The 133,937-nt window shown below is 33.5% G+C and overlaps 4 protein-coding genes across 6 annotated transcripts in view; 2 read left to right on the top strand and 2 right to left on the bottom strand.

The window, feature by feature from the left end:
- LOC140435960 (tubulin polyglutamylase complex subunit 2) overlaps positions 1 to 4,648 on the top strand; it is a 5,219-nt gene extending 571 nt beyond the window's left edge. The window contains exon 2 of the mRNA XM_072524671.1: positions 3,588 to 4,648. Coding sequence (XP_072380772.1) covers positions 3,592 to 4,455 — 864 coding nt within the window. The 5' untranslated portion in view covers positions 3,588 to 3,591 and the 3' untranslated portion in view covers positions 4,456 to 4,648. The remainder of the gene's footprint in view (positions 1 to 3,587) is intronic.
- Positions 4,649 to 14,966: 10,318 nt separating this feature from the next.
- On the bottom strand, positions 14,967 to 60,551 carry Arp2 (Actin-related protein 2). 3 transcript variants are annotated; one of them, XM_072526467.1, is made up of 9 exons: positions 60,393 to 60,551; positions 60,230 to 60,340; positions 60,147 to 60,161; positions 38,174 to 38,332; positions 37,967 to 38,095; positions 31,524 to 31,712; positions 26,186 to 26,410; positions 19,962 to 20,311; positions 14,967 to 16,209 (listed from the first exon to the last, which is right to left on the bottom strand). In XM_072526467.1, exons 1-8 carry the CDS (start codon positions 60,438 to 60,440, stop codon positions 19,988 to 19,990), a joined length of 1,200 nt encoding a protein of 399 aa, XP_072382568.1. In that variant the 5' UTR covers positions 60,441 to 60,551; the 3' UTR covers positions 14,967 to 16,209; positions 19,962 to 19,987. The 3 variants fall into 3 exon arrangements, with proteins under 3 accessions (XP_072382568.1, XP_072382567.1, XP_072382569.1); XM_072526466.1 differs by having other exon boundaries at positions 14,967 to 20,311; XM_072526468.1 differs by lacking the exon at positions 60,147 to 60,161 and having other exon boundaries at positions 14,967 to 20,311.
- Positions 60,552 to 60,843: 292 nt separating this feature from the next.
- On the top strand, positions 60,844 to 88,400 carry Uvrag (UV-resistance associated gene). The gene is made up of 8 exons (XM_072526465.1): positions 60,844 to 60,972; positions 61,031 to 61,110; positions 61,279 to 61,983; positions 69,888 to 70,056; positions 72,191 to 72,424; positions 74,312 to 74,477; positions 80,791 to 81,320; positions 87,386 to 88,400. Exons 2-8 carry the CDS (start codon positions 61,036 to 61,038, stop codon positions 87,895 to 87,897), a joined length of 2,391 nt encoding a protein of 796 aa, XP_072382566.1. The 5' UTR covers positions 60,844 to 60,972; positions 61,031 to 61,035; the 3' UTR covers positions 87,898 to 88,400.
- A 19,916-nt stretch (positions 88,401 to 108,316) lies between these two features.
- On the bottom strand, positions 108,317 to 115,385 carry LOC140437131 (cofilin/actin-depolymerizing factor homolog). The gene is made up of 3 exons (XM_072526464.1): positions 115,230 to 115,385; positions 111,502 to 111,824; positions 108,317 to 108,560 (listed from the first exon to the last, which is right to left on the bottom strand). Exons 1-3 carry the CDS (start codon positions 115,230 to 115,232, stop codon positions 108,443 to 108,445), a joined length of 444 nt encoding a protein of 147 aa, XP_072382565.1. The 5' UTR covers positions 115,233 to 115,385; the 3' UTR covers positions 108,317 to 108,442.
- Between the last annotated feature and the right edge of the window lie 18,552 nt (positions 115,386 to 133,937).

Here is a 133,937-nt window from a genome sequence, read left to right as displayed (position 1 = left end):
ATTGTATTTTAAGTTTAGGAAAAAGGCTTCGATATTGTGGAGTCTAAATAATATAGCCTGACAAGTTAGACGACTCCATTCGTGAATCGAGCATTATAATAATCTGTCCTTATCGCTGCTGTCTGAATGTGTTGTTAAGTAAGGTCGTAAATATTGTTTATTTTAACTTAATTTATTTAACCGGTTTATATTCAACCGTAGAAGTGTTCTGGTTTGAGATCTCATATGCGTCAGTCCATTTTGTAAAATAATCTATGGTTATGACATAATGACGGTATTAGATTTTTATTTCGATGCAGGGAAGCGGCAAGCCGCTTATACGTATTTCAACCTCTTTAGGTCTCATCAGAGCGGCATATGCTGCTGCTCTGAATCGAAACAAAATCATGACAAAATCTATCCCGTCATAGGACAATAATTATCGAAATAATTATTTACAGATGTTACAACGCCATCTAATAACAACAAGAGAAATCATAAGATTTCTTACTTGGCGAAACTGAATTCAAATCTTTACCACTGTGCTTTCTACAAGTTGCAAAGCAAACAGATTGATGAATTAATTCTATGGTTATGAGTTATGAGGATATCCTTATTTGTAGCAACCATTCTAAGTACGTTTTACAATACCAAACGCTATTCTCCATCACAAAATATCTTTCATCATCATCGCCAAATCATCTATTAGTATCCGGGTGAGGTGCTATTGCAGGGTAAGGTAAAATATGCCCAGATGTTAAATCATATTGCATTCTAATGAATCCTACTGAATCATATACAATATTCTTCTTCTTCTTGATGTGCCTATCCGTTACGAATGTTGGCGATCATCATGGCAATCTTCATCTTATCTGCAGCAGCACGGAAAAGCTGCACAGATGTTGTATTGATCCAGATTCTGAGGTTCTTTAACCAAGATGTTCTTCTTCTTCCTGGACCTCGTTTTCCAAATATTTTTCCTTGCAGGATGGCTTGAAGGAGAGCATATCTGGATTAATTTCGCGATTTTGCATAATATGTCCGAATAACTGTAACTTTCGAGATTTGATGGTGGTCAGTACCTCTCGGTTCTTATATATTCTTCTGAGTACCTCCTCATTTGTGATTCGGTCAGTCCACGGGATCTTAAGCATTCTCCGATATAGCCACATCTCAAATGCTTCTAGTTTTCTGCACATATCTTCGTTCAAGGTCCACGATTCAACACCATAAAAAAGGACAGAGAAGACGTAGTATCGCAGCATTCTTACTTTTGTATCAAGGGAGAGGTTGTGACTCTTGAAGAAGGCCCCCATCCGATTGAAGGTGGATCTAGCTTTTCTGATGCGTGCTCTAATCTCCTGGTTGTTGGTCCATTCTTCATTTATTATGGTGCCGAGGTAGTTGTAGTGCGTCACTCTTTCTACAGGGGATTGGTTGACGTAGAGTTGACCTTCTGTTATTCTTTTCTTGCTAATTATCATAAGCTTTGTCTTCTTAACGTTTATATTGAGTCCATATTGTTGAAGTCCATAAGATAAGGTAGGTGAGGGTAAAAGTCTGCATGGGGTAAAAATCCGAATGGGCTTTCTTTCTACTTTATTCACTCACGATACGCATGTATTTTTAGAAAGAAAGCCGAAAAGGGGTGCTTTAAGAAGAACGACAAAGTCTGGCTCCATAATCCCAAAAAGCGAAATGGTTGTTCTCCCAAGTTGCAGTAGTTTTGGGAAGGTCCATACCTCATCATGAAGAAGATCAACGATGTCATCTACCGAATAAGCAAGATTCCGAGAGGAAAGCCAAGATAGTACACCATAACCGGCTGGCGTCTTTCGAAAGTGACCCCGACGTAGATGAAGAAGTGGAAGTAAACCAAGTCCAAGATGTGTCTGACCTCACGTTTGAGGAATTCATGGGGGCCTATGGAGGTACCGGTAAAGCAAGACATGGTGTTACCACTGAAGAAAAGCAAGATCTACTCGCGCTTCCCGATGACTACTCGCTAGCCCTTACCATCCCGGCCAGTATCAAAGACGCACCAGGGTTAGCATCCGTCTTTCGAAGGAAGTTCGGTCGAGTTGCAGAACTTCAATGCCAAGTGCCAGCTCCCGGGAAAGTATTGAAACTCCAAGATGCATCACGTTACCTTTTCTACCTGGTAACAAAAGACACTGCCCGTGACCAACCTACCTACCGAGATTAATGGGAAGCCTTACTTCAATTGAGAGAGCACGCACTAGAGTCCGATGTACAAAAGTTAGAGTGCCGCCAATTAGATTGGAGGGTTATCCGAAGTATGGTGGAGGAGATCTTTAGAGACACCGAAGTCCAGGTGTTAGTCTGTTGCAATCCGCATAGTTACTGGTGCGGAGAGAAAACCGTCCCTTGTCATTTTTATACAACTGGAAGTTGTAAAAGAGGGTCAAGTTGCCGATACCAGCATACCGTTCCAGTTCCAATCCCGACAAGGTTCCAGGACTAACCATCTTTTAAGAGGGGGGCAATGTTACGATAAATATTATGACTTATAAAACTGTAAACATATTATTTCTAAATCTATTCTATTCTAGTAAGTTCGCCGCTCAGCTGAGAAACCTGTCTGCCTTCCATCCTTTTCGATGTGGGTCGCCGTCCGAATTCGACAGAATTCTCGATTAACGGTATTTTATATTTAAAGAGGGAATTTTGTTGAAAACAGTTAGTTCTAGTTCTAGTTTTGAATATCGAGTTTAAATTGTAAGCCCGAAATAAATATAAATAAATATTGTGAAATAAATTAGTGAATATTGTAATAAAGATTTTAATAAACTTGTAAGTGTTATAAATGTAGAACCTTTTATAATAAATAAAGACAATAAATTAGATTTAATAAAAATACAATATATATATATATATATATATATATATATATATATATATATATATATATTCGTTTTTTAGGCATAAACGCCCATCCAGTAGGGATCTATAGAGATTATGCCGCATTATGCAAGCTCTTATCTCTTGCCGTACTGTTCCTGCATATGTCTATCCTCCATAGTCTAAGTAGCAGAGTCATATAGAAATTTTAAACTATATACTGGGAATATTTTGACTGAATTATTGTCGAAAATATAGAACACACAAATTTCTACCACACCTTATACCTTTTTATTAGCCAGGGGCCGATATAGTTGGTATTTCATTGGAAGTTCTTCCCACAGACCACTAATAAGTGATAAATAATAAAGTGATAAGTGAGGTAGGTGATCTGTGGTTCTTCCCCATTATTCATGATTATTCTACTTTTTTCAAGTAAAAAGTTCTACAAGAGTAAGTTTACTTTATTTATTAATAAGGTGTGGTACGAATTTTTGTGTTATATGTTTCCGACAATGACTTTATCAAAATACTCTTAAACTAAGTGAACTTTTTGACAACTGTCAACTATATATTTGTCCAAAATATATAGTTGATAGTTGTCAAAAAATGGATGCATTTCCAAAATTTGTTTTAAATTATGCCTTTATTTCTTGACGTTAATCTATACGTTATAAATAGCATCATTAAGAACTGAAAATAAATTTTATGGCAATGCCAATAACTAATTATGAAACTCTTTACAGGAAAATGGGATTTGTTGTAGACAAAGTTTCCGAAGACTCATTTTATGAAAATCTTCTTCTTGGATTATCAAAGGTATTAGAAAAATCACCCTACATATCCAACCTTTCGCTAAAGAGATTCTCAGGATTGAGACAGATAGATATTAGAACTTGGGAGCATAATAACGGCATCTCTTTACCCGAAGATTTAAAATCTTTTTATTCGTCAACAAATGGGTTCTTGTATTCTTATGATTTTTCTTACGAAATAGAAAATCAAGAAAAAAAGAACGTAAGACAAGGAAAAATAGAAATAAATCCTTTGAATGATGTATTAAGAATATATGGTTATGAAACTAAAAATACAGCTCAAATAGAAAAAGTAGGAACAAAATTTAAACTTGTGCTATCTAAGGATAGTAAAGTGTTCGAACTTTGTTCAATAGATGAAAATGCAAAACTTGTCTTGGTGTATATAAACACATACTCGAATCCTACTATATGGTTGTACACAATTTCTATGGTATTCAATTATCTAGCTGATGATTTTACCACATATTTTCGAAGATGCATTGCCCACTTAGGCATCCCTTGTTGGCAGTATATAGCTTCTAGCAGAGGTCTGCCCGAATGGGCAAAGGAAATTTTTCTTCTACTAGCTCCAGGGGTATTACCAGAAGAAAAAAATCTGGTTGACATACCGAAAGTTCATATAGATGATACAAATATAATTGATCCAGCTGTTTTCATGAGTTCTACTAACAGCAGTCATGGTCTTATCATGCAGGCCATGCAACAAGCTAGGGCTACTAAAGACCGAGAAAAAAAATTAAAGCATGCCAACAAACGTCAAGTGAGCAACCGATTAACTAAAAAACATGATAAATAAAACTAAGAAAAAAGAAACAAGCATGTTATTTTACTACCTTTTTAAATTATTTTAAACCTTTTCTTTTACTAATGTCAGAAGTATTTATTCTTTGGAACAACGCTATCTTTATATACCGGGTAATATCAATATATAACACAACCAACCTAGGGACACTGATAAATGTACTTTTTAAATATTCGATAAAATAATAATAGTGACTAGTAGTTTACAATTTGATCAGATCAAACGAAAAAAATAAAACTTAAAAATTGTAAAAAAACTTGATTGACCGCGATACTTGTAAGCGGTACTGAGCGACTGCGTCAAGTTTAGTCGAGCGATTTTAGTAGAACAAGAGTTAAATAAAAATTGTAAGGATCTTTCTTTCAGTGGAAGCCAAACTTTCGATGTTGCCCATTGATGTTGGATTTTATGATACGTCTGGTGAGATGTTTTGTATGCTCTAATGTTGATAGATATACCCTGTTTAGATGCAGACCAGAAAGTTTTAATCTTTACGATTAAAATTAATGGTATGTTTATGAAGATTTGATAGCCTTTCTGAACATACGTGGATAGTAGTGACTTTATGAGTCGGCATAAAGTTATACAAGGGAAAGTGGAAGAAAAAAAAAGGACCGGGAAGACGACGCACGTACTGGTTGAAAAATGTAAAGCAGTGGAATGAAGAAACAACAATAGGACTCTTAGAACTGCTGCAGACAGAGTAAAATGGACTGCGATGATCGCCAATATCCTTAAAAGATGAGGCACATGACGAAGATAAGGGCGTCAACTTGATTAATGCTAAGACATTAGACTTAAGACATTATTTCAATCGAACCTATTGATAAACTACTATTGTGGAACATAGAAAATGAAGCAGCAATAGTAATATATAAAATATTCGTATATAATAGGACTGGGTTTAAGTTAGATAAACTATAATAGAATACGGCGCTAAAATGTTTATTCTTAAGTAAGTACTCAAAATATGTTTCAAAAGATAGGATCATGCTTATACGCCAGTAAATAAACGTGAAACATGGTGATACCATCTAATTTTCCGTGTCACCACCGAATTGCATGAAAATTTGGATGTAAGTTCTACTTACCCTCCACTTTACTTTTTGACTTGCCGTTGGTTAATTTTTATGTTTTAGATGTGAAAACTACCCCTATTAGAAAATAATCGTATAATTGTAAATTAAAGCGTGTAATTGATTCAAATCATGTTTTAATGAAGTAGTGAATTAATGTTAATTAACATTAAAAAAATATAATTTAAGATTTTCTTACAGTTTAACCCCTAAATCTCACCCCCTAGAATAGTTATACTTAATTAAAACAATGTCATTGAATACCTTGTCTCCACTGATTTGCATAGAAATTTGGATTTAGGTTATACTTACCCTCAACTTCAAAATTGGACTTGTGCCGTTGGTCGCTTTTAATTTTTAGGGGTGAAAACTACCTCTATTAGAAAAAAATCATATAATTGTAAATTCAAGCAATTTGGAATTAATTATACTGTAGCATTTGTAAATTTCTTGGTATATATTGAAATCCCCTCGTATGTGTAATAAAACACCGAAGAATAATTTCAGTGTATTTCTATTTTCTTTCATACAACTTAAAACACCGAAAAAGTATTTCAATTCTTTTTGCGTCGGCGTCGCCGAGGTTGATAATAAACCATTTTAAAGTTGTTTATATATCACAGATGGGTATTTCCTTTGATCGAAAGACGCTTTAGGATATTTTGCGTTCCCGTTTAAGTGTTTTGTTTATACCAAGTTGGGCGAATGAATTTTAAAGATAATTACACGACTCTCGCTGGAGCATTGTTGGGGGCAGTTGGCTTCAGTGTTGGTCAAAATTTCACATCAAATTTGAAATGTTTTTTTTGTCCTTTTTCATGGAAAATGTGTAGCAGTGTTAAATTAAATGTGTAGTTACAGTTAAAGGTGAGGTTTGGAAGATGGGCCATTGAAAGCAGACGTGTTTAGTTTAGCCGGAAAAAACCGGCACATTTGTTATCACTGTTTTTCTATTTGTAAGCCATCTCTCATCTGAGATATTTGTAAAACAGCGTTTACAACAATTTAAAAAGTACCCAAATGGTTCCAGTTTTTTTAAGAAGCCGAGTCTAAAGTTTGTGTCCAGTGCCAATTTTAACCTCAATTTGCTTCGTCCTAAGAAGCCTTTTCAAAATACTTGTTCACAGTTTGGAGATGAATTTATTCGTGTGGCAGATAGTGTAAGTCTAGTTTCCAACCCCAGAAATTTTAGTGAAACCCCGGTAACTTTTTTTGTTTGAACTTTTAAAGTAAAAATAGACAGTTTTTTTCAATAAAAATTGCTTTCATAATTGTAATAATTAAAATTGTAAATCTTAGAATGTGGCTAGCTGTCATTTTATTTGTTCTCAGTTTTAAGATTTTGTATTGACATATGACAGCTAACACTATTTTTGACATCTGGTAAATATCTAATCATATTTGAAACTTTGTTTTTGTTTTTTTTTTTTCTAAAGGTTAAGCTCTATGCATAGTTTAATTTAAAAAGATATTTTTTTATTTGTAATAATAATTCCTGCTACAAATTGTCACCCAATAACAATTGTAACTTTTATAGTATCTCCAACTTCTAGAGTTTGTAAACGGATAGGACATAGTAAGTCTGTTTTTGATATTTTGTATTTTATTGTTATTATCTATATTTGTAACTGTTTGTGGTGAGACAAGAATAAATGTGTAATTTTCCCTAAACTATTTTGTTTATTTCTTTTATTAAAAAAAGTTTATAACCTCTTTTGTAATTTTTAGGAGGGAAGAGCCTTTTTCTTTCAACCAGCATGAAGTTTCCTCAAAGCGGCGTCCCATTTTAAATAGCTAGAGGACCTTCTTGTGTTTTATTTGTTCCAGGAGATTCATGTAAGTACCCCTTTATTTTCCCATTGTTTCATTCACTTATCCACGACCCAGTTCTTCAAATAAACCCTGAGAGCCGTTCGCATAAGTTTCGTTTATTTTGCTTGCCCTATCTCTACCCCAATAATTTCTGTCCCCAATTTTCAACCCCCTACAATAATACCATACTATGTGGTAGGCAAAATATTCGTTACAACACAGTGACATTAAATTTAGATTTCTTTACTGTTTTAATTTTTTACCACATAATTTCTACCCTTATGAAAACCACTCCTTGCGAATAAATTCTAATATTTGTATTTTTTTTTAATTTTTTTAATCAAAATATACATATATTGTTTCAAAAATAAGCACTTTGAACCGGACAAACTTACAGATCGTATAAAATAAAGTAAATTGTAAAGCGATAACGATTAATTTCATTCGCGGTACTAATTAGGGGGCGATTTTCATGATTTTTTTAATCAAAAAAGGGGCCAACTTCATTTTGAGCATGTTTTGAAACTGTTTTAAAAAAACAAAATAAAGTTTTTTTTAAACACTTAAAAGCTTTGATATGCTTTCCCCTAAAAGAGCTTCATTTTTTGGTTATTTCACATTAAAATTTTCGATTTGGAAGAAGAACCTACTTTTCATGAGCCGCAACTCTGCTTCCCTGGGTCTACAGACTTCATAAATAAACGATTTCTTTTTGTTTTCTTATAAGCTGCTACATTTTTGCTAACAATATTTTTCTCGATAAAATACTTGCTTTTTGAGTTATTTGTTGGTGCACCAAGAAAGACCTTAGAGTCAACGCCAATTGACTCCATCTCCACAGATCGCCAAGATCTCCACAGCGATGGGCAGACTTTACGACAAAACTTCTCAACAGAGAGAGTGAGAGAGAGAAATTTATTGTTTCTAAAATAAGTTACATTTATAAAACACAACATGACACAGTACAAACAAAGTGCAGGATACATTAAAATACATATAACTATAAAATTTTCACAATAACAAAGCTATCAAACACTTTTTGCAATCTTGAAATAGAAATGGTGTGCAACTGATTTGACAGTAAAGCAACCCGATATCTTTTTGCTTAAATTTACATTGTGTTGCTCAAATTTAAGTTTATTATCAATATAAAGACCTAAAATTTTATTTACGATGTCAGAACAAATACCTTCATTGCCCCCAGAGTAATGTTGTTTAGATCACTCTTAAAAGAAGGTAATTTGGTTTTTGAAAAATTAAATGACAAATGATTAGCTTTGCACCACTCGATTTTTAGCAGATCAATACTAATAATCTTATTCAGTACCTCAGAGTCCTTGTTTGGCCATAAAACTGTGGTGTTATCTGCAAATATAGTAAACCAAAGACAGAGCCTTGAGGTACGTCACAACTAATAAAGATATTACTAGAGTAGTGCTAGTGCGATACAGACTGGCATATCTGTCTTCCAAGTATGAACCGAACCACTTTAGAGCAGTGCCTCTAAAACCATATCTTACAGTTTATTAAGAAGTATTTTGTGATTGACATAGTCAAAGGCTTTAGATATATCACAGAAAAACGCAGCAGCAACATAATCTTTATTTAAGTCCAAGTACAGTTTTTCCATGAATTCGAAGATGGCATCATATGTAATGACTGGAAACCGAATTGAAAGAAAGTAAATTGTGTTTTTGTAAGAATCACTCGAATTTTTACCAATTCTTCTATAATCTTTCAAAGCGATGGCAACAAAGAGATAAGACGATAATTAGCAGGTAAATCGTGGTCACCACCTTTATACAGAGGAATAACTTTAGCAAATTTTAAACAATCACTAAAGTCACCTGTTGAAAAAGACGTGTTAATTGCCTATGCTAAAACTCCCAGAACATTATCAGGAAGATGGGATAAAACTTTAGATGGCATATCGTCCCAGCCTGCAGCCGTAAGATTTTTAATGCTTTGTATATTTTTTATTTCAGCTGAGTTAGTAGGAAGAAAATAAAAGGAATCTGCATTGTTTATTCCATTTAAAAAATGCATTGGACCAGAATTAATTTTTCCAGCGAGTTCTGGACCTACCGAGCAGTAATATTTATCCTGCCCACTAGGGTCTAAGTCTATATCAGTAGTTTGAGGAAACTTTAGCTCTGAAATTATTAACTATACGTCCAGATTAGTTTTGTTTGTTATTGGCATTTTCCATTCTAGATTTAAAAGATAATACATTTAGCTAATTTAGTATCCTTCCTATAGATAAACCTATAATTAGAGAAATACATCAAAAATTCATGATTACATATTGTATGTTTTTTAATGTAGTTTAACGATTTTAAGTTTTTGGCGAAAATTCTAATTCCTTTAGTAATCAAAGTTTTCTCGTTTTTTGATTTAAGAATTCTTTTTTCTTCATGAGAGTGTGATGAAATTGATGGAGCAAATCAGGAGAGCAAAAAATATTAAGCCAATCTTCCTGATTACATAATTTGATACACCTGTCAAAATTACATTTGCCGAAAATCCTACCTCACCTGGTTGGTTGGGTAACCAGCATTCTCACGTTAAAACTATTAAGTAAATTTATAATGGTAATAACATGGCTGTGTGATGAATCCAGATAATCAATATTAAAGTCACCTGTCAAGATAATAAAAGCATTTTGTGGAATTTGTTCAGACAAGGACTCCAATCTGTGAAATAATAACTGAATAATAGACTGAATAATAATAGAGAATTCAAATTCTAGTTCAATGCAGAGGTGGTAAAATTTATTGTAGTCAACCAAATTGAATTTATACTGAAACATCGTATTAATTAGAATCAATGTTTCTCCATGGATGCTTTCAGATCTCCAAAATTTAGATATTAAGGAGTAATTGTTCTATCTAGAGCATATAACCAGTGCTCAGTTAAAAGCACAAGATTTGGCCAATCATTTTCGCTAAGAAACACTTCCAGTGCTCAACTTTATTGCGTACAGAACATATGTTATATAAAATAATAGAAAATTTATTACTGATATTAGATTTAGATATACCTGTATCCAGTTTATCATCTACCACACTGACAATATTAGCTATGATATTTTTGTGCCCTATATTGTCAAAGATTATATTTGATCTTGGTTGGGAGATACTAATTCCTCTCATATCTGGGAAGGTCTTCAAAAATCCTTATTGTTACGTTGATAATTGTGGAATTTTTTGAAGTCGAAACGTCTGAAACGGATTCCTTTTGGCCAAGTAGATTGTTGGTAGATTTGATATTTTTCGGTAATCCCAAACATAAAACAATTATTTCGGTTTTCCTCAGTCGGCAGTTCGTTTATAATAACATCTGTGTCAGTGAATTGTTCTTGATTTTTTACGAAATCGTGGATATTTCTAGATGATACATGCCGCTTAATACTATAAAGATATAACCAAACTTTACGGTCGGCACAAAAATCACGAGGCTCCTCATTTAGTCCAATATTCTTCTTCATAACTCTGGTTCTTCCTCTTTTCTTATAATGCACTGTTGTAAAATCACTCAAATCCTGCACTTGTTGGGCATCAGGAAATTTAAAGGCCTGTCCCATAGGCAAAACGAGATAAATTATTTCGTTCATTTTATTGTTTTGATATTCGCGTTCCACCTGTAGGTTAGGTGTTTTTGTTGATAAATTTTTTGTTTTGTATACAAAATTGTCGATATCTGATTGGATGTTTATGTTTATTTTCGTTGTTTTTATTTTCTGGGTAATTAAGTTTAATTGGTACTTAATTTTCATCTTTAATATGCTTTTTTATTTCTTTATTTATACTTTTTATGAGTTTTTTTAGCTCAGCCTTCAATAAATCGACCTTGCCTTACAGCAAATAGTTATTAGATTTTAAAAGTTCATTTTTATTTAACAGTAATGTACACTTATCCTATTTTTTCTGCAATAACTTCCTTAGCATTTTATTTTCTAACTGCACAAGATTCATGGGTTCAGGGGGGCCCGTCGGGGTAGGCAAAACCTCTTCAAATGTACAATAATAAATTATTTATTATTATAAATTACTTATTTCTAAATTGCGATTTATAAATTTTGACTTCATTACTATTTAAATGGGAATAAGCCACAATTAAAGGTTAAAGTAAGTTTATTGAGGTTTCAATTTCCACTTCGGAAATCTCAAAATACAAACATTAGTAAATTTATTAACGTTTGTATTTTGAGAACGATTTCCGAAGTAAATTTACTAATGTTTGTATTTTGAGAACGATTTCCGAAGTGGAAATTGAAACGTCAATAAACTTATTTTAACCTTTAATTGTGGCCTATTCCCATTTAAATAGTAATTACTTTAACATGCCACAAGAAAATAGCTTTAGAACAATATTAAATTTTGACATAATACCTATTTCCTACCTACCTAAGTACCTTCCTACCTACCTTTCCTACCTAAGTAGCCCTAGTATATTATTTAATATTGATGTTTTATATTTAAATGCACAGAGCTTGTTAAACAAAATGGATCAAATCAAGTTAAGTCTGCTGTGTTATTGTCCTAAAATAATAGTGGTTAGCGAAGCTCGAGTTACAAGTGAAATTGAAGATTCGGAAATTGCTTTGTGTGGGTATAAGGTGATACGCTGCAATTCATCTAAACGATCTACAGGGGTACTACTGTTGTACTATATGTCCAGGATAACCTTAAGTGTACTGCCGCTAAAACTTTTGCTAAAGAAGATAATTTTTGGTGTAAATTTATTAAAGTAGATATTGGTTCTTACAAGATTGTTTTGGGTGGCATGTATCATTCACCTTCTAGTTCTGATGCAGTATTTTTAGATAACTTAGAGCATATTTTTGATGAATTATTTAAAAGTAATGTCAATTGTATTTTAATTATTATTATAATTATATATATATATATATATATATATATATATATATATATATATATATATATAAATATATATATATATATATATATAAATATATATATATATATATATAAATATATATATATATATATATATATATATATATATATATATATATATATATATATATATATATATATTGTCATACTTTTTCTTTCCCAACCAAAGAAAAATAAATAAAATATCCATCGGAATAAAATTTTAAGAAATCATTATAAACAAAAATGTATATATTAATTTAAGATAAGATTTAGTGTAGATAAGAATAGAAATTTGTTTGGCAAACGACCTGTTTCCGTTGCAAACAAAATTATCAAAAAACCTTTGTTTAGAATTAGAAGACATTTTACCTGCAAGTTAATAATCTTTTCATTGTTTGTATAGTCGAGTATTAAATGACCATATTTTAATCTTTTGAAATATGTATAAATGATGTATTGAAAAAAACCAATTTTAAAGTAAGCTATTTAGTTTTCTCTGAAACCGAAATTAGGCTTTTCCAAAATCATGATAAACACAATTTAAGCTTTTTGATTGGACGGTCGTTTTTAAAATGGGAATTTGGTGAGTCGATCATGAGAGAGGAGAAGTCAGTCATATTTTGGTCATCGAAAGGAAACAGTCGTGTGTCTCAAGATAGGGTGTGGTTCGTGAGTTTGGATACCGGCGTAACGAAAAGAAGTGAATAGTTTGAAGAAGGAGATAACAAGTAGAAAGAGGTCCTTGTATCTACCGTGGGCATTTTATAAAGTATATGTGAAAGTATTCTTACGGCATCAAGTTGACAAAAGGAGGTCCTGGTGTCATAAATAAGTAGCGGAGTTTGGAGAAGTGAATCAGGTGTTTTTTGTGTAGTCTGAAGGAGGTTTGCAGAGACGTAAAGAAGGAGCCGAGGTGCCAAAGAGGGGAGATCACATCTTTGAGGAGACTGGACTTTTCTGGGTATTTTCCAACATACAACTCAAGAAGAAAATAAACTGTAAGTGTTTGTACAATTGAATTTTATATCTGTGAAGGATCGTTTCGACATCATGGTCATTAGCATTCAAATTTAAGAACTGAGGTTTTGTTAGGCTAATCAAAAGTTTAAAGTTTTGTGGTTTCTTTTTTCAAGTAAAGAAAATTTTAAGTAAAATTGGTTTTTCACGTAATATAAATGTATGTAGCTTTATAATCTTATTATCATAATAATTTGATTTATTTTCTTGTATGCTGATTGATAAGATAACGACAGAATTTAATAATTGTTTTATTCGTTCATATAAAATAAAGAAACGTAAATCTTTGTAATATAATATATTTGTATTATTATCCTTTCTTCTCTCCCGATAAAAGACAACTAGAAAATCTTTTGAATCCATCGAACACAGGTAATATAAGGATTATTTTACTTTTGATAACAGATAAGTTATAATTTTTTTATTGGCTCAATAAACTAAGTTTGAACTCAAAATAAACAATCATAACAATATATATGTCGCCTACCCGCATACTGAGGTCACGAGCCGCCACTTCAGGAAATATGATAACTTTTTCCGAACATCACACATACTATTGCTTTATTTGGCTTAGTATTACAACATTTAAATGTTTTATCACCAAATTTCCCTCATCTATCTGAGAAAGAATTGACGACACATTCGCTTCGTCCGCCATGTTGAATGTATGAAGGAATATAAACAGTATACTGAGGCAATACATGTAACAGATGACCGCGACAGTGGAGAAATATCATTAATCAAACTATCCGAGCTGCTGAAGCTCAATGATGAATCACAACACGTCTGCTAAGATGTTAATGGCTATGCTGATGATCATTTTCTTTCACTCTAACCATGTATCCTGCCAACATTCATTTAATTTAGCTGTGTTTAATAATTTCCTCTTCACCACTTCTACGAATTTCTGCGTTTCTTACCCTATCTTCCAACGTTATGTCCAACAATAACTTTTCTCTTCTACGTTGCGTCATTTGTAGAGTAATGTTGGAATAATATTATTCCTCAGTAAATTTATGCATTTTAGTTCATTCAGATTGTGTCTGTAAGTAAAATTTTTGTAAAAAAATTGGAACCTGATCAGATATATCTCTCACGTTTTCAAAAAACATACCACGTTGTTCTTGATCTCTTTCTAGATTATGTTGAGTATGACGAACGTGATAAAGCCGATATTCGTATTTATTAGTAGCTTTTGAACAGCCGTTGAAGCAATTACTACTTTCTCAGAAATTTGACTATTGAAATATGGTTCATTCATTTTAAAAAAAGCATGAATCGCAATATCCCGTTCTAAAAGTTCCTCAGGTACAATTATTAGAGGCCTATCACCTAAGTAACATTAAAACTAAGGATTACCACAACCAATTTTTTTCAAATTGTGGATAATGACTGTAAATATATTGATTTTAAAACGAAAATGGCATGAACATTCTACTCGAGAATTATAACTTAAGAGAAAAACTAGGTGAAATTGTTAAAAGCCTCTTGTTCCATATTCCTATTAATGTACCATAGCGCTGTTGTCGATATAAAATATGCTATCAACCAAATTTGACCACATAGCATTCAATATAATGTTAAATCTTGTATGTTGAGTGAATCAGTTTTTATTTGGTACAACGATTAAGGGGCACTTTGACATCAAGATCGGAAAAGAGATATTTTTGATTGCATTTTTTAATTAAAATATGACAACAATAAATAACTAAATTTATTTTATCGAAGTATATATAAAATTATTCTACAATCTTAATAAAATAAAATGCACAATATTAAAAATAAGAAATATAATAAAAAGTAGTCTTTACAAATGAAATAAATACTAACACTTCATTAAGATAACTATTGTACTATTTGACAGTAACTTTGGAGATATTTTATTTAATAATAAGTAGTAAAATGATTGACCGATAATTTACATTTAGGTTCCAAGGAATTTTTAAACCTAACAAAGAATAAAGCATCAATAAGAATAGGAAATATGCTATGCATCATTTAACCACAATTATATTCTTAGTATTATAACGCATACGCGGTGTGCGCTGCTTTTTCCCTAATAAACTAATACGACCAAGTTAATCTCCTAAGAAAATTCAATTATTTTTAAGATTGACAAATAAAAGTGCAACGTCGATTTTTGTATTGTACTAATAATATTGTTTATATACTAATGCGTTTATATCAAAATACCTGCAGTTGTAACTTATTTCTAGCAATGGAAGGGGTGTCTCGAGATGAACTTTTATATAACTTTGGCACTGGTGCAATATCTAATTCCAGTTTTTATATCATTTTTTCTACAAGTCCGTTGCAAGTCACAAATGACGTTTCTACGTCGTTACAGTACAACCAACTATTTAGAAATTCCGTAACGATAATGTTATTTTTACTTATTATTTCCTTAATCTCAATAAAATACAATTTATATAAAACATTTTTATGTTTAGTACTCAAAAAACAATAATTTACATCAAATATTAAAAACTAGTATACAAATTAAACTTTCATTTATGGAGTGCAAATAACAGATAGGAACTTTACTCTCGTTTACAGAGTTGTCATATGTATTTTTATTAGATTAAAGTTTTGTAGAATATAAACAAACCTAACATACTGTGTAAGAAATGGAAACTAAAAACATTGAACTATCTGCTTTTCATCTTAAAAATATCTAAAAAACAGAAATAAGGCTATATCTTGATAATAGTCTATTGAAGTAACATCCACATTAAGGTCCTCCACTCTTGGCCTGATATACTCCGTAGCGGAATGCTGTGTGCTGGTGCAGATTAACAGCAGGCATACCCATATGCTCGACATATGTCAAGGCACAAAGAATGAGGTGGCTGGGGCATACCCAAAGAATGCCAAAGATGGTGTTATGTAGAGACCCATAGGAAGTAGAAAAAGGTTGACAGTAACTTAAAGGAAGTAGGTGACTGGAAAAGAGAAGCAGAAGTATCGTCAAGAACTTCAGTGAAAAATAACAAATTATTTTAACTTTAACTTTTTGCCCTAGCCCTGTTGTGCACTATAAATAATAAAATATTGTGAATAGGCAATTATTAAGTAGTTCAATAGTTTGAAAAAATAGTGATAATGGAGGACTACTAATACCAGTAAATGCTGTATGAAAAGTAGCAATACAGTGATGTTTTGAAATATGAAAAAAGTTATTCAAACACGCTAGTCATTATGAATATTTTGTCAAGTAGCAATTTTTTTTATTTAAATTTAAATATAAAATTTGTTATAATTCATTACTTTTATCGTTGCAACTTTTCATTGGGTACTTCTGAATAGCTGAATTAATAATAATAATCTTACATTTTCATTATTTCGTAATCGCTACATTCTCTAATATCCCGAGAATACGACAATGCTAGAAGTGATCAAATTGGATGACGTGCAACGGATTTATGAGGAAATGACCTATACCTATTTATTTTAAATGTGGTTAATATATAATTTTGAATAGTTTTAATCTGTATACTATAATGTCTATAATATAATGTAGTTAAAAATTGCATTCCCATTCTTATCGCATATGATTTTAAAAATAATGGAAATATATAATACAACATTTTTGGCTAATTTTAAGTAGAACTTTTCCTTGACCTAAATATTCTTAAGACACTGCAACAGTGTATTTCCTAAGAAACTGCATAACCAAGTGATTTGACAGCTGACATTCTTATGTTTATAGAAACTTTTAGTGACAGTTTGACAACAATATCATATAGCTAATAAAAAAATTGCAGAGTACAAAACCTAAATGGTAGGGTGCAATTCGCCATTTTCTACTTTATTTATTGAGAATTAACCACAATTTAATACATTATATTTTCGTCATTTTCGTTCAAAAAGTCCATGTTCTTTTCATGTACTTATGCTTTGCGGACTATACCAAATATTATATATATTTGGTATATTATTATCGTGGCAGAATGGATTAAGTTATACAAAGTCATTAATTAAATAAAAAAAAATATTTGGTATATATAACACAGTCCGATATTTGACTCTACAAATATAGGACTATTGTAAATGTACTGTTCCGTTGACTATGTACACATAAATGCTTATGAAGAAAGTACTTCTGGAAATAAAGACTGGGAAAGTATTTCAGGTCATTAGTATTAAGCCCAAAGCAATGTTTTTAGGTAGACCAATGCTATCCTAGATGAGTAAATCGTTATATCCAATTATGGGCCATGTAAAATTAGAAGCATTCCAAGCGGTCCAGAATCACTTAAAATAATGAATTGCTAGATTGAGTTTTATTTAATTTCGAAGGAGTAGGTAAATCGATGTATCCTTAGATTACCAGGGTAATAATTCAGTACATGCAGAGTTGCATCTAAAAAAAGTTATTAAATGTTATTTTATGATAATCCTTCATACATTGATTACTACAGACCAAAGGAGAAATCAGAATAAGTTGTTGTAAACCAGCTATTCAGTTTACTCTAATACGGTATCCATAAAACGATTCAATTGACACAAAAACTGAAATGGTGCAATCCTGTCATTAGTGCCTCTACAATATATTAATTCCACAGACATTTGATATATCATTAACTTTATATACAGAACATTAATCATTTCATAAAAGAAATGTAATCTCTCATATTAATCCACTGAAGTCCATTGTACTTATGTGAGTACATAAAATTTAACGGGAATAATATTGACATATGTTAGCATTTACTTGAAGAGATCTTTAGTAATGGAATTAAATGAATATTTAGTAGTTTATCAAATAGGACCCTACCAGAGTTGTCAGTTAGATTTTTATTCACAACTGATAAGCGATATTTTCTAGTAGGCGGTTTGATAAGTACTTAGATTCTCGTAGACGGCCTAATGTCAAACTTTCAGCCCAATCGGACTCATAGTTTTGTTTTGACCGCGTGTGAAAGCGGGCGTATCCGCGGATTTTAGAGAAATAAAAAAAATATCGGTCGGTGATTCGATTCTTGTTTTTGGAAAGGAAATCGCGTAGCGAAATCAAAGAGCGATTGGAGAAAGGTGACGATTCTCCTTCGATAGCAACCGTCAAAAATTGGTTTAACGAGTTTCAACGTGGTCGCACGTAGATTTTTGATGAGCGCCTCGGTGCCCCGAAAATGGTTACTATGGAGGATAACGTGACAAAAATCCATAATCTCGTACTGACACACCGCTGACTGAAGGTGCGCGAGATAGCTGAAACAGTAAGCATTTCAAAAGACCGCATATGTCAAATCCTGCATGAAATTTTGGGCATGAGAAAGCTATTGGCGCGATGGGTGCAGCGTTTGATCACTCCGGAAAACTTGAGAACAGTGTTTGACGTTATTTAAGCGTAATCCAAAGGAGCTTCTACGTCGTTTCGTAACCGTCGACGAAACATGGACCCACCGGTACACACCAGAGACCAAGGAACAGTCAAAATAGTGGACGGCACCCACCGAACGTACTCCTATCGAGACTCTCCTAGCGGCGGAAAGGTGTTGGCCGCAATTTTCTGGGATTCACAAAGAGTAATCTACATCGATTACCTGGAGAACGCCAAAACGGTCACAGGGCTGTACTACGCCGAATTATTGGGCCGATTTGAAGAAAAAAAGTGCTCTTCCAAAAAAAAGTATTCTCCAGATTTGGCCCCGTTCGACTTCTTTTTGTTTCCAATCTTAAAAAAGGCACTCGCCGCCACGGACGCCTACTTTTCAGACCCCGAGAAAAAGTATTTTTCAGACGGGTTGAGCATCGCTGGGTCAAGTGTATCGATCTAAAAGGAGACTAGGTTTGAGAAATACATCGTCACTTTTCTAAAATTTTCGTTTTTCTTTTGTAGGCTAAGTACTCATCGGACCGCCCTAGTAGATCGAGATAATTTTTATATTGCATTAATTTCTTTGGATTTTTTTGGTCATAACCTATTTAAAGGTATGTATACTATGATTATTCACTTTACAGATACAAAAAATTGTACATAAAAGTAAATAAGTTTCAAAAAAATTGCTGTACTCAAATGTGTACATTGGGCTACAATACAGATATCTGTTGTAATAAGTATATATTGTAGAAGTGATTATTCAATATGGATTGGAAATAAAAATTATTTGTACATTTTACGAAAAAAACGTATTAGATGTAGAGGAGGTTATGCTGTCAATTGTTGACGAGACATTGAAATGTACTAAGAATCTGACTTTCCACAGTAAAGACGATTTGCCGTTAGCTTCATGGTTATACCCAAAGAAAAGATAATACTAGAAAGTAATGAAAATTGAGTATGAATAACAAAACGATATAAAGAACATTAAAAAAACGCAAATACTCCTTGATGATACACCCAAAAACTGATTATATTAGTCGATGTAGTCAGTAGCTTGCAAGGTAGATTAGGTTTGAAGAGGTTAGAGCACAGTTAATAGGTTTTCCAGATGAGGTACTTTACAATAAATGATATGAAGTTCGTTCAAAAATGTATAATTGTACGTGGCAGTGAAAAATAGTTGCACAATTGCGCTTCAGAAGATTTTTAAACTATCTCCCTGAATAGTAAACAATGACATATTTTACAATACTAAATTATATATGATAACTTTTTAATACAGGCATCAAACTGACAGTTAAAAATCTATAAACGTATTTATTATCAGCTTGTTAAAACCCATTATTTAGATCAACGAACGGCAATTACCATTTTATTTAATCTCGTAACATCATTCATACAGCTCTGGCACCTAATTTCTTTAATATCTTCAATCCTTGTTCTTCATATTCTTGTTTGGATAGCCAAAACGCATCTCTGTCTTTCATAACTTCGGCTAAAACGGCTCCCCCTATGAACACCATGTCTTTCCTTCTAGGAGGGTCTTCTATTCTAATTTTGAATTTGTGGAGCTTTTCAATGTCGTTTTTAAGTACCCGCTCTATATATAACTGTTTGATTTCTCGTTCTAATCTAGAAGGAAGCCCGGGATACATTGTGGAACCTCCTGACAGAACGATGTGCTTGTACAGTTCCGACCGCATATCTATATCTGCAGCCTAGAAAAAATAATACAAAATATTATTATTTTCATAAAAATCTTATTATTGTCATAAAAATCTTATTATTTTCATAAAAAAAATTCCATTACTCACAGATAAAAAATATTGCATGTTTTATTTTCTGTCCAATATTTTTGATTTCTTTAAAATGTTTGTGATTTATATTGCTAAATGGGAAGAAACGACAGCAACTAGTAAAAAACGCTTACAACAAGGCAGAAAAAAACTGACAAAATTTGATCAGATGAAAGAAGAAAATTTTAGAATAAGATCCGATACCAACAGTTATAAAGTATACAAACAAGTAAGACGCACAAAGAATTATCTCGAATAGGAAAAAAGGAATAACTTAAACATACTCCTAGACAGAGAGAGAAAAGTAATTATGGAGACAGTACCAAAATACGCCGATGAAAGGAATACACAGAGAAATTATTTCAAGACAAGAGACACAGACATAGAACGTAAAAGTACAACCCGAGATTACTAGAGCAAAGGTTTGAACACTGGTGAACATATGCCTCCCTCAGTTGTGCCAAGAGAAATTAAAGGTCATTCATGCAATAAGATCGATGAAAAATGATAAGTATCCTAGTCCAGGATATTTATACAAATGGAAGGGTGGTTAGACGCTCATTCATATTAAACCTAACCTAACTTATGCCAACCGTAATAATCTTAGTTCTTGGTGAAAGAATTATAAATAAAAATAAACCGTTCCCAAGGCGAAGAACTCCATAGTTTTGTATATAAGTTAAGGACAAATGTAAAGAAAAGAAAAAAGCTTACCTGAAATACATGTCAACCAAAACACAAGAGGCATACCATAATTACAAGACAATTAGAAACGAAACACATGCACTTGTAAGAAAAATAAAAAATGATCACTGGGAACGCTTTTCGAAAGAAATGGAACATGATTTTTACGGTCTGTAAAAGGAAATACGGCGCTTTATAAGAGGCCAAAGAACGGAGATAAAGGAACTAATAGAACCAAAACACATAGAAAAGGATACATGGGTTGACTACCTAAAAAAGCTATATGCAGAGGAAGAACAAACGACGCTAGAACCGGAAACACCAGAAATTACCACAAATGAAGAACTTAATATAAATATACGGGGATTTCGTAAAATTCTTAAAAAAATGAAGAACAGAAAAGCAACAGGTAAATACGGGATATCAAACGAATTACTGAAATCTTGTTCAGCAGCAATGACAGAACAATTAACAACATTAAGTAATAAAATTATAAAAAAAAAAATACCAGAAGAATGGAGAACAAATTAACAAATGTTAATATTGTGTTTCGTGTTATAAGTAATAAAAATAATATATATTTGCCTAAATAAAATTATTTTCGTACATACCTAACAGTCATGGATAGAGTATAGTATTCTCTTCGCTTATAATGGCTATTATTCACACGAATGATTTACGACACTCGGGATTCATCTTTGGGAATAATAACCATCATTATACGCACATTTAATAATAGGTATATACTACAGCCGTCAGAAAAGAAAATGCCACTGAACCTCTAAAAATCATACGAACAAGCCAAATTTTGCTGATAATGTCAATTTTAGAATCCCAAAAAAATGCAAAAAAAGTTTGCCACTCGTATCCCCGGGCTTTCCCTAAAATCCCCCGGGCTTATGATTTTTGTCGATTGGACACTCTGATCAAAAGATATCGAATTTTTACCGTCGAGTTAATACAAATTTATTTTAAAACATTGATTTCGCGCACGTAACACATTCAAAATCGTTGGTCGCTTCAAGCGTTGTTTCTGAGAGAACGGTTCATTCTACAGAAAAAATGCTAAAAAACATTTTTGTTCAAAATTATTTTAGCTACATTTCTTATTTGAAACATTTTTACGGCGTCTAGATTCTTGGTAAATCGGTGTTTTTCGATTTACCAAGAATTTACGAAATCGATGTAAAAATTGTCATTCTTAGCAAAATTCAGCTTGTCTGTCTCGTTTTTAGAGATCAAATCTCTGGCGACTGGACTAATACTATTATCTACGACTATTAAATGATGTGTTAATTATTCAACTGGAACAGTCCATTATTGTTCTGGAGGACAATAACGTTTTCAAATCAAATTTATAACAATTTTAGTAAAGATAAATTTAGATAGTGAAGTTAAATTATTATGTAGACCCCCAGAATTGATAAGCTAATGCTACAATACAGAATTTAATACCTGAAAAATCACAAAACAAATATAAAACTGCAAAAAAACGTTTTCACGATTGGTGTAGCAGCAAAAACGTTAACTAGTTTACAAAAAATGTACTGCATATTTTAATGAACTTAGCAATAAATATAAAGCATCGTCTCTGTGGACTTCATGTTAAAAAGCACACCTAACAAATAATGGAATCAATACAAAGGAAAAAACATTTACGCCAGAACAAATAATTTCATAAATGAAGCTCCTGATAAGAAATGTTTGGCTACAACGATAGCCAATTATATAATTCATTTTAGATTGCTTTAATAACGGGCATTATGGGTGCTTGTCGTACAGTAAAAGTTAACCCTATGCAAGTTACTGATTTAGAAGATCATGGATCTATTTTTATGGTCAGTGTACCAAATACAAAAACAAAAAGTGTCAGAAAATTCACTTTTACAGGAAATTTTTATACTGTAGTTAAGAAATATTTAAATAAATAAATACAGATGGTTGAGTTTATAAGTAAACTGTAAACCCAATGTAATAAAACTATAGTATTCGTACATTAACAATTTACCCACATAAATCACCACCTATTTTGTACTGTTTTAGTTGAGTAAGAACGATAAACAAACTAGATAAAATAAAGTATGTAGCTCACAATGTAATTTTTAAAAAAATGATACGCCTTTTCAGAATAATAACGATGTATATATATATATATATATATATATATATATATATATATATATATATATATATATATACAGTGTAGGTAAAAGTTTATGGTCGGTATGGTAAAATTTAACAGGATATCTAACGCAGATATAAAATCATATTTTCAGCGAACAGACAAAGATAACAATCATTTTTCCCCTTGGTCTCCCCTCCATATTTCTTATTGCTGCCCATTGCCCAGTAGTAAGACGATTAGTTCCGATTAGTTTCCATTAGTTCCGATCTGGGATATACATATCTCTGGTTCCTATCCTAAGAAACTAGAGGTGGGTCGTTGACATTTTTATCGGAACCGTTTTTCGTAAACTGTAACTAGTTGATTGTTTATCAGTAGTTTCAAATAAGCGAGTACACAAAAAACATATTGGCTATTATATTGAAAGAAACTAACGAAGGATATATTTATTATAACTTAAAAAATAAATTAAACAATACAAATAGTACTTACATTTACATGACACATTATTAAATCGCGAATCGTCTAAATTGACATTTAAAAACATACGTTTTTCCACTTTTCTTGTTGTTTCTTCTTTTGTTTAAAATTAAACCAAATTTTGAACATGTGTTCACAATGAACAGATTTTGTTACAATACTACAATATTTTATGAATATAGTGGTTAAGTTAGGATATACATGGCGATGGTTTTTCCACCACTGTAATGGACAGTTCCAATCACCGTTCGAAATTTTTTGTGGGTAATATCATCAGACAAATACATGTCGACTTCTTTTATATCTCTAGATACAGGTGTATGTTTAGACGAGTCATGTCTAATAAATTCATCAAAAATACACCATGGACTTAAGTCATCTTTATCAGTTTCTTTTTCTTGTACTGGTTGATTTTCACTAGTACAATCTTCTTTTTCTTTTTTTATAGAAATAACCAGCTTCTTAACTCTTTCTTTTGTTTTTTATAACTAGGTATTCTGATTAATGAATGAGTTTCCATTTACGATTGATCTGCATTTTCGATTTCAAATCTTTATTGATAGTTCGTCAAAGGATTTATTTATTGTAAATATTCAATTATGAATTATTTTTCTTAGTCAAAATGATTGACCTAGTATAAGAATAATAATTTTATTTTCAAAAAATGCGCATTTGTAGAAGATGCAGCTTTTATGGTCCACTTCTACCGGTCCACCGTTTCGACTACTTCTACTAAATATTTATTAGTTTTCTCCAGATTCGAAAAAAAAGAATGCCCACCTCTACTCGTTCGTTACCTGTGTTCGTACTTTGATTCGGTGCTTTGACATGAGACGTTGCCAAATAATTTCGTATGAAGGTTTATTTATTGTTATATGCATTTTATTATTTTCATTGGAAATAACGCACAATGTGACTTTAAAATAAGCTTATTTTGATGTTTAGATTTTTAATTCGGAAATCGTACTTAAAATACGAAACATTAATAAATTTTATTTACATAAAACGATTTCCGAAGTGGAAATCAAAATGTTAAATTAAACTTATTGTAAAGAAAAATTGTGGCAAATTTAAAATAAAAAACAGTAAGCTGCCATTTAAATCAATTCGCCCAAATTTGATTATCTTAGAACGTTGATAAAATGCTAAAAAGACAACAGGTCAAATAAAACCAATAAGTTTGGCAACGTTGAACTTCTCTTTTCTTAGTTCCACTAATGCTATTTCGACGATATAATGGGCTGACCTAATATACCTCTCTCTTTTTAAATAGGTGTTTCTCACTCCATCTCACATAAGGTACATACCGAACATAAACTTTTACCTACACTATATATATATATATATATATATATATATATATATATATATATATATATATATATATATATATATATATATATATATATATATATATATATATGAAATACGGGATATTAGTGACTGTCAATATAAACAAACAACACAGTTTATTAGGGTTGCAGTCAGAAAATTGGCCGGGATGTTAATGAAACACTCTTATGACTTTTTGTCTAGCTTTCGGAATGGTTTTATTCCTTTTTCAAGACACTGTAATAAGAAAAAAAATGTAAATATTTATAAAATATCACAAATCTTTAGTGCAACTTACTAGTCGTTGAGATTATTTATATATATATATATATATATATATATATTGATATATATATATATATATATATATATATATATATATATATATATATATTGATATATATATATATATATATATATATTGATATATATATATATATATATATATATATATATATATATATATATGTATATATTATATACGTTCAGTGGAGATCCATCTATAGTAGTAATCTATCAGAAGAGATTTGTACAGTGGATGTTTGTTGGTTTGGTCATACTGGGAGAATGGTATATCTTCTTTGTAAAGAGTAGGTGTATTATTGGAGGGAGATCCATGTATAGTAATACTTAACGTATTCGTTACCCCCTACCCTTTCCGACGATACCTCACACGTCACGATCGGACCAATAACAAGGGAGATATGCTGTAGTGCCGTTTTGGCAATGTCTTTGCGTTTGTTTTTTGTGTTAACGTATTCGTTACCCCCTCCCCTTTTCAACAAGCCGTCGTACGTCACGATCTGGCGAGCCGTCGCGCCTCCACCACAAAAAGATCAAAAAATGAGTAGAATGGACCTTAGCGATTTCTTATGGGATTTAACATGGGGAAATATCCCGTTCTCTTGTTGCTCCTTTAGTTGATTCAATTCGAGTCTCCCACCATTCTCCTACAAGTGTTTCATCTTCACGTTAACTCACTGAATTGAACCGACGTGTACCATACAGGATACAGGTAACCATTATTAGTAAAATAATGCACCAAGAAATGCCAGTAGCGACCTCTAACTCTAAATATTTAAATCTTCGTGATATCGATTTATCGCAAACGCATCGAGCAAAATATCGTGTATATGTATTTAAAATATCGAAAACAAATAAACAAAAACTCATACCTGTATAGTATTAAATACTAATTCGGCGATGCCTTGTCCTTCAACGTTGATCAAATGCGGTTGGAAGAGGGCTTCCGGTGCCTCAAATCGTTCTCCTCCTACTTTTATAACTCTTCCATCCGGTAAAGTATATGGCTCTACTAAAACAGTTGTTTCTAAAGCTAGACGCTGTTCAGTTTCTATGTCGTAACCTATATAACACAGCTTTTCTTTCATCATTCGTACCTAAAAAAATATAATCAAGAATTCATTTTCAAAGTATAGGAGAACGAAGCAAGTAACTGACTGCATTTATAGCAAATAAAGATATATCAACATAGGGTTATCGATTTTTAAAACCACTATTGCGAAACCAGCAAACAAGCCGTGGAATAGACGAACATTAACATATTAGCAACGGAACATGGATTTGTCTTTTGGCACTTTGAACGTCACAACTTTGAGTAGGCTCGGAATGTTGAGCGCCCTGCTCAGTGAATTGAAAAGATACAAGATTGGTTTAGCAGCAATTCGGGAAACAAGGTAACTATGGAAGGGCATCCGGGACACAAAATCATACACCATCTAGTCAAATGGTTTAACAGGAAATACAGGAAATAAGAAGTTTGGGGTGGTATTTATAGTCGATAATAAACTGAAACACCTCATAACAGATTTTCAAGCAGTTAATGAATGAATTTGTAGGATACGAATAAAGATGCACTTCTTCAACCTATCCAATTACTTTAGATTTTCACCAATTACTGTGTCTAGAACAATTACTAGAACAAACATATATGATCTAATAGACTACTACTAAATTTTTAATGGGTCATTTGACTCAGCATTAATCAATACTACAATATGTAATAACAACTTTAGAAACGATGCAGCCAATTCTTATCGGTACACAAAACATGGGGGTTCAAATTAAGGGTTGCGCATTAGATTTCTCACCCCTGTCCCAGCCAAAATTTACGGTGTTGCAAAAAAACTAATCTATATACCGATTTGAAACTTTGTATATGAATGCCTTACTGTGCCAAATTACTGAAAATAGAGAAAAAGTTTTCCGAAAACAAAAAATTTTTCCTGCTTCTGGTACCAAATTATAAATGCAGTAAAAAACGTTTGGCCAAAAAAAAAACTTACCCCCTTGAGTGGTAAGTTTATCTTACCTGTGACTCACATGTACCGATAAGAATTGACAGCATAGTTTCTAAAGTTGTTATTACTTATTGTAGTATTAAGAAACTTGGAATACTTGGGTCACGTTATGAGACATAATAAATATAGAGTACTACAGCTGATCGTTCAAGGGAAAATAGACAGCAGAAGGGGTCCAGGGAGGAGAAGACACTCGTGGCTCCAAAACTTGCGGCAATGGTTCGGATTGTCATCTGCTGAACTATTCAGATCTGCCGTAAACAAAATCAGAATAGGCATGTTGATTGCCAACGTTCGGAACGGACAAGGCACATGAAGAAGAAGAAGTATTATTTTATATGTGATTCATGATGGGTTTAATTTAGGGATTTAAAAATCTCCAGTGGGCTTGTAGACTATAACACCAGAAACTACATCAAAACAATCATATGTGGCACAAACGCAAAATTTAGGAATCGAAAAAAAAACATCCGAATAATTTTACAGCAAACTTGCTAAGCAAGTTTTAAGCAAACCTTGGAAAGATTACATAGAGGTCTAAAATATTTTAGTCGACTTTATAAAAGCATTTGATTCAGTAAACAGAGCACATTTATACACTTTACTAAGTACATTTGAAATATCTCCCACTGGTTAAGCTCATCGAAATGACGATGACGGATACGGTGGTTCAGGTATAGATACAACGCTACATGACAGGTCCATTTAAGACAACACAAGGATTAAAACAGTATATATATATATATATATATATATATATATATATATATATATATATATATATATATATATATGAATATGTATTATTTAGAAAACGTCAGAAGGTAGAAGCAACAGACATCAATAAATCAGTCCAACCGGCAGCATAATGCAGATGGCATAAATATTATGAGCAGAACCAAATCAACAGGCGAGAATACGTATACGGAACTTAAATCCCATCCTATAGGTCTGTTCATAAACACAAAAAAGACTAAAATCCTAATACAAAGCCGATCGGAGAGAGCAACACGGCCCTACCTGACAGTTAACAACTTGGAAAAAGAAGATAGCTATATCTATTTAGTCAACATCACAAGGGACAAATTGACGATGCACAGCTTACCAGGAGAATCATCCTAGCCAATACGGCATATTTTGCTAAGAACCAGATATTTAAATCACGTGACATCAGGTAGCGAATCAGATAAAATATTAATAAATATACAGAGTGGCCCAAAAGTCTGGAAACGACCAATTATCTCGTAAACTGCTAGTCACTATTTTACAAAATTTGAAGTACACCTATTTTAGGATACAGAGATTCTATATTTGATATTTGCAATGTAGCCAGATTTGCCATTTCTCTTATATTATTAGTAACTTTGGTTTTTCAAATTCATCACAGTGTATATTCAGTCATTATTGGAATCTCCTATTCAATATGAGTTCAACCATATGTAACACTTATGATTTTATGTAGTCTGGAAGGTCTTAAATACATAAAACAGTGCAAAATTTGTAGATTTTAATAAATTTAAATATTTAATTTAAATATTTGGTTTCGAAAAATTAGTTTACGGATTTATTATCAGATGTCGCTATTTGCGTCCATACGAAGCCATGTTAGAGTTGCTTCTCAAGACAGGAAAGATTTATTTTCACGTTCAGAGCGTCTGTGAATATCTGTTCTGATGAATCCTTTAGGGTGAAATACGTATAAGCGGATATACAGACGCACTATACGTGAAATCAAATCTTAACTGTCATTTTCCTTTTAAATATTTAAATGTAGAATGCTGTGATTTTGACATTTGTTCACCATTTACATTATTAACTAAAACTGACATTAGCTGTGTTTCGAAAAGATCTGCAAGATAAATTGCTTCTCTAAAATGGCTCTTAACGAAAAAGAACGAATTACTATTCTAATGATGAGAGGGTACGGTGACAGAAAAAGATCTCATTGTGAAGTAGCCAACTTGTTCAATGATACTTTCCCAAACCGTTCCCCTATTCATAAGGCAACGGTACAAAAAACTGTAAAGCGATTTGAGGAATGTGGAGAAGTAAAAGATAGATACCGATCAGGTAGACCGAAAAGAGTTATGAATGACAACAAAACTTTAGATATAATGCAAAGTTTTGTTAAAGATCCACATACATCCTCACGCAGGGTTGCACAAGTACATGATGTAGGTCGTCCTTCAGTCTTACGTGTATTACGTAAGAATAAAGTTAAACCATGCAAAATTAACTTATTACAAGAATTAAGTGAAGATTACTTCGATCGTAGATTAGAGTTTACTGAGGTAATGATGGATAAAATTGAACAGAACATGGTTTTCCGATGAAGCAACCTTTACACTGTGTGGAAGTGTAAATCGACACAATTTAAGGTACTGGAGTGACGTAAATCACACTGGCTACGTGGAATAGTCAAAGACCACAAAAATTAAATTTATGGTCAGGTATAGTAGGTACTCAGCTAATTGGGCGATTTTTTATCGACGGAAATTTAACGTCAGATAGTTACGAAATGTTACTTAGAAATGAAATTGTACCTACACTACCTAACCTAACCTACACTGAGAAACTTGTTTGGGGCCAATTTTAATCAGATATGGTTTCAGCAAGATGGAGCTCCAGCTCATTTTGGTGTAAATGTTTGGCGTTATTTAGATGAGATATTTCCCGGATGATGGATTGGTAGACGAGGTAGAATTGAATGGCTTCCACGTTCACCTGATTTCAATCCTAAAGATTATTTTTATTGGGGATACTTGAAAAATTCACTTTACAAAACTAAACCAGCAAGTCTTGCAGAGCTAAGGCAACGAATTATCGATGAATCTCGAATCATTTCTAGACAATCATGGAGAAATGTGGTAGACGCATTCTACCATAGATTAGGGTACTGTCAACTCAAAAATGGAGCACATCTTGAATACTTGATAAAGTAACCATTATGTTAAACAATGTTGTAATCTATCAATTGTTACGTTTTAATGTAGTTGAAAATAGTTAGTAGGTATTAAAAAATTTATTGAGACAATTAGGCGTTGTCAGACTTCTGTTTTATGTATTTAAGACCTTCCAGACTACATAAAATCATAAGTGTTACATATGGTTGAACTCGTATTGAATAGGAGATTCCAATAATGACTGAATATACAGGGTGACGAATTTGAGAAACCAAAGTTACTAATAATATGAGAGAAACGGCAAATCTGGCAACATTGCATATATCAAGTATGGAATCTCTATATCCCAAAATAGATGTACCTCAAATGTTGTACAATTATGACTAGCAATTTACAAGATAATTGGTCATTTCCAGCCTTTTGGGCCACTCTGTATATACATATACATACATATATACCACCTTTACTTCAGTATCTTCGCCTACAGCGGCTTCAGTGGACAGGCCATGTATTTAGAATAGAAAAAAACAGGCTTCCAAAAAACTGTTGAATGTGGGGAAAGAGATCTGTTGGGAGACAAAGAAAGTGATGGGACGATGATGTGGATCAGGACACAAGAAATCTTCTTGGCAGTCGATCGTGGAGGAGAATGGCTACAGGCAGTAACTAATGGAGAGTTTGTTGAGGGACGCCAGAGCTCAAATTGGCTGTAGGAACGATGGATGAAACATAATGAACCAAAGGAAAAACAGAAAACAATATTAAATGCGTACTTGAAGATAAGTACGTTTTTTTATTACGTAGACAATATACGCTCAGGCGTTCGCCTAAGGGATAGCATAGGGTGATACTTTCCCTCACGATATAGCTAATAATTGACGTTTATATACAATTAATTTTACCGAAATTTTATGCAAAAATCGTTCATAAGAAGTATGAACAGCACTATTATTTTACGTCTGATTGGAAGATAGCAAGTGCACAGGTTAAGGATATAACACTAAGGATTTAATATATTGAGAATATAATATTGCGATTGTCCGTTATACTTAATGCGCCAAAATTTTTATTCGTTTTTGCTGATTGTATTGTTTGTTCTGGTATTTTCGCTTCAATATAGCCAAAATCTGATTTATAATCTGTACTATATTTGACGATACTTCACCCTTGAGTAAAATTTTTTATAAACCTGATATACGATTTGATGAATATTACTTAAAATTATTAGGTACTTGATAATTATAATTATAACATATTCAAACTCATCATTAAATAAAACAAAAACTTACAGTTTCAAAATCAGCAGAATGGTTAAATGCATATCCTCTGAGCAATAACAATTTAATAAGATAGCGGGTTATATCTCGTCCAGCGATGTCCAATCTCCTAGTGAGGTGAGGCAGTGCGTATTCTTCATAAACTGGACATATATGAGTCACTCCATCTCCAGAATCAACTACAACACCTGATAATAAACCCTGGAAAAGAAAACGTGATATATGTAGATGACTGAAATCCCATAAATTCATGGAATAAACGAACCACTATTTTATCAGTGAAATTATAGTAAAAATTACTTTTAATGGCATAAATAACTTTTCAAAATGTAGGTACATCAAATACATATCAATTACTGCTATTTTCAATTTTAATGTACAATTTATATAAACACATTAAATAATTCTTTATTGCGGTTCCATATTCGCAGATTGAAAAAAAATTACCACTTCCTGTATTCGTCGCTGAAAATTTAGTAACATAATTTCAAAATTATTAACACCAAATACTATACTACTTGATAAAAAAACGGAAACATGAATTTTGGATATTACCTGTAATTTTTAGAGATATAACGGTCGAATGTTTATAGAAATTATTTTTATAGAAAATAATATAAAAAAATGTAACAAATTTCGTTAAGCTAAGTGTTGCTTTTGTTTTGTATAAAATGACTACACTTTCTTTGTCAAATAGTATACTTTGTTTAAGGTTAGAATGGTAAAAACAAAAGTAACAGAATTAAATTGACTGTCGTATCTATTTGCTTATGATGGACCCCTTTGTCGTTACCTATGACGGACTAGGGGTCCATCATAGGAAAAAGGAAATAAGTTGCTACTTAACGATTAACATAATACATTTTACAGGGGTGGATCCTCATAAAAGGCAATGGAATGCAGTGGAATGCAGCAAGCTTTAAAAAGCATACAAGAAAAACTATGGGGTTTAAGCTGGCAGCAAAAACATTTAACGTTCCAAAAACGACTTTGAAAAGGCGCTTTAATAAGCAACAAGGAAGTACCAAAGGTGATTTGGGAGGACGAAGACCAATATTTTCCACTGCTATTGAAAAGGAAATTGCTGTCCATATTATCACCATGGAAGCTCGTTTTTTTGGCCTGACCAGTAAAGATTTACGAAAACTTGTATACGAAGTAGCTGAAAGAAACAATATTAGCCACAGTTTTAATAAGGAAACCAAGATGGCAGGCTGGAAATGGGTCAGAGGCTTTTTAAAGCGAAATCCTCGAATATCATTACGAACTCCAGAAAATACATCTTTGGCAAGGGCTCAAGATTTTAATAAACCAAATATATATGCCTATTTTACAGCATTAGCACATATATTAGACGAGTTTAAATTTCCACCGGAAAACATTTATAACATGGACGAGTCGGTTTGACAACTGTGAAAAAGAGATCGCAGAAGATTTATGCTAGTAAAGGTCGCAAACAAGTTGGTGCTTTAAGTAGTGCAGAGCGCGGTCTACATGTTACGGTCATATGTGCAATGAATGCAATTGGAACATATGTTCCTCCTGCTTTGAGTTTTCCTCGACAGAGAAAGAAAGACGAACTTATGATCGATGCACCTACTGGAAGTGTAGCCTTCGCTCAAGAAAAAGGATGTATGACTTCCGACATTGTCTGTCTCTGGCTGCAACATTTTGTTAAGGTATTCAAAGGCTTCTAAAACCAACCAAGTTTTGTTGTTACTCGATGGTCATGGTATTCATTATTCATAAAAGTTTTGAAGCTCTCCAGTTTGCAAAAGAAAACGGTATTATTATGTTTTGTTTTCCTGCTCACTGCTCTCATCACGTTCAACCCTTGGACGTAGGATTTTTTAGACCACTTCAAACTTACTACAGCCAAGAAATTCAATTATGGCTGCGACAGAATCCAGGTAAAACAGTTACCCAATTTAAAGTAGCAAGTATCTTTAATAGAGCATATTTAAAAAGTGCTCTTCCCTCAAATGCAATAAATGCATTTAAAAGGACAGGAAGAGAACCGTTCAATCCATATGTCTTCGAGGATTGGCAATTTTTACCGTCTATAACAACAGATAGAGAAAATTATGAACAAAACCCACTACCAGGATGTTCTGACGAGAACTCACTACCGGAACATCGGAACCACAATGTTTCTTCGATTGAAGGTTTATCAAAAATCACTGATCAGAAATCAACATCATCGTCAGTCCTAAACATTTCGGTCGAAGATATTTGTCCTACTCCTTTAGCTGGAGTATCTGAAGTAACTCAAAAACGGTAAAAAAAAGAAAAGGGGTAAAAAAAAGGGGGTAGAAAACGGGGCAAAACAGGATATTTAAATTCAACACCAGAAATTGATGATATAAAACAAAAAATTGGAGAAAAAGAAGCTAGAGAAAAAGAAAACAAGACGCAAGAAAAATGAAAAGACAAATTCGTGTTTCAACTACAAACAGTTCTGAAAACGATTGTGAATCTTCTTTTGAAGAAGACTCGGACGATGCAGCTTGCATTTACTGTAACGAACTATTTTCGCATTCACGATCCAAAGAAAAATGGATTCGTTGTCAAGTGTGTAAGAATTGGTGTCACAATAAATGTGCAGATGTAAATCCTGGACGTAAACAATTTGTGTGTAAATTGTGCATGTAACTTTTTTCTTAAAAATACCTATTTGTAATATTATTTATCGTTTAGAATATCTTTTGGTTTAATAAAATAATTGGGTATTTACTTATTTTATACAAAATGCAATGGGTCCATCATGGATGTATCAAAGGGTCCATCATGGATGTATCAAAGGGTCCATCATGAGCGCATATATGCCCATGATGGACCCGTAACAGGATTTTAGTAAACTATGAATAACTTTCGTCATCTTAATTTTTATCAAAATTTGAAACATTTGCATATTATACAAATAACAAGACGTTATGTGGTCATATTTAAAACCTGCTAAGTAAATAATTAAAATTATTATGAAGCTTTTTCCTTAGTGGGTCCTTCGTAGGCACATTTCCCCTATCCAAAAGGAGATAGGAGTTTTGGTTAGGACGTGAGGTCGATCGTTTTTCGACAAGAGAGTATCTGGGTCAATTTTAGTCAATTTTAGAATTGAAAGTTAATCGGTTTATTATGAAAGTTTAGTATAGGTCATTTAGTAAAGCGAATTACTTTGGCTGAGCAGTTTTCAATTGTCAGGATAGGGAATGAGCGATACTTATATAGTATATTTGAAGAATAAGCTGGAGTAAATTCTCAGAATACTAATCTTCGCACCTCGAAATACATAGGCGTGCACATCTTCTAACTAAAACGTAATCTTAAAAGAAAAGTTTGCGTTAAATTTATTTGAATATTTATAACAAAGTAATTAATCCAATCCAATACTGGTTTAAAATAAAAAGATATACATAAAAAGAATAAAAATTCTATTATTTGTGAAACATACAGTTTATATAAAATAATAAAATACAATAAATTATACTGAAACGTAAAATACATACACAAAAACTGTAAGTTTTTATATATTCCTATTAATAAATAATAATATTCTTTATACTAATAATATTGGAAATAAAAATGAAAATTATATTAGCAATAAAAAATAAATATGAAGTTGTCGGCAATTAGTTCAAATTATAAAATAAACTTCGGAGCTACAGTTTAAAGTTAAGCTTCCTCATATTCTGTTTCAGACGAAGTGTTATTCGATCCGGGATGAATTATTATTATAGGTTCTATACTGATATCTATTATATGATCAAGCTCCCACATATTTTTCTCAATATCCATAACGTGATTAATACATTTTTGCCAATGTTCAGTCGTTACTTCGGATATTGATTTATGAAAAAGAATAGTAACATCTGACAATTTAAAAGTTGTATTATTTAGAGCAACGTTACTTTTAACTTCGGCCCATACTAATTTAATCGGATTTAGCTCGCAATGATACGGTGGTAGGCGAAGTATTTCAATTCTTCGTTTTTTGGCTATTTCCTCAATGATATATTTTTTTTTTATAATTTTGTTTATTAATTTTAGCAAGCTCTAATAATTCTGCTTTTGTCATTGTATTGTCAAAGATTAAATTCTTAGAAGTTAACCACATTGCAATTTCATCTTTCCTCCATTGAGTAGTTGGTAAACGTTCAACTAATCTAGAGTGGTAACTTGCATTGTCCATCACAATAACTGAATTTTTAGGTATGAATTCGAAAATCGAATATGTTCGAAATATTCTTCAAACACGTCTCCGTTCATCTCTTCGTGATAATCACAGGTCTTTTTTAATTCAAACAAAAGTAAACCCTCCTTAAGAAATCTATTCATACTACCTATATGGGTAACAATTAATGGTCGACCTTTACCTGTTGGTTCTTTGAAACCAGGTGAATATCCTTCCAGAAATGCTTGTCGACATGTATTTATAGTTTTGTCTTTCCAAACTCTCCCTACTACCAAACAGTATGCCCTTCATTAATCCACGTTTCATCTAAATAATAAATGTTCTTATTTTCTGTCCTCATTTTTTTTTATTTTTTTTGAGGTAGTCTGGTCTCCAAGACACAATTTCTTCGGAATCGATAAGCATTGACTGTCTGCCCACTTTTTCATACTTAAAGTTTAACTCATGCAAAACTTTCCAAAGTTTGTCTTTACTTATTGTGGGTAAATCGGGATCGTCGGTAATGGCTTGTAAAACTTTATCTAAAGTTGGTATTTGTTTTTTAAAAAAATATAAGTGGACCATTCTACGGATTGCATTTTTGAAAAATTCATCCACATTCACTTTCGACAATTTTGGTCTACCTAGTCTCGGTTTGGGTGGCGTTATACCAGCTGATTTTTCCTCTTTTAAAATGTCATATACAGTTGATTTTGAATATCCCATTACTTTAGACGAAATTTCAACTATACTATCGACAGTATTGAAAGGATTGTGTTGCTTAAAATAATTGTAGACGTTAAGGATAACACTCTTTTTGTTAAGTGATAAATGATTCAACTTTAATTTTTTAACTGGTGTATAATCACACGTTAATTCCATATTCTATAAACTCACTTTTCACTCTTGCAAAAAACAACTGCGTCAGATCTCTTCACTCGCTTATAATCGACTAAACAAAAATTTTGTGATATTAATAAATGACTATTTAAAGACCATTAACCATTTTATTAATCATTGGTTTTCCAAACAAAATCGAAATTTATACTATTTAAGATAGCGTTCACATTTATCAGAAACCATCTTTCGCTAATCGACTTTTTCTATCTAAACTATCAAAGGACCATTAACTAAATACCTATGTATTTTAAGAGTTTCTTTATTTCTTGTTATTTAATGGGTCATTATCATAACGACAAAAATAACCATAAATAACGTTACTAAAATAAACAGATTTATATAAATATAATATGCTTTGAAAATGATTTAAATATCTAACAAACCAAAACAAATAATGTAATACCCTTAAAGTACGTCTATGACCAGCTGAAAAAACCCTAGCCTACACAGTTCTAACAACAGCAGGTATTTAAATTTTACGATAGTCCATGTGACATGGAAAAATTTCTATCTAAATAGTCAAACCCAACGTAAAATAAGCTAAAATATTGACGTTATACGAAAAGCACACGTACTAAAATATGCTTAACAATTTAGTTTTTTTTCTGAGAATTTACTCCAGCTTATTCTTCAAATATACTATAGTTGGTTTTAGTTTAGTGTTATATATGTAATAAAATTTTTCAAGGTATTTTATCAATATATTTTAATTATATCGAACATTGTGACGTTTGTTTTATTCCCTTCTATTTCTGTTGTATGCCGTGAACACTATTAAAAGGCGAAGATATTTGAGAACTTACAAAATAAATGAAGATTAAATTTGAAGATCTGATTTACAATTTGGCGTCTGTAATTAAGATCATTGAGATATTTATTGAATAAAAAACTGATTCATTTATTTTTATTGTTGTTTTATCAATTTTTTTTTTAATAAAAACGAAATTAGGTTTTTACGAAAGATTGAACGGAAATATTACGAAATTAGGTTTTTACGAAAGATTGAACGACAATATTATAAATCATACAATACCGCTATTTAATTTAAACTGAAATCCTTTAAAAACGAACCGTACATGACGCCTACTAAGAATGTGAATTAAATAAAGACTTCTGCATTTAAGATTTTCTATTTGCCGGTGAAACAAGATTATAGGTGGTAAATTTGCAGCTAAAACCACACTTCCGCGTTTAAAATTCTAAGTTGATTGTATCTGATAGAGATGTAACTCTAAGTGTACCTCGAGTATAATTTTACTCATCGCACAAAATCCGTGAAATGAACCATATTCCTTATTTATGTTATGCACATTCGTAACTGTTTATAGAGCATTGCTCCGCGAACAAAACATTTTTATTATATATGATAATATATGTTACTTACTTGGGCATAAAGAGTCAACACAGCTTGAATGGCAACGTAAGCACCGGCAAATCCATACTTTTCAAACATAACTTCAATCATTTTTTCCCTATTTTTGGTAGGGTTCATAGGAGGTTCAGTCAGTAGTATCTAAAAACACACTATATAATCTTGTACTAGTCCAAAGAAAATTAAACTAATTGAGAAATACATAAAAATCAATCTTACTTTGGTATCTCTTGGATTTAAGTCCATCTTTTTAGGACCAAACGTATAGTCCCAGACATGGCACATATCTTCCCAATTTCGGACGACCCCATTTTCCATTGGGTAATTGACTTCTAGAAGTGACCTAAGAGCTGAAGCTTCATCTCCTACCATGAGATCCTGTGTTGAATAATAATTTAGAGAAACAACTAATAAAATTATACAATATATTACTATTTTCAAACACTAAAAACATCTAGTCACTAATGTCGTTAATTCAAATTACAACAAAGTTTTAGGTTTGTTAATAAAGGTTAATATAGTATCATCATTATTGGATGTCAAGGATTTAGCTAAAAAGACTTTTTTTCATTAAAACTCTTAAAATATAGGTATGGAATAGATAAGTTATTAATCTCTATGTTATGTTAATTTATAATCTACAAAGAATTAGTTGAAAAAGTAATAATCTCATATATGTTGATAAGTATACGAAGTCTGTTCCAAAAGTACCCGAACATTGTTCATACTTCGCCTCTGTGGAGTACTAGTGCAATCACGTAACTTTTCACTTATACTGGAGTTACCAATGGGAAGTGTCTAGTTAAAGCCACCTCTCTCTGTGGCATCTATATAATATTTCGTATCGTTAATGCGAAATAACCACAACTATAGTTGAAAATACGTTTATTTTGACGTTTCGGTTTTCACTTCGGATTTCCGAATTTCGTTTTCTTTTTGGAACGATTTCCAGATTTGCTGTTGGCAAATCGACATTTGCCAGGATAAGCCGCAATCGGCCTACCTCTACTTGTGAAATAGAAGTGACTTTGTAGTAGTAGTAGTTGGTAAAAGCATGCTTATGTTTACATTGGGTTTTATACGTTTATCAAATTTTTTAAGCTGAAAATGACGGAGAGACTCGAGGAATAATTTTGGTTTTGCTTTAACTCGACAAAAATTGCGCAGAAAATATCGAAATGATGCAAAATTCCTCTGGGGATGAGTGTATGAGCAAAACTTACAATTCAATTACAAAATTGTTCACGGCAGGGCAGAACAGAACAAGATTCGCTTAGAAGCCGTTGCGGACAATTTAAAAAGGTCGCTTTTAAGCTGAAAATATGCATAAAAACACCATTTAGAAATTAAAAATTATGTTTATACGGGGAAAGCCACAATTTATTGTAATGAAAATTACATTTTTAAATAACGTTTGACGTTTCGATTTATACTCGAAAAATTATTTTCAAATAAGATATTTAAAAAATTTAAGTTGGGTTATGTTTTTCAACACTGATTGTTGACTTCCTTGCCCTCGATCTTGTAGGCAATGTCATCTTTTTATTGACAAAATCCGAGGGTGGTGCTTACTACAGACTTACAACTGATGGGAGCGAGTTGTTAAATTGAATGGAGATGACTTCGAAGGATGCCATGAGCTGGATGAGAAAGAATAGAGCATTGCAACGTTATGACCGAAGGTCAGTAATTTTAGAACAGAGCTCGTAGAATATACAATCATATTCATAACGGTAATTGGCAATGTTATTTTGTGGTAATTTTAAAGTCATTTGTGACATGCACACTTTATACCAAAATATACCTTTTATTACTTGACATTAAAAAAAACGGTTACCAACTTTAAGTTTTCAAGGTGTTTCCATTATAAAAGAGCCACACTGTATAATACAATAAATAATACAACTTTGCAAAAATATAATTTGATAATAATAACATAGAGATTCTTCTTTATACACAAAATTTCAAAAATAGTGGTGCATTCGAGTTGTTTTCAATTCTGTACACTTTCTTGATTTTCGTTTCAACTGTTTTTATATTCTTCCGCATTAAAGTAACTACAATCCTTAAATTTCTAAGTTTAAAGTGGTTTGTTAATTATTAACATCATTCAAGAATTGTTACATTTTCCCCTTATTATTAATTTTTTCTTGAAATGAAAATTATTGAAAGCTAGTTCTGTAATTCGATGAATCCAAATTGAGCATACGTTATTGATGCCACAGAATTTAGAGAAGGAAAGTTGACATTTTTTTCTCTAACTACTATTGTGTAGCATAAGAGTTTTTTGAGCGGCTCAATAATGGTTTGGGCAGAACTACTGAATTTTTTATTCTTTGAGGACGGTCTTAAAATGTTAAAAACGAAAATGGAGAACTGATGATCAACTTCTGCACGAATAACCAACTAAGAATAAACAACACATTTTTTGACCACAAAGACCAACACAAATATACATTTAATAACACCCGTGAACAAATATCTATGATAGATTATGTTATAACCAACAGAGATATACATCCATCGAAAATAATCGACGTAAGATGCCTCAACTCAGCAGATGTATGTAGTGACCATAGCCTAGTATTATGTAAAATAAGAATCATCCTGAAATACTTCCCACCCAAGAGAGCGGCGCCAACACAAACAAAAATCAAAGTCGAAGGACTAAATACGGAATCCACAGAATACTTATACAGGAAAAGAGTATCAGAGAAGATCGCTGGGAATGAAATATTAGAAAACGATAACATCGATGAAAGCTGGAAAAAACTCAAAAATAACATAATTAACGCAGCAACAGAATCACTTGGAGAGAGGAAAGTAACGAACACTAACATATCAAAAAAGAAAACACCATGATTTAGAGAGGAAGTGAAGACAAAATGTGAAGAAAAGAAGAAAGCTTTTTACAATACAGAACACAACAAACACAACCGGTATACAACCACTATAAACGAATCAGAAATGAAAGGAATACTTTAGTTAGACAAATAAAAAAAGAGACACTGGCAGAGTTTCTCAAAACAGATGGAATACGATTTCTACGGAACACACAAAGAAATATGGAGAATGATCAGAAGACAAAGCAAAGACATGAACGAACTAATAAAAACGAAACACATTCAGAAGGAAACATGGGTAGACTACTTTCGATCCTTATTTGCTAAAGCTGATGATAATGAACCACCAACACCAAAGGTGACGACAAAGGAAGAAATAAATATTGAGGAGGAAGAGGTAAAGGAAGCATTAAGGAAATCAAAAAATTGAAAATCACCAGGAGAGGACAGAATACCGAACAAACTCCTAAAGTACGGAGGACCAGATCTGACCAAACAACTATTAAAACTAATCCAAACAATAATAGAACAAAACAGAATTCCTCAAGATTAGAGATCAAGGATCCTAATACCTCTTTTCAAAAAGGGAGACAAATCGGACCCGGAAAATTACATAGGAATTAATTTATTAAACACAACACTAAAATTAACAACCAAAGTGATAACAAATAAATTGAAAAAAATGATAACACTAGCAGAAGAACAACAAGGTTTTAGGTCGGAGAGATCATGCACCGACGATATATTTATAATGAGGCAAGTGCAAGAGAAATCATTAGAATACAACAAACCGGCATAACTATGTTTCGTGGACCTTACAAAGGCATTTGACCGGGTCAAATTAAAAGACGTTATCCACTCACTGTATGCAAGATAGACACCTGTAGAAATATGTAATCAAAACGATGGAAAATATCTACCAAAACAACACAATAAAAGTAAAAGTAGAAGAACTAACCAACCCTATTGAAGCTAGCAATGGGATAAGACAGGGAGATTCCCTGAGTACTCTATTGTTCAACCTGATTATGAACGAAATAATAAAAAAGTAAGAACTAAAAAAGGATACCAAATGATAGAAAAACAACTTAAAATAATCTGATATACAAACGACGCAATACTACTCTCTCAAAGTGAAGATGATTTACAACGTATGCTTAACCAATTTAATATAACCGCCAGAAAATTTAACATGTTAATTTCCCTAAAAAAGGCAAAATGCATGGTTACAACAGCAAATTTACTTAGATGTAAATTGGAGCTGGAAGGTCAGATAATAGAACAAGTGATGGGTTTAAATATCTAGGCATCACATTATCTAACTAGGGAAAGCTCGAAACCGAAGTGGAAGATCAAGTGAATAGAGCAAACAGAGCCGCAGGCTGCCTAAATGAAACAATATGGAGAAATAAAAATATCGGGAAAGAAACGAAAGGCAGAATTTACAAAACAGTCATCAGACCAATAATGACATACGCGGCAGAAACAAGACCTGACACAGAGGACAAAAAGGATGTTAGAAACAGCAGATATGAAAACACTTACAAAAATTGATGGTAAGACACTATGGGACAGAGCTAGAAGTACAGATATACGACGTAGATGCAAGGTGGAGAAGTCAGATCGACGTATAAGCAAGTAGAAATTAAAGATGCAGTTAAAAAACTAGCCAGAAACAAATCACCTGGAATAGATAATCTCTCAGCTGAACTATATAAAGAAGGTGGCCATGATACCATAATGGCATTACAGCAGCGTTTTAAAGAAATATGGACACAGAAATCCCTCCCCAATGATTGGAATATTGGAACATTTGGCACCATATACAAAAGGATATGTCTTTGAATGAATGCTCTAACCAGAGAAATTACGCTTCTAAATGCAGCGCATAAAATATTTTCCACAGTACTATGTCACCGTATGGCACCATATGCAGAACGGATAGTAGGAAAATACCGGGCTGGTTTCAGAGGTGGTAAATCGACAATTCATCAGATTGCAACTCTGAAACAAATTTTGGAAAAAACACTGGAATATGGCATTGATACTCATCACATATTTATAGACTACAAAGCAGTCTACGACTCTGTGAATAGAAGAAAAATGTTCAAAGCAATGAAAGAGCTAGGAATACCAAATCAGTTGGTAAATTTAAGAAAACTAATACTTGAAAAAATTGAATGTAGAGTACGAATTCGGGGGGAACTGTCTGAACCTTTTAAAACAAACAAATAACGGGCTGCGCCAGGGGGACCCTCCTTACACTAATTAACCTAACAATTAATAAAATGTTAAATCAAAAACTACACAAGAAACCCTGAATTTAGTATTTCCACCACCACAGAAAAAACCCAGTACCTTCTGCTCGATTACATATACAGGCAAAATATCAACAAAAATAGCCAAACACATAAAAAAGAAAGGAATAACACCAGCTTTCAGAACAAATAACAACATAGGCAAATATATTAAAAACAACAAGAGCCAACATAAAAAACACTTACACAGTGGTGTGTACAAACTTAAATGTGGCGACTGCCCAAAAACTTACGTTGGTCAAACAGGTAGAAATTTTAATAAACGAATAGCAGAACATAAAAGGGCTTTCAATAATAGAAAAACAGATTCTACATACGCACTTCACCTTCTAGATCATAATCATTCTTTTAATGACGAATTTAAAATTCTACACATTCAAAATAAAGGCCTTAAGCTATCTTTGTTAGAATCTATGGAAATCAACAAATTAAAAAACACAGATATAATTCTGAACGACCAGCTTGAGACAAACAATTCTCCCCTCCTCAACCTATTTCATTAGAGACTATAAAGTGTAAACCCATGCCAAAAACAGATCACTTAAGAAAGGCAATTAGCCGAAACAGCTGTAGTGATAAGAATTTAAAATAAAGTTTGTGGAAGTTTTGAAAACAAAGTTTTCAGTGTTTTATTGTTACATAAAATGAATTTCCATCAAGTAACGGTCGAATCCATCAATTATTTGTTAAATTAGCTGTACTAATATTTGACAATTCTTCATTATGAAATTTTCGATTTTTGTTTTGTTTTGAAGTGAATACTTCTTATCGCTCGGTATACCTGTATGTTTTTGAAGGACCCGAAATAATATTTAGCGTGATCGAGAAGCGTGTAGCAACCTTGCGGTATACAGTAATATAAACAATATACTACATATACCTATTACAAAAATAAAATGACTATAACAACTCGAGAACGACTGCATCGATTTGGCTAATTTTGATTTTGAAATATTTTTAGAGGTCCAAGGAAGGTTTAAATGGTGAGAAAAAATGATGAAATTTTAAGAAAAATAGTAAAAACAACAATTTTATTTTCACATACAAACAGTTATACTCCTTTGGATTGACGTCACTAGAACTATGGCTATCTTTACTTTTTTTTACTTTTCACTTTTGTTTTTTAAATCCATTAACTTTTAATCTTTTATTATTAAAGTGAATACTTTTTATCTTTATCTAATAAAATAAAATAAATTTTTTAAAGAAAACAATTAAGATTTGTTAAATTTTAAAGAACTTAAATGTGTCGTGTTAAATATTAACAATTCAGTAATAAGCAGACATACAATTTCATTAGCCCACATGTAGTAATAATGCACACTAAGAAGTATGCATTTCTGTCGGCACTCCTCAAGTGCAACGCGCCGTTTTTTTTTTGATAAATTTAAATTGTATATTTTAATTTATCTCAAAAAAATAAAAAAATTTATGTGTAAAGCCAAAACTTTGTACATCGTTGAAAAACATCAAGTATTACCACATTTTTTGGAACTGTATGTACTACTAATTGAATAAAGCAAAGCTATAGAACATAAGTTATAACAAACATATTATCAATTACCTTGATAAATATCACAAATTTTGATTAAAACAAAATTGGTGTAATTGTTTATTGGGGAATAAAATGTTAATAAAAATAAACAATTCATGCATAATTCATTAGTACGAACGTAAGAACTGCTAGAAGTGTTGTGTTCCTTCTAACTTTCTACATTCCTAGTAACGATTTCAGCTATTATTTGCCACTACTTACAGGAAGAGTACTTGCCACTCCCTGTAGCATGAAAAATTATAGTATGTATTAATATTCAACACATCTGATTTAGTAATAAAATAAATATCCAGAAATTAAAATTATTCCAGGTGGAGTTAAAAAAAAACTATTATCGAATCGTAAAACAAGCAAGTTATTTTTTATTAAAAAGATTTGTTGATAGTGAAAAAGGTTTGCGCTGCTATTGATACAACTTAATATATATTTTATCATACAATAATAATGTTATCTCATAAACATTAATAGATAGGAGATCGCTTACGAGACAATTATCCGAGTAACGACGAGAATTTAGTCCGATCAAATAAAATTTCAATACTCATAAACCATAACTCGTTTCAGGTTCGTTTTTTTAATCAAATCAAAGTTTGAATAAAAATGGTATTGCCAAAAAAGTACACACAATAACTGAATTATTTGGATCATTGTACAAGGAACAACATTTGCTGAGTATAGGGACAACTAGTAAAGATATAAAAAAGTAGTTTAAATTCATGACTTCTTTTTTCGTTAAAGAACATTTTCTTCTGTCATTAGCGAGATACTAGGCGAATATTGAAAAATGTCGAAAACGACAGAGATAGAGATGTTCTTCTTTAAGGAAAATTTGAAAAAAACTCTATTGAATAAATATATTATATGGGATGGTTCAGTGGCGTACAATTTTTTTATTGGGTTTCACTAAGGAAATATAATACTGTTACGTAAAAATATGAGTCATAGTTTTAACCTTTAAAACATGTTTTTATTATGACTAATGCTGTTCTGTTTTAGAGTTTACGAGAGTATTCTATTAGCCGGCAGAAATTTACCTGAAGGGACCTTCCAGAAACGGTCGAGCCGATGTAAAAATACCCGTTTGCCTTACCGTTATAATTTCGCCGCTAATCGAGAAGGCTGTTCGATGATTCTAGCGTAAAGGCAATGGCATATATAAAGGACATTTTATTTGGAAGGAACAGTTAATTCTGAAGACGCCGCGCTCGCGAATTTGTTACGTGCGGATATATAAATTATTGTCAGATAAGTTAATATAAATAAAGAAATAAATTAAATCCGTAAGTGTTATAAATATTGAACCTTTTAATAAATTCACAACAAATGGTGTCAGAGTGAGATCGAACATAAATTAGACTTATAATAATAATACAAGTGAATACGTAAAATAAATTGTGAAAATGGCTACGATTTATGAGCTCACAGTGACGAATTTAAGAAGACATCTCGAAGACAGAGAATTAGCTTCTACCGGAAAAAAAGCTGAGTTAGTCCAACGACTAAAGAACGCTTTGCTAGAAGAAGGACTAGATCCAGAAACTTATATATTTGAAGACAAGCATGATGCTGTCCTCTCGTCGATTTCGAAAGTTTCTTCTGATGTAGCCAAAGTTTCTGGTGATGTAGCCAAAGTTTCCGGCGACATCGCATCATTGGAGAACAAAGTATCCGGCGACATCGCTTCTTTAGAAAGCAAAGTTTCTAACGAGATTTCTTCTCTGGAAAGCAAAGTTTCTACTAACATCTCTAAAGTCACTTCAGAGATATCTGCTCTTGACGATAGAGTGTCTTCGTTAAAAAACCAAGTTGCTGCCGATATGTTGGCCTTCGAAGAAAAGATATGGAAAGAGACGGAAAGGAAGATGGAGGAAACAGGGACAGCAGAGAGAAGTAACAATCCGATTACAGTGGAGATAAAAGAAGACGAGACGAAATGTAAGTTGGAGACACGGCCGAAATTTGAAGGAAGTGGAGGTTCTATTCATGTTAAAGTCCCAACTTTCGATGGAAAATCGTCATGGAACAACTACATGAAACAGTTCGAATCAGCCGCAAGAGCAAATGGATGGTCTGAAAAAGAAAAGGCGGTAAACCTGACTATCGCTCTTCGAGGAGATGCCTTAGATGTGCTTCAGACCATAGCCGTAGAGGAGACCGATGATTTCGAACAACTGAAGAAGAGGTTAAATATGCGATATGGCCACGAACATTTGGAGCATGTATATCAGTCGCAGCTTAAAAATCGAAGACAAAAGAAAGATGAGGCTCTTCAAGAATATGAGGTAGATATTGCCAGATTAGTACGATATGCTTATCCAACAGCTCCCGAAGACATGATGGAAAAATTGGCCGTTCAAACGTTTATTGATGGTCTTCGTGATCATGAAATGCAGAGAACACTACGATTAGCTCGTCACAAGACGCTGGTTGATGTCTTATCCGCCGCTCTCGAATACGAGTCAGCTACGCAGGCCTCTGGCGGGTACAGTAAAGTTAGGACTGTAAAAGAGGAAGGAGATGAAGATAAACTTGACCAGCTCGTTAATATGATGAAAAGCATGACATACAAGAAAACGAAGACCATCAGATGCTGGAATTGTGGCGAAATAGGACACGTACGAAGCTCCTGTAAGCACCCTAGGTACGACGCAAATCAAGAAACTCACCATCAGGAAAACTAGAACGGGTCAGCCTTAGGGGGGCAGCTTCGACCCAGAACTTTTCCAAAGACCCTCTCATACTAATAGCTTCTTTGAAATGTCGTGAAGATAGTGTATATGTAGATGGAGACATAAATGGTAAAAAGCATACGTTGTTGGTGGATACCGGAGCGACCAGAACCATTATACGCCCGACAGTTATAAACAGCCGAAAGAAACTGTTACCAACGAGGTTGCGACTTCGGACCGCTACAGGTGAAAATGCCAACATTCATGGAGAAATCCAGGTACAATTGGGAATTGGAGCAGAAAAGTTTGTCCATACTGTTATAGTTGCTGACATCGAAGAGGATGTTATATTAGGAATGGACGTAATGAATATGCATGGATTTCAATTGGATTTTAAGAATAAGGTAATCAAAGTTGGCAACGAGGAAGTATTTCTCCATCCACATAATGACAACACTGTGCAAGCAGCCATTAAAGAAGATACAGTCGTGCCTGCGAGAAGCGAAACGATCATAGTAGCGCGGCTACAGGGAATTGTGGACGAAGGGAGACCTGTTATGATGGAGCCTTGGAACCACGACGATGAGGTTGGCCGTGGAATCATAATTGGAAAGGAATTGGTGACTTCGGCTAAAGAAATTCCTGTGAGACTTATCAATGTCAACGACTACCCAGTGACCATCAAGAAAGAGACAAAGGTAGGAACTTGTGTACCTGTGACATCCATAATCCGTCAGGCGACAACATCTGATAATTCCAACGACAAATTCGACCAAATGGTTGCAGTTGCAGGACAGTCTCTAAATCAGATGGAGAAAAGGAAATTAAGGGAATTTCTTCGGCAGTATCGTGATATTTTCGTACCGAAAGGAGGAAAGACGGGAAGAACTACCGTTGTTAAGCATAAAATTGATACTGGTAATGCTAAGCCAATTCGTCAAACAGCTCGACGATTACCACAGGCGAAGAGAGAGGAAGCTGAAACGGTTGTTCAGGAAATGAAGAAAGACGGGGTGATAGAACCTTCTACGAGTCCATGGGTCTCTCCGGTGGTCCTGGTTAAGAAGAAAGACGGAACGACGAGGTTCTGTGTGGATTACCGTTTGCTGAACAACGTTACCAAGAAAGATAGTTATCCTCTGCCTCGGATCGATGACACATTGGACACATTGGCTGGAAGTAAATTATTTTCTACTTTAGATTTGAAGTCTGGATACTGGCAGGTAGAAATGGACCCAGTCGATAAAGAAAAGACAGCCTTCACCACAGGATCTGGATTGTGGCAATTCAACGTTATGCCATTTGGACTTTGTAATGCTCCTGCGACATTTGAGAGGCTTATGGAAAATGTGTTGAGAGGGTTATCTTGGAAAACATGCCTGGTTTATTTAGATGACATAATCGTCTTGGGGGAGACATTCGAAGATCATTTGAGGAATTTAGAAAACGTTTTTAATCGACTTAAAGCTGCCCAATTGATGCTAAACCCCAAGAAGTGCCAGCTATTTCAAGGTAAAGTCAATTATCTGGGTCATATAGTCAGTAAAGAAGGAGTGGCCGTGGATAAGGGAAAAATCGATTCCATTAAGGAATGGCCAAAACCAACTGACAAACATCAAGTGAGAAGTTTTCTTGGACTATGTACTTACTACCGGAGGTTTATTAAGAAGTTTGCAGATATCGCTAAGCCATTAACGCGACTTACAGAGGAAGCAAGAGAATACCGCTGGGATATAGACTGCCAAAATGCCTTTGAAACGTTGAAAAAGCATTTAATAACAGCACCAATTTTGGGGTATCCACTGCCAGAAGGAGAGTTCATCTTAGATACGGATGCAAGTAATGTGGGAATTGGAGGAGTGCTGTCTCAGATTCAAGGAGGACAGGAACGAGTCCTCGGATATTTTAGTAAAGTTCTTTCAAAACCTGAACGGAATTATTGCGTCACGAGAAGAGAACTTCTGGCAGTAGTGAAATCAGTAGAGCACTTCTATCAATACCTCTATGGCAGAAAGTTTCTAATCCGAACCGACCATGCCGCCCTTAAGTGGTTGATGCAGTTTAAGAATCCAGAGGGTCAGATAGCCAGGTGGATCGAACGACTCCAAGAATACGATTTTAAGATTGAGCACCGGGCCGGAGTTAGCCACAGAAACGCTGATTCTCTTTCCAGAAGGCCATGCTCAGCAGAGTGTTCCCACTGCAACAAAACGGAATCCAAGGAAGCAGCAGTGCTAAGAACGACGATTGTCAACAACGACTGGACGCCTACTAAGATCAGGGAAGAACAAGAGAGAGATCCAGTTATACAAAAAATCCGAAAATGGAAAGAGGAAAACCGTCGACCACCTTGGCAGGAAATATCAAACCTATGCTCAGTAGTTAAGACGTATTGGGCCCAGTGGGACTCATTTATCATCGAAGATGGCTTGCTTAAACGAGTCCTGGAAAATGATGACGGTTCAGAGAAGAGAAGACAGTTGGTGATCCCAAAGAGCAGAATAGCAGAAGTACTTCGTCAGTTACACGACAGTCCATCGGGAGGGCATTTTGGTGTAAGGAAAACCCTTCAGCGAATTCGGGAACGGTTTTATTGGATGAACAGTTCCGACGACGTAAAAGACTGGTGTAAGAAATGTACTATTTGTGCTACGAGTAACGGGCCTCACCGAAAAAGGAGAGCTCCTATGAGACAATATAATGTTGGAAGCCCGTTTGAAAGAATAGCTTTGGACATTGCAGGGCCATTTCCAGAAAGTGAAAATGGGGGCAAGTACATGCTGGTAGTAATGGATTACTTTACTAAGTGGGTCGAGATTTACGCACTTCCCGACCAGAAGGCCGCCACCGTTGCAGATAAGTTGATCCAAGAATATATCAGCCGATTTGGAGTGCCTTTGGAGATACATAGTGACCAAGGCAGGAACTTCGAAAGCGATCTATTCCAAGGAATATGTGATAGACTAGGCATGAAGAAAACAAGAACTACCGCGTATCATCCGCAATCGGATGGTATGGTAGAACGAATGAATAGGACAGTTGGCAAGTATTTGACAAAGATGGTGTCCGATCATCAGCGAGACTGGGACCAATACCTTCCGTTCTTCACAATGGCCTACAGATCTGCTGTTAACGAATCAACAGGCCAGACACCAGCCAAAGTCCTATTCGGACGCGAAATGCGACTACCTTGTGATCTCGAGTTTGGATGTAAACCTGGAGAAGATGTAGCAGGTGAAGATTATGTGATCGAATTACGAAGAAGAATGGACGATGTACATGAGTTGGTCCGTTCCCACCTTCAGATCGCTAGCGACAGAATGAAGAAACGGTACGATACACAAGCCGAAAAGGGTTGCTTTAAGAAGAACGACAAAGTATGGCTGTATAATCCCAAGAAGCGAAAAGGTTGTTCTCCCAAATTGCAGCAGTTTTGGGAAGGTCCATACCTCATTATGGAGAAGATCAACGATGTCATCTACCGAATAAGCAAGATTCCGAGGGGAAAGCCGATGATAGTACACCATAACCGGTTGGCGTCTTTCGAAGGTGACCACGACGTAGATGAAGAAGTGGAAGTAAACCAAGTCCAAGACGTGTCTGACCTCACGTTTGAGGAATTCATGGGTGCCTATGGAGGTACCGGTAAAGCAAGACATGGTGTTACCACTGAAGAAAAGCAAGATCTACTCGCGCTCCCCGATGACTACTCGCTGGCCCTTACCATCCCGGCCAGTATCAAAGACGCACCAGGGTTGGCATCCGTCTTTCGAAGGAAGTTTGGTCGAGTTGCAGAACTTCAATGCCAGGTGCCAGCTCCCGGTAAAACCTTGAAACTCCAAGATGCATCACGTTACCTTTTCTACCTGGTAACAAAAGACACTGCCCGTGACCAACCTACCTACCGAGATGTGTGGGAAGCCTTACTTCAATTGAGAGAGCACGTACTAGAGTCCGACGTGCAAAAGTTAGCCATGCCAAAGTTGGAGTGCCGCCAATTAGATTGGAGGGTTATCCGAAATATGGTGGAGGAGATCTTCAAAGACACCGAAGTCCAGGTGTTAGTCTGTTGCAATCCGCTAAGTACCTTGTGCGGAGAGAAAACCGTCCCTTGTCATTTTTATACAACTGGAAGTTGTAAAAGAGGGTCCAGTTGCCGATACCAGCATACCGTTCCAGTTCTAGTCCCGACAAGGTTCCAGGAGGAACCATCTTTTGAGAGGGGGGCAATGTTACGTAAAAATATGAGTCATAGTTTTAACCTTTAAAACATGTTTTTATTATGACTAATGCTGTTCTGTTTTAGAGTTTACGAGAGTATTCTATTAGCCGGCAGAAATTTACCTGAAGGGACCTTCCAGAAACGGTCGAGCCGATGTAAAAATACCCGTTTGCCTTACCGTTATAATTTCGCCGCTAATCGAGAAGGCTGTTCGATGATTCTAGCGTAAAGGCAATGGCATATATAAAGGACATTTTATTTGGAAGGAACAGTTAATTCTGAAGACGCCGCGCTCGCGAATTTGTTACGTGCGGATATATAAATTATTGTCAGATAAGTTAATATAAATAAAGAAATAAATTAAATCCGTAAGTGTTATAAATATTGAACCTTTTAATAAATTCACAACAATACCAACTTATTTTTTATATTGGACACCCTATATATTTTGATATTTTTAATTCTCTTTTCTTTTTCAGTCGTTGGAGCTACTCTGCAAGTAAAATGTTTATAGTTAACGTTATGTTAAAGGCACTTAAAAAAATCAGTGCCTACCTAACTTAAAAGTAAAGTTGAATTAGTACTTTTAAATTATTGATTCCATATTTTATTAATAAAATGATCACGAAATAGACTGTATTTTATAATATTATGTAAAAACACACTGTTTTTTTTTTACCTTCTTCGTATCCATTTATTTTTTTTACCCGATATAACATTACTGGTTTCTATTTTTTTTTTTTTTATCTAAAATGACATTGTTAAATTTTGTAAGAATGTTCATTTCATCAGGTAGACTTTGATAATGTTAGCATGGAAAATAAAACAAAATCTGTCACCTGTGTTACCTCTCACAATTACTGTTCCGACGTAAAGTATTGTTCAAAAAAATAAATACTGAAAATTATGAAAAACACGACATGCATTTGGCAACTATTGAATTCCAAAAGAATGTTATTGATGCATCTGAATTATATTTTCAACGATATCAAGAAAGAAGACAAACAGACAGGAGAATTTTTAAAAACCTTGATTCAAATTTATCACCTTATGGATGTTTCGTAAAACCACGGCGTCAGTATAAAAAAAATAATGAAAGTTGTAATATACGTTGGGTTATATATAAGCATACCATAAAACTTATTTACTCCAAACAAGAAGGAAATAGGTTTTCCAAAGACAAGTGCTGGGAGAATTGTAAGGAAACATAAATTTAGGCCTTACTGTACATCTGTCCAACAAAACTTATACCCAAACGATTATTTGAGAAAGATACACAATTTGCAGAATGGTATGTATATAGGAAAATGTAATGAAAATCTAAATTTTTATTCAAAGGTAAAATTTATCGATGAAGCTCGCATATTTAGTGCAGGAATATTTAACCCACACAATTGCAATAACTCAAATCCCCACTTAGTTCAGGGATGAGGAGCCAAGGAAGATTCCGTTTTAACTTTAGTTGTTTTGTCAAGCATAATAAATTGGTTTATCATGTAATTGGTTTATCACTCACTGCTGCCAGATATAAGGATAGTTTAGAAACGATTTTAAGACATTTTTGATGAGGAATATTGGGCCGAGAGGAATGCATTTGGGTTCCAACAAGATACCTGCCCATAATGCTGAATTCGTTGGAAATTTCTTAAATGGAAAATTTCATAATCGGTGGATTGGAAATTATGGTCCTGTTAGGTGGCCCCCTCGTTCACCAGAACTGAATCCTCTTGATTTTTTTTATTTGGGGATTTTTAAAACAATATTTATAAAACTGACTTTAACACTAAGGAAGAATTATTACAAAGCATTCATCAAGCATTTATAAACATAAAGCCAGTGCATGTACTCAATTGTGTAATATCTGTAAGAAAAAGGTGTCGAATTATTATTACAACACAACGGGGGCATTTCGAACATTTATTATTAGTCCTAGTTGTTACGTTGTTTATTATTGTTGTTTGTAGGTTTATTATAATGTTACTACTTTTTAAACTTAACTTTATTTACCCTTTTTACTTAAAATTAAGTCTTGTTTGTTAACAGGTATTTTGTTGTTAATAACAACAACATATAATAAAATGTTAAAATTTTTTACTGAGTGTTTTGTTTCTAAGTATCTTTATCAAATAAATAATTTATTTGTACAGAAGCTCCAATTCTAAAAATGACAAAATATAATATAATTTTTCTAAAGATCTATAACCCTGTCGTTTTCGATATTGTTTAATAATAACCTTGTATCTCGCTAATGTGGGAAGTTATTAATGATATGATTGGGCAATCGTTATTTTAACGAAAAAAGAACATCGTGACATCTTAACTACTTTTTTTCTATCTCCTATAGTTTTCTCAATTTGGGACACCGTGTAAAAACATTGAAAAAGTATCATATTTTGCACAAAAATTATTTTGTATTATAAGTAATTAAATAAGTATTTTGGGGGATTATATCGTCGGTCCATTTTTTATTGATGTAAATTTAACGGGCAATAAATATTTACAATTGTTGCAAAATCAAATTATTCCGGCAGTTCAATTACTTGTTGTTTACACAATACACAATACACGAGCAGTGCAAAATTATTTAGTAACCATTTTTGGAAATAAATGAATTTCTTCTCTTTGTACGATCAAGTGACCTCCCAGATCACCAGACTTATCCCCAAATGATTTTTTCTTTGGAGATATTTGAAAGCAAGAACCCGAAATTTAGCGGAATTGTGAGAGAAAATAATTCATTTTTGTGGGAGCACTAGACTGGAACTGCTCAGGGGTATGAGAGTATCTTTGTACAACAGATTCGGTTTTTGCTCTGCAGAAAGAGGTGGAATATTTGAACCTCTAATGCGTTAAAATTTTGATTTTAATATTATTATTCTTATGTTATTTTTGGAATTCCTTTTTATTTTTAGAAATCTACTTTTTTTCAAACCATTTTGGCAATAAAACAACAACAATTTTTTTTTAGTTAAATAATATTTTTAATTCCGTATCTACCTAAAAATGTACGTTTTTGGGAAATTGAGATGTGTTCCCTTTTTACACTGGTGGCTAGATTGATGATACGATGATCGTTTGTGAAGATGCGGTACAGTCTGTCCCAAACCCTTCTTTCAGTGCGTCACTAATTTTGACGTCATATAGGATTTTAAGAATGTCGAGAATTATTGCATGACATTTTAGTTAAATTTGACAGTTGCAGGATCGTAATCTCTCTTTTTCTAATCGAAAATAATTTAATAATTTTAATATTAGTCTTTGTTCTTTCTCGATATATTAAAAATATTTTTATGACAATAACTACAAAATTAAATTTTCACTGTAAAATGTCTGATAATACTAACCTGTATTGGATATCTATTTAGCGTATTCTAAACTTCAACCAATTATACATCCGTAAGTAGAATTAGCTTTACGATAAATAAGTTCTATGTATAATAATCACAGACTCACGTTTTTTTCTGTCACTTCTAGCTTAATGTGTTAGAGAGAATTCGATCAACTGTGACGCACTGAAAGAAGGGTTTGGGACGAACTATAGAAGGATATCGACTGGAGAGGGACTCCAGTCGAACAAATGAATTAATGATAAAACATCGCGACGTTCTATTGAAATTTACACTGGTTAATTGCAAATAAAGGAATCTCAATTATTGTATTAATAATTCTGTTCCATTAAAAATTTTCCAAATCTATATATATATATATATATATATATATATATATATATATATATATATATATATATATATATATATATATATATATATATAGTGTGTCCGTAAAGTATGGAATAAATTCAATATTTCCTAAATGAAAAGCCTTTTTAAAAAAAATCTAAACACGTCGATTTTTAAGTTTAATGTTCTACATTTTAGAATAAAACTTCATTATACAAGGTGATACACGTTGAAGTGATGACGTCATCAACTCTTTTTTCAAATGTAACACCCTATATTTTATGACATTTTTAGATTGATAAAAATGAGCTGATTCCAAAAAAGTATAATACTGAGGGTCTAACGGATATAATTTGAAAGATATGCGCTTAGAAAATTAATTTTTATTGATTTCCAATATTAATAAATTATAAATAAATTATAATAAATAACTTGAAAGTAATCCAGTAATTAATACATGAGTTTATCTTAAATGTTCGAATTGTAGCCCTTGTTGTATTTGACAGTAACCCAAACATTGTACAAATTCTTGTAGAACCTTGTATATGGTTTCTTGAGAAATATTGTTTATTTCTTCACGAATTCTTGTTTTTAAGTCTTCAATATTTGCAGGTTTCGTTTTATAAACAACATTCTTCAAATGACCCCACATAAAATAATACAAAGGATTGAGGTCTGGCGACCTCGCTGGCCATTCAATATATCCACGTCTTCCAATCCACCTGTTCGGAAAAATTTCGTTTAGGTACCTTCGAACATCTAAAGCATAATGCAGAGGCGCACCATCCTGTTGAAACCATAAACTTTTATCAAAACCTCCAGGATTAATTTTACTGGGGAATAAATTAACTAAAGTAGGTACGAGATACCCTCTTAAAAACTGAAGGTATGCTGGCACATTTAAATTAGCTTCGAAAAAGTAGGGTCCGATGATTCTATTTCTTACAATGTCAGCCCATACGTTTACCTTTTGCGGGTATTGTGTATGGTGTTCCAGCATCCAGTTGGAGTTTTCTTTTGACCAGTATCTACAATTCTCACGGTTGACCTCACCATTTAATGTGAATGTAGCCTCATCAGAAAAAATAATATTTTGAACCAAGAGAGGGTTTCAGTGGCAGTTATCCATCATTGTTTCGCAAAATCGTATTCTTTTATCTGGATCATACTCGTTTAATTCCTGTACAAGTATGCATCTAAAGGGGTGCCTTTTTTCAAGTTTTATTACTTTGTGTACCATTGTTTTGCAAACATCGAGATCACGACTAACTTTAAGAACAGAAGTGAGCGCATCTTCTTCAAAAGCAAGTAGAACATCTAATGTTGTATCATAATTTACAGAGGGACGACCTGATTTGCGTGCATTTCCAACCGTACCAGTTTCTCTAAATTTCTTTTCAATCTTACTTACTGTTGACTGCGTTATGGGTCTTTCTGGATATTTATCATTAAATAAATTACACACTTCCATCTGAGTTCGCGATTTGTCTCCATACCCAATCAGCATGAGTATTTTAATTATTTGCTTGACACTCAAATTCATTTCTACTTCAAATTAGTTTTAAGCAATAATACAGAACATTCACGTATTAATACAATTATTGTACTACTTAATTGTTATTGAATGTTACTAAAAATAATTACATTTCACTAAAAACTAGTAGTAACCTACTTTTTGCAATTGATAATAAATAATTTATTTTCTAAGCGCATATCTTTTAAATTATATCCATTAGACCCCGAGTATTATGCTTTTTGGAATCAGCTAATTTTTATCTATCTAAAAATTTCATAAAATATAGGGTGTTACATTGAAAAAAAGAGCCGATGACGTCATCATCTTAATGTGTATCATCTTTTATAATGAAATTTTGTTGTAGAATGTTAAACATTAAACTTAAAAATCGACATGTTTTAGATTTTTTTAAAAAGACTTTTCATTTAGGAAATATCGAATTTATTCCATACTTTACGGACACACTGTATATATATATATATATATATATATATATATATATATATATATATATATATTTTATCAGGTTATCCAGATTCTCCATTTAATTTTACATTTCTACTGTTTAACAAACCGTTTTGAAAAAATAACCTGCATGAGTTGCCAAAATTAAAATTACAAAATGTGAAAGTGACTCAAATATAGATGAAAACACTGCATAATTTGGGAATGTACGTAATTTATATAATCTCAGTACCATACTTTTATTCTAGTTTATCATTTTATCCTGCTGTTGTAATTAAATTATATTTGCATTATTTCAAAATAGTGTCCATAAACTTATCAGTTTTGACAATAACTTATATTGTTGAAAGTTTACACTTTAAACAATGGGAAGTTAACTCTGATATATCATTAGACCAAGTAGATGACAGAGAAGAGTCCACCAATAGCCACAATTAGAAGAGCAGTAAACAAATTTAAAACCAAACACTAAAAAATAGTTGGCAAATACCAATGTGGCTCCTGCAGACAGAAGTCAACAGAAGATTAGATATTTTTTTTATGACACATCATCTCTTCATACACTTAAAGACTAGAAAGTGCATATGACAATATAAACAAGAATTCTTAATACAAACAATGTAGATAATCCTAAAGTAGAAAGTAAAATTCAGATACAAAACGAAAAATTAACAGAAACAATAGATGTGAAAAAGGGACTATGTCGGGGAGATACCCTATCATGCACCTTGTTTAACATCATGCTTGAACAAATAATAAGAGATGCAGCAGTCAATACTTGATAAACAATAATTAATAAAAGTTTGTGATTGCAGGTGATGTTGGCATAATGGCAAGGTCAAGAAGATAGAGGCATTCAATCAAATAGAATGAGCTGCACAAAATAGTGGCCTTAAAATCAATCAGGCACAAACAAAATATAATGCATGTAAGTAAAAATGCAGAAATAAGGCAGCTACAAAATCTAACAAGAGGAGAATACAACATTGAGGGAATAAAAACTTTAAATACTTAGGATAACTAGTTACATTTGGTAACAAAGTTGCACAGGAAGTTAGTGAAGAGGCGAATAGTCATTGTCAAGAAATGTTACCATGGGTTAATTAGGCAACTACGATCAGATAATGTCATAAAAAAAAACTAAAATGCCAATTATACAAAATCTTATTAAAACTGATACTCGCATATGGTTCATAAACCTCTATACTCTCTAAAAGTGAGGAATAAAAGTTTCATAGTGACCTGTCAATAGAAGTGATAAATTTTATTGACCTCATGAGAAGTAAAACTTGCACAACACTTATTTATTTAACAGCTTTATAGAAACTTACTTCATTTGCAGTAAAATGCAAAAATTACATATGAAAACTGCACTCTTCAGCTTTAAAACACATTTTGATTTTTGTTGAGATGACACTGATCAAAAGATGTTGAATTTTTACCTTTGAGTTGATACAAATTTTATAAAAAAAAATGATTTCATGTTCATAACTGATATTCAAAATCGCCATTGATTTAAGTGTTTTTTTTTCTGAGAGAACAGAATTCTACAGAAAAATGCAAATAAACATTTTTGTTCAAAATGATCTCAGCTACATTTCTTGTTTGAAACATTTTTTTCTACAGTATATAGATTTTTGATAAATTGATGTTTTCCATTCTCCCAGCAGGGGAGTTAGGGGGAAACCAGGAGTAGGAATCACAAATTTTTTTTGCATCTTTTTTGGGGTTCCAAAATTGACATTCTCTGCAAAATTCAGCTTGTTTCGTATTATTTAAGTTCAGTGGTATTTTCATCTTGGATGACTGGAGTAAATGAATATTAGAAATTTCATTTGTGCATGTTTTGGTTTATTCAAAAAAAAAGTGTGAAATATTAAAAGTATATGTGTTTATTCAATAATTCTCCTACAAATAACTTTTATTATTTTTTATAACATTTAACATATAATGATAATTTACTACTGCTAACACATACAAGGTATTTATTTTCTAATATGGGATTACCAGGCGAAACTATGGAGTATAAGGAATTTAGTTTGTTATTCCAGTTGTCTCAGTTAAGCAATCTTTTTTGAAATACTGGAAAAAATGAGTAACAGAAATAGCAGAACAGCTTTGCAAAGTGCTATTATAAATGGCATACAGAGTAGTTTAAGTACAGAATCTAACCAAAATTTAGATCTAGATAAAGTATTGATGATAAATACTTTGAGTGTATCAGCAGAACATGAGATACATTTCAAAATGCTGCTGAATGACAAATATTTTCCAGCAAGGGCTTTAAGTTTATTGATGTATGACAAGTCAGAAATTTAAACTTCAAAAAGGTATAAGATATAAATATGAGTGAAAATAAATTATCTTGTCTTTTATATTTTTCACTCAGAATATCTATATTAAGAAATAATAGGGAAACCATTAACAAAAATAATATTTTTAAAACTCCAAAACATCAAAGATAAAATTTCTTAAATATAAAATTAATTTTCTAGGAATGTACCTAGTATAATTTCAAGATGCTATAATACATATAATTAATCACAATTTTTCTACAGGGATATGTCATAATAAAGCATTGTGTATATTAATATTCATGTTGAGATTTCATCTAGTTTTTGAGTCACTCACTAGGAATTAATAAAATATTTTGACATTTGTCTTATCTGACCACAGGAAATATGTTAAATTTAGTAACAAACTGTAAACACGACTCTAGTTTCCTACTGAAGCAGGATACTAAAAGCTGGTTATAGTGTTTAAAACTCCCTCAAACATTGTTCAAATGTCGCTCTTAAAAAATAAAAGGGATGGTGTATATTTAAATGTTGTGAGGGAGGATTAGACTAAAAAACAGATTACAAAGGAAATTAGAAAAACGGTAAAACTGAACATTCTAAGAACATTAAACATGTAAAACTTACATCTACATGTAAACCCTAAAAAATAAATGTCATGTAAATATCTCTGTATCTTTTTTTAACCACCCATATATAAAAACGCTTACCTTAACTTCAATATCACCTATTTTGTTGACTGCTCTAATTATAGGCCTTCCTACCATTGAAGGGAATATATAAGCAGGAAAATTACTGCCGGCATACCCACACTTAACGAACTGAAAAATGGGGCTCTAGAATAGTGAAATTAAAATGGTGTCGGATACTTACCCCAGTACCATTATCACATACGATTACTTTTCTACCTTCACTATCCATTTTAATTAATACTAAGAAAAAACAACTACCTACTTATTTATTTCTATTATCAACATTAAAATTAGTCAACACCACACCTCTCTCCACGAAACATGACAAAAGCACACAAAAGTCAAAGTCAGTTATCGCAACTGTCACAGTCACAACTGTTCTACAAAGAAGAAGAAACATCATTTTATACCTACTTTGATACAAATGTACAACTTTACAACAATCTTTATGTTTAAAAATTTGATTTTGATGTTATTTTAACTTACATTAATAGACTTGTGTTTTCGATTACTATATAAACGTTTATTTTCGTACTATTAAAACAAGATTAAAACTTACAGTAAATAACATTAAAAAAAAACTTTATGATCGTTATCAACAATTAAAAAAGAAGAATTTTTGACATATTTACACTACAGTGAAATGTCAGGTATAAATGCCAATAAAAAGAAAATATTATTTGCTGTAATTAGGAAGTTTAAATTTTAATTCTATAGGAAGTGTTTTAAATAACACCAGGGAGGACTGGTTTTAGATTAAAGTATGGAATAACCTTTACATTTATTAAATTATTATAGCTGAAAATATTTGTTTTGTAGATGTCATGAATTTTCCAACACAAGAGTTTATGTTTGGAAGGCAAAGGGTCCGTCAATGGGTATCGCTTATTACACAACAGGTAATTAAGTAGTTTCTAAAATTTGTGATATATTTAAATCTAAAATGTACTTCTGTACTGTACCCGTACTTCTTAATTATTAATTTAGTTCTTGAAAAAAAGTAATGTGATCCTGCAGACAGTGGGAGTAAATTTAAGATTCCTACATAATGATTTTTAATGTTTTAGTACCGCTTAAGGCATGTGTACCAAATAATGGGTTTAAACTTAGGAACAGATGATACTGGTAGCTTCTACTATACTCTACACCTTACAACAATGAGTGCTCCTTTCTATACAAGTGAAGAAATGAATAATCCAAATCCTAAATGGTCTGAGCTAAATTTAAAAGAAATGTCAAATCTCTCTGCCTCATGTGTAGTGTTAAGAATATGGCAACATTCCAATGATGGAGCTGATAAGATATTGGTAACATGGGGTGTCAATTTTTCAGGCCTTTGTTATATTGGAAATAAGATTTCTGATATTCAACCATACTTCTTTAAGAATAATTCTGTGATATTTTATATGCAAGGGGGTTTCTACACTAGTCATGAAGTCATTAGAACTGACCTGCATAAACCTGTACCATTTGTTAATAATCTCTTAGAAACTACTGGAAGTAAAGTTATGTATAAAAGATTAGCTGTTAAGTCATATAGTCATGAAATCCAACAAAGTTATAATATAGACAAGTTAAGGCAATTGCAGCAATTGCAAATGCAAATAAGAAATAGACAGACAGATGTACAGTATATTAAAGACAAAATAAATATGGTAAATGGATATAATGCCAGTTTGGAAAAGGATGTGTCTCCAAGTTCTGGATCTATGGGAAACATTAGATATGCTCCACAACTTCTTACTATGAATTCTTTAAACAAATTACTATATGTAAGTACATATCAACAATTTACTTTAATCAGTTTTATCCTAATTGTATTTGTGACTTTTTATTACTAAGTATTTTACTTGTAAATGAAAGTAAAATATCTTTTTTTATTTACTTTCAATGCACATCACAAATTAGAATAATTAAGGGATGGAATAATTAATGTTTCATTAATAATAACTTTTTAAAATAATGTATGATTTTTTTGTTGTAATGTGCATCAATTTATGTGGCTTTATCAATGCAAGAAACATTTCTTTAGAAGTTTCTATCTTGGATCATACCAATATTTACCCTCCTCATAGATATAGTGTTGTCTAAGTTTCTCCAACCATGTTTTCTTTCACCTCAGTGATTCTTTGTATTCCAGTATTTATCTATTACTGCCTTATAATGAAAGTTGCATATGTTGCTGATCTGTTTTGTATAAATCTAAATGAATAAAGATATTTCAGTTTTTCACATATCCATCTGTCAATTACTCTCTTAATAAGATACAGCTTCTCATTTATTTATCATTCTCTCCCATAATTATACTAAACAAACATGTTAGTTAAATTATTTCTCCTAATTCTGTTCTCACTTTCCAAGTATAATATCTAGTCCAACTGGTATATATTTAAGTATTTTTCTTCTACTTCTACCTTTGTCATTTGGTCCATATTTGGCTCTACCTTTGGCTATTGTGATATATCTTAGTTTAACCATATTTAGTGTCACATTCATCATATAGAAGATGAACTGCTATTTTAGATCTTACTACAGCATTGCCACTTCTTTGTGAAACATCCTCTCTAGATTCAGCACTCTATTTATTATTCAAGTTTAATAAGACTTTGTCAATTTTTAGGGTGATCAGAACAATAACTTTTTTGAGAATTAACTTACCCACCTCACTAGTGATGAGAAGGTCACAAATGATCCGTTCACAAATGTCTGATCTTTTCGAAGACCTGTGATTGATATAATCACATTCTGTGACCCTATCGTTCGAATGACCCTATGAATGACGCTGTCTAGTGTTTACAAAAACGAACTGTGTGATCTCGACACATTACTCGGTCAAATTAATGCATGAACCGTGAACCATAAAGGATCATTCAAATGCTGATTTCAGGTTCCCAGAACTGCGAAACCCTTACGTTGCAAAACTGTAAAATTATATACATTCGAATTGTCGAATCAATAGTTCCGTAGTCTGTTCTGTTTATAAATTTGTAGGAAATAAAATCCATTTTTTTTATTTTTTTTTATATTGTAATGATTTCTGAAGATGATTTGAGAAATACAAATCTTAATGTCAGCCTTAAACTATATTTCATTCTTAAATTTATAGTAACAATATCGAATTCTACACGTAAACAACGATATAATTAAAGTCCTTCTAATGAACGGGTCCTGCATTATCATTAATTCATATACTCTTAGAAAGATTCATAAACATATCAATATTAAACTCTACACACTTGACCTTTACACAACAAATTTAATTAGTTGTTCATATGAACAGATCATTTTAATGAATGACCTGGAAGACCCGGGTCACCAAAAAGTACCAGGTCTTCCCATCACTACACCTCACTATTAGGTTAGTCAGTAGACAAACAAACAAAAACTATAGTTTATTCGTCTTCCGGGTTTGGACCGTGTCATTTGTGAGTGACCCAAAAGTGGGTTTATCTCGACGTTTCGCTACAATTGTATGTAGCTTCTTCAGGAGAACAAAAAAGAAAAAGAAACAAAAGACAGGAAGATGGGTAGTTAGCAACGGTAACTCAGTTACTCAACGCAACCAGAGGCGAATACTAACTACCAAGATGGGCATTTGGTCACAGTAACTCAACTACTCAACGCAGCCAGAGGTGAAAACCAAATGCCAGGACAGGGATTCACGTCCAACAGCTCAGAACACTAACGCGTCGAGAGGCAGGGAGTGAATCCGACGATTACTCCGCTACCGCTCTATTTATAGTCGCGGTGACCTGTCGTGTCGGGACGTATCGGCACACTCCGTGGCGCGAACGTCAAGAAGCGCGCGCTGGCCAATCATGTGGCTGCATTGTGGTAGCGGGACCGGACGGCGGCTCTAGACTGGGATTCCAGATGGGAGACAAGTAGTATCCTTCCTCTCGATTGATATTATGTGGATTTTTTCGGATCTCTAGAGATTCGCGGATTTTCCTGGAATAAAAGAAGGGGCTCTTAGAAATAATATGGGTTTTTTCGAACAATATGGAATGACCGATTTCTTGGCAGTGTTCTGCAACTGCAGAATGGGAGAAAAGACCTGATCGAATGCATCTTTGATGCTCTTGAATCCGAGTTTTGACGGAACGACCAGTTTCGCCAATATACACTTGTCCACATGAACAAGGAATAGAATAGACACCACAGGAAGATAGGGGCGGTAATGGGTCCTTAGGAGAGGGTAGATATTGTGAGATTTTCTTGGGTGGTCGAAAAGTAGTCCTGATACCTTCTTTGCGAAGAATTTTGCCAATCCTATCAGTGACACTTCGAATATACGGAAGAAAAGCCACAGGAGTATTACCCGAAGATTCTGAATTTGTCGTCCTAGGGTGTAAAGGGGGATGTAGATGTCGGTGTGTAATATTTTGAATTGTGGACTTGGAGTAACCGTTGGCGACAAGGGTTTTTTGCAGATGGCCAAGTTCTTCTCTAAGGTTGTCAGGTTCAGAAATCGAAATAGCCCGATGGATGAGAGAGTTGATCACAGAATTCTTTTGGGCAGGATGGTGGTGTGATGAAGCATGTAGGTAACGATTCGTGTGGGTCTTTTTTCTATAAACAGAGTGACCCAATCGGCCATTGGGCTTGGAGGTGACTAACACATCGAGAAAGGGAAGGGACCGATTATTTTCTACTTCCATTGTGAATTTTATATTCGGATGTTGTGAGTTAAGATGATCTAGGAAGGGAGAAAGGGTATGTTGACCATGGGGCCAGATGATAAATGTATCATCAACGTAGCGGAATCAGACTTTTGGTTTTAAGGGGTAAGATTCTAGGGCTAAAGACTCAAAGGCTTCCATGAAAATGTCAGCAATGACAGGGGAAAGGGGAGAACCCATTGGTGTTCCAGATATTTGTTTGTAGAAATTGCCTCTAAAAGAAAAATATGTTGAAAGGAGGCATTTTTCCGCAAGATCTGCCAAAACCAAAGACTTGTTATCATTGGTCAAGTGATCTCGCAGAACAACTAGAGAGTCATGTATGGGGATATTGGTAAATAGGGATGATACATCGAAACTGACGAGAATGTCTTGGGGATCGACCGTGAGGGAGGAGATTAAGGTGATGAAATGTGTGGAATTTCGGACATAAGAAGAGGTACGACCAGTATAGGTCTTAAACTGATTCGACAAGTACTTTGCGAGTTTGTAGGTAGGAGAGTTAATCGTAGTCACAATGGGACGAAGAGATACGTTGTCTTTATGGATTTTGGGAAGACCGTAAATTCTGGGGCAGATGGAGTTTTTCGGAACTATGGACTTCTTAACATCATCGGAAAGATCGGATTGTTTGATGGCATGGGAAATTTCGCGTTCGACTCTAGGAGTGGGGTCTCGAGAAATTGTGTTATAACAGGATGTATCCCTAAGTAAGTCGTTTACTTTCTCTATCTAGGAAGGAGTATCCAGGATGACTGTGGCATTACCTTTGTCTGCAGGAAGGATTATTATCTCAGAAAGAGAACGGAGATTTTTGAGAGCTATGAATTCCTCACGAGATATATTGGAAGTAGGGATTTTGGCTGTATCAAGATCTTCCTAGATCATCTTAACTCACAACATCCGAATATAAAATTCACAATGGAAGTAGAAAATAATCGGTCCCTTCCCTTTCTCGATGTGTTAGTCACCTCCAAGCCCAATGGCCGATTGGGTCACTCTGTTTATAGAAAAAAGACCCACACGAATCGTTACCTACATGCTTCATCACACCACCATCCTGCCCAAAAGAATTCTGTGATCAACTCTCTCATCCATCGGGCTATTTCGATTTCTGAACCTGACAACCTTAGAGAAGAACTTGGCCATCTGCAAAAAACCCTTGTCGCCAACGGTTACTCCAAGTCCACAATTCAAAATATTACACACCGACATCTACATCCCCCTTTACACCCTAGGACGACAAATTCAGAATCTTCGGGTAATACTCCTGTGGCTTTTCTTCCGTATATTCGAAGTGTCACTGATAGGATTGGCAAAATTCTTCGCAAAGAAGGTATCAGGACTACTTTTCGACCACCCAAGAAAATCTCACAATATCTACCCTCTCCTAAGGACCCATTACCGCCCCTATCTTCCTGTGGTGTCTATTCTATTCCTTGTTCATGTGGACAAGTGTATATTGGCGAAACTGGTCGTTCCGTCAAAACTCGGATTCAAGAGCATCAAAGATGCATTCGATCAGGTCTTTTCTCCCATTCTGCAGTTGCAGAACACTGCCAAGAAATCGGTCATTCCATATTGTTCGAAAAAACCCATATTATTTCTAAGAGCCCCTTCTTTTATTCCAGGAAAATCCGCGAATCTCTAGAGATCCGCAAAAATCCACATAATATCAATCGAGAGGAAGGATACTACTTGTCTCCCATCTGGAATCCCAGTCTAGAGCCGCCGTCCGGTCCCGCTACCACAATGCAGCCACATGATTGGCCAGCGCGCGCTTCTTGACGTTCGCGCCACGGAGTGTGCCGATACGTCCCGACACGACAGGTCACCGCGACTATAAATAGAGCGGTAGCGGAGTAATCGTCGGATTCACTCCCTGCCTCTCGACGCGTTAGTGTTCTGAGCTGTTGGACGTGAATCCCTGTCCTGGCATTTGGTTTTCACCTCTGGCTGCGTTGAGTAGTTGAGTTACTGTGACCAAATGCCCATCTTGGTAGTTAGTATTCGCCTCTGGTTGCGTTGAGTAACTGAGTTACCGTTGCTAACTACCCATCTTCCTGTCTTTTGTTTCTTTTTCTTTTTTGTTCTCCTGAAGAAGCTACATACAATTGTAGCGAAACGTCGAGATGAACCCACTTTTGGGTCACTCACAAATGACACGGTCCAAACCCGGAAGACGAATAAACTATAATTCTGACTCTGGCCGTGGAAGCCTACGATTTCATTTAAACAAAAACTAATGCAAGCACTGAGATCTTGCCAACAAATGAATTGAAATTGAAATAAAAAAGCTGTGCTTGCTCACTATCTGTTTCACTGTGAATGTCTATAATAGTAGAAGTTTATCTATACATTATATTTTGTAATGTAATTTGGTTATTTTGAATGGTAGAACAAAAGGCGATATAGAAGGGGAGTACACATTCTTAGGGCCGTTAGGCAGTTCTGTCATAGATTTTGCATGTGTATCAAGACTGATGTTAAATTTAGTAGATAATTTTGTTATAGGTTGTGAATATTATTCTGACCATATGCCTCTAATAGTGGAGCTGACCTTCGATGATGACAGTCAGGGATCAACGAGTAAAGTTTTGCCACTGCTTCCTAAAATTACTTGGACCCAAACTGATTTGGAAAAATATAAAGAAAGAATGTCTTGTAAAATTAATAGGGTGAATGAGTGGACTGATCAACCGCAGACAACTTTAGAGTTACTACAGCAATGTATAAAAAAGTCAGCACACAAGGGAGAATGTAAGCTTTTTATGGCAAAGGAGGAGTGTAAAGCCAGCAATGGTTTGATGGTGAGTGCTCAAGAAAGAGGAAGCAAGTAATGACATATCTCAGAGTATCTAGAAAAATTAGCTCAACTTATGCAACAAACATATACAGGAATGTTAAACAGGAATACAAACACCTTTGTGACTTTAAAAAGAAAGAATTTTATAAGAATGCTGCATTGGGTTTAAGAAATACAAAAAATTCAAAAGAATTTTGGAAGGCTGTTGGACTGTATAAGTTTGGAAGTTCGGCCATTGGGGAAGGTGTTAACTTAAACAGTTTACTGCAACATTTTGCAAGACATTTGAATACAGAGATAACAGCAGATCCTGTGTTGTATGCAGAACCGTTTATCCTCATTGAATATTTAGACTGGCCGTTTAGTATGGAAGTACTTCAAATAGCATTGGATTCTTTAAAACCAAATAAAGCACCAGGAGTGGATAGAATTGTTGCTTAGTTCTACAAGTTTCTTCCAGAAAACGGAAAAGTGCTTGTACTTGAGCTTGCTAATAATTTTTTCGTCAAACCAAACTTTCCTCAGGGATTTTATGATGCAATAATTTTTCCTCTTTATAAGAAAGGAAATATGGAGAGTGCAGGAAGTTATCGAGGTATTAGCTTCTTAAATGCAGTAACCAAACTCATTGCAGCATTGACTTTAACCAGACTTACCTCGTGGGTACAAAAAAATAACATTTTAAATGAGTTCCAGGCAGGATATAGAGTTGGCTATTCAACTATAGACAACATTTTAAATGTTAGGAGTTTAGTAAACATCCAACATGCATGGGGAGTAAAAAATGTTTATACATTTTTTGTGGACTTTAGTGCTGCCTTTGATACAGTTGATCGGCGGGCCCTTTTTACAAGTTGAGTCGCTTAGGATTATCTACTAAAGTGCTGAATTTGTTAAAAAGTATGTTCGCAAGTACAAAATCGGCAGTCTGGTCGAGGGAAGGTCTATCTGAATGGTTTGACTGTAATGTAGGAGTGAGACAGGGATGTCTTTTAAGTCCATTACTGTTTGCGCTTTTTGTGAATAACCTGCATGAAGCATTGGAGGCGGTTTGGAGATAAATGGTTTAATTATAGGACTTTTATTATATGCAGATGATTTGGTTTTGATGGCAATCAATCCGAAGGTGCTACAGCAGATGATTAATGAACTGGAAAAATACTGCAGGATGTGAAATCTAAAAATCAATTTAGATAAATCCAAAACTCTTGTATTCAGAAGAGGAGGTGGTGTGATCAGGGAATCTTGGAATGATCGAGTATTAGAGGTAGTGAATAACTATAATTATTTGGGAATGATACTAACACCCAAGTTGTCGTTTAAAGCTCATCTAAAAAAGCGCCAGAGTTTGGCAAAAGTAGCGATTCACATGGCTTGGAGTAGGTTAGTGTCTAAGGCTGATATACCCTTTTTGGCTAAAGTAACAGTGTATCAGTCGGTGATAAGATCAATTTTGACTTATGGGTCTCAGGTATGGGGTCTTTTTGAGTAAGATGAGGTGGAAATAATCAGAAGATTTTATATAAAAAAAATGTTCTCTTGTCCAAGGAATTGTCCTATCTTTATGTTAGATTTGGAGACAGGTATTGCTAGAGTCAGCCTATATACAATGAATTTACATAAAAAATATGTTAAAAAAATACTAGGATATTCGAGTGATAGGTTGCCAAAATTTTTTTTGAAAGAAATGATAAGAGCAAGGTGTGGCTGGTGGAAAGGTTGGATGAGCATGGGAGAAAAATTTGGAATTTAGGTAAGGTGTGAATGGGAATGGAGAGAAAGCTGGCCTAGTATGATTGAGAATATGATAGAAAAAAAGAAGGAGGAGATACAGCGTCAGGCTACTTACAGCTACTTACAGCTACTTAGTATAATATACACATTTAGTTTATTACTAACATTTATATGAATATTTTCTTAATTTATTTTTTATTAATTTTAATGAACTTGTTAGATGAAATGAGCTTTAGTGTAATTTTTTGTATATTAATTAGGGAATAATATTGTTTGCCAACACTCCTGATGGCATGTGCCAAGGAGAACAAATGTCACTAAAAGAGAAAATTGTATTTTTTTTAATGGGAAATAAAAAGACATTGTTGATTGATTGATTGATTTTGTAATGTAATAAGCTTTATTTGTGCACTAAAATTAATAATCACTGAATTTATTTTTCTTTATCTTTTAGGAAAAACCAACATATGTTCAGAAACAAGAAATGGCCAAAAATACTAAAGAAATAGAAAAAATCAAATTTAAGACTAAATTGCTTTCCCAGGAGAAGGCCAAAAAAACTGTGATAATTAGGACCCTAAAACAAAATTATGCAGCTATTCTAGAAAAAAATGAAGAGAGAAGTAAGCATTATTTGACATTTTATTATTCTTATAGCAAGACTAAATTTAATATATTGAACATAATGTTGTTTCTACAAAAATACTTTACCTATCTTGGCAGTATAAATGGCATAATTTTGTTGCATTCATTGCAACAAAATGTGCGGAGCTTCATACTATGTTTTCTGTACCTATTTTTAAAATTTAAATAATATATGTAATGTCATATATGTAACTTTGACAGTTTGTTTCCACACTCGGCGAGAAGCTCACCGGAGGCTCTGTAGTCACCAAGGGGCCAGCGGCAATGCAGAATACTTTAGGCAGTTCGAATTTTTTTAGTGAATAGTATTTTGTCTTTTATGTACAATTTATTTAGCATTCTGAGCACGGTGGATGCCTTAGATCTCACAGAGATGCCGGTCCTTCACGCTTCAACGTGTGTTCAAGTACACACTCCACGAGGTGTATAGGAACACCGGCGGAGTGTTGACTGTTCGCTGGCCCTTCACACCGTACCGCCACCTCTCGTGAAAATAACCTTAAGTCCCATAGGGACTTGATTATTTACGTCGAAAGGTTTTAGCGTCGAAAGGTTTTAGGAGTAATTCTAAGTCCACTTGGGGCTTTTATCTACTCCTAACCGTCGGTAGTCTAGTGGAACGCTGTGTCAGTTCGACACGATCTGAAATAGCTATAAGACACCTGTCTTTCCCTATTTCGAAGATCAGTGCCTATCTGGACAGGGAGCGTTCTCTCCGACCTGTTAGCTGGCTTTCATGAGGTGATTATAAGTTCGTGTCCGGACTTTTCTTCACCTCGACGAAAGATGGACCAACAGTTCACAACACCGGTTCCTATACCCTTTGTTGGTTTGAATAATGTCGTAGCCAACAAAGCTTCGTGTTTATTCAAAAAACACTAAGAGGCGTTCGGACTCGTCTTCAAGCGGAGTCTTCTTACTGGAAAATATGTTCTTAAGGTAATAATAAACGCAGAAATAGTTGAAAAGGCACTCGGCTAACAGGGTCTAAATGGGATCAAGATGTAGACCGACTTAATGCCGATTGGAAGATGCGATGCCTTTTTTATACATTTCTTGTTTGAAATCCACAAGGAATCTAAGTTCCTGTAGTTTGGCTGTATACCATATATAACAAAAATTTTATTAAAAATCCTTTATAAAAGGTATATAATTTAAAAGAGCCAATCGGGCTATATCACAAAACGTTTTCGGAATCCATGTTCCATCATCAGTGCACTGATTAGAATTTATCACAACATAATGTAAACCAAATTTATAAAACAAATTTTAACGGGTTTTTACCCACATATTTAGTGGCTCAATACATGTATACCCACCTAGTGCACTGATGATGGAACATGGATTCCGAAAACGTTTTGTGATATAGCCCGATTGGGTCTTTTAAATTATATAGCTTTTATAAAGGATTTTTTTTTAATAAAATATTTCTTGTTTGCAACTCCGCAGCGATCTTCCGTCGGAAGTCCAATAACAATGCAGTTAATAAAACCGTTTGTTATTGGCCGGCCAGAGTGACAATCTTTGCTTTGATTGGCCGCTCTGGTGACAATAACCTCTAAAGATGCTATTCCTGTACTACTCAAGGCTCCTGTTACATTTAGAAGCACTTGTCTTTTTAGAGTGGTGAGAGAGGTCATACAAGATTGCAAAGCCGCGTGTTTCCACCAAAGTACTGAACCATATGTAACTATAGATCATATCACTGATGTGTATAAACAACACATTACCTTTGGTTTCAGCCCCCAGGTTTTATCTACAACTCTTCTGCAGTTTCAGAAGAGTCGCGTAGCCCTCTTAGTTATGTTGTTAATATGAGTTAAATGTTTTTTTTTAGAACGATAAGAATAAATAGTAAATAAGTTATATCTTTTTTATGATTCAAAAAGATCATTGGCTTAAATCGTTATGTCAGTAGTATAACCACACTTTGTGAATACGTTAGAAAAGCAGTTTATACTTGATATGATATTTTTCTATATAACATGTGGTATTAATATTTGTTATTGTAGATATTCCCATAGTATATTTTAAAGTTTTTTTGAAAATAATTTTTATTCCAGGGTTTTACATACGCGCATTTATGAATAAAGTAATGTAATTATTTTGTAGATTCCGATTTGATGGAAAATTACCACAAGTTAAGCAGAGGCTCTGAAAAACTCAAAGAATATAAAAAGAACATCCTACACCACAAAGAAATTTACTCCAATATCCATTCCCAACTCCAGCAGAGAAGGAGACAGTTATTAAGGGAACTGCTTTTTATTTTTCCCATTGAAAACATCTGTGATGATAAATATACAATTATAGGAATACACCTGCCAAATTCAGATGTATTAGCAGGTAAACGGAATAAATTATCATTTTTGAAATGCCTGGGAATATTTTATAAAATATTTAAAAATATAATTATTTTGGAAAAAATATGAATTTCTTAATATTATTTCTTTTCATTTTTACTTACCTTCTAGTATTAAACATAATCTATTGTAAAGATCCTTTTTATCCATTCTTCATAGAGACAAGTGGGGGCACATATCTAAAAATTGATAGAATAAGGCTCCATATAGCGACAACTGATGCACCACATATGTGTTTTAAAATTATCTGGTGACTCAAAAATGAAATACAAGAGAAATTAATTGGCACACAGTGAAAGATATAGTATAGCCACCAATGATGCTAAATAGGAGATACTCAAAGTGTTTTGTTGCCGGTGTGTTAAGAAGAAATAATTTCATAAGTCGCATTGTTAGAGCATTTAACGAAACAAAAACTCATATTGAAAGGCCACATCAATAGCGATACGATGTATCAATGCCATGAAAGAGTAGTAACACTACAGGACCCAAAGTTTAAACATAATCTTCAGCGAGAAATTATCGACATTGATCTTCCTCGTCTAAACTCTAAATATTATTAGCTTCGATCTTACTTCTATCGATTTTTTTGAGAGTCCATGTTTCAGCTGCGTATGTAGCAATGGGAAAAGTAAGCGCATTGGCCAAACTGAGCTTAGTATTTATTGTTATTGTTTAGACTTTTCATATTTTAATTAATTTAGCTGTTGCGATTCGGGCCGTTGCTAGTCTACGCTTGATTTATGAGAAGGTAGCGTCATTGTTGGTTATCAGGGAGAGCAAGTATACAAATCTGTCCACTACTTCGAAATTCGCCACTTGGTATGTGTGCGGTTGAATATTATTTGCCCTGTCTACGATTATTATGTTTGTTTTTCTATGCCCTTGCAAAACACAATCTTTTAGAGTAAGCTGTAGATATATTGTCGTAATAAAAGGATATTCCTAACATCGTCCAATAGCTTCCAGTAAGCTTGGATTCGCAGTTCACTTAAATAGCCATCGAAGAGAAGTCTCCTGACTTGTTGTTGCTTCATATAGAGGTCACTACTAGCATACACAGGCATGTTGTTACTATAACGGCCATATATATAAACAGCATTTTATTTCAATTCGAATTACCGTAAGTGGTCCTGATGAGAAGTGAAACCTTGAAACACGTGTAGGATAATGGTGGAGCTAGAATTTAAAAGAAATGCAATCATCTACTTCAATTTTAACGTCTTTTCTCTACGTGAAGAGTGCAAAAAATGATGTTTTGCAAGGAATAACACGTTATTTTTAACATCGTCCATTCGCTTCCAGTAAGCTTTGATTTCCAGTTCACCTAATTCGCCATCAAACAGAACTCTCCTGACTTCTTGTTGCTACATATAGAGGTCTCTTCTAGCTTGTATCTCCTCCGATACAAGCTTTGTACATTCCATGTTTAAAAATTCGTATTCGTTTTTCGTAACTTTTGTCGTTGCCGCTGATCCGATTGGGTTTTTAAATATTTTTTGTTTTTTCTGAGTATTGAGGAGTTGGCCTAATGCATCAATCCTCTAACTGGAACCAGAGTTTGTTCTCACAGAACATTTTCTTAGATTTGCTTTCCTTAACTATAGTCTTATCTTCCCCGCCTGTTGGTCAAAGGGTGGTATTTTATTTTCCACCAATTCACATGTTTCCTTAAATTAAACCGTTGAGGGTTCTTTTATCGGTATCAATAAACCGTTGAGGGTTCTTTTATCGGTATCCTAGGAACGATCTCTCTAAAAGATAAAGAAAGACTCTCTTAAGTATGACATATAAAATTTTAAATTATTTTTAATAATCATTGCGCTTCAAATTTCAGATGAATAAAACAACCAAATCTTTTTTGTTGTAGATTGTTCAGACAGTGGTTTATCCGTAGCACTGGGGTACATAGCACATGTCTTAATAATGTGCTCAACATTTCTTCAAGTACCAGTTAGATATTCATTGACCCATTACGGTTCCAGGTCGTATATAGCTGATAATGTATCACCTATGCTTCTGGACAAAGATCGTCTGTAAGTAACATAATTTTCAGTTTTTTTTTTATTTACAAAAGTTATATTTTAAATATTTTATTTAAAAAATATTAAATTGATTACAATTGAATAACGATAATAAATAATTGGCAAGAGTCTGAGTATTCCTTCCACGTAAAACACTTCGAAGAAGATAATTCCTTGTTTCTTCCGAAAAACTGGACATGTAGCAAGATCATTAGAACATCGTAGAAAAGTCAATTTTGAATGATAAACGAAAATAATCACTGAAGACGGTTTATTCACCTTCAATGCGAAATACTAGTGGTTGTTTAAAGAAAAGTAACTTTTTAAGTTTAAATTGGAATATTTCCCGGGAGTTGACTGTATACCATAGTAATTAAAAAACTTTTACATTGAAGTGAAAACTTCTGTTGTAGTTGGTACAGTGCGTTATGTTTTGGATTAGATATTGCAAATACATAAAGCGCTAAAATTGGCAACATTTCCTCGTACGAGGTAATTGTAATTCTCCGATCCCCTCCGCTCCGACACCTGACTCCTAGACAGAAAACGAGAAAACCATTTAGTAACACATAACACAAAGGATATGCAACGAAGTCTGCCGATTTTTGTTTGGCTTACGTATACCCGGTTCATTTCTTATAACATAAACTCGATAAAAATATACTGACTGTTATAAGGCGGTGCTTTTGTATCGGTTTTTAATAATGTGAACAATTTTTTGTGGTTGAATTAAAAATAAAAGCGCATTTCTTTAAAAAGATAAAACAAAAAATATACTCTTTATGCCCTACAGAAATGATTCTGACAGGACAGATTGTAAGAGTTTCTGCTGTAATAGAATTGGAGACTTCTCTTATTCGGTTTCATAATTCATCCAAATTTTGGGCTCTAGCCTCAGGATGATCATAGATGATCCTTTTTAAATGTCCCCAAAAAAAGAAGTACATGGGTGTAAGATCTGTGAGGCCACTTAATATCGCCTGTTCCACTGATAACTCGATTCGGGAAATTATTGTTTAAGTACTCCCTAATTATTCGAAGGTTGTGAACTGAACAGCCGTCTTGATGGAACCAAACATTCTCTAGATTTACATCAGGAAGATTGAGAATAGTGGGAAGAACATGATTCTGTAACAAATCGAGGTATACTCTACTATTCAAGTTGCCCTCAATAAAAAATGGACCTATTATGTGGTCTCCTAAAATGCCAGTCCAGACGTTAACTTTTTGAGGACGTTGAGTTCGGTAAACAACACTTCTGTGCTGGTCTCCCCTCAAAAAACACAAAATAAATCTACACACTATTGTCCAGAATTACCACCATTTTATTATTTGAACCTTTTCTGCTAATGTTGTTTAAAAAAAATAAATTAAAAATCTACGCTCTTATTGCTTTAAACAACCAGTATATAATGATAAATTATTGGCGATGGGGCAATGGAGATTCGTGGAAAGTCGACAGCGCGCAGTGTTGCCATTTATAGTGTGTATATCTACTTTAAAACTTAACGTACGGTATATATTTGATTCATAAATTAAATGAAAAAATTCAAATGGATTACAATATCTGAGTTTTGGTTAGAACGAACGTTTTCGGACTTATCAGTCCATCTTTAGGGAACTTTGAAATACTTGCGCTGATAACTGCATCACCAAGCAGTGGGTGGGTTTAAATTGAAAACTACATACTAAAATTATTAAATTAGACCACATGATGTCGATGAATGATGTTTCTAAAGAAAAGAAAAGAAAAGTACTAAGGCGAATCTATGGAGCGGTGAATGACAATGGAGTGTAGAGAAGACGATACAACTTCGAACTTATTATACCAGGAACTAGATAAATCTTAAAATGCACCAAGATAAGACATCTGAATAAATAGGGCATCTAATGCGGATGGAACAAAATGACCCAGCTACAAAAAGGCTCCTTGATGGACCTATTGGTCAGAGAAGAAGAGGAAGACCCAGAACAAGGTTCCTTGATAACATCGATGGAGACATGATAAATATGAGAATACGTGCTTGGCGGAGAAAGGCAATGGATAGGGACGACTTGAGAGAACTTATTGAGGAGTCTAGGATCCACGCAGGGTTGTAAAGCGAGAATGATGATGGAAGTGATGTCGATGAATATATATTTAACTGTCCGGGAATGATATGTCCCCACTCGAAACAGCATTCACATGAGTGTCTGCAATAGCCAATCGACTGATTAATATATATATATATATATATATATATATATATATATATATATATATATATATATATATATATATATATAAAGATATTGTGAGTGCTGTTTCGAGTAGGGACATACCGTTCCCGGACAGGGAATAAGTTCGAAAGTGATAATTCCGAAAATTTAATCTATTTGGATTTTTTTTATTTAATTTTTAAATTAAATATATACAAATTACAACAGAACCTTTCACTTCAATGTAAAAGTTTTTTTTAACTTTTTGAACTCTCGAAGTAATAATTTATCAACCATTAAGGCCCGATTTTGACTTAAATGCACCATTTTTATTCTCGTCTATCACAAATAAGTTGCAGGACCTCGGCCCTTGCAGAAGCGGTAATTATTGTCATGTAAAATAATCTGATTTATTTTACTAATCAAACTAATTTATTTGATTTCACTTCAAACTCTTTCACCGCTTTCTAGGTGGGTGTAGGGGGATATGAAAGTTAAAATAAATTCAAAATATTCTGAGTCTGTAGTATACTCCCAAGTAAATTATGTACAAACAACAGAGAATCGAAGCCAATCAATATTGAACGAGGCGTAAGACAGGGTTATAAACTCTATGTTACCCTTTTTAACGTGCATTCCGAGTATATATTTAGACAGCCTTTAAAAGATCAAAAAGAAATTATCATAGGAGAAGAAATAATTAACAATATACTATACGCCGGCGATACTGTGATTCTAGCTGAAAACATCGACAACTTGTAACAAATAATCAATAGAGTTGAAATATAATGCAAAAATTGGAGATTCTCGATAAAAATCCATAAAACTAAATATATGGTGACCAGTAAAGAGGGATATCGGCTTAACCTAAGTGATATTAAACCAAAAAACGCTGGAAAGAGTACAACGATTCAAATCTTGGATCTTGGATTACTCAAAATTTAGATCCGTCAAGGCAAGAAGCACATTTCAAAAATTCTAGCCTTTATTATCCAATAACTCATTGAATTTGAAAGTCGGTGAAAAGTTTACAAGTTGTTGTGCTATAGGACTTTGAAAATCGAGGCATTTGAAATGTGGTTGTATCGAAGAATACTCAAGATACTGTGGACCAGCAGAACCAGAAACGAAGAAGTTCTTCGAAGAACAGCACATCAACGAACTCTATTAAATATCATTAAGAGACGTAAGCTAGAATATCGTGGACATATAATCAAGGGACCAAGATATGAGTTTCTTCGGCTAATTCTGAATGGTAAAAATGAAGGGAAGAAATAAATAGGGTGAAAGAAACTCTCCTGGTTGAGACATTTGCGACAGTGGACCGGTTTAACAGCAGACCAATTGCTACACGTAGCCTAAGACGAGATCAATGTAGGAATATTGTAAGCATGGTAGTCGCCGACTTTCCTAGGAACTTCAGAAGAAATTATGACAGTCATCTGGATCCACTGACAATATGTTTAACAAATTACAACGGTTATATGAAACCAAGTCTTGATTTATATAATTATTTCTTGTAAATCATTGTTTGTCAACAGTTTATGGCGTTCTTTTTCAACATCTCTTGCTGTTTCAATGATCACTCTAATGTCTCCACGTATAGTTGATAAGTTATTTATATTTTCCACAAATTCGATTCACAAATTCTTCCAGCAGGATCCGTCCGTCTCTAGATTCAGTTCATCCAACGCCGTTTTAATGTAAGTTATCGCATCAGCGGTATTAAAAAATTTTCAGCATTGCATACCATCAATATTAAGTGCGAATAGACGGCTATATCAATAATTTCAAATATTTGAACCGTGGTCAGATGGTTGAAGTATCATAGTTGTAGTAAGTGGCATAAACACTACCTGTATATTTTCATTTTCAGTGGAGAGGGCCAGGTGCATTGTCTATTATCAATAAAACCCGAAAAAGTAGCCTTTCTTTATAATAAAATAAAATACTTCTTTACTTCAGGAATGAAACACTATCGAAATATGACTGTTAGTGAAAAAGATCTTAAACTCACAATCCGTGTTAAGTTGTTGTAGATATTTATTAAGAGAAAGATTGGCGACCGGTTTCGCTGTTTACAAGTTATACAGCATCATCAGGCTCTCAAGAAAGTAAAGACTGAAATAGATGATATATTTAAGCCAATATGTATACAACTAAAAAATTTATTTAAAGTGGTACTAAGAATATATAGGAGATAGTTAATAGTCAGTTATATTAAAATATAAAAGGTGGTCAGCAATATAGATAGATCATTCAAATGTGATATTATATTATTTTATAGATATGTTTGTGTGTTCGTGTATGTGTTTGTCCTAAGAGAAAACAACAAATTTTAATACAAATAATGTATTTTAAAAAAGTCTAAAAAAGCAATCTTTAAATAAAAGTTCTCTGGTCTGTATTTAATTTAAATACAGGCGACGTTTATTTTATTAAAGCACAGTAATAAAGGTCGCACAACTGCGCGTGCGCGTATATCAAAATAAAGGTGCTTTTATTAAAAGATGACATAAAATACGTCTTCAATAACTTTCTATTTATTTTGTTAATCATAGCTTCTTTTGACCTTTGTTAGTCATAGTATGGGGGCCATCTATTAGTTATATTACGATTTAAAATGACAAAAAACTGTTTTTACGTGGGAGTAGGGTATTACTTTGCGTTTTTTTATTCGATATTATAACTCTTCAAGAGTATCCGATTTAAGAGTGATCAGAGCAAAATTGATGGATTTATAGGCATTTAGGAGTGTGTGAGTTGAGTGAGAGGTGAGTGAGTCAGGTGAGTGAGATAAGCGAGTGAGGTGAGTGAGCACACACATAGAAATTGGAATAAGTACAGTGATAAGTTCTCATAATTATCCACTCTCGGCAATTAACAATCGAATTACTAGAGCGGATGCGGATAAAATGGCTGCAGATGCAACAAAAAAAGGCAGAATCCATCTAAAGCAGGAACAAAAAGATGCTCTAGATAATTTAGTAGGAAGTACGTCGCAATATGGTCCTGGAATAGGACTTTTTTTAAACGTGTTTTTCTCGGAATAATTTTTTTCAAGTTGGTGTTATCTCACCAACTGTATTTTAAAAACACACATTTTGTACACTTCTTTATTAAATAAATTACTAGGTCGCAACGTCTAGATATTGTCCATTTTGTTTTTATAATTAATTCTACATCAAATTAGTCAAATTTTAACAAAAAATCTTCGAAAATTCAAAAAATTCGTCTTTTTTATTTCTGAAATTTGAAAAAACGATAAAATGAACAATATCTTGACGTTGCGACCTAGTGAAACTCATAATCTAACTAAATCTTTTTGGTTTTTTTGTCAATAGATAAACCAGTTATAAGTTGCGATGAACACCGCAAAGTAACTTTTTTTCATCTTGAAAAATTAGCTGTTATTTTCGTAATTTTTAATATTTTTGTACCAAAATTTCAGATAATACTCTTGAAATGTTGTACTGTAATTTACTAATCTTATAAATAAATTTATATTGAACAATTTTTCAAAAAAATAAATTTAAATATGTTTAAAATATTGAAAATGACCCCCTCCCCCTTAAGGTCTTTCCGTAAATTTTTTTAAAAATTATCTTTTAGACAAACCTTTTCGTGATAATAACAAACACAACAAAAGTCTAATTTGGTCCAGTCGTTTTGAAGTTATGCCCATGCAAATATTTCGGTGATGTGTTGTTAAACCATCATTAGTAATTTCTATTTTGCAATTCACGTTGTTTTGCGACTAGCTGTTTACTTTTACATCTGTGTAGAAGTAATATTCTTTAATAATTGTTGTGTTAAATAAAAATTTTACAAAAATATAGGCTTAACCAAATTTTATAATTTACAATCTCAAACCATAAATGTCACGTCATTGAGCATGGTGACTATGCCACTACCGACTGATAGAAATAAGCCATTTTTTTCGACTACTCTATAGTGTTGCCCAAAATTTTTATTGCACGCGATTACATTATTGTGTTGATAAATGAGACGATAGTTTGATACCAATCTCCTAGATACAGGGACACTACTGTACAAAGATTTGTGAATATTATGACATATATTTTTATCTTAAATCATTTTAATTTAATTGTTATATTGTTTTCAGCTTTCCATTGTTTACTAGAGGAAAAGAAAAGGTTCAGTTCACATACGCCGTCTACCTGCTCAATAAGAATCTTGCTCAGTTCAGATGGCTTTTCTACATGAATACGACCGATTTGAGAGCAACTCTGCATAACCTCTTGACATTTCTCCAAAATCCCCGAGAACTTAGAACTGATGCTTCCTCTTGTGCTTCTACAAAACCAAACCTCAACATTCACAAACCAGTGATACCTATAGAAAAAACGGAACGGTTCGTTAGTCTACGTAGTTTTAGTTCTATTTCGAATGTATCAGACCCACTTTTAGACTGCATAAGACAAGAAAATCGCTTAGAGATATCCAACAATCCGAATAGTAGATTAGAAAGAAACCCCAATGTAAAAAAATGTACACACGGAGAATGCGGAAAAGGTTTGAGCGAGATATTGGCCGTTCCCGAGGCCTATATGAATCGGCAAATTAGTTCGGATTCTTTTAGAAACTTCGTAGCTGTTAAAAGTAAAGACAAACAAGAACCAAATACTTGTTGTGGTGAGTATTAATAAGTAGGTACAAAGGGGTGGACTAGGCCCTAGGCAACCTATGCACGTGCCTAAGACACGAAAATTAGGTTTTTATTTTTTATAATAAATTTTTGAAATGATTTTGCGGGAACACATGAAAAAAATGCGAACTGCGGCACCGGTACCATAAACTATTTGTCATCTACAATATGTGATAAATTTATTTCTATTATATCTATATCGAAAGATTTACAACTCACAATAGTGAATGAAATAAAGGAAGCCAAATTTTATTCTCTAAATTATTTATTCAGCCCCTGATATATCTAACGTAGATCACCTAACCGTCATTATTCGCTATGTTCTTTCAAATGGTATAAAAGAAATGTTTGTGGGATTTCTACCTATATTTCTCATACTGGTGAAATCTTGAGAAAGTTATTTTAGAATTTTTAAATAATTTAGATTTAGGCATCACTAACTGTCGGGGACAGAGTTATAATAATGCGTTTAATATGTCAGGTAAATATAATTGCATGGAAATGAACACTTTTTTAAATATCGTTCAGGAACTGAACGTATTTTTTTTTTTTTTTTACACAATTTAGAAAAAGAAACAGAAAAAGTTTTAAAGATATTGCATTATACTAATGATAAAAAACGGCAGAAAATACGAAAACTATATTATGATGGGCAGAATATATGATGGACAAAGATGGGCAGAATATATCGATGAATTGTTCGATGATGAAAGAGGAGATCTGGAGCACATAGAACTTACGTCAGAAGAAATAGGTCCATATATTACAATAGAAGAAATATTGCACGCATTAAAAACAATGAAGAGCGGGAAAAGCCCTGGACCTGATATGCTTCCTATAGAAATCCTAAAAATTCTAGATGAGAAGCACATTGATGTTTTAGTGACACTCTTGAACCAAATGTATAGTTCAGGCGTATTACCCAAAGAGTGGTTAACATCTATTTTTATTTGTCTCCCTAAAAAGAAAAACGCAAGAGAATGCAGCGATTACCGCACCATTAGCTTAATGCCTCATACGCTAAAGTTACTACTTAAAGTTATCCATAACCGAATATATCACAAACTGGACATAGACGTTAATAATACACAATTTGGTTTTCGCAAAGGCCTAGGAACACGTGAAGCTCTTTTTTCACTTAATATACTAATACAAAGATGCCTGGGCGTCAATCAAGATATATACGCATGTTTTATTGACTATAATAAAGCATTCGATAAAGTACGACATAAACATTTAATGAATGTCCTGAAATCAAAGAAGATTGACTACAACGACCCCAGGATCATATCAAATTAGTATACTATAAACAGCGAGCAAAAGTACGTGTTAACGAACAGCTGTCAGAAGAAATTGAGATTAGATGTGGAGTAAGACAGGGATGCGTATTGTCGCCAATTCTTTTCAATGCCTACTCCGAAGAGGTCCTGAAAAAAGCTCTTGAGGGTGAAACAGCTGGAATAAAGGTAAATGGAGTTCCCATTAACAACATTAGATATGCGGACGACACTGTGATCTTAGCCGAAAACATTGAAGATCTTCAGAGGCTGGTGACCAGAATAGCGTAGTATGGAAAAGAGTATGGTCTAACAATGAATGTCAAGAAGACGAAATTTATGAGAATATCCAAAACTCAAAGAAATAACGAGAATCTTCTAATAAACGAAACCAACGTCGAACAAGTGGACAAATATGCATACCTGGGAACAATGATTAACTCCACAAATGATTACAATCAGGAGATAAAAATAAGAATAGAAAAGGCTAGAGCAAATTTCAACAAAATGAGAAGATTTCTATGTACCAGGGATTTAAAACTGGAACTAAGAGTTAGGTTGGCGAGGTGCTATGTTTTTTCGACTTTATTTTAAGGAATGGAATCTTGGACCTTGAATGCGACATCAATGAAAAAACTGGAATCATTTGAGCTGTGGATGTACAGAAGAATTCTGAAAATATCATGGACAGAACATGTCACAAACAAAGAGGTTCTGGGAAGGATGAACAAAGAAATGGAAATTTTAAATTTAATAAAAACAAGAAAATTAGAATATCTCGGACATATTACACGTGGAGAGAAATACACCTTGCTCCAACTGATTATACAGGGAAAGATCCAAGGAAAGAGAAGCATAGGGAGGCGTAGAATGTCATGGCTGCGCAACCTGAGAGAGTGGTACGGATGTACATCAAATGAACTTTTCAGAGCAGCCGTCTCAAAAGTCCGAATAGCTATGATGATTGCCGACCTCCGCCGCGGAGATGGCACTTGAAGAAGAAGATATTATGATGAAATTCCAGAACATGAAATAAGATTCAGATAGAATTCAGATCAAATAAGACTCAGTGGCAACGATCATTTTAAAATTAATATTTTTTTTGTTTGTATGCGATTCTTTACTTAGCAACTCTAAAAAAAGATCTGAGGGATATAAAACTGTTAACAATAAATTCTTCAAAACAATTGTTCATGACAGTGATATTAGTGACTCTTCAATAGAGAAATTAAAATGTTATGAACAAGATTTAAATTTAGCAGAACTGTAAAATGAAGTACTACAATTTAAAACTTTTATAAGTAATGAAAATATTATTTCGCCTGTATCTATGTGGTCATTTATTCAGGAAAATAATATTACTGCAGCATTCCCAAATTTAAACACAATTTATTTTTACATACATAAACGTAAATTATTTAACCTTCCCGATAAACAATGCCAGCGGTGAAATATCATTCTCAGTAATAACCAGAATAAAATTTTTTTTAAGATCCACATAAGATCAACAAAAATTAAATAGTTTATCATTACTTTATATAGAAAAAGAGTTATTAAATAACTATTAAATATGACAAATTAATTGACTAGTTTGTAGAATTAAAAGTGAGAAAAAAGGCAATATAACTAATCAATCTAGATATATTTGTTTAAGTATTATTGTTTGTTTTAATAAATTATATTTATTTAATTTTTGTACATATTATTTTTTCCTTGTTTTTTCTTTATAATCCGATAATTAAATAGAACTGCATAGTATGCAAAGTCTGTGTTATGACTGAAAAATAGGTTCAGATTTACAATGTTGCCTAGGGCCCACTTAGTCCGCCACTGTAGGTACCTGAAATAATGAAAGATATTTTTAAAACAGTACTATAGTTAGTTAATTTGTTTCCAAGTATTATTAAAAAATATATGGTCACAAAATTTATATTACCTTATCACTACAGCTATTTCAGCAGAGTGCCTTTCTCAAGTGATCTATTTTTGGTATGTGTTCACAAGGCCTTTATTTTGGATGTGAAGAATTTTAAATTGGGCATTAAAAGAATGATTATGGTCTAGAAGGTGAAGTGCGTACGTAGAATCTGTTTTTCTGTTATTGAAAGCCCTTTTATGTTCTGCTATACGTTTGTTAAAAGTTCTACTAGTTTGACCGATGTTTTTGGGCAGTTGTTCTATAAAACCATTGACCATACAATTCGATATTTCAAAAGATATAATAAATAAATTAATAATTTGTTAAACAGAATGGCCCCCAAAGTATTTTATTATTTGTACTCTTTCTGCAGTTATGTATTGTCAGTCGGCATACTGAATTTTGATTATCACACCTTGCTACTTCTAAGATACATGAGAGAGATTTAAGTGACATCGTGCTACTTGTCTAATTATATTGTGCTCTATAATTAGTCCTGATTCTAAAGCGATTCAGAAGAGTAAGACATAACGCTAAGAGCGCAGAAATTTAAATTTTACTGTAGAAGGGCATACATTACTTAAGTCGACTTAACACTACATGATTTATCAAATGATTTGTCATATGATTTGGTCATACAGTGAAATTTACATAAAATCGTAGACTAATTTTCGAAATTTACATGTTTACACTGTGATTTGTCATAAGCATTGTCGTGCGGCGTGTCATAGCTCGTCACAGGAGAATAGGACGGTACCTATTCTGGCCATGGAATTAGGGCAGAGTAGCTGCCACTGCCCCGAGACTTAGAAGGGAACACCGTATAGCACGTCTAACATTTTCAAGAGAGCACGTAAACTGGAATATCGACGACTGGGGTAACATACTCTTTACGGATGAGTCAAGATTTTGTTTATACACTTCGGATCGATGAATGCCAGTTTATAGACGAGATGGCGAGCATTATTTTCAATGCAATCTAAGACCGGCGACAAACTTTGGAGGAGGATCTATTATGCTCTGGGGCGGAATATCTCTTAGGGGTCAAACCGAATTGGTACAGCTAGATGGAGGATCCTTAACTGCTGATAGGTGCATTAGAGAAATTTTGGAGATGCATGTTGTTTTTTACGCCCCATTTATTGGTAATGACTTTGTTTTAATGCGCGATAATGCACGCCCACACGTCGCAAGAATCATTACCGAGTACCTTCAAGAGGTAAATTGTACAAGTTTTGAATTGGCCAGCGCACAGCCCGGACTTAAATCCAATAGAACATGTTTGGGACCATCTTTACAGAAGGGTGAGATCTGGTAATGTGACGCCAGCTAATCTTCAGGACCTGCAACGGTTGTTAACCGTAGAATGGGATAATATCGATCAAGATTATCTAAGAAGATTAATTGGAAGTATGCCACAACGTTGTTTAAATATTATAAGAGCTAAAAGAGGCAATACGTCTTATTAAATTATCATTACTTTTGATTTTTTTTATTCAATGCTGTTTGTGCGCTTACTTCTAATTTATGAAATAAATTAAATAAAACCTTTGTTTTTCGTACATTCTGCATTTTTCTTTTAATATTTGTTACGTAATTACAAAACCAAAAAAAAAACAACAGTAAAAAAAATCGATGTTTTAAATTATTTTTAATACAAAATTTGCAGTTTCATAGATGATGCGATACTTTTTTGGCGGAGTGTATATTCAATTATTTTTTGTTTGTTACTTTGATTGTTGCCTATTGTCTAATCTGTGCTATTGTGTAGTCTTTTTGAATTATTATTTATTTAGTTTAGTGTTTTATAGTCTTCTTAATCATAATTTTAGTTTAGTTTCTTTATTAATTATTTTTGTCGGTCAGATAGCCAAGCGATCCAGGCGGCCGATTCTCATTCGCTTCACTGTCGAATGGTTCAGTGGATGTGGGTTTAAGCCCCGGCTCGGTGTACAGAAAAATAAAAAAGGCTAACGCAGCAGTTTAAAATTCTAAAACTAATCTGCTGCATAGACTAGAATATGCTGGTGTCTGATCGGCCTATGGTCTATTTTTCTTCTTACTATTAGCTGTACTCAGTTGTTGCTGGAGTATTATGATTAAAAGTCGGGAAACCAATGCAAGCAAAGATTCATTTTCGATTATAATAGTTTATAAATCTAATAGTTGTTACCTATACTGTGACAAATATCTATATGACTATAAACAAAAAGAAAATTCAACATAACCTCTTTGTCACTCATATCATAAGTTACAACCTTTCTTACATATCTCTGATCACAACTTATCATTCAGTGTAAACATGATTTTTTAAACCATCATAGAAACGAGGAATCATAACCAATCTCATATGATATTGTCATGTGATAAATCATGTAGTATAAAGTCGACTTTACATGGGACGTGATAGTATGGTGTTCTATGACATACTTTATCAGATTACGTTTAGTTTTTATTGAGGAAATTTGAATGCGAAAAAATTTATTGCGGACTCTTATACTACCATACCTACTAGGGCTAGTACAACCGGTTTTCCAACAATAAAACTCATCTCCTCGGCAAGAGTTAGTACAATGTTCTTATAAATAACAAGATTCTGCTTCCATGACCCGCTCATTCTCTAGAGTTATTAGTAGTGGTTGGAATATATGGCATCAAACTGAAAAATTTGATCTATCTACCAAATAATCTAGTTGGCTGTATTCAAGAAGCGGATAGTCTCTATAAAATATGTGATCAAAAAATAAAAAAACTTATTTATCTCTATAAAGTACGATCGTTCTTAATTTATGTGCATTATAGTTTTCAATGTATCATATTTTCTACCATAAACTAAATATTTATTCAATGCTTTTAGAATCATCGCCAGATAACAGTTTGTCAAATTTCATTAAAATAACCAACGGCAAAGAAATTCCTATAGAAAAACTTCCAGACCCGAAGAAACAGTCCTTAATAGAACAAGGTCATGACCCGTTAGCCAACACTTCCAGTTCATTACCAATCATGAGATCGACAAACCTATTTTCTGCTCATTTAAGAGAAAAATCAGACCACTATAACAAATATGAAAATCATAGAATAAGTCGATCTGTAGGTTCCTACTCGGAAGAAGACCATAAGCTGGTATTGAGAAGTGAGTTTGAACTGGGTTCTGAGCCATTGTTAAATCAAGAACATACCGAAAATAAAGAAGATCAGAAAGTGTTTTTGAACAAATGGCTAGCCACTGCACCTAGTTTTGTTTGTAGCAGTGAAGAGACTCTTTCCGAGCCTCATGGTGGTGCTATTTTTGATAAAAGTCCTTTGATGGCCAGAACTAATGCCTTACGTACCACTACTTCCTTTAATTTGGTAAGACCGAAGTAAAACTGTCAGACTTGTCAATTATTGAGGTTTATTACTTCTGCTGTTATTGTTGTTATTTTATAATATACAGGATATTTTTTAATGTCCATATTTGCTTAACATATGTAACATGGTGAATTATATATCATAAAAAATTACTGGATATACATAGGGTTGAAAGTCCAAGAAATGAACAAACACGAGGTATATTTTACAACACTGCACAGTATAGTAACTTTCACTCATTGTTTTGCTAGATAACTTCACTGCCACGATATTATGAATATAGAAAAGAAAGAGAAAATTGAGTGTTAATTGTTCACTAGTAGGCTATGTATCGCGGGTACTAGCATTTAAATATGGAACTTAAATATTATATTGCTTATTTATTATTATTGCTTATTATATTGCTTTAATTTACCAATATTTTTTCGGTAATAATTTAATTGTCATTATAACTAAAATAAGAAACATTCTAAAGAAAAGGAAGGAATTCTAATAAAACAAAGAGAACTTTGTCAAAACTATTTGTCAAAAAAAATTATTATGGCGTCTCTTGTTGATCATAAAATGATCCTCTCATATTTTTCAGCATTATGAATTATGCCATGACTGGCATTATTCATCTTAAAACTTCGACAACCTGAGTTCTTCAGTTAAACATAAACCAACAATGTATATCTCAATGATCTCACACCACAAATTTAATTTATGTGTCCATACAGGGATATTTAAATGCTTACTCTCCCTGGACCGAGAATTTAAGTCCTTTATATTTTACTTTCCTTTGATGAAAAATCTTGGAAGAAAGATTGGAATAATAATTACTTTAATCATGTTTTTACAAACCAAAGTACGTTGTTAATGGTCTCTTTGTAAAGTATACTGAATATGGCGGTCGTCATAAGACCAATATCCCTATGTTAGATGGTTAGAGCGGATTGAACTAGCAAATTCGGTGAGATTGGTGGAACCTTCTGCGCTCCTTTTTTACTGAGGCTACTTACGTTGTTGTCGATAAGTTCCCAAGCTATCCATCTTAAAAGTATATTATTCAAGTAGTGTTAACTCGTATATGTTCATTTCTTTAACTTCTCGTCCATTATATAATATGACAGTCCTATAGTGGCTGAATTACCAAAGGTAAGATTAAATTATTGGCGAAGGTAGTCATATTCGGTCTTATTAGATAAAACTCTTTGAAGTAGTTTCTTGAATTTTCGGATTTGTTTGATCTTTCTTCAAAAAAATAAGATTGTTTTGTTGGTACTATTAGACACTAAAATTTATTGTCTAAGTCATTGGTTGTCTTTCTTGAAAACATGATATTTAAGTTTTATCCATCCATTTTAGTAAAGGTCCACAAGTGATTATTAAAGAAGGAACAAAATGTTAGTTATTTAGTCGCTGAATAAAGTTTTCATTGGATTTCTTTATTACTATTGACAACCACTTCGATAGCTGATTTAGAAGATAGTTAAGCATGAGCTCTGCAGCAACGTAGGTACGTTTCCACTTACAATGGAATTTTCAAGTATAATTAATATTATTAACATGAAACTAACAGAACGCGGTCTCTCTAGAACTGTATTCTGTTAGCATTACCAATCAGATAATTAAGATTTATTGTAATTTATGTCAAATGAAAACAATTATTACACAGAGAAACAAAAAATCGGCCAGCCAATATTTACTTATAAATTTAAGCACTCTTACAGGAAATACACACCAACCCGTTCCATGGTCAATATTTAGTATTTATGCAACCAAAAATATTGATTCACATATATGGTCTCTATGGGTATTACTATATATCTGAAAAAAATTATTTAAACAATTTTTTAATAATTAAAAATATATATGTATATATATATATATATATATATATATATATATATATATATATATATATATATATTATATATATATATATATATTTAAAAAAAATAAAAATATTCTTAATAAAAATTGCACTTAATATTTACATGTGTAACGATATGAGATCTAATAAGTAGGGACTTTTGAGACATATATATATATATATATATATATATATATATATATATATATATATATATATGAAAATTACTTAGTTCTCGGGAAGAACCGCGTTGAGAATTTATTACTCGACGTTTCGGCACCCATTTTGGAGCCATTATCAAGAGTGATACGGTTCGGTTCGAGTTCAGGGTCTCAATCTGCCTACTCCCCTCACTCGAGACGTACCAGTATCGTGTTCTGTATTGCAAGAACTGTCTCTCGGCACTGAGGTCTCAATCTATATATATATATATATATATATATATATATATATATATATATATATATATATATATATATATATATATATATATATATATACACTACTGATATTGACAGAAAAACTTTTCAACCTTTGAATCGTCCAGGGTGACCTCTTAAGTATTTTGACGAATTTAGTGAACGAAGCAAGTGTCAAAAAACCGACGAAATTCAGTCAACTGAAAGATTACAAGGAAAAAGAGATGCGTCCAAGATCCTTAAAGAAATAATATATTGTCATTCTTGAGAGTGCAAATATAGAAAAGCAGTCTACGAAAAAGAAAATCAAGATTGTCGTACTCCTTTGACACCACTATAATATTTGATAATGTTCTTTGAGGCTTACCTGACAAGATGTTAGTATGAGATCATCCGAGAATAAGGCATTTTATCCCCCATATTATCTATTGCTACAAGCAAAATAAGAATGTAATCCACCAAAGCAGTGTTTACCAGTCACGAGTACCCGCGCGGAAAGCAGCTTGAACAGCCTTATTAATAATACCTTTCCGCGACTATTAACTTTCTTGAAAGGAGTGATATTTACGGCTAATAAAGAAGAAATAATTTCAATATAATTTGTAAATGGGGCTAACTAATTTATTTTTAAGCTCATTTGTGCCACTAGAGATAGTGCAGTGTACAAAATGCCAATGTTATGGACACAAAAATAAATACTGCTACCATAGACCGAGATACATTAAATGCACAGGAGACCATTCAACTGAGCTATGTTCACATAAATAAAGGACAGCCAATGTAAAATGCATACTTTGCGAGGGTAACCATCCTGCAAATTACAAAGGTTGCTCCGTCTACAAAAAATTGCCAGTAGTTTAACAGTAAGTGACGTCCGTATAATTTATTTTTGCTGCGAAATTCGGCAAATTTTGGTCTCATTTTTTCAGAAAGAGACATCCGGACAACAATCTTCACTCCTGATGTTCTCGAAGTTCCTATAACAACGAAGTTAAATTTTTTAACAAAAATCTATATCGCTAAAAATGTCTTTATTTTTGTCACCTGGAGTCTTCTGCAGTCAAGTTTTTTAACCTTTACTACAAGGAGTATACTTCTCAATAAAAAAAGATTAATGATCCTATCTATAAAAAAACGTGGAAGTGTAACAAATTTAATTGTGTTCAGATTTAAGTGTAAAATTATGTCAAAATGTGTCTAAGAAGTGTCTTTGACACTACTAAATTATAGGACTTATGCATTACGACGAAGCAAAATATAGTAAAAATAAAAGATTATACCTGAATTATCGAAATCCTTCACTTTCACTCCAATATCTTGCACAGAAAAAGACATGTTGATTTTGAAATATTTATTTACTCTAAACTCTGTGAAAACGGAAATGAGCACAGCGATTGTCAGTCAAGTAACGACTATATATATTATATATGCACTCGCGGTGTACATTTGATAAGTGGAGAGCGTTAGTTAGAATTCTCGGAATAATCTCCTAACCCTAGACACGCTGTTTTATGTAATGATTTATGAAATCCAATTTTGAGCACATTAATAAATATTGACTTAACGGGTAATTTTCTGCGACCAGATGAGAGGTCTGTAGGACAGCCAAGAAAAAGGGAACATCCCTAAACTACGTCGTAAGAAAGAGGGAGAGGGGCATGAGTGCATATCCGACGTCCTTTGGTGTATTTCAGTTTGTCACTATTGTCTATATAAATATCATTTTTTACTAGCTTCTACCAGAGGGCAATATTGAATTTTTTTTAAATCACTGACATGAGAGAAGGCCTGGAGAAGACATGATGAGGGTACTTTTCTGTTCGTAATAACCTGCGCACATTGCGCAATTATGAGGTGTATCAAAAGAGCACACCGGAATAATGCTGTTGAAATAGGTATTTATGAGTGTCAGTTCTACCAATGGATAATTATTAAAAGTACCAAGTAAATAGAGGTCTTTGCCGTTATTCATTACTGTCCACTACAAAGAATGCTATATTTTTTAAGGTCTTCAGAGCGCTTTTGGTATAACATATATCTAAAAATTTGACTTATATGACTACTTTACTCAATAATTGTATATATAATGCGGCTTCAAAGTTTACCCAACCTTATCATGTGAACGATCGAACTTAAATCTTTAGGTACCTGAACTGAAGCACATTTTCATTCTTTTATTACTTTTCAGTCAACGTTATCATTAAAAATGCGGACAGATTATAGGCAAGTATTACCTCATTTAAGTTCTGTTCAACCATATCTACATGATTAAAAAATTCTTCTCGCATACAAAAGTACATATTTTGTAAAATGGCGACCGCTCGCCATTTTTAATGATAGCTTACGACAATGAATTTTTTCAAAAAATATGAACATGTATCTTATACAGATATCTCCAAAAAAAATTATTAAAGTGTTATTGTTCAGAAAATATGATGCGACAATTTTTATTCTGTAAATTAACATTTTGAGATTTTTGGACCGGAACTGATAATTGTGTAAGCTATCATTGAAAATAATGTAAACTAGCTTTCAAATGAGGTATTACTCGCCATATGATGGCATAATTATCTTACAATATAGCGCATGTCTGATATTTTTTATGATTGCGTCACTAAAATGTCATAAAACAATAACTTTTCTTGGTATCTTTTATAATACAAATTATCACAAAAGTATCATTTCAAAGGAAGTATCACATTACCCTCTTTTACTATTTAAAAAAATTGAGGGTTAGGTTGTCACCTGAAGGTGGTTTATCGAAATACCGAAACTTTAATACTGTCAGATATTAGAAGTTTATCGACGTGTCCGAGTGATTTTGTTCTATCGTTAAAATTAACGAGTTGACAGGGGGGTAAGACCTCCTCTGGCTGTATGACTTAAACATATTCTTTTTTTATCTTTTATCCATTTACTTCATTAAAATATTATTCTTATTACTAGCGTTTGACTGCTCTCCGGTACTGTAGAAATATTTATTGTGATGCCGTAATCATAAGAACATAGTTTTACTTATAAAGTGCTATAAAAATGATTATAAATTATTTTTTGTCTATTCTAAAAATGATGAGCTTGGCGGAAGAGTTGCCCAAACATGTTCATTTTAGCAAGAAGATTACCCCAACTGTATACCTACATTATTTAAAACAAATATTTAAGCCACTGTGATGTGAAATTTGATTAATATTCAATTTTTACGTTAAACGTTGAACGTTAAAGCGAGTCCCCAAACAGTAGTGTTACATTTCGATTACCAGTGCTATATTTCGGTCCTTTAATATCAACTACAAGGGTCAAAAACTGTAGAAGTCTTCTTCAAGGATCAGCAAGAAGCCTCACTACCTGACTTGACAATGGTAAGTGCGACCTTGCCGAAACGTTGTCAAGTCAAAGTAATGGTTTTTCTCAAAACCAAAATTATTCAACGCGGAGTCAAACCCAGAAAAACCACAGAAAGCATATATATATATATATATATATATATATATATATATATATATATATATATATATATATATATATATATATATATATATATATATATATATATATATACATATATATATATATATATATATATATATATATATATATATATATATTTAACGTGATTATTTCGACCAAAAAACAATTTATAAATATGTTGGAAATATCGGGTATGTGGTCTATATTAAAAAAAATCTGTGTTTTTTCTAAAGCTCAATATTTCGCCATTTTTTGGTTCTTCTCCATTTATCCACTATAAATAAATTCTAACCAGCCCCAGAGGCTGGTTAGAATTTATTTATAGTGGATTTACATAAAGCAATAGCTAATTACTGTTCTTAGTTTATGTAGACTGGTAAGATTGATCAGTTTTCTTTAGTATGGCAAAAAAAGAATCGACTTATTGTTATTTTAAGTACGGATGAGTGAGGAATTATTAGTAAATGGACATTTTTTTCTAATATATTTCAATGTATACCGTATGCAATGTATTTCATTTCTTTAAAAGTATACACATTTCCATTGAATTTTGTTAACGTAGAAACATTATTGAATTTGAAAATAACGTCCGCTAATAAAGGTATTAGATATTATATGTTAATATTAATTGCATTTTGCAAATCTCCAATAAATAACAATTTCAACGAGCCGCCATACTCAATTCAGGTGAAAATTGCATTATTTACAACTGTATAAGTTTGACAAGATTCAGCAACGCCCTCTATTATTCTTATTTGCAATAAGGGATAAAACTTGAGGTTGTATATGGTCTTTCGTCAATTACGCTTTTAAAATTATAGCAAAGATTGGAATATTTATCCAAAAAATTCATTTATATCGTTTACCTGTACACTGCGTCACCTAACGTTCATATTTGAAACTGCCAAAATAGTTTCTATAAATTTAGTTTAGTTAGTTAGACTTAGTTACAAAAATATTTTTCCGTCATTTTATCTGCTGTAGTTTTCAAGATATAATAGGTGGCAAATGTTGTTGGGATACCCTGTATGTACTGTTAGACACTAGACACAAACTGATACTTTCTTGTTACTTGAACACCTATTTCTGAATATATGGTATTTAAAAGTTTTAACTTGGTGCACTTTAAAAACAAAATTATCATTATCTCGTCAGTAAGAAACAATTTATAAATTATAGTCTTAATAAAGCTTTTACATAATTTATGAAACACACAGTGTTAGATACACAGTATCTAGTAGTATCTATTTAGAATTGTTAATATCTGCCATTCTGAAGGAGTATGTTAAGTGCAAAAAGAAGTTTTCCCAAAAGTGTTGCGGAAACCAAACTGTGTATCATCGAGACCTTCTTCGCATTTCTTTCTAATTCGGATATGTATAATTCGGAGAAAGACTTTAAGAGTATGATAAAGATGTTTGCCAATCGCTAGATATCATACCAATTTTATAGATTTCATTAAAGGGTTTAACTATAATCTGAAAGTAATTTTCATTCAGTAGTTTGAGGGATTCAACAAGAATGCTATCCGGACCGGGTGCCTTTTTGCATTTAACTGTATATCACGTATCTTATTATACTTCTGATGGTTTGATTTCTGGACCTTCTAACTGCCTTAGTTAATATATCATACACCATAGGATCATAAATGTAGGAGTTCCAAGTGTTTAGGATTTATTGCTGGTCAATTATAAATTTGTCTCTGTCGGTATGTACCTGCTACTTATTTAGTTTCTTGTGCATGTAAATAAAATCTAGGATCCAACAATTTCATTTCTTTGCACTTACGAGGCTTAACCTTATTATTGAGTTCTTCCTTCTGAAATATAGATGCATCAACCTATGGCTTTTCTTTTTTCCTCGAATCTTTTTGAGATTCATTTGAATGTTGGCTACAAGAGGATTACGATCAAACGAAATGTCTCCTCCACGGTAAATAGTAACCCTTTCAACACAGTTTTTGAAGCGTTTGTTGATTAATATCTCATGGTGCTCTCCATCTGGTTTCTTATCTCATGGTGCTCTCTAGGTATATACTGCCTCTTGGAAAATTTATACCAGGTACATTTCCACGATCATTACTTAGGCCATGTTCTCCCATCAAATCCTGTATATTTCCATTTCCTATTTTTTCGTTGAAGTCTCCTAAAATAAAAGTTTCATTTTTCTGGAAGCCATTTAGTATTTATTTAGCTGTTCGTAGAGGTAAAACACCTAAACTTCGCTGTTGTATTTTTTCAGCGGCGGATGCATACGTTTTCAAGATACATTTAAGTGAGCTCAGTTTCGAAACTCAGTGAGTAAATTAAAAGTTTGGTATACTTTTTAATAAAACGAAAAATTAAAATCTCAAATAATAAAATTTAAATTCGTTAGGTACTGTATTTTTATATTTTGATAGTTTGGTCAACTCTTCCGGTAGGCGCTTCCAGTATGCTTTTAGAAATATTATACTATTATTGTATAACCATGCGCGTGTAGTGTCTATATTAATTGCATTAAATATATCCTGTGTATAAAAATGTATTTATTCTAAAAACGTACTTTGTAGTGAGTTTTAAAATCAATTGTGTATGTATAAAAATTTCATTCTTACAGAATTTATTTGCTAGAATGTAAACAAAATTGTATGTTATCAGAGATTATTTCTATGGGCTATTAAATTTTCTAGTTATTATTTATTGTTGTGAGTTTTACTATTTATTTATTCACTTTTCCTTACCATTGCTGTGATAAATTTATTTCTCAACGTTAAATGAAAGTAAGGCCATCAGTAGCCTACAGCCCGAGCTACTAAACGCCAAGCGGACGAATCTATTCGAGCATTTTTCGAAGCCCAGAATATATGCCTGTCAAAGCGTCATGCTTCCCAGGAAAATGGAAAGCTTTCATCCTGATAGCCAATGCAGATAAAATCTTCCACTGCGTTCATCCGCTGGAGGTGTTTGACATGCTGAAAAGACATGTCACCCTGTACGAGTTCGATCTCACTACTAGCATTATACCAACCTACCTGCACTCCTGCTTCTGGTCTCACGAACGGCAGTTCATCGCCGGTCGTGGTCGATGTTTCCACCATTTCGTTATCACGAATCCCCATGGGCACTCGATAAAGCTTTTTATCTTGCGATTCAAATTTCTCTCATATATATTACTCGCCAATACCTTACAAAAGATGCCAAATCTGCCGAATCAAATTCATACTTTACCCTCCGACCTCATCATCAGGCTCGTCTAGAAGCTACTGCCAGAATATCAAACATAGGCTATGTGCAACTTCGAGACCCGAGCACTATCTACATCAATGCTTAACCACATGTTGGCTACGATATGTTGACGATATATTCGTCATTTGGCCACATGGCAGGGATGCTTTGGTGTCTTTTCAAACCCATCTGAATAGTATACATCCTAGTATCCAGTTCACGATGGAGGTGGAAACTGATTTTTCCCTACCGTTTCTCGACGTTATTATAAAGAAAAACCGATCCCAAGGTTTTCATCACTCTGTTTATCGAAAACCCACCCATACCAATCGTTACTTGCATGCCAACTGTCATCATCCCCCTTCACAAATTAATTCAGTCATTAATACGCTTGTCTCCAGATCAATAGGCCTTTGCGATGATGCAAGTAGACCCGCTGAGCTCTCTAGTTTAAAATAAGCACTCATCCAAAACGGTTACCGCGAAAATCACATCAATAGAAGCATCCACAGACACCATTCCCCCAGTCAATCTCAACCCAAAGACTCAGACCCTCATCATACGAAAGCTTTTCTTCCTTACATCAAAGGTGTCACTGACAAAATTCTTAAATCAAGACGAATAAAGATAATATTTACCCCCCAACAAAAACTTTCATCTCTTGTCCGATCAATCAAAGACAACAATGAACAACACGGAGTTTATGAAATTCCTTATGCAGACTGCCCCCGATCCTATATAGGCCAAATAAATCGTAAAATCCAAAATAAGATTTATGAACACTCCATTTCTGTTCGCAATTCCGATTTAATTTCTGCTCTAGGTCAACACCATCTTCATACAGGTCACAAAATAGATTTTGAAGACTCCAGAACCATAGCCCCCCATCCGTTTCTTAAACCAAGAATTATCCGAGAAGCCATAGAAATTGAAAAAAGGCCAAATTGTTTTAACAAAAGAGATCACGGCATACGGTTACCTTCGACATGGAGACCTCTCATAAAGAAAATATCGTCCGCTCCATCCGCCAATCAAAATCTTACTTTAGAAATATTGGCGCCAATCCCCACGTCACCGTCGACGGTATAAATAAACCGTCCTCTGTTTCCAGTAGCAGTAATGCATTGGTTAGTGATTAGTATCATGGGGGCTCGGGAGACAGACCTCGGAAGCCCTGAAGAAGACATCAAAGAGGATGTCAAAAGCCCGACGCAATGATAATCGACGCGGTTCAACCCGGAAGACTGTTGAGTTTAATATTAATTCTTGTAATAGTATTAATCTTAGCTCTAGATTTAATTGTACTAACTAATGCGGATGACATGATAATTAGTCGTAATAAGACATAATTAAAGGAGACTTTCGAAGATCGAAAAAAGACAAAGATACCCTGAAAACTTTTGAAAGGAAAGTGCACGGGAAAATTTTTAGGATTATCCAGTAGTATGGGGGCTACAGAATCTACATGAACTTTGAGCTCGACAAGTTAATTAAACACTTAGATGTTAAAGTTTGTCAAATCTCATAGAATTTATCGTTGGCTCCGAATGAGCAATGAAAAAGATACAAAAAAATTCACCAGGCCATCCTAGAAGGCATTGGTTATAGATTGTCGAGAAATATCTAAGGATTATGGGAGTTCGGAATTGGAGAATTGTCGTCAATGCCAGAAGGGAATGGAATGCAATTTTTAACAGGCCAAAACCCAGATGGTTATGGCGCTAAAGGAAGAATAAGAACAGTAAAATAATATACATTTTATATTACGAGTATTTTGCGAAACTATACTGCTAGAAGCCATATCAGTTTTGTTATTTTAATTCTAACTAAAATAAATTGTACGTCCCTATTTCATCTCTAATCCATATATGGAAATAACCATATTTTTATTTTAAGCTATAAATAAAAACGATAAATATATTTCTCACAATTTATTTTTCCCCTTAAAAAATATACCCACTTATCTAATCTTATTACGAGATTAGATTGAACATACACCAACGGTAATGAGAGACTTTTATGAAATAAGATAAGCTTAATTTTTCATACAAAACAAATTGATAAATATTAAATTTTAAATATGTATTTTTAACGTTTGAAAAACGTTCAATTTTCCAGCTAAGTGCTGTCGGACTGTTCTAATCTTTAGTCATATCTTTTATATAACTTCATGTCATGTATAGATACGTGGAAATAAAAAGCTCAGGAATACGGGATAAAAGTGAAGAAAATGAAAAAAATCAATTGAAATAATATACACAAGACATAATCAACTTCTTCTTATAGTGCCGTGCACCTATAGTGCGTTGACGAATTATTTTAAGGCCAGACGTCTGTCTTTTGCGGCGTGCAAAAGCTCGCCAGTGTTATTTATGCCTGTCCAGGTGGCGGATAGAAGAATGGCTGGAGACAGTCTCTGGCTAGAGGGGCTTTGGGAGGGGAGAAACGGTGAAATCTCTAAAGTCCCACCACATGTGGGTAACGCGGCATTCGGCAAATGGTTCAATTCCAAGTGAAGGTAACGCGCTGTAGCTGATTTATCTAGGATTGGGGTACAACAATGGGAAATGGAAGCGCAAGATCGTAGAAGATGGAGAGTTATAGTGTATGCGGCGAAGACTGACCCCGAGTTGTAAAGCCAGTCCAGAAGAAGTAACGCGCTGGGGATGGAAGCTCCTTGGAGTAGTAGCGGTCGTACCATTCTCCTGCGAAACCCCCTTGTAAATGGCTTTAACCGACCGGACCTGTTGTATCCCTAGCTACTCGTTGGACGTAAAATGACAAAGAACCATAAATCCAAACCATTCCGCATGGGATCTCCTCCTTACTACTATCGGAGAGCTCCCTCATGGCGACCTCCGTTCCCACTGTATCATGCGACAGCTCCCCTATGGGGGCCTCGCTCTCTTGTACGACTGCCTCTTTGTAGAGTTTTATTCCAGCTCATCTGGTAGCTACACGACGCTATCATCCATATGGGTCCTTTGTCCGCTGTTGTAGGGTGCTCCTTACAGCGCCAGAGGCCGCAGTGGCTCGGAGGGATGAGATGTAGACGACGACCACTCAGACCTAAAACCGTGTATTGAGAGGGTTAACATTGAAAAAGAGAAACAGGTCAGGGTATGTAAAAAAACGGACTCGGGCGGTGGCTCGTTGTAGTGAGTCTAAGTAAGGACCCCGTGCTTGTCTCGTATTTAGAGGGAACTTTACTTCCTAACGCAGCCTCTACTTATGGTAGAGCTTGAATCAGCAATATCCTCAAGGCTCAGTCTAGGTATGAGACTCATTAGGAGAATAACCCGAAAGGCTCCCGTGAGTCCCTTCATCGAAGAAGAGTACTAGATCGCTAGGAACAACTCCTGGATACCGAACGCGAGAGCCCAAAAGGTTATGCCCCGTAACCGGTGTCTGGACTGCTGGAGGCTCGTTCGCTCGAGCGGTTGAGGGGAATAAACTTCACCGCATGATTGTCCGTGAAGGACTTGAGGCGTCATTATTTACACAGGACGAGCCCCTGGAGTTTAGTGATGCTGTGGGGGAATTGATGGGGCGCCCCTGCCAAGGCTCACCATATGTCTGGAGGGAGGTCGGTTGATGGTATCGACCAGGCCTCGCTCGACTGGCTCGTGAGAACAATCGCCGAATCCGACCCTGGGAGGGAGTGCGGCTGGTCGTGATAGACGTTTCTCCTGTATGACTCACCCGCACCTCTATATATATATCCAGGGACGACGTCATCAGACGACCAGCGATACACTGATCCATCTAGGGCTCTATACCCGTTGGTGGAGGGTCGTAAACCGGGCGCGAGGATGAGAGATCCCTACGCCTGATTGTGAGGATGCACCCTAAGCTGTTAACTTTCTGAAGAGTCTGGGTTTCCACCGAATTAAGGCGGTAGACGATAGAGGTAGTGGTCGAGGCGGCTTCTCCCCTTGTAACAGAGCCAGAGCAGGTTGGCCAGACGGAGGGCGCGATTACAGGTAATCCCAGTTCTGTGCCACCTGCTGCTGAGATGGTGAACCCTGAAGTTTTGCTCCTCGGGACTAGAGAGAGGAACGTTGCAAAAGATATATTAAAAAGTGTGCAATCGCAGCTTGATGCTTGCAAAAAGCACTCAATCTTCCAATTTCGCAGCTGCAAAATTCTGTTGCTATATCGACTCCGTAAAGCGCACTATTATTTTGCTCACTAGGAACTTTGTATAAATTTTAAGATAATTTAATTATATCTTCCAGTTGTAAATATTAAACTTTTTTTAATTGCCTTTTAAAAAGTAATCTTGGAGCTGCATCTCTACTATTTGCAAAATTTCGAAGCCTTCTATATTCTTCTAAGGCAGTACAGCTAAACTCTATTAAAGCTGTAGTATTATATGTTTTGTTTCTATGTAGAACTATGTCTTTAAAAAACCTCTCTGTTATTTCACTGAAATTGTTGGTTTGGTGGCCATGTGTTGATGCGTCCCTATAAGCGATGCACCAATCTTCCTTTCTTTTTCAATATTCAGTAATATATTTCTTCCACTGCGGAAATCGTTGGTTTTCAAGAATAATCTTAAATGACTCTGTGGCATTCTCTATAGTCGATTCCAATGATATAGCTTGAAATGTCTTGAATAAAAGTTGTCGTTCGTCTTGGGGTATTCCATTCCTCTTTTCACACAGCCAGCGTCAAATTGATTGGAATATATAAAAACGACATAAAAGTGTTTGTGATGCTGGCCAAACATGTTTTAAGGCTTTTCTTTTCGTGTCATTATCATCTGTACTAAATATTTTAGGATAACTCATTCCTTCATAACTTCATCATGATCTTCAATTGTTTGGCCTTTGGTAATAATAACTGCCAAAGGCACTACTCTTATTCCACAAGGGGTTAACATAAACGAAACCGAATGGTTTAATGCATCGCAAGAAGTTGTGGTATCTGTCAAAACATCTTTTGCAAATGGAAGATTGTGTACTCGTTGCATAATAGGTGTTACAACATGACGTATAATATATTATACTTCATTGTGTTACAACAATGACGGCAAACGGGTTTTCATTATATTTTACTAAAATTCCTTCTGCTTCATAAACCTCAATTTTTTATTTCATTTTCCAAAAAAAAACCGAAAAGGTCAGTAATTTTAGAGACTTTTACCGAGACTCTCTTTACCTCCAAAACTCCAGTTCCATCGTGAGGTCCCAAATTTTCGGTTCTCCATATATTATGCCAATGCTGCACTGTACGATATTTTGGATTAATTTCTGAATTTGCTACAAGTTTACTGCCAAAGCCAATTTCAAATTCTAATTTAGACTCATGGATAAACTAGAGACTCTTTAATTCCCGTTCCATTATCAAATTTAAAAAAATATTTTTCTTTTGTACCAACGAATGGGCGAAGGTATGAAAGGCTTTCAGCTGATTCCAAATTGTAATTATGCTCGCCAATTATACTTATAATACCTACGTCCTTAAATAAATATGGTCTGATTATTAGTAGATATATATCCCGGTAAATAACGACTGTACACAAAAAAAAATATATAAAAGTTATTTAACAGTTGTTTTTATTACAAAAAAACAAATGAGTAACGAAAAACAATTGAAGTTTTTTAAACAGCATTGTACTCTTTCATTAGATACTAAACATGGTGAAGGACATAGAATTTCGCATTAATATTACATTTTAAACATTTAAATTTGTTTATTTCATTGCATTGTTTTAGTTTTCTTTAATCATTCATTACAAATATTTTAAAATCAGTCCCCTTTTTTAAGTGATTTTAATAAAGTCGTCTTTTTTGGTCTACGAATATTTAACATTCCGAATATGAATTTCGCGCCAAGTAACATTCCATATACGAGTTTGGCACCTCTCCGCCTATTGGTTGAAACACGGCCGCATGCCGCAAAGGACCAATAGAAAAGTCCTAGGTGCTAAATACATATACGGAGTGTTTAGATGCGCATGGTAAGACAGCCTCAAGTGTACTCCTGAGAAGACTGTCTGAACTGTCAGCAGGTATAGCCCTCATCCAGGAAACCTGGGTGTATAGAGGAAAAATATGAGGACTAGGGAACCGCGATGGTCAAGTGTTCTGGTGCTCCATTATAGAGACCTCAAGAGCCGCTGTCCTAACTAATAATTTATTCACCTGCCTGCTACAGGACTTCTATTCCAGAGACCTTGTGGCAGTAAATGTGAAGTTTTGAGTCGATGAGACATAGAAGGTAGTCTGTTCTGTCTACTTTCCTTACGATTCACCAGAACTCCCTACAACAGAAATAATGGAGTTGGTCAGATATTGTAAGGACCTGTGGCCCCCGCTCCTGGTAGGGTGTGATTCCAACCCTCACCACATAGTGTGGGGGTAGTACGAATATTAATCCGTGAGTTGCGAGGGTAGGAAGTTAGGTTATCGACCTCGCTTTATGCTCTAGGTCTAGAGCGTTAGTGGGACTGATTTCGGAGTGGGTCATATCTGAGGAAGTATTGTTGTCACAGGCATATTCTCATCAAGCTGCAGGATCTTAAGCTCCAGAATATTTCATATAGGAATCCGCGAGCTACAGACTGAGACATTACTGTGACAGCGTGGAACATATGTCTGCTGCAGCTGGGCCATTCTATGAAAACAAAGACATTTTCATAAAAAAATTAAATTCAGTATTATGACTTTTAATGATTGTTATTAGATTATTAGAGTTTTGTACTCTGTGGAAAAAATCAGTTTTTTGGAAAAAAAAAATTGTGCAGGTGTTTACAGCATAATTAAATATGTTCGCCACCAGCTTCTAGTTGATGTTTGTTAGTTGAGACTACTTTGAAGTTATCTGGTAAGTATCTTATAATATTTTTCTTTGCTTATTTGTATTAAATAATAAAGTTTGATGTATCCTCCTCCTAAGTGCCTTCTCTGTTGAGGTCGGCGATCAATATGGCAAATTTCTCATGTTCTGGGCTTGATCAATTAATTCATTTCCTTTTGTGTGGGTCCAATCTCTGATGTTTCGTAGCCAAGATTTTTTCTTTCGTCCTATGCCCCTTTTACCTTCAATCTTGCCTTCTAATATTACCTGGAGCTGCTCAAATTCCTTATGGCGCATTATGTGTCCTAGATTTAACGTCTTTCTAATTTTGATAGTATTGACCAGATGAGGGCGTGTGTTCATTGCACTCAAAGTTGTATAAATTACTAAAACTATGTATTATAAGGAACCACAAGCAACTTTTAAGGTTATAAAATAAATATTAACTTTTAGCTGTTTGTAATGTCCCGTACGTGACAAAAAATATATTTTTCACATTCATCACAGCAAGTGTCAATTATTAAATATGCCAACTATAGATCCAAATAGTATATGTTATTACTAACCATCTTAATTTTTGTAGATTTTTTACACATTCAGATTGTTGATAAAACTTTTTTATAAAAGTGTCCTGTACGTGACGTCACGTACGGGACATGTGACAATCATGTGTTTTTGATCAGCTAAAACATAAGTTTTTTTTTAATTTGAGAAAGATAAAAGTAAGAAAAGCTACTTTTAAGTTTATTTTGAACTTGTAATGGAAGCCTATGAGGGAAAAAAAGGAAACATGTCTATTAAAGAAAAAGCTGCCCAAAAACTCGCTGAAAGCAACAGAAAAAGACTTCAGAGAGCAAGGAAAAAGACACAAAGCAATTCAAAGGCCAGTATATGCACCAATAACTCTTCACGTCTGTTACCATATAGCTGCAAGCAGACTTTCTCAAAAGCCGTCTGGAGAACTGTAAGATCGTTACCAAACTCGCCTCGTAAACAAAAAGCAGTAGTGACCGGTCTTGCTAAAGAGACCAATGCTAAACGCATTGGTCTACAGTTTAGTAATGCAATGGAAGAAATTTTAACGGATACAAGCAGTAGGCCTCCAAGAACTGAAGAGACTTCAATTATCAACTTCTTTTATCGACCAGACATAGTGTATACCTGCCCGGGGATGAAAGATGTTACGAGGCGCATTATGTGTCCTAGATTTAACGTCTTTCTAATTTTGATAGTATTGACCAGATGAGGGCGTGTGTTCATTGCACTCAAAGTTGTATAAATTACTAAAATACTGTGCTAAATATATGTATTATAAGGAACCACAAGCAACTTTTAAGGTTATAAAATAAATATTAACTTTTAGCTGTTTGTAATGTCCCATGACTGTTTAGAAAGATGGGAAGAAGGAGAAGTTGCAGAAACACTACATGACTATGTTTCTACGTGAGGCATTTAGTAGGTATATTTAAGGAAGAAAATGAAAATGTTAAATTTGGCTTTTCTAAATTTTGTAGCTTAAGGCCAAAAGATGTGCTACTCAAAGAAACTCCCTCTGAACAATGTAAGTGTAAAATTCATGAGAATTGTATGTTCAAATTAAAGTCTTTAAAATATATGTATAATAATGACTTCTGGAAAAATGTCTTATGTGATGCTGCCTTAAACTCTTTGTGTTGGCAGAATCTGTGTGAAACTTGTAACAATGGTAGACTTTTGTTGCTCCCAAGTGATCCAGACAGTAAAGTTAATTGGAAGGAGTGGAAAAAACTTGATGACAACAAAATTAAGTTGGTCATAAATGAAGACTGCACTGGTACAGTAGCGCACCTAGAATTTGCCTCTGGGGGGGGGTTTTGGTTGGTCACCAAAAATTTTTTTATGATGTTACCTCCATTTTGAGTCCTTAAAATGTGTAAGTAACAGTGTTGGAATAGGGTCCTGGGGGGGGGGTTTAACCCCCAAACCCCCCCCCCCCCTCGGTGCGCCACTGCACTGGTAACCTATATGAAATGTTAATCAAAGATCTGCCACACATGATGTACCATGTAAACACCAAACGAATTCAGAGTAGTGAGTTATGACAAAAAGAATAGGACATTATGTATATTACAGATTGACTTTGCTATGTCCTTTAGCTGTGAGTACCAGAACGAGGTACAAAGTGCGTTATGGTCACGCAAAAGTGTCCTTTTGTTTACAGCAGCAGTTTTTTGTGGAGGAAACTGCAAAACTTACATAGTTTGTACTGACACAAAAAACAAAGACAAAGATACAATTTTTGTGTTTTTGGATTTCTTTTATAAAGATATTATTAAAGAGGACCCCGAAATTTTGGAAGTGATGGTCCCTCTTCAGAATTCAAAAATAAATTCATGGTGAAGACACTGCAGTTGCTATCTAATATAAAAAAAAATATTTACCTGGAAATTCTTTGCCACCTCCCATGGCAAGGGTGTAGTAGACGAGGTTGGTGGAAACATCAAGCGCTTAGTAAGAACAAAAATGATGGCTCAAGGAGAGAATGAGTGTATAATACAATCAACTAAAGACTTTGCTGCAGTAGCAACTTAAGTAAGTTCTAAAGACTGCAGTATGGTACATAGGGGAGAACCACATAAGCAGAGAAATTTCATGTCAAAACCCTTGGGAAAATGTCCAGCCCATTCATGGAATAAAAGGACTTCATGTTTTACAGTGCAGTAATGGTTCTCTTCTAACAAAAAAAACTGTATGATGGAATCAACAACTGAACCTGTCTCGCCAGCAGGTTCAGTTAATTTTGTTCTTGGCAGTTGTTACCTATGATGAGAAAGAGTTCCCAGGAGAAATTATGTTCATAGAAAATGAATATGTACAGGTGTCAGTAATGATTCCAACTGGTCCACCAAATCACTTCAAATGGCCTCAACCACCGACTGCATTTTCTACTCCGAGGAAGATGTATTACGAGAGATAGACCCTACCATGGTTGTTAATAATAGGGGATTGTCCAAATTTATTTCAGTTTAATGAGTATTGACATTTTATGTTTCTTTACAGTCAATAGAAACTTTTAACATTTTAACTTATTGCAAGGCCAAATTAAACTGTTGTGTTCAAGTTGTGTGTATTTTAAACAATAAAATTGCATTCTAACCAATAATATTAGTTTTTATTTGTCATACCTAACTTAGTTTACATTTTTTATGTAAAAGTCCTGTACGTGACGGATGAGTCCCATACGGTCCCATACGTGACAGACATAAAAGTCCCGTACGTGACACAGACAAAAAAAATTGTTTTAAGCTTATTTATAGAATTCATAGATATCTGCATACACGGTTATGTTCCCAGACCACTAATAACTGGTTAGGTTAGGTGATCTGTGGTTATGTTGCTTGTAATTATGGCTTCACACACAAAAATTACACTTAATACTATAATACATATTTGAGCTGAAATATCACAAGTTTCTCCCTGCAAATAGGTGGTCGACTTGAGATGTCCCGTACGTGACAGCTCTTCTTTTTGAGGCAGTGAAGTCACAAGACACAATAGTTATTGATAACACATGTTAAAAACTACATCTTGCATGTCTTTTCAACGTGAGTCTATGAAATGCATAAATATTGTGCTCTAAGTGTAAATTGGCAAACATTATAATCTTGGAAAAATTGTGCATATGTCCCGTACGTGACAATGGAATTCTCCAGCTAAGCTCCATCATGCTCTCTGCAAAAGATCAAACTCCGGGGTTGGGTCAATTGCATCTTTTCAGTGTAAGTGTATTTTCCACTCACGAGGAGGCCCTAAGGACTCTCTTGGGCGCTCATTTCCCAGCATGCAAGGATAATGATACTGAACTACTACTAGGGTCCCGCGAAAGGGGGATTTTCGGATGGCGAAGGAGGTAGTATCATATACGAATGTGTGCTAGGCTGTTCCCCTTCAAGTCACCAGGTGAGGACGGCATTATGCTGGCTCTGCTTCAGCAGGGTCTTGACCTTATTGCCTCCACACTAGTCAGGATATTTAGGGCCTGTCGTCTTGCGATAGGGTATACTCCTCTACCCTGGAGGACTAGAGTCGTATTTATTCCTAAACCGGGTAAAACTGAGGTTGGCTGCAGTTTGGTCAGGTAAATCCGGGCACGTAAAGCCGTCGGTTCCAGCTACATAAGTCGTTAACACTAAATCCTGAGCCATAATTTTACATGAATGGAAGACGTGTACAATAAGCGAATTAGCTGCAGTACGACTGGATATAAAAAGGGATGTGGCAGTCCAGGAGTGACCGAGTAGGGGAAACATAGCTGTATCACCGTCTACGTGCAGAGCGATGCTGTTTAATTATTATATTTTATTAAAAAACACGCATAAGACTGCGTTTACTACGTTTCCTGGGTACTGTGTCGTTACTTTGCATTTGTCATTTATTTTTTCATACATCTGCGCGTTCTACCGCACCAATCAATGCCTTCCGTCTGTAGCCCGAGATAAGAATTTTACGCTTTTAACAATGGCTTTTTAAAAAAATGTACGAGGAAAGACAGGGCAGAAAGAAACAAGGAAAAACCCACAAAAGGTTGTAGGTCCAAGAGAAGGAAATTCTGAACCTCACAGGACACGAAAGAATTGCTAGTAACACAGCCCCAGTACTCCTCTTGATATTTCATAAATATTAATCAGTGTAATAAAACAAAATTTTAATTTATAAATGAAGCTTTATTAAATATTCAAATACTTATATAAATAATACACCTCGGTAGGTCGGTGCGTGAGTAGACAGTCGAAGAGATACAAAAAGAAAAATAATAAAAATAAAAGGCGTTACTGACGATCAGTGGATCGCAATTTTTCTTCTACCGCCGTTATACTTGCTTCCGCTAAATCTGTCGCTTGGATAGATTTCTGTATTACCAAAGCTTTTTTAAGATATTCGAATGAGCTGGAATAAAAAAAAATGTAATTAGTCAACAGTAAAATATAAATAATTCTACTATTAAAAGCTATGGAATGATGAAACTTTACTAACTTTTGTATTACTAATGTTTACGACTGTGACACACTGCACTAATTACTTCAGTTATTCATACTTTCAGTTGATCAAATGCAAAATGAGTTGATATATATTCAACTCGTATTTTATAGTGTGTGCATATCATTTCTTGTTATATCTATTTAATTCGTGATAAATTCAGATTATATTGGATATGTTCATATTATTTATGAGGCATACATAAGTACTTGATTATGTGAATGATAAAGTTAGTGACCTAGTGAATGATGACCAAGTTAATGTATATTAACTTTACTAATAAAAATGAAAGTTCTTAAGTTCTATTAACCCTAGAACATCAAGAATGAGTGGGATTATTAAAAAAGTAAAAAACTTTAACACATGAACACTTCCGAGTTAGAAGAATAGAAAGAGTATAATGAAATAAAGGAAATACAAATATCTTCAATGTGTATTCAAAAATAATCAATGTTTAGCTTCAGACAATTTTAATAACAAAAAAAAAAGAAACTCACTTTTGAGTCTGTTAGTTCCATTAGATATTATATTTATTTAGCCATTAAGGTATAAATGGATACATATTAAAAAATATATTATTGTTAAGGGATTTGTATCTATCAAATATTTGAATGCATTTGCTAATATTAGCATTTGTTGTAAAATATGTGAATGGAAAAGTTCATTAAACTATGGGTAATAATACATGGGACTTTTGAAGATTAACTTGATATTCTCACAGGTTTAAGGGATAAAATCATAGTTGAACTTGGTCAGAAATCTGATGGTCAACAGTTGGAATTATTTTACTTTCTAGGTGTATACTATATAACTGATTACTAGGTATTAGGTAATTTTATATACAGAAACTGTTACATTTTTCTTTTTTATCAATGTGGAACAAATGTTAAATACTTGTTAAACTACAGTATAAACTGTCAAATAATAGGTGTCAATAATGTAACTGATTAATATTCAAAAACAAGTAATAGTTAGAATTACCTATTGGCAAATATATTTTTAAAAATGGCTTATGGAATATATAATGGAATGAAGAGTTATTTATACATTCAGGATTGTCATTCTATTGAAAATATTTACTTAGCTGATAACAGCATCAGAAATTATTTTTCATGAGAAACAGAACATTAAAAATTAACAAATGACCATGTCTTATTCACGAAAAGTGAGAATGTCTGAACCATTCCATATTTCAATTGGGGGAAAGAGATTTCATCATTCCAATAATCTGGGTTATTTTCTGTATTCACATACCTGTTATAATACCTCTATTAACCCTAGACTGGTATTGTACATAAAATTTATGATTACGTAAATTAATTATTTACTTTTAAAATTACAAATTTGATAGCACTTCAGTTATCTGCCTGCACTTTATCCCCTCCTTCCAGCTATGCTTGCTCCAATCCAGTACCCATCAATTCAATACCTAGCCAGTACAGATATTTGTCAGCTCTAGACAGAGTGACCATATATATCTTTTTCTGGAACACTGCACATACATTTTACGCACTGATACCAATAGCTGCATATTATACCACCATTTTTGACATATTGATACCAGTAAGGGGCTAAAATGTCAAGGCATGGTTTATCAGTGGAAGAGATAGAGAAGGCACTGTTAGAAAATAGTGGCAGTGAAATCGAAGGTGTTGTTACTAGAGCCAAATCAGAAACAGAAAGCAAGTCTAGAAATGGCGATCCAGAATGGTTGCCACATGAGGACATGGAACCGCAGCTGTTGGGTAGTCTGTCAAAAATTTTGGAAAAACAGGGAAATCGAAAAGCCAGATATTCCAAAACATCTAAAACACAATGTGATAAGAACAGAAGAGATGGAAACTTCCTCAGGACCCTATAGGTCATATATATTTTGTATGTTAGGTGTAAGTTCAGATTTATCCTGACAATGAATGCTTGATGATTTATACCTAGCCCTGTGGCTAGGCATTTCACTGGTAAATGGGTACAAATGGTTTTCCAAACCATCTGGCACAGGGAAAAGCAAAACTTCTTTGAAAAATATTATACTTAAGTAAAACCAGGACCTTCACTGTAATTATGAGATATACTTGATACAGTATGCATCTTTCAAATATTTTTTCGGAAAATATTTTGAATAACGGTAGAATATACATCTGACAAAATTATGATAGGGAGCCAGCATTTGTTTCAGAAACAAGTTTGGAAGAACTAAAAGCATTACTTGGATTATATATCTTAGCCAGAGTTTTGAAAGATAATCACTTGGATACTGACACCATGTTCAGACAGCTTGCTTGCAATTTATTGAACATGGCATGCATCAATTCATTTGTAATTTACAATGATAACATTATTTCACATGACAGCAATCTCATTACAAGAGAAAAGTATATGCAAAATTTGTAGTTGACTCAGCCTTAGCAATCTTCATCAAAATAAAATCTGTACAAAATTTATTTAAGGTTTTGTTTATATTTTTTCTATGTTTGCTCAAAGCACTTTTTTAGTTACCATTAATGTTGGTTCCTACCTTGGCTCCTACTTTTATTTCCTTTAAATGAAAATATATATTTTTTTGTACTTTTATAGTTTTTGTATGTTAGTTGAATATATTTTGAGTTACCATTAATGTTAATATAATTATTTTACTTTAATAAATGTTTTTTTTATGACAAATTGTGTTTTATTAGTTTTTGACCAGATTTAGGTACTCAAGGCATAGAAATATAACCCATAAGTAATATTTTACATTCCAATACCAATAACATATAATTAAATATCAATACCAGTCTAGGGTTAAAGTTAATATTTTGAAATTATTAGTGTTTCATTATTGCATTATCTTTGTTTTAATTCAAATATCTACCTAGCATACACCATCTTCTTTTTGACAGATGCAGTTTCTGGACACCATGACATCAGGAATAACTTTTGTTTCTTGGTTGATTCTGAGGTTCCCTGGCACTGGTGCATGTATTCAAAATCAAAAAGTCCATAACGGCATTCATTAGCACCTCCCTCTTGCAGTTTAGTTAAGAAGTCATCATATTCTTCATTTCTTGCCCCTATGTGTTCAACATCAATCTGCTTGCCATCCTTGATATAGAAAATTGCAAATCTGTGTTTTTTGTCCCTTTTGATTTCTTCATGGACCTTTTTGCAGGAATCTGCTACAGTTACTCCTGATGCCTATAATAAAAATATGAAATAAAAGTATAATTTAGAAAATCTCAATTTTATGAAATATCAACACATTTTTTTAGTCTGTCATACATACTAGTGAGAATTTGAATGTTTGTATATTTGTAAAAGGGATAGAGATTGTGGTAATTAGTGATAGTAATGTATTTTTTTTAAACATTCATACACGAGGAAACCGAGAAATCAGTATTTTAAAAACTGAATTATTATAAGTAACCTATTAGTAGAGTATACAACATTTGTGTATCAGTTTTACATGTTATGACTTGCTAGGTACTATTCATATTCATTTGTACATTTTTTGATGCATTCCTAATTTATTTCTGTGAAATAAATCTCCCATATCCTTAAAACCAACCAATTTTCACTGTGTAGAGAAACCTATCAAATCCTTTATTATCTTATCATTAGATGTGTGATTAAAACCATCAAAAATTTTTATAATAAACAAATTGTTCACAAATTCTTAGAAACATCAAATATCCAAGTCATCTTCCTGTAACAGTATTTGGGGAAATACAAAATGACAAAATTCTTATCTTTTTTCTGTATGTATTACCACTTTTTGACAATGTAACCATTCTCACATTATACTTTTAATATTTAAGGTATGGGTTTACTACCTATTTAATAGTTTTGATTAAAAATGATAGAAGTGCCCTTCTTTACAAATAGGCATCTAAATAAATTTTTATATATTTTTTTAAAGCTAAGTGTTAATCCTTTTTGCATGGGTTGTCATTTACTTTTCTAATTTTCGAAAATAATTTGAATACTTTTAAACATTTTAACAGAATTTCAAACAAAATTTATTTGTATTACTTGGCTGATACCTAGAATTATTATTTAATAAAAAATACCTCATAGCATGACAGAAATGATTGTGGTATTGGATTCCACTATCTCATATCCTGTATCTTACAGGAAGTGAGTATGTTACCAATAACTGTAAAATGATGAATCAATGAAGTAGCTAAAAGAACAGTTAGATAAGAAAACAGCTTGTTACAATTTTATACAAGCATATCATGATCATGTTTCTTATTAAGTTACATTTTGAAAAAAATGTATGCTTTTCTAAAAAGTTAAAGTAACTAAAAGGAATTAATAAGCTGATTTATTGCCTAAATTATACAAATGAATAGAAATAGATAACATATGTTTTTGGAGGTTTAGTCATAATGCATATTTAATTTTGTGGAAATATAATTCTTATACGGTTTAGAATGAAAGTTTTTTATTACGTATGAATAAAATGAATATATAATTTGCCCAAAATATAATAATGCAGCGGATATGCATGTCCTAAAGTTGCAAATGGATATAAACATTTTTAAAATATTGGCTATTATTCTTAAATTACTTTGTCATCGTAATGCAAAATAGTTAACCAGTCATTGTGAAAAATAATAATTAAGGTAGGTGGTTGAATTTAGGTTTAAATGATGCTGGCAGTCATTTTACAAATAATAAATATCAATACATGACATTTATGATTTGACATTGTCAATATAAAGGTTGTTTGTAAACATATTGTTCAAAGTTTTAAGACAATTTTAGACAAGTGAGGTTATGTATCTATTATTCTGTGAAAGTAGCTAACAGCCAACCCATATTAATGTTGTGTAGAATACTTTAGATTTTTTAAAATGGTTATATAGTATATAATTATGGCCAATCAACATAATACGAAGATATGTATTTTAAATCAAGCACTACTCACTGGCCTGTTTGATTATTTGTCGATTTAATTACACAATAAACTCTTTTAGTCGACATTTTTAGCCTTGTTAGCCTGTAGATCTACAGATTACAATGCATTAATTAACATTTCTTTTGGTAACAGACTAGTCAAATGGAAGTTGACACACTTCATGTATGACTATAAAACTGTGGCTTTATTAAGAGCCAGAAAGTTAAAAACAGTATTTAGTAAACAGTAATAACCATTCACCAAAAAATATATTGAACTAAACAACTAGCTAATACATATGTTATCTTACAAAATATAAAAACATTTTTTATGTAAGAAGGCTTATACTGACGGCAAAAGTGTGCAAGGAAAGAAATGGTCTTGCCTAAGGGATTTAAAAATAGTGGAGAAAGTGTTAGAACTTTTGTTAACATTCTTGAAACTGCTCCAGAACTACTTTTTTTTAAGAATGGTTTCTGACAACAGTAAGGTCTTTGTGGAATACACAGTGAACACAGTATGTCACAGATTATGCGGGAATTCTTTTGCAGATATCCCTTTGACAGTTATGCTCCAAAAGAAGATAGCACCCAATGCTTGAGTTCCTGAAGTAAATTCAAATATTGCCAGTACTACATACTAAGAAAAGTCATCAGATAACAATGTTATTCTTCTTTCATTTTGAAAGTATATACTTAATTAATAAAAAACTATCTTAATGTAAAAAAATAGATCAAAGATGAAATAGAATATAAAAAAAATATGATGACTATATTAGGGGTGGGTACTATAAGATGGATAGTTCAAAAGCAGTAGAATGCATTTCTATAAAAATTTGACAATTTTAAACATAATTGTTTAGTATCCTGACACGTCAGATTTATTCTAAGAAAAGAAAAAGAATTCAGGGAGTCCATATAAAAAAATATATCTAAAAATAATCAGAAATTTATGTAACTTGCTATTTTCAAACAGTTACATGATCGAGTAAAAACAGCTGTAAAATGTAAGATTTATTTAAAAAAATTAGTCAAAAATAAACCATATTTCGCCACATATGGAGTCATAATACCTCCACCTATCTTATTATTAACCACGAACTAAAAATAGTCTTTTGGCTATGTATTTTTGTAACGAACATATAAGATTAGACTGTTAAGATTATTTTGATTTAATTTTGAATTAATCCACAGAAACCGTTACATATTGGTTTCTGAATCTGAATTGTTTAAAAAATCTACCCATATCGAATGACAGTCCATATACACGCATGAGTCATTGGGCAAAATCTTTTGATCGTTTTCAAAGAAACAAGAAACATTTTTTTAATGAGTTAACCTTGAATATACCCTGTACTACTCCGTGAGTCATCTCCACAGGTGTATGGATTATAGGGAAAAAAATTGCCAGTTTTTTCTATGAAATCTATGTTTCCATAAAGGGCGAGGTTACAAAAACTGCCAAACATTAAAGCAAATATCACCACCTTCACACTTACTTTTATAAAAAATGTAAACGCTGAACGATATCTAGAAATGTTTAAAATGCTTAAGAATATCCTATTTTGGCTAGATTTAACGCCAATCTATAAAATATGGCCGCCCGGCTTTCGAGTCATAAATTCGCCGACTTTTTTGCGATAATAAATAATCTTGGGCAAAAGTCACTATTCACTTTAAAAAAGCAATATAGACACTTACCATATTTGAATTATTTCCTAATACGAAAACTGTACAACTACAAAAACTGAACAATCAGAATCACTGAATAAAATCGACTGTCTGTCTTCGGAGATCTGTTGGGGACGTTGTCCTACCGGCAGCTGGGGGTACGCCTGCGCGAGTCAACTTTACTACGCCAATATAAGTCACCGATATTTTTTTCTAGAAATTACGTTAATTCCCAGAAATATTTTCAATTATTAAATCACCAAAAATTAGATAGATTTATGGCAAACGTCACTACTATTAACACAACTATCAAAATGTTTCCAATGTCAATTCGAACTAGTTTTCCATGCGTACAAAATGCGCCAGTTTTGAATTAAACAAACGTTTGAATATTTATAACAGTAATGTATATTTTATAGTTCAACCGCGAATGTTAATGACAAACATAGAAGCTATTGTTTTATATATGCTAAAATGATAATAATAGCTTTATAAGTAGTGATACGAAAAAAAAAATTAAGAACTTCAAACCTCGCAAGTATTCTCGCGATTTTCAACCAATCTAGAAGCTGGATTTTCTTAAATGCCCATAAAAGGAAGAGAGGTGCCGCGGTAAAATGGCCGCCACGACTTGAAAGTTAGCGCCCCGCCCTCCAATTTCATTGATTTCTTTAGTAGGGTGAATATCTGCTCTTATCACAAAAATGCAATATTTTGCATAAATTAGAATCTTAAAATTCGATATGAATTAAAAACTTCGGCGCACTTTCACCGGTTACAAAAATGAATAGTACATCTTCCTTATAAGGAAGTATTCTATATAGTCAAGGTTAATGAACGAGTCTAAAAATGTACCTGTAATGCTATTTTTATGAATCATTCTCTACATATTTTCTTTTGTAATCAAAACATAATATTTGCCTACAATCCAATTAAGGTGCGTCCAAAATTGAAAAATAATATAAATATATTTTATTTTTAAAAATAAATGCGTCATTATTTTTTAACTGAACGATTAAAGTAAAAATCTTGATCTTGGAAAATATAATGGTATAGGTACCTACCGAGATAAAAAAAAATTAAAAATAAGATTATCTGAAACTACTTTGTTAAGCTTGTGTTGTTGTCATTTAATGAAAAAAGTAAAGATCAGAATTAAATCAGAAAAATAATTCGCGAAAATTTTTAGAATAGTATAGTAGAAGAGGGTAGCGTAATACTGGATAGCGAAGAAGGAAAGCACGGATAGCGCCAATATTGGATACCCAGCTAAATGTTTCAAAAACAAAAGGATTAACACGTGCCATCTATCCACGGAAAGCTAGATTATGGTTCAAAAGTTAATGTATAAGTCGTTGTAGAATCTAAATATAAACCATCATCATGATTATATCAACCATCTTAGCATACTTGAAAATTGATTTAACCGCACATCCTAAATTTTTTGGGCTTACCTATTTTTAGTGCTGAAAATATTTCAAATAAGGTAAGAAATTTAAATGACTTTAATCGGTAGTGTAATGAATGTTAACGTTGACATATTTATGTAGTTTTAGTAATGTTGTCTGTTTATCTTGGAAAAATTCTAACCTGAAATTGAAAAATGTGCCTAATATTGGACATAGAAGTAGGTATTCTCAATATTAGATATCCAACATAAGGAACGTTTTTATGTATCTAAATTGAAGAACGTTTTTGTTACAGAATGTCCCCTAAAAAAAAAGAAAGTAATGGAATAAAGCAAACATGACCTCTGCAATTTCGACTATACCGAAGAAGGAATATATAAAGATATTTGAAAGCGGAGAAAGCATACGATGTATCGAAAGCTACATTAAAATATTATTTTAAGAAAAAAAAATCACTGGGATACCTCGAAAAATCAACTCTCGGTCGTAAGCAAGTGCTTCTCGAAGAATTAGAAAAGGAGTTGGTAATTGGAAAGGAGGTTTTATGGCTTATCCTCAACAGATTTGTTAGCCTTTCAGTTGGCTTTGGCTAAAAATTTTCTACATCCATTTTTTAAAGCGAATGCTACTGCAGGGAGCAAATGGCCAAGGAATTTTTTAAAGCGTAGAAAGAATATTTCTTTTCGAACGACAAGGTGTATCTGCAACTAGAATCAAAGGATTATGCCGGGATAACAGCAGTTCAACACAAGCATACTAACGATATATGCTTAAAAGGAAAAAAAAAAAAGATTGGAGCATTAACAACTTCGGAAAAAGGTTCGCTTTTCACATCTGTAATATATATGAATGCAAATGGGCATTACATTCCTCTAATAATGATTTTCCCGAAAAAATTTTTAAAGCAGAGCTTATGGATGGATCACCTCCTGGAGTATTTGGAATATGTCATTATTTCAATCAATTGGAAGATGTCAATCCTATTTATTTACGCAGTCCATGGATCATTTTATTTCCTATGCTAAGCCATACGCCGAAGATCCTGCCATTTTAATTTTAGACGGACATATTCGCTGACAAGAAACTTTGATGTTATTAATAAGGCTCGAGAAAAGAATCATCATCATCATCATCATGCAACCTCTTCTGTCCACTGCTGGACATAGATCTCTCCCATTTTTCGCCACTCTTCTCGGTTCTGTGCTTCTTGTTGCCATTTCTTGGATATTCGTCTAATGTCGTCCATCCAGCGTGTTGGTAGTCGTCCTCTGCTGCGTTTGTCTTCTCGTGGGCGCCAGTCAATTAGTTTTCTGGTCCATCTTGTGTCTTCCAGTCTCGCTATGTGACCTGCCCAATTCCATTTCAGCTTGGCTATACGTTCGACGACATCACTGATACCTGTTCTTTTCCTTAAGTCTTGATTCCTTATTTTGTCTTTTTTGTCACGTCGAGAATTGATCTTTCCATGCGCCTTTGTGACACTCACATTTTTAGTGCTGTTGTTTTTGTGAGCGTGAGAGTTTCTGCTCCGTATGTCATAATAGGAAGAACACATTGGTCAAATGTCTTCCGTTTCATAGCTATCGGAATTGTGCTCTTAAAGATGTCTCTTAGTGAACCATACGCCGCCCAAGCCAGAGTTATTCGTCGTTGAAATTCGCAGGTCTGGTTGTCCTTGCCTATTCTGATTTCATGACCAAGATATATGTACTTTTCTGTCAATTCTACCACTTGATTTTGGATGATTAGGTGTTCGCTGGGAACTAAATTTGGTCTTACTGATGTTCATTTTTAGACCTATTGTTGAAGATACGTTTTCTAATTCTTGTACCATTTGTTGTGCTTCACCCAGATCTTCGGTAATGTCGTCGGCAAAACGCAGATGATTGAGCATTTCTCCATCTATTTTTATTCCTCTATTTTCCCACTTTAGCATTTTAAAGGCGTATTCGAGGACCGTTATAAATAATTTAGGTGAGGGAGTGTCGTCCTGTCTCACACCTCGCTTGATATGAATTTCTTTGGTGGCATCATGTAGTTTTACACGCATTGTGGCGTTTTGGTATAATGTTTGTACTAACTTTGTGAGCCGGTAATCTATTCTTCTATTGTTCAGAGCAGTTATAATGCTATCTAATTCCACAGTGTCGAAGGCTTTTTGAAAGTCTACGAAGATAAGTACCAGTGGTATGTTATATCCTAGCGACTTTTCTATTATCTAAGGTTTTTACTGTTTGTAGGTGATCGTTTGTTCCGAATTTTGAGCAGAAGCCAGCTTGTTCTCGGGGCTGGTAGAAATCTAACTTTTTCTCTAGTCTTGTCGTAATTATTCGGGTAAACATTTTATAGATGTGGTTCAATAAGCTGATTGGTCTATAGTTTTATAGGTGCGCCTTGTCTCCTTTCTTGTGTAGTAAAATTGTTACTGCATTGTTCCATGTTTTTGGTATGCAACAATCTGTTAGACAAAGGTTAAACAACATTTTTATTTGGTTGAGAATGGCACGTCCGCCCATCTTTATAGCTTCTATTACGACTCCATCTTCTCCTGGCGCTTTGTTGTTTTTCATCTTTTTCATTGCGTCCTGGATTTCGCTTAGTGTGATCTCTGGCATGAGCTCTGAACCCTGGTTGATAATTTTGCGTGATGCGGCGGCTTCCAAGTTCTTTTGGTCTTCTCTTTGGCTTGTGTATAGTTCTTGATAGAAGTCTTCAATATATGTAGTAGTTCTTCTCTATTTGATGTGGGGACTCCTTCTTTGTTCTTTAGTTTGTGTATTTCGTATTTTCCATTGTTTAGTCGTCTTCTCAGGACTTTCAGACTTTTATTCTCTTCTATAGTTCGCCGAACTTTTTCATTCTTAAATTTTCTTAAATCTTTCCTTATAGCTTTTGATACTTCTTTGTTTATTTTTCGCAGTTCTTCTTCTAGTTTCTAGTTCTAATTTCCATTAGTTGTTTTGTTTCAATGGTTATTTTTTCGTCTTGGCGTCTTTTAGAGCAGCGTTTTATTTGAGCTTCTCGAATAGCTTCTACGATATTTTCGTTTGGGGCATTAACATTATTCATGCATTCATTTTGTTGTAGGATTTTATTGATATTGCCTTGATATTCATTTAAATTCGTTGTTACTAAGTCTAATTTTAGTTTGGCTCTTACCATTCTATGATCGCTGCCTGTGGTAAAGCTATTAAGGACTGTGACATCGTTGAATATATATTTTTTGTCAGTAATTATGTAGTCTATCTCGTTTTTGGTCTTACCATCTGGGCTTTTCCACGTCCATCTTCTGTGATCTTTTTTAGAGAAGAAACTATTCATCTGGTATAGATTTTGTTGTAATAGAAATTCTAGTAGTGTTTGTCCACGTTCGTTTCTGTCTTTGGATCCAAATTTACCTAGTGCTGTTTCCTGTTCATCCTGCTTTAAACCAATCTTTGCGTTAAAGTCGCCGCATATAATCGTGTAGTGTGTTGGTGTTTCTTTCAGTGCCGCAGAGATGTCATCGTAGAAGTCTTCAATCTCCTCATCCAGATGGTACGTTGTTAGTGCGTATACCTGAATAATCTTTATTTTAGGTTGAATTTACCGAAAGTACAAGCTGAATATAGCCGCAAATGTCAAATATATTTCGGTTTGGCGGTGTTGGCATGTTTTTTATAATTCATATGGTGTATGCTTCAAATATAAAGTTGCTTCTAAAAAGTACATTTTGATTATACTATTTTATGAATTCTGGAATTTTTAATTTATATGGTGTAAAAACGAGTAAATATTGGTCTCTTTCGAGATTAATTGCAAACATCTGGCAACTGCTGATTTGACGATTGCCAAATCTTGCCGATTTGACGATTGCCAAATCTATCCCCTAATATATCACAAGGTAATCGCTAAAAAACTTCTATTAATTTAACTGCAATTAATCTCCAAAGAAACAAATATTTACTCACTATTGTTTTATATAAATCAAAAATTGCAGAATTCATAAAATAATATAAACAAAATGTACTTTTCTAAAGCTTTATCTTTTTATATTTGAAGCATACAGCATCTACATTATAAAAACATGCCAACACTGCTATACCAAAACTTTTTGTTTCATGTGTGACATTTGCGGCTTTAATCAGCTTGTACTTTCGGTAAACTCAACCTTATTTTATACCTTCGGTTTAACTTTACGATTAAATAGGCTACTGTTGTGGATATACTTCTTGTAATTACTATTTCATCTGCAAGTCTTTAAAATCTGACATTTTGTTGGGAGGTATTTGCCTTGAAACACCACGCTGGCAAGGCGGGTTGGTGAGTTTTTAATTCAGCCGCTCATTGTGAGTACCGACGCTGTTTGAAGCCGCTCGCTCCGGGTCAGACGCTTCTAGGTTTGTGATCTTATACTACCCCTAAAATCAACGGTTGCCAGCTCCACTATCTTCGCCGTACCGGAAGTATTCTTCGTCGCCTTGGATGCCGTTCTGGACTTCATCCGTGACCCTGGACAAGGGACCCTTAGCAGGTGCTAGCTTCCCGGGTCAAGAAGCTCGCTCCTGGAATCTGCGGGGAGCAGGGATTGATTCACTTTCCCTTTCACTTTCACTTTCGAGAAAAGAATATCAGTGTAATATGCCTACCTCCATACTCAACTCATAAGATACAACCTTTAGATGTAGCTTTTATGGGACCTTTAAAGACATAATTATTGTCAACAAATCGAAAACTGATGAAGAAATAATCCTGGAAGAACAATTTTCCCGTACCAGATTGCGGTTTTGTTTGGAAAAGCATATTCAAGGACTGCATCAATGGAACTTTCTTTGCATGGTTTTCGAAAATGTGGCACTACGCCATTTGATAGAAATTTATTTCGTGACCAAGATTCTGCTATCCATAACAAGTTATTTCCCTTGAAATTTCCTTGTTGATGACAACAGTAACAATGAAAATAAATCTACAAATAGTATTGAGAAACCAAAACAAATTATCAATATATAAGACGTTTCTGTACAACCTGGTAGAATAACTACCACGGTTGATACAATGTGCAACTTTGTAAAGCCAACTGACCTAAAGCCTTTGCCTGTTTTACATGGTCCATCAGGAATTAATCGAAAGAACTCTTATGCAGATGCTTTAATTACTGGATCGCCTTAAGAACTTTTGAAGAAGCACAATCGCCGAAAACTGCAAGTGGGGTTAATAAAGTGGTAAACTTTGCCTCTAATGCGTGCAAAGGATTAAAGAAAACGAAATAAAACATAAATGCTGGCATTAATTTACGCAAAGAACTTAAGCAAAAAATTAAATCCAAAAATAAAAGGAAAACAGAAGTCATTTTTTTTTATATTTATCAGACCCTGAGCAAGAAATAACATTTGTTGATTCTGAAGATGACGTGGATCAAGAAGAAGAGGATGTGGAACGTCATAACGTTTGCGGTGGAGCTGAAGGCAACAATAATTTCATTTGCAAATTTTGTATGGATGAATAGTCACCATTTACCTTGTAATAATTATTATTATACCTTTTAGGATAATAAATAACATTTACTGAAATAAGTTATATTTTGTAATCACCAAAATAACAAATAAATTGTTTACATTGTACATGTACATGAAATAAACGTTTCCCTAATATTGGATACCCTATTTGATATTAGGCGACTATTTTGTAAACTGTCTAATTTGGGTTTTTTATTAATATTTTATTATCGCCTAAAGGTATCTTGTAGAATTATTTCAATTCTACCAGAACATAATACATACAATACCTACCAGCAAATTACTAAGAACAAAATAAAATTGGAATTATTTTTTTTAAGTAGCGGTAGTATGTATCTAATATTGGGCGACTTTCCTCTACCTACATATTTCATATAAAATAGTCATAATAGGTTAAAGATAGAATATTGTCAACATTGAACAGAGGTATACGAATAGTCCAGGCGTAATCTGTTTGGAATTGAACATTTTCTCTAGCTTGTATTATTAATCACAGTATGCGCCAGTCGCAAACCTTGTATCCACTTAATTTTTTATTTAACAAAATCTGAAAAAAATCGAAAATTTTTGATTTTCACCCCTATATTTTCGCCTATACATAACTCGAGAGATATTGGTCTAAAAAAATGTATGGAAGGCAAATGTTTCGTTTTTTAATTTTACATAATATTTGACTAGCTAGAAATCGAACATTTAATGTTTATTGTTTAAAAACTAGCAATAATTGGGAAAAAAAAAAGGTAAAAAAAATGGAGTTTTTCCTTAAAATTTTTTCGACCCCTTAAACATTACTTACAGCCTTGATATTATGCTTAAAAAAATTGTAATACGACTGAAACAACTAAATTTCGTTAGGATGGGTTTAATATTTCTTAGATAATAATCTTGCAATCCAGGGTTCGCAAAAAAATTGCAAATTTACAAAATTATGCTGGGCTCAGAATAAGCGCTTTGAATAGTCGAAATGTTTTATTCATATAAAGAAAGGTGTACGCTTTCAAACGCACTTTGAAAAATTGAAATCGGTCAATTAGGAGAGCCTAGTAAAAAGTTATAAACAATTTTTTCTCATATAAATAAATATGTACTTAAAACAACTTCGTGAGTTTTATACATATTAATTTAAAAATTTATACACGTTATGCTTAGAACTTCTTCTAGAAATACGCTTCTTAAAAAAAAAAAACTTTTCGGTTTATTGGTTGCCGAGATATCGGCAAATACGAGCGTTGGGCTCCTTTTTGTATTTCTTGTCAAGTCCTTTTTATATAATTTTTTTGCATGATAGATAGACCATGTTTTTACCTTGTTTAGGCTTTTGCTTCTTCAAGATAGGGTGCTCTATTTTTTTGTGGAGCCAGGGGTGTGTGGTAAACATCAGGGTGATAGGCGTATGGTGATTTTGGTAGTGGAGTGCTAGAAACTTGGGGTTCAGAAGGTGGTGTATTGTGTTGAGGAGCGCCCAAGAGGAATTGTTGGTAAGGCAGGCAAGCCAAGGAGAAGAACTTCAAGGTGTTACCAGCCATACTAGGAACGGCTCTTAATTAGCGTTTTTGGCTTGCAGTTGTTAACTGCGATATTTTAGGGAGATTGATTCTAATATATCAAAATATTTATCAGGAAGTTCGTTTCCAGTGATATAAAGAAGTTTTGCTGGAGGGAATGAAACTTTTCTTTTAGGAAACCTGGTGAGTATTTGCCCTCGGCGATGGAAAGGAGTTTTGAGTATTTGTTTGACTCGGTTATTTAAGCCAGCTATAGTGCGGAGGACATATCTCCTGCTGAGGGTTAGGATTATGTCCTTAATTGATGTTATGTTGGCTACTTGGTGGATGAGTGCTAAGGGTAGTCTCTGCACTTCCTCGTGCAGAATCTAAGTATTTTTCTTTCTTTGGCCATAAATGTGTTCATTTGGCGGGTGTTAAGCGACGCATAGATGCATGCTTTGTATTCGATTATTGGTCGTATATAGGTTTTATAGGTAAGCAATAGTGTTTTATTTGACGTATTGCCCATTTTACCAGACAAAGCTCTCAGGAGTAACATGCACCCTGTAACAACATGCATAAAAAGGAGAGGATGGGGGGTAGGGTATGGATAGCCACTCGGCACCGAACAAAAAGTGAATTAGCAAGTTCAAAATCACAACGCGCTCCAAAAATTGCATTTTTTCGGCTTTCTGCCGTCTGAATGTGATATTTTTTGAAGCGAAGCTTCTATCCTGGTGTTGTAATACTTTTTTCTCTCTACAGTAAAATGCTGAGACGAGAGTCACGGAACTAGCACCACGAGAACTCGTCGTCACGGGCGGTAGCGTCATAGAATAGCGGTTATTGACATCAATTCACCACTCTTGATAAATTCGTTTCTAGTCATCATATATTTACCCTTAGCAGGCTTAAATTAAAAACTGCATGAAAAATAACTAACAAAATATAGACATTAAATGAGAAGTAAAAAATTAAAAGAATATGTCACTAAAAGATTCGATTTGTAACGATTGTATAAATTAAATAAAAGTCATAGATGTTATCCGATTAATAACAACATTGAATCCTATGTTTAAATTTTTATAAAAAAACTCATTTTAAAATAATTTAAAACAATAAGTTTAATAATTAATATAAAATAAATAAAAAAATTAAAACAATTATTATTTTTAAACATATTTAGTTTATATAATGATTAAATTTATAATCAAATGATATTTATGTATATTTTCATAATTTCATATAAATATAATATCACACAAATACAATTAGTAAAACATTTTAAAATTTTCATATTTATACAGTCACAGCGGAAGGTAAGGGCTAACTAAGGGGGTGGCCGTTAGGTATACAAAGTGTCAAAACTGACCATAATTTGTAATTTTGATTTTGGAAATGTTTCATATTTTTTTTTATATTTAAAAATACAGAAACATAGTACTTTGCGCAAGTCTACAGTATCACCTAATCTAAGTCTGCATGCCCGCCTACATCTGAATAGTCTAACGAGTTTACTCCAGAAGACATTATTTCAGCAATATCAGAAATTAAGTCTGGAAAGGCATCCGGCTCCGATAAAATCCATCCAGAATTTTTACTCCACTGTGGCAAATATGCTAAGAAGTGACTGGTTGATTTCTATACTGCCGTGATAACGAAAAACGCCTTAACTGCATTTTTTTGTAAACCCGGGATTTTGGTACCATATGATTAAGGTTGATCTTCACCCACAATTAATTTGTTTCTGATCCTAGAGATGGCTCTACTGCTGCATGAGCTCTGGTAGTTTTTTTAACTTAATTGTAGATTTCTACATGATGACTCTGTAATATTTTCAAACCCTAATATAAATTACAGTTTTCTATCATTATATCCATTGGCTGAGTTGCCAAGTTGTGTAGACAGTAATTTTATCAAATACCTAATAGACCAAGTAAGCAAAGATATCTTTAACAATATCTTTATGTATAATATTTTACTACTTCGCTGTTTCATCCACACATACCATTGAAAAATGATACATATTTATTATCTAAACATTTTTATCGACAAAGAGGTACTTAGCGGCGCTAAGAAAAATGATACATATTTATTATCTAAACATTTTTATCGACAAAGAGGTACTTAGCGGCGCTATCTGTGAATATCGTATTACCATTAAATTTATACATGCAATCATATTAGATTTTTGTTGACAGTTAAAAATTAAATTATCTGGTATTATTAAATATTTTAGTGGGAATTATATGAAAAATGGTAAATCGTCAAAAATGTTATTTAAAACATGCGAACATGTCTTTCTTTTGGTCTGTTTATTACTGGTTTCAGGTTTGTTACCTTTTTAATTAGTGCGTCTTTTTCTCTTCTTTTTATATGTCCAAACCATCTCAGTCTTTGTGAGAAACCATAGCCAACACCTATAAGCGTATTCACACTCCAAACCGGCAATAGAGCCCAATCTCAAAGAAACTTCCGCTTTCAACAAACAGCCAGCCACCGATTCACGGTAGAAGAGCTCTTTAATATCGAACAACAAGAGCAATTATGACGAAGGTATATAGACATATACCCAGGTTACTCTTACTATGAACAAAAAATCCAAGAATATGAGGACGAAGATGTAAATTTTCTAAGATTTCAAAAAGAAACTTAGTAGAATTGCATTTCTTTGCTGACAAAAAAGAGCTTTCTTACATCAAAATTCAAAATCTCCCTCTTAAACTTCTTATTGATACAAGAGCCACTAAATCTTTCCTTAATCCTGATATAGCCAATAAATTCTACAAAAATAATATTAAATATGAACCACTTGCTACATCAATTTTTCAGAATCATTCATAAGATTATTGTGTAGAAATTCCAATTTTTCCCGAATTGAACTCGGATAGTAACTTAAAATTTTATCTTTTCAAAGTTCACAAGACATTTGATGGTCTTAATCTTAAGGCTTCTGAAAGCAAATCTCCATTTTACCCAAGCTACTCTTACTACAGAGCATTCTATTTCTTCCTATTAATTACTATGTCATAAATGAAACCCAATTCTATACAGTCCACCAGAGCCCTAAACAATTATATAAGTTAAATTGCCAGTAAATAAAACATCAGGTAAATCGTCATCCCAAGACAAGAAGTCGAAGGTGCCATCCTAAGAAAAACTCTCTCCGTCGCATGTAATCAACTTGCCTTGACCGAGCTAGTCAATAACACCGATGAATATATTCAAGTAGTAATAATTGATCCCATCAAAAGTCAACCAATAAATCTAAGAGATGTCGATCCTTTCCTAAGAACCGATCATTTTAATACAAAAGGAGAATCTCACCGAAGACGACAGTGCAGGAAGTTTGCATCATGCATATTTCATCATTCATACAGTCAGTTAACATTTACTAACCAAATAAAACACCATATACGAACAAGAGATGAAGTTTCGGTTTACCCCAAGTCAAATCGGTATCCACACATCCATAAGGATGATCGATCAAGAAATCATCAAACCTAATCAATTGCCCTGGTCATCCCCAATGTGGGTCATTCCAAAGAAACCAGATGCCCCAAGAAAAATTAAATGGCGTGTAGTTGTCGACTACAGGAAGGTGAACGAGAAAACTATCGCTTATCTATATCCAATTCCAAATATAACAGACATTCTGGACAAACTAGGACGCTGCCAATACTTTTCCACCCAGATGTAGCCAGCGGATTCCATCAAATTGAAATGAAGGAAGAAGATATTTAGAAGACTGCATTTAACGTTGAAAATGGCCACTATGAATACCTGAGAATGCCATTCGGATTCAAAAATGCACCCTCAACATTCCAGAGAGTAATGGAGAACGTACTAAAAAGACTTACAGGCGAAATATATCTAGTCTACATGGACATTTTCAACCTCTCTTTAGGAACATATGGTAAATCTCAAGAAGATTTTTGAGAAATTAAGAGAAACAAGATTTAAAATACAAGTTGACAAATGTGAATTCCTAATGCTTATACTAATATAAAAATTACACTGATACGTTATGCAAGCAACACTATTGTTTATAAATACTAAAATAATTAACTAAAAACGCATAAATAGGTTTTTAAAAACTAAATACGTTTTTTATAGATATATTACTTGTAGATGGAATAGTACAGTATCTATTATTCTGTAAGTTTCAGCATGCCAGATAAAATTCATTCAAACCGATAACAATCTTATTGTAATCTGCCAAAGTGTTGTACAAAATAATTGATATGGCAACCCTGTTAGTATGACGATTCGCTTGAAGCGTTCGAGGCCGAAAGTAATGCACTCTATCGATGATAAATACTACCAACGTTTGAGATGGAGCCATCTCTCTAGTATAAGATTTGATGGCGGCAGTTCAAGGTATAATTCTTGTTTAACAAGATTTTTCATATGTTTAGGAAAGAATATTCAACGTTTTATTGCAAATATTTTCCACTTTTACAGTTTTATATATATTATTAAAATTTTTCCGGTTTTTGACCGGTAGCTTTATTGTAAGCCGGAACATATTATTTTTTCCCATTGTGACAAAACTGTAAATTCAAAAAGTTTCAAAAAATTCATAAGTATTTCTTAGGGTTATATCTTTATGTTGTAAGAAAATTAACAAAATTGTATGTCTGGTTTTCCCGCTTTATACTTGGAAAAAAGTAGTTTTTTAGAGTTTTTTCGAAAACGAAAACATGAAGTTTGCTCAAAATTTGTCAAAATATTTCTAGTTGTCACATATACCTTCTCAATTTTTTTCAAATTTTTTGAATTTGTAGTTTGTCCTTGGGAGGTGCAGATCAACCTTAAGGAATCAATTTTGCACATAAAACGTTAAGAAAATACACCTCATCATCATTTAGTTTTAAAACTAAGCCTTAAAATAACTTTAGCTTAACTCTAAAACTTGAAATTTTGTGATGCTAGACTGCCCTATCTACTATTATTATAATAAAACAACTGAACTTGCACAGGAGAAGACTTAACCAACATCTCTGGCACGGACTAGACTGTGTGAATCAAAAACGCCTTATAAGAAAGCGTATTAGACTATTTTACACATGCATCGCAGTAGTTAAGACAGGTTTGTATCTAATCCGTGCGAATAAAGTCTATTTTGTTTATTAATTGAAATTGTTTAAACGTTTAAGTTTTTTATATATTGTGACAATAAACATAAAGGACTAAAAGGTAAGCGCATATTTCTTTTTAGTTGTAGGGATACTAATGATCTCTCTAGTTTAGTGTAGTGGAAATAAAAACAAACTATAATATGTAGTAATATTTTTTAGGTACATAGTGGTTTTAGTACATTCTTGTATCTATTTTTCTGTTTTAAATTATTAACACAATGTAGATTTCCTGTAAAATAAATTACGCTGATAAGCATAATCTATAGGGTGTAACAAAATTATGTTTGTTAAAATATTCAATGACTGAGTCGACCTCAAACAATATAATGTTTAGCCAAACATTTTTTACCAACTCTTGAGTATCAGCTTTGGTTTACATGAATATATCAATTTAAAGTAATGTAAATAAAATTAATAAATGTCACGAAGTACGAGAATTCTTAGCATGTTGCAACCAATTCCATTAAATATGCCTTCGGGAAGTACAGTTGTGGATAATGGGATCCAAGAGGAGAGCTTCAATAAAATGATTAAATTACCAACTCAACCCCTGAATGATAGTGTTAATAATCATTTATGTGAAAAAGGTATTCATGATATTTACCTTCGGGAAATGCAGTTCTTAATGCCATAATTGAAGATGGGAGCTTGGAATCCATTGATTTAGTGCCCCAACCAGTTATACGCATATTGATAAAGATTCGTTCCCAAAAGTAATTATTCATGAAGTATTAGCGTTAACCAATCTGAGTAATGGGATTCAATATGAGAATGTCAGCGATGGTCCTATTTGTTTAACATCACTACCGACTACGGAAGCCACCAATGTAGACAACCCGATTGAAGATGATAACTTAAATGATATGTCTAATTACGAATCAACCATCATATACTAATGTTAAATCAAAATCCGGTTCACTATCACGTATTATAAATGAAGTGAATAGCGAAGAAATTAGATTAAGGCAGATAAGTGAAGCCGGCGAAGTAGTTAGTGAGTATATTATTGAAGACAAACCAGTAGATGAAGTTTCAGTAAAATTTAATGGTGCGCAAGATTTAGTCCAAAGTACGGATAGGTAACAAACTCTCAGAATTTTTCGAAATAAGCAATGGCATGAAACAAGGAGATGCGCTGTCACTTCTCCTCTTTAATATCATCCTGGAGAAAGTAGTAAGAGCAAGAGTAGTTAAAACAAAATTACAGACAGTAAATGGACCAAAATTACTACTAGCATACGCAGATGACATTGACATTGTGGGAAACACTGTCACCAATGTGAAGGAGACTTTTAATAAATTGGAGGTAGAGGCAAAGAAAACTGGTTTAAGGGTAAACGAAGAGAAAACCAAATACATCAACAGACAAAAGGGACGAGATAGAATAGGGCAAAATATGACAATAGACCCATATAACTTTGAAAGAGTGGAGAGTTTTAAATATCTCGGAGCAACAATCACTGCAGATAACGATATCGCGGAAGAGATTAAAGGAAGAATTCAGGCAGCAAACAGTTGTATGTACAGTCTCCACAATACTATTAAATCTAAAAGCCTAACACGAACATCAAAGATTAGAATATATAAAACGGTGATTAGACCGGTGCTCATGTATGGGTGTGAGACGTGGACCCTGACCAAAGAAACTGAAAGAAAACTTAGATGTTTTGAGAGGAAAATCATCAGAAGAATCTTTGGGCCTTATCACGACATTAATAGCAACCAATACCGAATGAGAACAAATGCTGAGGTCAAGCAGATGTATAGAGCGAGCGATATAGTCCAAGAGATTAAATCCCAACGTCTTAGATGGGCTGGTCATGTCCATAGACTCCCTAATAACCGCCTTGCCAAATTAATATGGGAGGAAGCCCCCACAGGAAGAAGACCCTTAGGACGTCCACGAATGCGATGGAGAGACAATATATGGTCAGATCTAAGAACAATGGGGCTGCCCACTGACCCAACTATTATGGACGACCGTTTAAGATGGAAGCAAGTTGTGCAGTCAGCCAAAACCCACCCCGGGTTGTAGTGCTACGAGAAGAAGAAGAAGAAGAAGATTTAGTACCATGTAGGGAAGGGAAGGATACTCAAAATGAAGATTCTGACGAAAAGAAGTTCAATGAGGGGCCATTGAACGATAGAGGAGCAAATACTGAAGTAAATAAAGATAGATCTATATTGTACTCCAAGAAGGGAGAACTTCGAAAAAGAAAAAAATGCAAAGAATCAAGAATGGAGAAGCAACAAAAAATAATTGAAAAGGTGCGCCGTGCCCACCACGTTTTATCTCCATGTACATCAGCATGTAAGAAAAAGTGTACTATAAAAATAGACCAAAATAGAAGACAAGAGCTTAACGAAGAATATTGGAACCTATTATGGAAAGAAAGGCATTTATTTATAAATGGAAGCGTCGAACGTACTGCTGTAAAACGTAGGACTATTGATGTTTCTTCCGAAGACAGCAAACTTAAAAGAAACACGTCAAACACTTTCCTACTAAAAGGTAGTAATGTAAAACACGTAAAATCATTTCAACCCTGCCTCTCACATTATCGTATGGAGCATGCTCCACATAGAAAATATCTTCCATCTGATATTAGTTTAATACAAATGCACAACGATTTTATTGAAAAACATAGAAATATTAAGTGCTCATATTACACATACAGGGCCTTCGTAAAAGATGTCATGAAGATATCATTCACAAAGCTTGGTCACGAAGAATGTGAGCAATGTGAAATTTTTAACCAACACAACAATGCTCATTCAAAAAATAACATGGACTTTGACAATTGTGTTACTTGCGTAAAATGTAACAGTCATAATAAAAAAGCTAAAGAAGCCAGGAAGAGATATAAGGAAGATGCAGATTCTACAAAATGGACAGCCAAGAAGATATGCCTATCAGCAGACCTTCAAAAAGTAATCATGCTGCCTCGCATCGATACATTCAAGCAGGTAATTTATTAATTTATATTAGGTAGTGTTGACATTGATATTGTTACGATAAATATTATGACGCATAAAACTGTAAATATATTATTTCTAATTCTATTCTATTCTAGTAATTTCGCCACTCAGCTGAAAGACCTGTTTTGCCAACCTGAATGGTCGAGAGGGCCGCCGTCCGAATTCGAAGTCATTCTCGATTAACGGCATTTTATATTTAAAGAGGGAATTTTGTTGAGGACTATTAGTCTAGAAAATAACATCGCGTCGAGTTTTTTAAACGTAACTCACGTATTGTAATAGATGTAAATAAATTATATAATTATTAGTGTGAAATAAATTAGTTAGATTGTACAAATAAAGACTTTAAATAAACTAAGTGTTATAAATGTAGAACCTTTGATAATAAATAAAGACAATAAATTAGATTATTAAAAATATTACAATATTTTACGATGTTTTTTTTTAGGTACTATTTACGCAAAGAATTGTTGTTTTTAATGTAAGCTTTGTTGTGGTGGGAAAAAATCAGAAACTTTTAGGTCCTACAGCCGTTATATGGCATGAGGGGGTAGCTGGTCGAAAAAAAGAAAACATTTGTAGCACATTTAATAAGTACTTACTCAGCCAACGAGATGCCACATACATTAAGGTCTGGCTTGACAATTGTGCTGGACAAAATAAAAATTGGACCTTGTTTTCCCTTTTTGTAGATATTATTAATTCACCAGAAATTTCTGCAGATGTCATAGACGTTTACTACTTCGAGCCAGGTCATTCATTTATGTCAGCTGATTGTTTCCACCACCAGGTGGAACAATCTCTGAATTCATATGGCTCGACTTATGGAGCTGGCGGAAAAGTATATGACCTTAAATCGGCAATCGAGCAAATTAAAATAAAAAATGTAAAGGGTCTAAACATGGACATTACTGACTTTTAAGGATTGGAAAGATCATTTTTCACTGGCAAAGATTAAAAAACATTCACCAAGACCATACCTTAGTAATATTGTTAAAGTAAAATTTATTCGAGGAAGTTTTAATATGTCATATTCATACGAATATGATTCGCCATACAAGGAGCTGAATTTTCTAACTGCGAAATACCTGAAAAACAAAAGTGAAACAATTTCTACACCGCTTTGCAGAGGTATAAGTAAAACAAACAAGAGTCTACTTTAAAAAAGATATGATCCTTTGATATGATAAGATATGATCCTTTGATTCCTGCTAATCGGAGGCATTTTTGACAGGAGCTGCCAATTTCTGATGATGCAGTGGACTTATGTGAAAATCTTGATTATTAAGTTGTGTTGTTGTAGTTTCAATAAAAGTTATGTTTTTAATACATAAAGTTTTGCTGTAATGTAGGTACTGTAATAAAATTATCCTATTGTGCGACTTAAGTAATTACTCACCTTCATCATTACCTTAATTAAAATTACACTATAGGTATTTAAAATATAAAGTTACGTCTTGAAGCATCTAATTATAAAATACCCCTGTAAGTAATTTTGAGAGTTTGTTAGACGAAAGTGCCTCAAATGTAGATGAGGCGTTTTTAGCTTATATATGCAAGTGTCCGCAGTGCCCTATCTACATCTTTAATTGCAAATGAATAAATATAAACAAAAAAAAAACTCTAGATAAATTCATTTTAAATAAAAGTTTAAAATAATATCTGTTAAAACCATATAATATTGGCAACGGTTATGCTATGCACTGCAAAAGTTATTCGGCCGTTACGAAAACTTTGCTTCTACGCAGATGAGGTCTTTCTCTCTAACACGGCAGTATACAGATATGTTAAAATCAAGAATTATCCCCCATTTACTAAAAAAGGCCTCCATTATAGCAATATTAAAACCAGGAAAGGCAAATGATCACTAATAATCAACCCCAAAACTACCGACCAATTGCACTGCTGAGCTGTGTCTATAAACTATTAGAACACTTAATCTTCAACAGAATTAGTAGATATTGAAGATATCTTCAACAAAATTGATACCTATTGAGCAAGCAGGGTTCAGACCTAACCGCAACTGCACAGGTTATCCTATCCCTAACAACACATATTGAAGCAGGTTTTCAAAGAAAGCAAAAAACATCCGTTACTTTCATTGACCTATCAGCTGCATACGATACTGTCTGGAGACAAGGACTAATCTGCAAACTAATCCGTGCCATCCCGTGTCAAAAGGTAACTAAACTCATTGCATTGATAGCATGCTCATCGACAGACCTTT

The sequence above is a fragment of the Diabrotica undecimpunctata genome, chromosome 3 (assembly GCF_040954645.1).
Source record: "Diabrotica undecimpunctata isolate CICGRU chromosome 3, icDiaUnde3, whole genome shotgun sequence".
In the NCBI taxonomy this organism is placed as follows: Eukaryota; Metazoa; Arthropoda; class Insecta; order Coleoptera; family Chrysomelidae; genus Diabrotica; species Diabrotica undecimpunctata.
This window is presented reverse-complemented; position numbering and strand designations above follow the sequence as displayed.

Coding starts and splice junctions, on each gene's coding strand:
- Arp2 (XM_072526466.1), bottom strand. CDS start 60,440: ATGGATAGTGAAGGTAGAAAAGTAATCGTATGTGATAATGGTACTGGG. Junction 60,341..60,392: donor TATGTGATAATGGTACTGGG/GTAAGTATCCGA, acceptor CCCATTTTTCAG/TTCGTTAAGTGTGGGTATGC. Junction 20,312..26,185: donor TAGTATTTAATACTATACAG/GTATGAGTTTTT, acceptor TATTTTTTCTAG/GCTGCAGATATAGATATGCG.
- Uvrag (XM_072526465.1), top strand. CDS start 61,036: ATGAATTTTCCAACACAAGAGTTTATGTTTGGAAGGCAAAGGGTCCGT. Junction 61,984..69,887: donor CTTTAAACAAATTACTATAT/GTAAGTACATAT, acceptor TTTATCTTTTAG/GAAAAACCAACATATGTTCA. Junction 81,321..87,385: donor AGAACCAAATACTTGTTGTG/GTGAGTATTAAT, acceptor CAATGCTTTTAG/AATCATCGCCAGATAACAGT.
- LOC140437131 (XM_072526464.1), bottom strand. Junction 108,561..111,501: donor AAGAAGATGGTGTATGCTAG/GTAGATATTTGA, acceptor TTTTTATTCCAG/CTCATTCGAATATCTTAAAA.